Source organism: Amblyomma mixtum, chromosome 7 (assembly GCF_055824585.1).
Source record: "Amblyomma mixtum isolate Tamu chromosome 7, ASM5582458v1, whole genome shotgun sequence".
NCBI lineage: Eukaryota > Metazoa > Arthropoda > Arachnida > Ixodida > Ixodidae > Amblyomma > Amblyomma mixtum.
This window is the reverse complement of record NC_143018.1, coordinates 96719732-96863910: the sequence shown is the minus strand read 5'-3', so window position 1 is coordinate 96863910 and position 144179 is coordinate 96719732. Positions and strand designations below refer to the sequence as shown.

General features: G+C 48.6%; 2 pseudogenes across 1 annotated transcript; both read left to right on the top strand.

Moving 5' to 3' along the window:
* The first annotated feature begins 29794 nt into the window (after positions 1 to 29794).
* On the top strand, positions 29795 to 133474 carry LOC149336919 (calcium-activated chloride channel regulator 1-like; annotated as a pseudogene). Its single transcript, XR_016284525.1, has 15 exons — positions 29795 to 30006; positions 37213 to 37510; positions 45891 to 45997; positions 47551 to 47724; positions 48420 to 48547; positions 71403 to 71517; positions 73501 to 73508; positions 84810 to 85029; positions 89277 to 89576; positions 91171 to 91389; positions 94881 to 95099; positions 105836 to 106112; positions 106988 to 107161; positions 130933 to 131445; positions 132888 to 133474. The product of XR_016284525.1 is annotated as a calcium-activated chloride channel regulator 1-like (transcript).
* A 6882-nt stretch (positions 133475 to 140356) lies between these two features.
* LOC149336918 (uncharacterized) lies at positions 140357 to 141342 on the top strand (annotated as a pseudogene).
* Positions 141343 to 144179: the final 2837 nt, after the last annotated feature.

Genomic DNA, 144179 nt, shown 5'->3' with positions numbered 1-144179 from the left:
GGCGCTTTCTACTGATGCCTCCGTCAGCGGCCAAAAAGCTGCAGTTGGCATCTTTTCGCAGGATTTGGCATGGAGCTATTCTGTCCGCATCCCAGATTATATCCCCATATTCTCTGCGGAATTTTTGGCTCTTGGAATGGCCCTGCACAAAATTCCGTGTCATGTATCTCACGTTATCATCGTGGCTGATTGTTTGTCAGTTTTAGTCTCCCTTGAAACTTCCCAAAAAGATTTTTTGAGCCGCTTCCTGCGATTTTTTGTGCCTTCCACTTAACGGAGGTCCGTTTTGTCTGGGTTCCTGATCATGCAGGCATTCATTCCAACGAGGCGGCTGATTATTTAGCAAGGTCAGCTCTTGACGGGAACGCATCCCGTCCCGAATGTCAGTCTGCTGGCGATCTCCAGGTTTCAGCTGTTCCAACACATATCAGCCAGGTTACGCGATCCCTTACTAAATACTACTGATTATCAGCACTTAGCGTATAAATGGAACGTCCGTTCGTGTAAAACGAGGCAGTGTGAGGTATCAATGACGCGACTACGGTACAGCATTCCCAGTTTAAATTTATACCTATGCAGATGTGGGTGGTCGCCGACAAACCTAAGTGACTCATGCGGGGAAGTTGAATCTGTGGACCATTTCCTGCTCTACTGTCCAAAGTTCGCACTTCACAGAAAGATTTACCTGGAGGTCCCTCTCTCCAGGTTAGGGCTCCCGTTATCTCTGCCAGTGTTGTTATCGTTCGGAGCGAGCGCCAAAGGATTTGCATTGGGTTCAATTTGTGGGATTATCCATTATTACATAATTGCAACTGCTAGGATGATTTGTTAACTGCTTTAAAATTCTCGGAGTTTCTTTATTATTATTATTATTAGTAGTATTCTCGCCTAAATGTTCTTTGCTATTACACTTCAAATATTCTTCCGTCGTTTTTCATGAATACATTTTTCAAAATTCACGTTTGGCTCCGATATTTTGTCGTAATCCTATGAAATTTTCCCTATATATACCATTATATTTTGGCCAATCCTCCCACGTTGGTATGTGCCATTATAAAGAGGTGAAGAAGAAGAAGAAGAAGATTGCCCGTGGTGACTCGATCTTCTCTGCGATCTCGGAACCCCGTGGGTTGCGGCTAAGTACCAGGTGCTGCTGCGCTATCTCTTGATTTTCTGCTTTGTTTCCTGCGTTCTTGCTTTCCTGGGTAGCTGAAAGCATGACCATGGGCTGATGTCAACAAGTTCTCCTGGCCAGGGGAGCTCTCCTTTGTCGGCCTTTCTCTCCCATGATCACTTTCCGCTTACACTGCTTCTTCCGTGATGGAGTAAGCAGCATACAGGTTGCTTTCGTCCCCGGGAATGGGAGCTTCATCGCACTAGATTACCATGAGGCGGGACAGGCTGTTCTGAAATTCTCCACCCCGCAGTGCACGACGATCACTGATGGCCGGCAGTTCGGCAGTGGCGGAATTGTTTACAGACATCCAGACCAAGCACGTGTGGCAGGCTTATCACGCGCACCTCCTTCGCCAATTATCCGGTGAGCGCGTTTTTACCTCCTCGTCTGGCGCGTTCAAAATGATGAGTCCGCGGCGTAAACCCACTTTGGAACGGGTCTGAGACGCCAGAACAATTTACTTTGAATCGCCGTTCACCAAAGTAGTCGCTAAGCAGACAGGACGAAAATTCTCACCGAGAATTAAATATAACCACGTTTTCGAGGCCCACTTTCCCAGCTGAAGGGAAGGTGTGGGCATTAATCTTTTGCGTTGATCAGTTCAAATCTCAATCCCTACAGTGCTGTATTTTCTGGGTCTTTTGCCATGGTGCCAATACCTGTAAATCAAGACGTGGTTACTATGCGTGAGGAGAGAGCCACAAACTCGCAGTTTGTTCTCTTCTAAAGGCTGGGCAAGTCCAGCCTATGCCGGTGCCTTATGTTGTCTAACACACAACCGTCTCCCTACTTTTAAGGAAAGCGATAACCTTTGCTGGACGCCATTCATTTGGAATTCATGGCGCTTTAAAAGAGAAATTTATAAGCGCCGTTAAGTCGGCAGGAGATTCCCCGAAAAAAGTTTGTCATACAAGAAGTGATACCATCAGAGCCAGGGGCCGTGCGAGTCCAATCCACCAATCCGTTATATCAAACGTAATTTGATATAACGCCCTCTGGCAACTCCTCCAACAAGATGTCGAAATCACCGCGTGGAATAATCGCTGTTTTCATGCTGTTGACCACTCAGGAAGCCACTCTTACAATTCTGAGCGGTCTGATGAAGTTCAAGTGCTGCAGTTAACAAGTGCAGCTGTTCAAGACGCGAGGCATTTGCAGCTGTAAAGAATAGGGCATCTGGCTATTCAATTTTGGCCGCGCGGCCTAAAAGTGTTGTGGATTCCGCCTTGTCGCAAGCGATAGGTGTGGTGGTGGAAAACAATAGCGAGTCCCATGAAGCGCATAGTAGAGGATCTATCTGCGTTCATCCCGCAGAGGATGGCATCTCAGGTAATGTAATTTGTTGGCAGTCTCCACTGCTGCTCTCTGTAACGCAATGACATCAGCTTTCGTTGCACCTCCCCAGTCCTCTGTGCCCGTGGCTACCAATCCATTATGTTAAACGTAATCTGAGCCTCTCTCTACTCCTCCAACAAGATGTCGAAATCACAATGTGGCAGAAGTATCATCCGCACAGTGCGTAGACATGGATGCTGAGATGCAAACCCGAAAGCGCACTAGGTATCGATTAGGTGTTAGTGGTGTTTCTGATGAAGACAAAAAAGAATCACCTTAAATATATACCTAAAGGCAGTGTTTCGGAAGAGGCGATTGACGTTGCGGTAGTGTCGAAAAATAGGGTCGTGACAGTTTTACAGTGGAACTGCCTATCATGATTTTTCGCTTCAACCGATTAATTTTGTCATGTAGCACAAGCTTGGCTAAAGAGTGATGAAGTGCCCTCTAGGTGCCATGCTGTAAGCCCATGTGAGCCCCGGGGGCACCAATGTAGGGTTTACAACTCAGGCCGCTGTCTGCCTCCAGTTTGTTGCCTACATACGGCACGCTAGCTCCCACTCGGATACAAAGTAGGTAGTCGTTGTTTGGTCCCACATTCGGTCTGCATTTCTTGATGTCAGTGGCCCACCGAGGTTGTGCATCGGTGGTATTTTGGTCAGATGTAGGCAGCTCCTGAGGGTGAACGTAAAACTTTCTCCTCAATTAGCCGCTCCGTGACTGCTATGGAACCTATTTGGTTTCTAAAGAGGCCAGCCTACATGGTCCCCATGGGGTTCGATATAGATTCGTTCATGGAATACCACCCCAAACGACCCTGTTGCACATTTCAATGCCAACCAAAATTTTCTAAGTATACCGGGGGAAAAAAATTGCCGACGATTACGTTACTTCCTAATGCGAATTAGAGCACAGCTAATCGGCTGCATCAGCTTTTCGATAGATTGAGGCAAAGAATTCGAGTAAGACATGTATGTACAATTACAGACAACTTATTTTTCTCACATATTTCTTCTTCAAGAAACACTCTACTAACAGTTCTTGATTGTCATGAAGGAAGGTTTGTGGACGGCGAAATAGATGGATGTAGGCTCGACTTTAGCACCAACGCCTGATTTTCAAAGACGAGGTCTGCGCAAGTATTTCGCGAGGTAGCCACAGCTGTGGGAGCCGTTACGAGCGAGAGGAACGGGATGTTTTCCTGCATAAGTGGTAAGATATTCCCGCTTGCCCTCATATCTACGTTAAAGCCCCTCCCACCCTTCCACCCTGGCAGGTAGCAGCGTAACTGGTGCAACCATGTCAATGCCAAAGCATGCAGCGCACATCTGTCACTACCGCCAAGTAGCTTAAAGCCCGATTGAGGCGTCCACTGTTCCAAGGGGGCGGTTATGCACTTTCTGCCTGGTTCAGGTGTTCACCGAGATGTGTGAGACAGATACTGAGCCCTTCCTTTCCTCAAAAGCCAATTTAAAGATTTTACCCTCTGCATTCCAAGCCCCCGCTCCTTTGGTTTCGCAGCTGTGGGAGACCGATAACGCGCATTTCCTTTCCTCAAAATATGTTCATTGAAACTTAAACGGCGGCTCGAGCGGTCAATGTCCTTCTTATATAGGCTCGCTCCACGTCTGTCTCCACAGTGTCGGCTGTGCACTCTCCTCGCGCTGGGCGCGGGTACTCATTGGTCAAAGGCTGGGAGTGGCTTCGAGGAGCATCTGGAACTTTCTGTCGTGGCGCCGCAGCTGTCCAGCGAGTGATGAGGTGGAGGGCATCTCTTAGCGCACGCAATGCTACGGCCTCTTCCTCGACATCGCCTAGAAAGGACTCGGACAGTCTAGAACAATCGACGGCAAGCACCCCGCGCGCCGCGTTGGCGAGCGGTGGGAGACGGGACAGCCACACCCACAAGGCTAGTCGCTCCCCAAGGTTTCCTTCTCCCCTGTTTTACGACGTGCGCCGGTGAGAGCCGTCCGCACGGCCGTTTTTATGCGAAGCATACTACTTTAGCTACCACTTCAGCCCTTCACCGTGGTTATGCGCCTCCAAATCACGTGATACATGACGTCACACCACGTGACACGATGACGTTACGACAGTAGAGAAACGGGGGCCCATCGCGCGCCGTCGCTGTGGTTGTGCGCCTCCAAATCACGTGATACATGACGTCACACCACGTGACACGATGACGTCACGACAGTGGAGAAACGGGGGCCCACCTCGCGCCGTCGCTGTGGTTGTGCGCCTCCAAATCACATGACACGATGATGCCACACCACGTGACACGTCATACATGACGTCACACCACGTGACACGATGACGTCACGACAGTGGAGAAACGGGGGCCCACCTCGCGCCGTCGCTGTGGTTGTGCGCCTCCAAATCACGTGATACATGACATCACACCACGTGACACGATGACGTCATGACAGTGGAGAAACGGGGGCCCACCTCAAGCCGTCGCTGTGGTTGTGCGCCTCCAAATTACGCGACACGATGATGCTTCGCATTCTCCAGGCTTAACCAAGTTAAGCCTCAGCCATTTTTTTTCTTGCTAAGGAGAGGGGGAGGTTGCGCCTTTACCCTCTCCTGGTTACAACGAACAACGGCGGCCCCGCGAAACGCAGAAACGGGCACCTAAGAGCTGCGCTCTAAAATGGGCTATATGAGCTGCCCATAATAAGCCCGTGCTGCAGTCTGTGCAGGCAGCGCACCTTTGTGTTGGCCATTACGCAAATAACCCTGTTTGTATTTCGACCTATAACGACGCTTGGAGAGTGTCAGGTAGTGTAGTGCATCCTGGTAAGTGGGCACAGTCATCCTTGTGCACGGTCAGAAAATTCTGGACAGTTTAGTTGAGTGCGGGATCCCAAAGCATGTAATTCCAGGTAATCGACTATAGATGCTGAGAAAAATACTTCAAATTATGTATATCAGTATGTTATTAGTGCGCTTAATACAAGTTCATCAACTGAAAAAAATGGGGTGCATAACACGATGGAGCCAAGCTGCTGGGTTTAGAGCCGCTATACCCGATGCAGGACCGCCTGCGGCAATGAATTGGCTGCACAATTTGGGCTTGCGGCTTTTTTCTCCCATAGCGCCCGTATTTGTGTTTCTATTGCCAAAAAACCCTCACCAGAGACGGATGTGGGCAGCTTGTGGGCATGCCCGCTTTCCTGCACCGGCACGGCTAATGTGAGATTCTAAGAATTTTTTATGTACAGACCCAATTAGGCTAAACTAGGCTTTTCTCGCACGGGCCTACATTTACGTAAAATCTGCCCTCAAGTACCCCACAAATGACCAATTTGGGGAGCATGTGAGCGCCTCCTTTTTGCCGTCCCGCCACGGGCGATGTGGTACCTACAGTAATTTCGCGTTGGCAGGGTTCCTTCTACCCTCAAGAACTCTACACGCGACTGATGTGGGCAGCATTTGGGCGCGCCTGTTTTCCATCCGCGCCACAGGGGATGTGGGGCCTTCATCGGGTTCACGTGGGCAGCCCCATTTTGCCCAGGCCTCAGTAAGTGCGCATAATGGTGTCGCATAGGGGCCGATGTGGCAGCTGTTGGGCGGGCCCATTTCCCAGCCCCGTCACGACCAATGTGGGACCCAGTGGGGCTTGGTGTGGGGAGCTCCAGTGGGGGTAGCACAGGTTTTTTGAGCATAGGACCCACAATGTCGTTTTATCTGCCCCTGGTATCAGACAAGGAACTTTTCTGAGCTAAATGTAAGATTGTGGCATGAGGTAGCCCTAGCAAGAGCGATATGGGACCAACGCAGAATCAACAGGGTCAAGGCCAATTTGAGCTCGGCCACTTATTCTCCACATGGTACCAAAGTAGGTGATTTAGTGGTTTCGCCAGCTCCCCTTGCAGACATTGGACCGATTAGTGGCACCATTGTGGGCTACTTGGAATGTTTATTATTACATCTCTACATGTAATTACACTCACTAAAGACTTGAGGCACAATCTAAGAAATTATCGCTTTTTGAAGCCGAATCGTCTGTCAAGAGGTGGTGGTCTCCTCTTATTCGTATTCTCAAAATTTTTCCACAGGTAAAATGTATCGTTTCAATATATAGACAGCTAGTGCAAAATTCAGGCTGTGGACCTGATTCTTTCGGGGTACTCACCACTCACTCTCGCTAATGTACATTTTCCAAAAGGTGTGCGTGACATTCGGCCTGTTTAGCGTACTTCTTTCCATCTAGTTCCAGGACTCAAGTAACAATTTTAACCCACCTCCCGTCATGTTTCGTGGGTGTTTAGAACGGACTGCGGCGGTACACTACTGTGGTGCTAGGCTTGCCACAATAACCTCACTCCCCGCAGGGGGGCGTCTGCAGCATGCAGACGTTGGTAAGTGGCGACACCGCGGGTTCCTGAGCATCCGCAGGGACCTCCCCACAGGGGGATGATGGTGAGCAGTGCGTCACCACGGACCCAAGCGCTTCCGTGCTTAGCTTTACGTGGCATCACCATTTCCGGGGAAAACGGGATCCTGGTGGTTGAGCCGATGCAGAGCGTTTGGACCTTTTAAGGCCCCCTTTGGCCCCAGCTTCCTGTAGACGGCACCTCCGGCCTGAACCGTCCGGACTGCCGGGGGAAATCGGCAGTCGCCTTCTCCTGTCCTCCCATACATCTTTGACTTTCCTATCTCTTTCTTAAAACTCTCCTGTCTTCTGCTGAATTCTAAGTTATTCCTCTTTTCCTGGCGGCTAGGGTTAAATTTGTGTGGCCAGCTATACCCCGAGTGTCATCATATTTGGTTATAGTTGGGGTGTACAGCTGGCGTGGGCAGGACTTGCATGCGAATTCCAGTCCCGTCCCCTTGTTGGGCTCCGGGGTGGGCGGCTGGCATCAACAAAATGATCGTCCTCAGAAAAGAGTGCGGAGCGATGTGGCAGCCCAGTACCTCCAAAAATCAAAATCAATTTCCCCGAAATTCTATGTTGTGCGCTGTAAAGACACAGAAATAACTGCCAGAACAATATTCAAATTCTTGGATCCAAAAAGCCTGACCGTTGCCTTCGGTACGGGCTATAAGCTAAAAAAAAAATTCCTAGTGATGACCTTCTGCTGGAGCTTAGACAGTACTCAATATTCAAAACTATCCGCCATAAAGTCAATTGACAAAACCCCAGTGTTAATACCTGCACATAGATCCCTAAACGCAGTCCGGGATGGAATCTATGAAGCCGACTTCCTGAATCTAACTGAACAAGAAATGCTGGAGTGTCTCAATGACCCAAATGTCATCAATGTCTACCGCATCAGAATCAGGAGAGACAACAAAGAAATAGCAACCAAGCATCTAGTCCTCACTTTCAACTCAAGTGCACTCCTAGAAGCATTAGAGGTTGGATATTTAAAAATAAATGTCCGCCACTATATCCCGAAGCCGCGACAGTGCTCCAACTACTAACGATACCGTTAGTAGTTGGCTCACAGAGTTGTCGTGGCCGCAAAACATGCGCTAAGTGCTCCTCACATGAGCATATTTCACACAACTGTGAAGTAGTACTATACTGTGCCAACTGTGAAGGAGATCACGTCGCTTATTCAAGGTCTTGCCATACATGGAAATCCGAAAAATAATCACTCTCAAAACATAGGGAAAACAATAAATTCAGAGAAGCACGTACTCTTCTTTCACATACCATTGACACGTTCTCCTTCAGTGCAAAAACAAAATTTGCCGATGTTGCGCGACGGCGCGGGGCACAACACCAGCCATTGGCACCTGCCAGGCCACACACAGTGAGCCTTCGGCAGGGTCATCTGCGCCGCCGGCAGACGCGGCGAGAGCCGCCCTGCCATCTACAGAAAAAGGCTTTCCAGCCCGCGAGTCGGCCATCTAAAAGACTTCCCACAATCGGGGGTGGTGTGCATCTCGACAGCCGCGGCTTCTTCGCTGCACTCCAACCCCTCCCGTCAGGCAATGGACACACCCCTAGCACACCCACAATGCAGGGGCGGCACAGCTCACTTGAGCGTGACAGGAAACCAAAAACTCAAATTACAGGCCCCAATAAACCGGCATCCTAGGTTTTTGACCCTTTTCCTCCAAAGCAGTTACAATGGCATTCATAATTCATTGGAACTGCCGAGGACTGTTTAACAACTACAGCAATGTAAAGGACCTCTTAAACTCATTCTGTCATATAGCTTTATGCTTACAGAAACAAACTTAAGACCTCAGCTTACGAATATTTTGAAAAAATATAATGTCTTCCGCGGTGGCAGAGAGCACTCAAGTCGGCTCTCTAGAGGTGTCGCTAATATTGCACAGAGTGGTGTAGCAACTCACGAAGTCAAACATAAACTAGATATGAAGCTGTTGCAGTCACCTTTCTACATTTAAAAACAATCGCAATATGTTCTATATACCTCGAGCCACGCCTAACAGTCACACTACGTGATCTCGAATCATTTTTGAAACAGCTACCAGAGCCATAACTAGTTGTTGGCGATTTTAATGTCCATTCTGGTTTTTGGTGAAGTGAACAAACAGATACTAGAGGTCATGCTCTAGAGGATTTTATTCTTTCTATAAATATCTGCCTGCTCAATACAGGCAAACCGACGTACTGCTCTCCAAGCTCTGGAAAAATGAGCTGCATAGACCTGTCTTTTAGTTCACGTTCTTATTTTTATCGATTTTAAATGGAATGATCTGAATAATCCCTTCAGAAGTGATCACCTGGTAATTAACTTATCATCATCACCATTAGTCATCCGAAGTAAACGGCGTCGCTGGAAGCTCCACGCAGCTGACTGGGAGCTATTTCAAGAAAAGGCATCTCTTGATAAACTGTTTACAGATAATCTCGGTATTGATGAACTGAACGAAGCGTTTACATCTTGTATCATTGCTTCTGCATGTCTTCCTTTTCCTCAATCCTCGGGAGTGGTTCAACAGCACCACAAAAAGTGGTATAACAAAGAATGTAGAGAGGCAAAACAAGAAGCAGAATAAAGCCTGGGGAATGTTTCGCAGGTACTCAACTCACGAGAATCTTATTAACTTTAAAAAGGGAAGAGCTAATGCAGGGCGTATCCGTCGGAACACTGAGAAAGCGCCCTGAAAAAAACCACATATCGTCCATAAACAGCTCAATTACACCCAAAAATAAGTGGGACCAAATCCGTAAATTAAATGGGAACTTCCCTTTCACGATTCCTTGTCTTATCGCCCCTGATGCAGAAACAAGTATACAGGAAAGAGCAAATGTACTAGGCGAATATTTCTCAAGAGTTTCGAGTTTCTCACACTACACTGAATCATTTGTAAAACAAAAACACAGCTACAAGAGACTTGCAACGAATGGTTGCGTAAATGACCAATTCAACAGATTAATTACAATCACAGAGATAGAGAAATTTTATCTCCTAGTAATTAGACTGTTTCTGGCCCTGATGAAATACATACCCAAATGCTGGCATATCTTTCCAAACCTTCTGTTGCACCTCTTGCGAAATTTTTTAACAAAATTTGGACATTAGGAATAATTCCAGAAGCTTGGAAGAAAGCCATAATAGTATGATTTCTGAAACCTGGAATGCAGCCAACATCCCCCGGTAGTTATAGACCACTAGCGCTTACCAGCTGCCTTGTCAAGTCTTTTGGAAGTATCTTGAATATCCGGTTAACCTTCGTGCTTAAACCTTGTGAACTTCTTGACATTCATCAGTGTGGATTTAAAAAGGCATGCTCGACAACAGACCATTTCTCTCGCATCAAATATACTGTCCGAGAAGCTTTCATACATAAACAGCACTGTCTTGCTCTATTCTTCGACCTCAAAAAGGCATATACAATTTGAAGGTTTGGGATACTCTGCGACCTAGCAGAACTTGGCATCCGCGGAAGGAGGGTGAACTACCGAAACGATTTTCTATCCGACCGTTCCTTTCATGTACGCCTCAGATCAACACTCTCAAAGAACTTTGTTCAGGAGAATGTTTTTACTACAACTCTTTGTCGTAAAACTGAATTCATTAGCAAAAAGAATCCGAAAATTAATCATCGGCTCAGTTAATGTTGATGATCTTCAGATATCCTGCCGGTCAACAAACTTATCAACAACGAGAGACATGTACAATTAGCAGTGAATAAACTAGAAACATGGGCAGACAGAAACGGATTCCAGCTCTCGCCACAAAACAGAGGCCTTCATGTTCTCTCTCAAACGATGTCTAAGAACCGCCCCACTCTCCACCTAAGGGAAACCGAATTACCAGTAAAAGAAGACCACAAATTTCTCGGTATAATTTTTGATAAAAAGCTCACAGTCGTTCCGCACATAAACTATCTGAAGAAGGAAGCTTGCCGATCCTTAAATGTCCTAGCGATACTTTCGCGCAAACAGTGGGCGTCCGATAGGACATGCCTTTGGCACATTATCGTGCTCTAGTGTGATCCTGCCTAGATTACAGGTGCATTGTGTGTGAGTGTGCGAGACCATCATACCTAAAAGGACTGGACCTCGTATATAATCTCGGTTTACGTCCCTCAAATCGCGCATACAGAACATCCCCCATAAACAGTATCTATGTCGAAATCAATGAACCCTCCCTTACAGACAGAAGAACTCTGCTCACATGCACATTTGTACTGAAAATTCGTTCCCTGCTGAAACGCCTTTGTTATCCCATAGTTACAAAGTGCACCTCCAGGAGACTGTTGAAAAACAGACCCCAGTCCACCAGACCTCTGCCTCTCCGCTTCCAAGATATTTGCCAAAACTTGGAGATACTGGATTCCCTTCCTGATGTCGCCTCAAGGCACGGCCCACTGCCCCCATGGTGCAGCCTTCCCGCTGTATGTGACTTTGCATTAACACACTTTTGAAAAAAAAAAACACCACGCGAACTCATACTACTGGAATACTTCGCACTACAAGAAAAATATGTGAACTGCACACAATTTTACACTGACGGCTCATAAACAGCAGATTATGCCGGAATCGCAGTAATTACCAAAAAACTGGCAAAAAATAACAAGGCTGCCAAACTGTGCATCCATCTATACTGCCGAATGTTATGCTGTTTCTGTAGCTGTAGGCAGGATAATAAATAACAGTGTTGAAAACAGCCTCATCTACGAAGATTCACTCAGCCTGCTCCCAGCCCTGAACTCCAGAAATGCAGTCGAACCATTAGTAGGGAACATAATACACGACTTAGAAAAAGCCACAACAAAGAGGCATATAACAAAATTCTGCTGTATACCGAGCTATATCGGAGTAGCTGTAAATTAAGGAGCCGACTTATGTGCTCCACAAGCTCGCAGTGATGAAATCTGGAAAGTTAGCATGCGCTGCAGAGATTGCATAAAATGAGTACATAGAAATTTGAAGCCTACATAGCAAATAGTGATAATGAAATAAACAACAAGCTGCATTGTTTAAAGCCTGTCTTGGGGGAATGAAAGACCAGTACACAGCAGGAGCGTTTTATAGAAGTAATTTTATGTCGTTTCCGCATAGGACACACACACCTGACACATAACTTCTTACTCACTAATCAAGAGAAACCATTTGTGAAAGATGTGGAGACGAGCTCGCACTAAACCATATTTAATTGTCTTGCTCAAAACTCGAAGAACTAAGAAAAAAGTACTTTACTCAGTTTTAAAATGAACATATTCCTTTTCGTCCATTACTGCCCTTAGGAGATAATGCAATTGTGAATATACCTAATTTTGCAGATTTTTAAGAGAAGTTGGCCTTCTTGGCAAACTGTAAATTTTAGCTTATCCCAACGCCTCACTCGTTTTTGACGCCCCTCAGCCACGTTCCCATTCCTGAGAAAAAGGCTTCGGAGCCTATTTCACCGGTTAGGAGCCTAAAAATTCTTGCCTTGCCAAGGATGGTCGCTGAGGTTACCTGAACTTCTTTTCATCTTTTAAAACATCTGCCATTTGCCATTTAAAAAAAGTTTTCTCTATGCTCGTTAGGTGGAACAACATAACCTTTTAGGCCCTTTACACCACCATTAGTTTACACGTTTTATAAAATCCTGAACAATATAATTCTCAATACCTAGTGTTTGACGCACGATAGCCTTTGATGCTTACGCGCCACTAAACCCAACACCACACAACAATAACCTAACTTGCCTAAATTCAGTTCTCTCCAAACTTGCAGGAGGCCAGTATCGAGCTGCATTACACCCAGTGCCTTCCTCTCTTGGCGCCTAGTGTACTGTGGTTCTGACAGTGATCACCTACCGGTAAGTTTCGAGGTTGCGTGCCTGTTGATTACACAGAATAGCCATCGGCGCACCTTTATAATCTACGAAACGAAAGCTCTAAAAAATCTCCCTCAAATCAGATTTTCAAGCATTGCCTAATTTAGACACTGAAGACGAAGCCGCCCGCCTTTGGACGATTTTGGACGCAACCCAAAATAAATCTCTTTTTAGTTCAAGATAAGAAAAGGCTGGTGCGTTGGTTTATGGGGTTTAACGCCCCAAAGCGACTCGGGCTATGAGACTCCGTAGTGAAGGGCTCCGAAAATATCGACCAGCTGAGGTTCTTTAACATGCACAGGCACCGCACAATACACGAGCCTCTAGAATTTCGCCTCCATCGACATTCCACCGCCACGGCCACGACCGAACCCATGTCTTTCGGATCAGCAGCCAAGCACTCTAACCACTGAGCCACTGCGGTGGTGTCGGAAAGAAAGGCACCACCTCACCTTGCCTTTGGTGGAATGCGAAGTGCATTTGAGAGTACAGGCGCCGGAAGGCAGCATGGAAGAAACTACTACCCAATCAGTGCCCCCAAAACTACATCGACTATGAATTTATGAACCGCACTGTATCTCGTGCAAAAGAAGTATACGGTATCCAACATTACGAATTTATTTCTACATCAGTTATCAGGGGAGGTTTATTTAATAACCTAAAAAAAATGAAGCTGACTAAAACGGCAGTGAGCAGAGTCTCCCTGGTTGACATATCAGCTGAAATTGCTGAGTCTTTAGAAGAGGTAGGCAGGGGCTCTGAGCTCGCCTTTTTGCTCTTTTTCCCCTCCGAGAATTGTTAGCACATTGGGCGATTTAGAGGAGGTCAACCCCACTGAGCTTCCGCAAACTGTGTACCGCCTTATCCCTGCGGCCCACGGGAGTGATGGTTCAATTCTTCTATGATTAAAATTTTGTTGGAAGAGTTTCCCTAGGACTTACTGGCACCTATGAATTACTCTGTTAAAGGTCAATGAATATGAAATGAGGGCTGTCGAACTGAGCTTGTCGCTTCGCTTAAAACGCAAGGTAAAGTCTACTTATGAGGCAATGCAATTACAGTTTTCTTTATTTAGAACCTCGTAAAATAATTGAACGGGTGTTGCATGTCCGGATACTGTCAATCGGTTCAGGCAATACATTGTTGAATCCTTGCCAAATATGTTTCACGACAGGATGCGATATATGATCTGCTCACACCGACCTCGTCAGCCGCATACAGTTAGCTCGTCGCCAAAAGCAACAGGCCGCCTCTCTTACTCTATCTGTGTCCACGGCTTATAACAGCGTTGAGCGCCGGAAGGCTTGTGCAAAGGTTGCAGGTAGCAAGACGTCTCAGCGCTCTGTGGCATGGGCTTTTAGATTTCTGGCTGACAACAAATGTATTGCTCTCCGAACGCTATTTATTCTGGGAGATTTCTGCGGACGAGAGGAGTGCGTTGAGGTGTGGCCCTTTCCCCTGTTCCTGTCAGCATTTTGCTTAGCTGCATTCGGTGCAGTCGTAAGGTGGCATCCTATGAGTGGCCAATGGTATATAGACCAGAATACGATACTCTCGAACCGGACGAGCCATGCGCATACTCCGGAACCCAGCGACCGGCCGCCATCTTTGCTGGACTGCCAAAACACGTTCGCGCAGCGTTCGCGTGTACGTGGGTGTGTGTGTCTGCGGTGCTTTTCGATGAGCCAATATGTCTATTCCTGCCGCAACGAAGTACAAAACTTAATCAGGGCTTCATTGCACCATTTATGGATGTGCAAATAACCAACGGAAAAGAAGCAGGCTGCTGACCACCGTTTGCGACGAGCACGGCGTACGTCGCGAGTTGTGCCGCTGTGGCGTATTCAGCCTGCATCGCTTTCCGCCGGGCACAAAAAACGCCGAGCTCCGCCACAAGTGGATTACTGCAGTTCATAGAAAGGACTATGTTCCCAGCGCAAATGCAAGAGTAAGTTGATTTTCGTTAAAATTCCGGTGCGACTGCCTCGTTGCCGCAGCCACCGCGCTATGCTTACGAAGTCGCCGCTCCTGGTAACTGCGTAATGGCATATGCAGGTCTGCTCGGACCATTTTATCGACAAGCGGCCAACGGAGCTGAACCCTGTGCCTATGCTTCAGCTCGGCTACGCTAAGAAGGTAAACGCTACGTTCAGTTTACACCAGCTTGCTGCGTGCGCACTGAGCGGCGCCGGCCTGCACTGTACGTAGCGCGGCGCGGCGATGCTCGCTTGAACAAATTTGATTTGTGGGATAAGGAATCCTGCTGCGCAACGTGGTTTTTCTATCGTTTAACATAATAATGGTCGGAGTGATGACTCAGGCTAAGTTATTTCTATAAGGTTAGTGCTTTTGCTAGTTGCTACAATACTCAGATAGCCTACAAATGTAGAGCTTGCCAGAGCTCCATTTACATTAATCGCTGCACAAAGAATGACACGTACACACGTTGATAATAAGTGGTTTTGAAAGGCACAGCGAGGTTTTGCTATGTAGTGAAAGTTGATGCGTTGGTGCACTGTACAGAGGAGTCACCTAATAATGTTACATCAGAGAAGTGCTTTGGTTATGCTGCATGAAAGAATCGCCAGTGTGGTAATTCTGAAAGGGAGCTAATTATGTTGCATAGAAGACAGCCGATGCAGAAGTGTGGAAATCGATATTGCTAATTAGAGAACAAAATTGGCTGAATGCTCTAACCATAATAGATATGAGCTAATGTGAACGGATATTTCTGTTTCAAAGAAAGAGTCTCAGATTTTTTTTTATTTTCAAATGGAGTTATTTGTTTCAACAGTAAAGTTGCCTTAATGTGGGGAGGCTGCCATTTGATTAAAATGTATTCTAAATAGGGCTTCATAAGCAAACTATACCTTTGATCTGGAAATTGCTTAAATGCCCCGTGGGACAAGGGACAGACAAACGGAACATAGCCACCATTGGATGCAGCGCTGTGTGCTTGAAGGAAGTTGTGTCTCACTGTTGTCACCATCTCATTTCTGTTATTATGTTCAGTGTAACTGCAGGTAGAAGTGACAGTATTTTAATGCTTTTAAGTTGATTTGTTACATAAGAAATAAACAATAAAGCCAAACTATATATGGGAATGATTCCGATAAATTAATGCATCCTTATTTGTGGAAATGTAAATATTGTTTGTTTCCGTCTTCTGTCTACATCTAAATTATGTCCTGCTGTTCTGAGTAAGATTTGAGATAAGAAAATTGTGTAACCTTTTATATTGCCAACACAGGTTGTCGAGGGAAGCTTGGCCGAATCTGTTGAGGCAGGCAAGCTACCCTGTAAAGAGGCGACACCAGAAAGCCGCTGAGCACAGCCCACAAGAGGAAAACAGCAGTGAGACTGCACAAGCCATGGACATGACATCAGATCACGGGTCTCCATCGGCACACCAGGACGCTTTAATAATGTGCCTGCTTTGCAAGAAATGCAGCGGAAGTTTTCGCGCTGCTACGAGGTTCTGGCGCTCAATAACCAATCTCTAGGTAACCAATGAACTGACATTGGCGGTGTGAAACTTCGTAGAACCTCCAAACAACTCTTGAAAACATATTTTACAATGCGAAAGTAAAATATATTGCGTGATTTTATTAGTACATGACATATTGAGCATGCAAATCACATTGGAAAAACTTTACACACAAAGGTAGCATACATGCATGCACTTACCCAGGCAATCCGCTGCAATTGTGGACGCAATGTTTGCCTCCGCCATCGCCAGATGTGCAGAGCGACCTTGGCATGAGGCTGAAATTCACCTTATATGATTGTTCTAGGAACCAGTCACAAAATCTTCTACGAAACGTAAGAGCGCGAGCGATACCCATACCCGCGGCCGCCTCGCGTGGCAGTCCAGTGCCGCCGTTTTGCCGCGCGCCCCATAGATGGCGCCACAGCTCTCTCAAAATGGTGGATTTCAATTTACCCGCCGTATTCTGGTCTATACCCACTCTGCCAGTTCTTGCAGTCTTACCGCAATGTCCTGGTCCAATATTTAGACGACATTAAACACTCCCTTAATGAGAATAAATTTGCTTTATTGATTTCCCGGCTCTGTTATTCATTTATTATCTCTGCTGTTTGACGATAGCTTATCATTCCTCAAGTGCAGACAATCAAATACCTCAGAGAAATTTATGGTACTTCACTTTCCTGGTGGGCAAGCCATTGCTCAAAGAGTCAGAGTTCTCGGTATGCAGCGCAGGCTGAACAATATGTGTTCCGGCAAACAAGGCAGTCCCTTCTGATGATAGAATGTACGTCTGTATTTATTACAACTCCGCTGTGCCTTGTTCTCCGGAACTGCTGCATATAACATTCGCCCCCTTCTTGTCTTGGAGCGGGAGGCGTTGCGCCTCTGTGTGCGCCTTCATAAATTTTTGGCCAATTACATTATGTTTCTAGAACCGCGGATTCCATCAATGCCCTCAAGATTTCAGCACTCAACTGTCCAAAAGATCGTCAAAATGTGTGACTTGTCGTTCTATGTCCAAATTTCATCTTTATTAGTCAGCCTGGGACGTTTTAAAAGGAAACCTGCTCTCGTTTTCACACTGCACAAATTTTTGTGTGTGCAAAACCTCCTTGAACCCATAAACGTCCGCAGTTCAGAGATTCCTCAGGTGTGCGCTCACTCTACACCTATTCACATTATCTTTTATATCTTTCCGAACATTACAAAATTTTTGCCTTTCTGTGTGCTGAATAGATTATTAGAAATTAGTTGACATTCATTCGCGATCATGTTCTCATTGCGACAGACGTTTCACACCATGTATAGTAATAATTTGCTGTGGCCGACAGCTAGCTCCCAAACACTTCGAGCCTTCTTTCTCGGGCAGTTGTCCGCATTGTGCGGAGAATTCTTCGGACACCTATCATATAGTGTAGGTCTGCCCTCTAAACCTGCTAACCCTCATCACGTCAACACCACCCAGGAGGTTTGGGAGGCTACCCTGCTCGGTTGCTCTCACCTACCGGCCTAAAAGGCCCCGGTTGAGCGCGCCCGGGCAACGGCCAACGCCACTGGGGTCCCGTGCTATGGACCCCACCTAGTGTTTGTGAGGGTCCACCCCTTAAGCGTCTGTCCAATCATACCTCCCTGTATCATCGTCGCCATCTTCACGCAGCGAAAAAAAGACCGGTGTCGGCATTTTTTCTGTCTCCCTCGCCTGGTCACTTTCACTCAGCCTTAACAACTTCACCGATTATTACGCATAATTTTTGTAATAGTCCTGACCTTGCATAAGTTAAGCAGTTCTTTTTCTTCTGCCTTAATTTTGACGGATTCATTTTCGCAGTGTTCCTCTGCAACGCCATCCACGGAGTCACAGGCAAACAGCGTACTCAAATCGTTGGTACTACCCACCCTGCATTCAGTGCGGCTGATTTGGGTGCCTGGGCACAGAGAAATTCATTTCATTGAGGTTGCTGATACCTTGACAAAGGCACCTCTTTAACACCTGGTCATAACTATCCTACCGCGTTCCGCATATGTTACAGAGGCCAGGTTCCGCAGCTATTTGTTATTCAAGGAATTTGTAGCCCCAGCACTTACCTCCTGTCCCGACTTCCAGCATCTTGGGGGTGGTGGTGAAAACATTTATTCAGAACGGACAGGAGGTGTTTGGATCGGCCCGTAAGGGACCGATCCTTACAAACACTAGGTGGAGGTCCCTAGTGTGGGACCCCAGTGGCGGTAGCCGCCACCCGGGCGCGCCCGACTAAGGCTTGTTGGGCCTGTAAGTCGTGGCAGCCGAGCAGGGTCGCCTCCCAGTCCTCCCGGGTTGGGTTGGGGATAGGGGGAATGGCCGGGTTGGAGGGGCAGGCCCACACCATGTTATAGGTGTCCGAAGAAACCACACTACAGTGCGGGCAGTTGCTGCTAAAGGAGAGGTCAAAATGTTTTAGGGCTGCCGGGCACAGCAATGTATTGGTGAAGAGGCGGAGAAGAAGCCGCTCATCCGCCTTCTTGAGGCCTTTACTTGGGCTAGGGTAAAGGCGATGGCTATCTTGAAAGTAGGTTGCGATATTTTTGAACGTATAAATCGAATTAAAATCGGGTTCATTATCAGGTGGGGAGGAGAAAACAGCCCTGTGAGAGAGCGTGCGGGCGGCTGCGTCTGCTGCCTCGTTTCCTGCCAACCCCTGATGAGCAGGGGCCATATGGGGTAACGGTGTGCGGGGTCCGTATCGCGTATGCAATTTTGGTATATTCGATAGGCTAGGAAGGGAGTGCTGCCTTGTTCGACGTTCCGACAGGCCCCTCGCGAGTCGGTGATTATGTATTTTGAATTGGAATGTCAGGCCGCGAGAGCAATCGCGACCTCTTCTGCTTGTGTTGCACTGCGGGCTCTGAAAGTGAGGCCGTTAACTGTGTTGCTGTTGTGAACTACCGCGGCCGTGTACCATCCCCGTGGTGAGGGCCGGAGGCGTCCACGTAGTATACACCTGTTTTGTTGCCATAATATCGGGCTAGCGCTTCCGCTCGTGCCAGGCGCCGACTATTATGGTCTTCATGTGAGATGTTTGCTGGAAGAGGCCGCACGTGGAGGGCTCGTCTCCACAGTACCGGGGTGCGAAACCTGTCTTGGTTGGTTGGTTGGTTGGTTTATTGGGGTTTAACGACCCAAAGCGACTGAGGCTATGAGAGACGCCGTAGTGAAGGGCTCCGGAAATTTCGACCACCTGGGGTTCTTTAACGTGCACTGACATCGCACAGCACACGGGCCTCTAGAATTTCGCTTTCAAGAAATTCAGCCGCCGCGGCCGGGATCGAACCCGCCTCTTTCGGGTCAGGAGCCGAGCGCCGTAACCACTGAGCCACCGCGGCCAAAACCTGTCTTCCATTGGAGGGGTGTGTTGTATATGCAAGAAGGCGGCGACCCGACTCCGTTAGCGACAAACGCGTGTACTGGTTTGTAAGGTGCGCCTCCCGGAGCTCCCGGAAAGTATTCACCACCCCAAGGGCCATCAGCCGCTTTTCGAAGTAGTGATGGGGAGGTCAAGCGCACGTTTAACAATTTTGCGAAGGATGACCTCAAGAGCATCCTCCTCTTGTTTCCGTAGGTGGAGATAAGGAGTCGAATAGAGAATTCGACTAGTTACCAAGGCGTTTGCCAGCCGTAAGGCATCCTTACTTCGTAACCCTCCGCGTTTGTTGGAAACACGGCGGACCATGCAGCCCACCTGGTCCCCCACCTTACGGAGTTTGGCCAATGTAGTGTCTGGCCGCCTGTGTTTGTGGATGTAGAGTCCAAGTACCCGTATCTCATCACTTTCGCGTATGAGACCACTCTCAAGAGAAAGATATATTTTAATTGTGCACTTCTGTGAGGGGCGGAGGTGCACAAATTCCGATTTTTGAGGGGAACATTGAAGACCGCAGCGGCGGGCGTAGCGGTCTACTATCGTCGCCGCTGTTTGCAGGCTGGTTTCAATATCCCCTGTGCTACCCTGCGTGGCCCACAGAGTGATGTCATCGGCGTACAGGGCGTGCTGCACGCCGGCGACACCACTCAGCTGGGCCGGCAGGTGCATCATGGCCAGATTGAAGAGCAGCGGCGAAAGTACCGCGCCTTGAGGGGTTCCCCGCGTGCCGAGCAGGTAAGGACCATGGTCTCTATCTTGAATTCGAATGTAGGATTGACGATCCATTAAAAATTGGCTTATGTATCGGAATGTGTTGAAGCCACAGTCGGTGTGACTTCGGTTAGTGAGTATGATCTCATGTGTTACATTGTCAAATGCCCCTTTAAGATCCAAGGCGAGTACGACCCGGTCATTATGGGGGCATTCGAGGGGGTCAGTGATTTCCCGATTGAGTTGCAGGAGGACATCCTGTGCGGACCTGTGTGGGCGGAATCCGAACATGGTGCTCGCAAAGAGATGTTTGTGTTCAAGATATGTAGATAACCGATTCCGCACCATCGTCTCCATTAGTTTGCCCACACATGAGGTGAGAGAGATGGGGCGGAGGTTATCTGTGTCAATTGGTTTGCCAGCTTTAGGAATAAAAGTGACCAAAGCCGTTTTACATTCGATTGGCAGGGAGTTGTCCCCGCGCCAAATCGCATTGACGTATTCCAGGAGGGACTGGTATGCCAAGTCGGGCAGGTTCGTCAAAAGCTTGACGGTGACCTTATCCCATCCTGGCGCAGTGCCCCGTTTCATTTTGGCAAGAGCCGCCCGCAGATCTTGAAGCTGGAAAGGTTGTTCCAGCTCCGTGTTCTCTCTGCCTGCATAAGAGTACACAGATCCACGGGGGTCTTGGGCTGTACACAGATACTGGTCCCGAAGTTTCTGTGCCAGTTGAGTCGTGTTGGCAGGAAAAGCGCGCATGGCTCGCTGCAAATGTTTTTGTGTTTCGGTTCGTGTTTGGGTTGGGCCGATTAGGGCTCGAAAGAGACGCCACGTGTTTCGGCTGGACATTTGTCGCGCGGCCGTGTTGCATCTATCTACCCAGTTGGAGTCGGCGAGTTAGGCCGCGTACTCTGCAGCTTTCTGGGTAAGCTCGGCAATTCGAGCTTTAAGCTTTCTATTGCGTTTCTGGCGTCGCCAACGGCGGACGAGGCTGAAACGGGCTTCCCAGAGGTGTAGAAGGTGGTTATTCACGTCCGTGACCGCCTGGATGTGTGTTTCATGCGCGGAAAGGTGTGCCAGCAGCTGTTGGAACCATGCTGTGTAGCCTTGCGCGGAAATGGGTGTATTATCAAGTGAGTTAAAATTTTGCCTGAATTTCGTCCAATCTGGGGTAAGGGCTTGTGTTCTGGGACGCTTGAGAGGGCGTGTGCGTAGTGTAGTGTTAATGATGCAGTGCTCGCTATCGAGGGTCTTCTCGGTGTTCAGCCAGTCTGCGTGTCGTATGTTGCGAGTGAAGGTTAAGTCCGGGCACGTATCCCGTGTCACGGAGTTTCCTAGCCGTGTTGGGTGGACGGGGTCCATGTGGAGGGTGAGGCCCAACGTGGGCGCAAGCTCCGCCAGCCTACGTCCGCGCGACTCCTCCTTGCGATACCCCCACAGCTGACTGGGAGCGTTAAAGTCGCCCACAATCAGCAGGGGATCGCGGCCCGCTACTCTTAGCGCGCGGCTAAAGAGGTCCGCAAAAGTCACTCGCTTGAATTTTGGAGCGCAGTACACGTTGAGTATATGCAACGGCGGGTCCCTGCGGCGGAGTGGTAGGATAGTCACCATTACATAGGAATACTCGAGCTTGAGGTCGAGATCCACTAAGTTGGCTTTGTAGGCTTTGTGAACGAGAAGACATGACGCGGGATCCTGTTGGAACGTCGTGTAATTTGAAAGTGTGGCGCCCAGGCCTGGCTCCTGGACTGCAACTACGGCTGGTAGGGAGTCGAAGGTTTCAAGGTAGAGGCGGAAATTGGCCCGCTTAGTGCGGTTTTTAAAGCCTCTAGAGTTCCATTGTGTTATGGAAGTTGATATGGCCGAATTGGAGATGGCGGAACTCCTTTGATTAAGGTGTCTCGCCATGATTTAAAATTCTTGGGGGGGAGGAGGAGGGATTGGCTGCCCCAGAGCCAGCTACTTGCTCCATCAAGGGGGTGATGATGGAAGGAGCGGGGCAGCGGTCCTCATTGTCCGAATCAATAATCAGACGGTTGAATTTTGAAGGACGGGATACGTCCCTAATGGGCCCCGTCCGACGGAGGAGGCGGGGGTTGTCCAAGATGTGTTTTGATACTACCGCGGGGACGGCAGATTTGACCTTGGTCAAGATTTGGTCCATGGCGGTCTCGATCATAGATCGTAATTTAGAGGTTAAGCGCTCCTCCATCGCGGAGATGGCTGTCAAGAGGGCAGGCGAGATCTCCGCGTCGCTCTCCATTGCGTCCGAGTTCTGCGGGCTCGGAGCGGCGGACGCCAATTTTGACTCTAAATTTTCAATTTTGTTGAGCAAAAGCTCATTCTGTGCCCGGAGCACGTCGATCTGTTTTTTGTAAGTCGGGACAGGCGACAGCGCAGACTTGAGGTTTCTTTCACGCGTGTACGTTGTCGAGCTCCTCAGTTAAGCTTCTACCCGCATAGGTCTGTTCTGGTGGTCTCATATTGTGCCCGCTCTGCGCTGAACCCGAAACGATAAATCAGTTCTTGTTGACTGCCGCCGCTTCTCCTCTTTACGGAAGCGACTGCTAGACGACCCGTTACGACAGCTCTGTGTAAGCCTGTCCTCTGTTGTTCTGTCTCGTTCTGCTTCTAGCTTTGGCACCAGCAACAGGAATGCGCTTTCCACCATTCATAATTTTCTTTGAACCAAGAAATGGCTACCTTGCTAAAATCATTCCGAATTTCATCTTCTGGCTACTCTTCTTCGCAATTTGTCTTTGAACAAAATTTTCGAAACATTACAAGTTTGGCCACACTCCCAATTCAGCGAGGAGTCGCACAGTTTTCGATCTGATCTGTTCTCAATTTATTTCGCCTGACCTGCACCCCTTCTTCCTTAAAACAGTTTCTGAGCCTCTTTCAGCCGCCCTTCGTGGCTTCTTGACCAATCCCCTGCACTGGGTATGCTCCATTTTCCTCTTGAGTCAGCAACACCAGAATCCGTGCTTTGGCATTTATTCGAATGTACTCAGCAGTCTCTGTAGTTTTAAAACAAGTATATGACTATCAACACGCCACAATCTGCGAACATACCATAAAATTGCAATCTGCAGCTTAGGTTTCAGACATGCCTTTTAGGATACATTCACTTACTCGTCAGCACAAACAAATGATAAGCATGGGACATGGACGTGTCTCCTACCCTATCTCAATTTCAAAGAGTTCTTTTGTTCGGAGACCTGCGGGGTGTCGTGTTATGTCGCGTACGAAAAATGGCCTTTGCGTTGCTTTTTGAAACTCTTCCTTGATTTCATAGAGGCCACAGCCGAAGTTTAGCGGCAGTAAAACGCACCCCGTATCGGGATTTCAAATGGAAGTGAGGTCTACGTAATGGCTGCAGTGTTGTTTCTTACACGGATTGTACGGTGCACATGAAACGCGAAACCATAGGGCCCACAGAGTACATGAGCAGGAGCTGTTTTACCATAGTACTTAAGAACCTCGCCATGAAAAACTTCCCTATTCATAGTGGTCACTTTTGTTTCATTTACATAATACTGCAGACCTCATGTGTCCCAAGCAGGAAGGGCAGATAACGAGGCATATTTACAAATGCCATAAAGTTAGTACATATAAAAAATGTTTGACACATGACACAGATGAGCGAAACAAGTCAAAGTAAATGCATTGCACAATAATTTGCTCATCAAAATTCGTTGCCGAGAGTCCTTTCAAAACTCACTTGAGACAATCTCTTCACGCAGTGCATTCCCCTCGCTCATTGTGCGCGGACAATAGTAGTATTTAAACGAGTTTGTTTTCGCGAAATATGGTGCTAGGGCATGGGTATGTTGATGGGTTTTTAGTGTGGTTGAAGGTCTAACATAAGGCGCAGAAAGAATGCCAAACTTTCCCTGAATCAGTGAATGAAGAAATATTACTCGAGCAATTATCCGTCTTATATGAAGAGGTTTAATTTCGTTGGCGGCCATTAAAGCAGATGAAGAATCAGTTCCCTTGAATTTATTGTAAATGAATCGCACAGCCCATCTTTGTATGTGTTATAATTTTGCTATATCGCCTTTTGTGCACGGGTCCCAAACAATAGCCGCATACTCAAGTTTGGACCTAGTAAGAAAGTTATAGGCTTATAGCTTAAGGTGATTGAGATCCTTTGAGCTTCAGGTTCATAAGACAATGTTTTTTTTAAAGCAGATGAACAGATGTAATTAACATGGTCACCCCAGTTAAGCTGTGAATTTATTAAAATACCTAAATATTTGTATTTTTCAACTTCCGAAACAGTAGTGCCGCAAGCAGAGTAACTGAAGTGGATAAGATCTTTCTGTCTTGTCATGCGCAAAAGCACTGTCTTATCGGAATTGAAGACCATTCCTGATCTTTCACACCAGGCCACAATTTCGTGGAAAGCATCATTCAGTGTTACTTGGTCAGCTACACGCGCTGCATAGGGCGGGATGGAAGTAAGCAGCGTCCCCTTTGAAAGACGGTAGTGGGAGGTAATCGCGTGCACAGTATTGTTCTATATAATTGCATTCTGCCAGGCTGGGCATCTTACTTTTATTCACACAACGCAAAGACGAACACGGACAAGACGGGAGACACTACAAAGCGCCGACTTCAACAAACTTTATTGCCGCGCGCCGCGAATACATATAGAGTACTTACATGGGCATGCGCAGCAACGAAAAGGAAAGTCATGCTAAGAATAGTAGCAGTGCCAATTCGCACGGGCGATTACATAACCTAAACATAAACCTAAAACCTAAAAGGCAGGATGCGAACAACAACAAAAAAACGAGTGCTCTAGTTCGAAATTCCCGACATGGCGCTCCTATTACTTAACAACACTGATGGTGTGCTAACACAGTCATCTCCTTTTTTAAGGCGGAAGCCTTTAGTGTCTCATCGTTGTAAGCAGCAGTTGTCGACAGAAAATTTCACGCTTTTCAATTAGTGGAAACGGTCGGGACGTCACAGTGCGCGAATTTCAAACGGGGCCAATTGCACTTTGGCTAGTAACCATGCAACCAATTGAAGGGATCGTATAGTGATGCTCCAAGTAAGTGGGACTGAGCTTAGTTAATTGCTTAATTACCCAATTAACCTAATTAGCTTTACTAGTCAGGCCATATAAATAAATAAAACCGATTAAGAAATTGGTCGAGCTCAGGAATCGAACCCCGGTCTTCGGCGTGAGAGACGAGCATGCTATCCACTCAGCCATGCCAGCCCGATGGTTTGGAATGAACAAAGGCGCGTCTAGTGAATACGGTGTCTTCACTCACTCTCATCCTCCTCCATTCCCTTCCGACGAGGTTTAGGTGTCCACCGACAAATGAGAGACAGATACATTTCCTTTCCTCAAAAACCAATTTACCGACGAGCGAGGCGTAGAACCGAATGGGCGATGGCGTTCTATGGACTCCTTGGCAGCGTTGCAAGACGCTGTCGCATTCCACTTTTAGGGGCGAAGCTTAACATCTTAACCACACATCAGTGACCACAGTTTAGGTCAAAAAAGTGCCCCCCTGAATTTTGACGGGTGTCCACCGAGATATGTGAGACAGTTACTGCGTGATTTCCTTTCCTCAAATACAATTTTCATTTTCTTCATTACGGCTCCTCTTTATCGATCTTCTTTCACTCCCACTTCCTCCCTTCCTCTACGGTGCGGTTCAGGTGTCCACCGAGATGACAGAGAATTACTGCGCCATTTCCTTTCCTCAAAAAGCGTTGCGTTCAAAGGGCAAGGCATCGCGCCGAACGGGTGGTGGTGTTAGGTGGACTCCCTGGCAGCGCTACAACGCGCTGTCGCGTTCCACTCCTAAAGGCGGAGCTTAAGCGTCATTAATTACCCGTTAATTAGTATTCAGGCATTAATCAGTAATTAACAATTAGTTAGTGATTTGCCATCACTTAGTAATTAGTACTCAATTATATGTGACGCCACCAGTGCCACAGAAACAGCGAAGGTGGTGCGGAAAACGCTTCCGCCTCTACCCACTTTAGACAGTCAAAGTGCCCCCTGAATTTTTCGCGATCTCACCAGCCTCATCTATATCTCGGGCTGTTTGGCTGACATGTTTGTGAAGGATTGTGGTTTTTCCCAAAAAGGAACCACGTTCCTTACACTGTTGACGATCATTGCAGTGTGTGCCGAGATGACGAGATGCCCCGATGACTCTGTTGCTATGCTCCATGACCCTCTCATTGAGACATCTGCCCGTTTGGCCAATGTGGCCTCGGCCACACGGCAAACGTATCGAATAGACAACGCCTTTCGCGCGTTCTACAAAGCGTTGCCGGTGCCTGACAGTGCAGTAATTCTGTTCAGTGAGAGAGGAATTCACCTTCTTCCACAGTTTAGATAGCTTCTCTGGCGCTGAAAACACCACATGTACACCTGCTCTTTTTCCTATTTTCTTGAGATGGTGGGCGATTATGTGCATGCACGATAATACCGTCACATTTTTTCTCCAATCTGTATCAGTCCTGCTGTTGTTAGGAACCACTCTCCTGCTTTCTTTGAGCATGCTCTCGGCAACCGACAACAAAGGCATTTTAGGGCAGGAGATTCTACACTGGATTACTTTCTTCAGCCTAGTTTTTTTTACTTAGATATCGTGTGTCATTTGGCGGACTGAGATCGAGCTTGAGATTTTTTTTTTCAACCGATTAAGCAGAAGTTAGGAGGCTGATGAGCCAGCTATAGAAGTGGAAAATAAAAACTATTGCAGTTCGTCGTCAGTACGTTCAAACTGCTATATATTTCTTCCTTAAGCTTGTATTTGAATTGCGGAACTATCATGGTTATGAATATTTGCGCCCACATCTGTTTCACTGGTTTTGTTTGCAGGTGCCTGCACAGTTATCAACCATTTCGGTTTGTAACGGTACGAAATTTATTATACTGCTCATGGAAGTCGCAACACACAACTACTAAGTTTCGGGACAACCCGACCGCCTGGTATAAATTCATAGGCTGCATGGTGACTTAAAACCCCGCCCATGAGGGCTGGTCCCACATGCACCCTTCCTAAAATTAAGTTTTTCACAACCCCGATAACCTACACAGACTTACGATTTGAGGGAGAAAAAAATTTTGTTGACCTTCATTTTGGTGCTTTCAGAAAAACTTCGAAGTTCAAGTTCACTCTCAGAAAAACAAAATATAAATAAGGGTAAAAAAATGTTACATTCTTTCGTACTTGTTTGTTTTTATGTTGTTTATTCAATTCAATTTAATTCATTTATTTCGCGACATATTTCCATGGTTGGAGCTCTCGGGCAAAAAGCTACTCGGGGCAGATTGACGAGGCCCAAGAGACCGTAGCAAGGTAGAGCAGCGCCGACATATGATTAAAATATAACAAAAGAAAAATCAATACTATATTCAATATTATATACAAGGAAAAACACGGCTAGTGTTACAATGTAAAAACTGACTGTGTACTGAAACATAATACATGCTCAAAAAGACCGTCGTAAACGACATAATTACGCAAAGGAGGTCAGTATTTGATAACAAAACACAATGTGATGATGGACTGACATTTTAGGATTTTATTGTGCGTTTAGAAATCGTTCCCGCAAGTCGCTTCTTGTGGGCGTAGCATCAAATTTATACTTCTTTAGCATTGAGGGGACGTTATGTTTCAATGACTGGTTCTTATAATTTGTTCGGAAACGAGGAATCTGCCAGTTTTCTGTGTTTCGTGTAGATACTATTGGTTCGTGGCGCTGTAGTGAAGCGGTGGCAATTAAAAACTCACAAAATGAATTAGACAAAGAGAAGTATGTACGCAAAATCCGGAAGTCATATAATGAAAAGACAGGGATGCGCTTATAGGTTACGAAAAGGAGGTCAGTATGTGCTAAGTGTTCGTGATTCCCGATGTATCGTGTAATTCTTTTCTGGACTGTGAACATTTTTTGTTTATTTCTATTGATTGTAGTGCTCCAGACAAGGTTACAGTAGTTGATATGTGAAGCAAATAAGGCATGGTATATTCGGAGCTTAACGCGTGTTGTAAGGAAAGTGCGGCAACGCGAGACCACTCCAGCTACTGCGGAGATTTTTTTGCATATATTAGCAACATGCATGTCCCAGCTTAACGTGCTGCTAAATATAACTCCAAGTATTTTAAGTGATTCTACGATATCAATGTTCTGTGCTTCATAGGTTATGATATGATTAGATTGAAACGTCTTATTTTTCGCTCTGAATACCATTATTTTAGTTTTGATGAGGTTAATTTTGAGTCCATTGGATTGTGACCAGGAGGATAAATTAATAAGAAAGTCTTCACACTGCTTAATTAACACGTCTGCATCCGGGCCAGCCGTAAGTATAGAACAGTCGTCAGCGTATATGACAAATTTTGCTGATTCACTAATGAGGACAATGTCAGTAATAAAAATATTAAAAAAGATTCTGCTTCCCATCCCCTGCACTTACAAGCACAACCACGTTTAACTGTACATTTTCTGGTTATAACAAAAAGTAGCCTCATTAAAGGTCAAGTATGATTTTTTTCTAGAGTAAACATTGATTTACAACGCAACTCACCGTTGGAAATCAATGACAGCAAGCACCCAGGAATCGATAACAGTGCCGAGAGGCGATTGTTAAACAAAGTTCGCGTTATCTTGTCAAACCTGTCAACATCATGGAAAATTTTTCGCGCGAAAAACACACAAAACACTCAGGGCTCGTGTCGTCTACTCTTTCTGCCCGTGTTTTTCGCGCTAAAAATTTTGCAAGATGTACGTCAACCAACTCGCGCAATAGGCAGTACTGTTAAACCTGTCAATTTGGCTGCAAAATGCCTAGTGGCTGAAATTAAGGAAAAAACTTTTCCGAAGCTCTTCGGTAATTTGATAAAACGCATGGTAGCGTCAGGCAGCTTTAATATAGAAGCCGGGAGCGCGCATTTTAAAGTATGACCATCTGACGGCTTCTGTAGAACCTTAAATCGCATCTGAAAGGTACGTGAATCCCCGGTAAAAAAAAAAATGCAACCGCATCACTTACGCGTAAATGATGCACAGAGAACACAACGATAAGAAAAACAATCAATGAATCCGGGAATTCTGGGAGTGGCAGGAGTATACATCGCTCGTGGCTTTCACACTTACGTCAGTAGTGTCTTATGCAGAGGTTTGTTGCAAGTGCTACATCAGAAGCGATGAGCACAAATTCAGGAAAGTAAACTTCGATTCTCATTCAAGAGGAATACATTGTGGCGAAAGCTTATTCAGCTTTTTTTTGGCATTGCGTTTTTTTAAAGAAGCTGTAAGAACGGAGCATAAAAAAACGTCATTATGCACACCTGTCTAGAACAACACCAGAATTCAGGACTCTTTCCCTGTTCTTACAACACTGTGACACAGTTCCAACAGTACCACTGTTGTTGTTCCGCCTTTAATGATTTCTTTTGTCTGCTTCCCAGGCCTACTGAGAGCGACGTCGAAATGAACGGGATGATCACTTTTACGGCCGTTCTGCTGTTTTTTCTAAGACCTGCGGCGTCGGTCGACATCGACACCTCGGATGGAGGCTATAAGGAACTGTTGGTATCCATCAGCGAAAGGGTTACTCAGGACGAGTCTATCATTGACAACATCAAGGTAAGCAGCGTTCCCCCACCCTCTCCCGCCCGTTGTGATATTGGAGCGTTTTTTCAAGGCGCATTGTTCTTGTCATAGGGCTAAAGAGCGATCAGAATAAGTGTCAAGGGACGCTACAAGAACAAAAGGCAGAATACACTCTCAGAGTGGCGTCGTGTGAAGGCTATGAAGTACCTCCTATTACCTCCTATTGTGCAGTCAGAAGGGCAATGTGCAGTGCCGTTTCCTAGAAGTGAGTGGGTGAAACGCTAAAATACTTCCAATGCACGAATACAGCATTATGATCTCAACGAAAAGGAATCACACGCAGTGTTTCTCAATTTTGGTATTTGAAGTTCGAGCTGTCCGGACCACGAACTTCAGACCATCGTGAGTCGAAGGTAGTGCTATGTCAGCTGAAGTTACTGGGGATGCTTGTAGATAGACGGGGCATGTTCCAGTCGATGCACATAATTACTATCACGTGCTGACATTGTGGACTGAAATTCTCTGTATTTGACAGGATTCAAGAAAGATGTATAATTGAAGATAGCTTAGCACTGAGAACTTCTTAACTGATACACTCAGAAGAAAGAGTTACTGTGTCTAGTAAAGCACAGGACAACCAGAGGTCAACTTCCGCATTGTGGGAAGGGGGGTAGGGTGCGTCTAATACGCGAATCAAGTTCAGAGCAAGGCGCAAACCTTGCTGCAGATGTAGAAAATGGGAGGAGAAAAGTAACAATGGGAGGAGAAAAGTAACTGTACAAAACCTTGCCATTCCGTCGCTCTGGAGCATTCGCAAAGTGTTACCGTTGCTACCGCCACACCGGCGCCCAGTTATCACGCTTCCACTCTTTTTCAAGGGAGCTGCAAAAAAACGACTTTTAGATAAGGCCGATACGGAGATAAGCCCTGAGCAACGCCGCACCGTCGTTGCGTCGACCATGGTCTGTACGTAAGCATGAAACTTCTCCAGGACGCTGAGCCGCGCGCGACATTAGGCCGCCCGACACTTAAGGCTTAAGGTCGTGTTAAGGCTGTTTCACATGGTGCGACGCGCACGATAAAATACAATCCAGTCACGTGGTCGTTGCAACGCTAATCGCAGCAGTTATTTCACAATGCAACGATTTCTGTCGGTGTGGCTTTTGATAAGAAATACTTTGGCAAAGGTAAATTTTAAACACCCGATTATACATTCATGTTATAATCTCGACTAATTCTATTTAGCTGTCGCGCATCTTTATGTTCGATGAAACATTTAAGTATTTTTGGCGCTCAAGAGATAACGCAACTAAGCGCAGCCTGTATCTCTTGAAATCCTACTGGCTGACGGCTGGGCTGATAGCAACGGTCGCGCCGACTGTGCGGCAGCGTGACTAACTCGTTCAAAGTCTGCCACAAAGGTGTGTCGTAAAACGACAGAAATCGCGCGGAGTTGCGGCTACAATCGCATCATGTGAAACAGCCTTTACGCGCGAAGGCGTCGAAATATTGCCTGCAGGACGTGCGTTTGCAGTCGTAGAAGCTTAAGCAACGTACTTGAAAAAGCGGCGAAGTTAATAACGAGCAAATAATACGATGCGCCTGTGAATGGCAACTGCTATTGAAGAAGCACCGAAGACAAATTCAAATCGATCTTTACGGATGGGGAGCCCCGTACCAATCACAAGAAGACCACTCTCTCGAAAACAGCGCTTTCTAAAGCTACAGAAGAAATGAAATACAGGTGTTGCCACCACCTGCTGATCTCGCAAATAAAATTCATGCCTCAACAGCGAACTTTGGGTGCGGATCCGGTAGGCTACGATACCATCGCTCTCCCTTCGAAACAAGGGAAACCAGACCTTCTCTGCGCGCCCGTTTCGAGTTTGGATACAATTTTCTTCGAAATAAACGCACCTTTTGCGCCGGAAAAATGTGTACGTAGCTAGAAACATTTTTTCTCAAGGACAATATATGGATGTAGTTGCTCGAATTCTCTCTTTAAAGGTGCGACGTCGCACAAGTTGAGGATGCGTGCCGATCTTTACACCTTGCGTGTTCTGTCAGGCGTTCCAAAGACGACGTGTCGAGTTCGAATTCGGTGTTTAACTACGCCAGCTATGGGGAAGGATTTCTCAGGGCGGCCGTTGCAGTTTCTGTCTGTTACTCGCTCTGCCGTTCAAATTAATTTTGTCGACTCGTGGGTTCCCTAGGTCGGCCTTTACGAGATTCCAACTTTGTTTTTCAAAGCGAAAGTGCACTTTCAGCCTTTGGCGTGGCGCGGTGGTGCCACCACCACCGGCGCCTAACGCCTGCACTCTCCGCTAGGAACGCAACAGGTGCTTTGTGACGTCACGCCGAAGAGAAGGGCGACCGACACGCGCCGTCGCAAGCGGCGGTGCCACCACGGCGTGGCCTCCGCGATCGAAGCGCGCTTTTAAGGCGGAAGCCTTTAATGCCTCATCGTTGTAAGCAGGAGCTGTCGACAGAAATGTCACGCTTTTCAATTGGTCGAAACGGTCGTTACGTCACAGTGCGCGAATTTCAAACGGGGCCAATTGTACTTTGACTACTAACCATGCAACCAATTAAAGGGATCGTTTAGTGATGCTCCAAGTAAGTTTGACTGAGTTTAATTAATTCCCTACTTAACCAATTAGTCAAACCTTTCTAGTCAGACCAGATAAATAAATAAAAACCAGTAAGAAATTTGCTGACCTTGGGAATGGAACCCCGGTCTCCGGAGTGCGAGTCGAGCACGCTACCACTCCGCCATGCCAGCTCGATGGTTTGGAATGAACAAAGGTGCGTCTAGTGAATACGGTGTCTTCGTTCACTCCCATCTTCCTCCCTTCCCGTTACGGCGAGGTTTAGGTGTCCACCGAGATATGAGAGACAGATACATTTCCTTTCCTCAAACACCAATTCACCGACGAGCAAAGCGTATTTGTCCGCGTTTCAGAATGACCCAAGTTGTCGTGACGTCACCGCGCGCGAAATTTGACGGGTGTCCACCGAAACATGTGAGACAGTTACTGCGCAACTTCCTTTCCTCAAATACAATTTTCGACTAGTGTCTACTGAGATATGTGAGACAGTTAATGAGTAATTTCCTTTCCTCAAATACAATTTTCATTTTGTTCATTGCGGCCTCTCTTTCTTCTTTCACTCACACTTCCTCCCTTCCTGTATGGTGCGGCTCAGGTGCCCACCGAGACCATTTCCTTTCCTCAAAAAGCGTTGCGTTCGAAGGGCAACGCACCGCGCCGAACAGGTGGTGGCGTTCTTTGGACTCCGTGGCAGCGCTACAACACGCTGTCGCGTTCCACTCCTAAAGGCGAAGCTTAAGCGTCATTAATTGGCAGTTAATTAATGGACGACAAAATGTGCAGTGAACAATCGCGTAGCAGAATGCAGCACTCAGGCTTTCGCCTTTCAACTTGGATTTACCAGGATACTTACCATGAGTGCCAAGCATGCCGTTGTAGCCAGTGCAGGAACAGCAGTTCTACAGTCTGCATTAACATCACCAGCAACCAAGTATATCCTCACAGCGCAGCGATTATAGTTTCACTACTAGCTGTACATAGAATAGCCAAGTGATCACCACAGCAGCACCAAGGCATACAACAAGTTTCACACAAGCACCACAACAGCACAACTATCATGTGAGCGAGGGCGTAGCCATGGGTATTGCTTTCGCGATTTCCCGGCTTAACCAAGTTGAGCCACAGCCATATTTTAAGCCGTAAGCACTAGAGCTTCCATCAACGGAAAAATATGTTCGGCGTTGAGGAGAGCGTGTGCTGCCTGTTGGGAGAAGGCAAGATGGACAGAGGGAAGAAAAGAGGAGGTGGCAGGCTATGTGAAGGGAAGGCGATACAATGGCAGCCGACAGGGAAACCGCGGCCATCAGAGTCGAGAGGGGAGGGGGGGGGGGGGGTGCATAAGGCGTGATCTACTGTGATTGGTGGGTTGTATCACGCAATCCGGCACCGTCCGAGGGGAACCGTAATGCTAACTGATAGTCTTCCCCGAGTCACATTGCTTGTCTGTGACATTTTTTTGTTTCCGGTTCCCGAAGTTTGGAAGTGAACCTGTATTGTGTATCAAGCAGTCTGCGAGTGAATACGGCGCCCGTGAACGCACGGTTATGCGGAAGCTGCTATCGTCCCAGTGTAAGGAAAAAAAATGCCGTCTTCGAAGAAGAAATGGCTCAGCGCAATTGCTCAATCCTAATTCCCCCTCAAGTCCAAACCAGCATGGCTTTCACCAGAGCGGTTCTTGCTGTACCGAATTTGTTTACAATGTGCAGTCTCGCCCAGAAGAAAGAAGGCCCCGCTTTGGACGTCAAAGATTTCTGACGCATTACCTAGCGAAATTTAGCGGTTGTTAACACATATTCAAATGAAATTTACTTTTCGGCTTGCGTATAAAAGCAGCTAAGACTTATATTTCCGTTCTTTAATGCTGCAGAAGAGTCTGAGCGTCGAAGCGCAGTCCATTACATTCTACCGGCGGCTATACGTGAAACCATTAAAGCACAACCATAATTTCCGCGTACCTACGCTTTCTGTGTAGGTGGACCATGGCTTGTTCTTTAAAAAGTAATGTTGGGTAAATGTTATTAAGAACATGGACAGTTGGCTCGGGAATATTTACTTCTAAGGAATCAATTTGCAATGCACCGATTTGACAAAGCCTACTGCCCATGCAAGCGTTTACCCGAAGTCGCCAGCCGCCATCGTGGCTGTAGTCCTTCGTAGCATCGTCTCCATGACAGCCCACTTTACTTTGCACCTTCATTGCCATTATACCCGATCGCAGTAGCTCTACGTCATTTCGTTTATTGTGTCAAAAATAGAGGAGCCAATGGAGAGTTTCGAGTGCTGCAATGCTAAGCGGAGTAGGAGGAGCGCACAGGGAGTGGTCAGTTGTTGCATGAAGTGTAGTGACCGCGGCGGCGACGCTAAGAGCGAGCTATGCGATTTTTCTAAATGCAGTTGTGACATATGCTTGTGCTCAGTCCAAAGTGAAAAAAAGGAGAAGCCAGTCTGGAGGACTGGAGGATTCGTCGTTTTACGGCAAGATGATTTCAACGAAAAGGCTGGCCAAGCGATCGCTAAGAACTTTGTACGCGTGAAGCCCAGTGCAACAAGAATCAAGAGCAGGGCTGCGGCTCTGTTCAGTGATCTTGATTTAACTAAGCTGGCAAGATCGATAACTGATTGTAGAAAGAGAGCGCTATCGGTTTTCTTCACCGCAAAGACCCACAAGGACTCAGTGCCGTTCAGAACAATTGTTAGTGAGAGTGGTTCGTGGCAGTTCCTAATAAGCCAGTATTTGCAGAAGCATCTGAGTTGGTTACAAGTTGAGGACCCATTCGCCACAAAAACCTCCGGTGATGTTGTGAGTTTCTTGAAATCCAACGCTCCTATTGGCTACGCATTCTCTGTAGATGTGGAGGATTTGTTTTATTCCGTGCCTCATGATGAATTGTTTGTTGCCGTCAGAGAGTGTATCGAAAGGAATGGTGAAGTGAGTTTTCGAAACTCATCCGGTGAGCCAGCAGAGAGCTTCATTTCCTTGTTAGAATTTTATTCGCAAGCTACTTTTATTTCTTTTAACGATGACTTCTACATTCAACGACAAGGCATTTGCATTGGATCCTGCGTCGCACCGAACCTTTGCAATATATTTTTAGCCGCTATTGACCGATCCCTGAATCATGTGTTTACTAACCAGGGTGTACTTAAGGCTTTTAGATATGATGACGATTTTCTAATTGTTTTATCTAAACAAAAAACCTTGACCCCCACTCATTCAATAGATAGCATTTTAACTCTTTTTAAACGCTATGGGAAGGGTTTGAGTTTTACGTACGAACTTCCGACCCATGGTTCGCTGCAATTTTTAGATCTCAACTTAGGGCTAGGTTTGCATCACGTCTGCTGGCACTACGCACCGCGAGCGCAGAAAGGGCTTCTTCCCTATGACTCAGCCCGTACGAAGATAGTAAAGAGAGCCATTGTTAGCTCGTGCCTGGGATCTTCTCTGACGAAGTCATGCCCGCATGCAATGCACACTAGCTTTCATAATCAGATAAAAAGGCTGCTTTCAGCCGGCTTCCCCTGCGAGGTCATCTCAGCTGTGGCCGAGAACCTTCTTCGGAAGGTAAAAAAAGGAAACCGCGCCAACAACGAAGAGCGATTGCCACGAAGAAAGACTACGGTCGTCCCGTATATATACAAGGTGGCCCACAACATAAAAAAAAAGTGGCAAATAGGCATGGCGTCCCTGTGGTGTTTTCGGCGCCACGCAAGCTCGCCGTGTTGTGCCCAAGAATCAGCGTGGAAGGCGCTCGACGAAGAGCATGCGAAATAAAGCATGCGGCACAATATTTAAAATGCGCCACGGGCGTTGTGTATCTGATTCCGCTCAAGTGTGGTCGCGTGTATGTGGGCCAGACAGGACGCTGCGTGAATGAACGCGCAGGGGAGCATCAGCGTTCAACTAGGAACAGAGAAGGAGCAAATTTGCCTGCTCACATCATTGCATGCAACGGTTGTGAGCCACTGCTAAAAAGTATCAGAATTCTGGGCAGGAGCAATGACAAAGTTTCCCGTGAACTTCTAGAGGCATATCACATCAAGGCAAGAGGTGATAACTGTGTGAGTGACACATCCGTTTCACTGTACAACGCGGAAAAGAATTTTTTGGAGCGTTTCTGATGGTTTTTCGCGCAGGATTTGATTTTTCTCCTTATCCTCTCTTACCCTCTTTGTAGGCACGTGTGCACACTGCCTATAAAGCTGCACTGAATCCAATAAACACCAGTTGATAGTTTGCGCTCTTTCAGTCTAGCTCGTGTGTTTTTTCCTGTGTGTGTCTTTTGTGCGCAATTCGTACCTACAAGAGTATAAACCAACTCGCTCAACAAGAAGTTCTTAATTATTACACCCTTGTTCGACAACTGCATTACCTCGGCCCTTCACTCAGTAATACTCGTGTAGGTATCAGGCGTTTCAGGCCAGGCAACTGAGGAACAAGTGAGCTAGGTAGAAAAAACACCAGCGAAGGAAAGATAAGGAATATTATGCAGAGGCATGGTGCTGGCCACGCCCCTAGAAAGCGAAAGGCACTAGGAGCCCTTCTGGTTAGCAGCCACGGACAGTTTCACTTTTAATTTCTTGAGACGAGATGAGCGCAGATTGTGAAAACGATGATGAAAATTCGCAGGTACTGCTCCAATCCTCCTCCGAACTCCTGCACAATGCAACGAATGGGCGCATGTACTTCAAACACGCCACCATCGAAGTTCCGAAGACGTGGCCAAAGAGAAGGAGTGCCCGGACACTTTCGTCGAGCGCCTTCTACAGGAGCGACGTCCGCGTCGACATGCCCACGGAGCAGGAGAGCGACGGGCTGTTCACGAAACAGCCGACGCAGTGCGGCCAGCCAGGAGAATTCATCCAGCTCACTCCTGGATTCCTGTCTATACTTAACAACTCTACGGCTAGGAGCTCGCTTAAACCAGGTATATCAAGTAATTGCCTGCACAATATTTTCGCTTTCACGACGCCAGCCATTACTGGCGAGAAAGCCGGGTGGAAGCCTGTCTGTTCGCGCAGCAAGGAGAATCCGGGACTTGGGACAGGGAGGAGGACAAGGAGCAAGAAACGTTTGTCATATGACAAAGGGGTAGAGGTTAGCGTTGATGTTTAGACAAGCGCGTGGGTTCTCTCGACTGCGCTGGTTGGCTTGAATTCATGCTTCTCGCGACCTCCAGAGCACAACACACAATCCGAAGTTGTACCTCCGGCTGAGAGTTGAGCAGCGCAGTCTCCTACTGACTTTAGTTTGAGTATTGGAGGCGATGAGGGGGTTGCCCCTCTGGGCACTCGAATAGGACGTCATTAAGGTTTCCTTTAATGTGATGGCAGACAGGGAGAGGGGTGAAGAATAAAGGGTGAAAACGCCGCTGCTGCTGTAGTAGAGAGAATCTGGAGAGAGTCTGAAGGGGAAAAAGAAGGTGAGCGCACCATAAGCCGCTGTAGAGGTAGCAAGGAGGCATTCAGAACCGGTGCGTGGGTTGGCTACATCATGGCGTTTCAGAATGTTGGAACCCTATCGCTTACGCGGACAGGGAAAAGCGGAAGATCGATGTGCGTGCGCACAACACTAACCTCGAGCACCAACTAACCCAGAGTCCGCCTGTTCCCTAGGTTGGGTGTTCTGCGCGTGAGTATTGGCGCCCCGCTATTTTCGTAACTATGTAACCTCTTCGTCGATCTATTGTAACACTCCCTACAACCTCGAGACAGCTGGGAATTTAGAGACAAGGCGTGCAGATTAAAAAAAAACAAATGTTGCCGCAGCGGCGGCGATGAGGAGTGGATAAAGGCGCTCGCAATATGCTTGATCTGGCTTAGTCGCGATGACCTTGGCCATTCGGGGTACAGCCCTCTCCGTCAAAAGCAGTGTCACGCGGCAGAGGAGAGCTCGCTCGCAAGCGGGCTATCCTTCTACGTCAGTAAGCAGTGAACCAGCGCGGGCAGCGAAATGACTCTAAGAAAGGCGCACGACCCAGACGATTAGAGTCCAACGCTTGTCGACCTGAGGCACAACGGTGAGCAACTGGACAGCGCAACTGTGCTGCAATGCGCACAGTGCCCTACGGTAAAATATTTCGAATAGTGGTCTAGAATGTGTGCCGTGGGAGTGCCTGCTTATAACATGTGTACAGCACAGCGCGCTGTCCATGAGGTGTGACCATTGCTCCTTAGCAGAATATGGCTTGGGCCTTCATGGCTGGCTGGGTCTCTCGCTTCGGCTGCCCGTCTGTCGTCACCACCTACCGCGGCCGCCAGTTTCAGTCGACCCTGTTTACTGCCCTTGCTAATATCCTGGGCGTCCGCCACACCTATAAGACCGGCTACCACCCTTCGGCCAATGGCATGGTGGAACGTCTGCATCGACAACTGAAGGCTGCCCTTACCAACTATCAGACAAGGGAACGCTGGTCAGACCACCTTCCCCTCGTCCTCTTGGGCATTCGCTCAGCACTGAAGGCTGAACTCGCCAGCTCTTTTGCTGAGCTAGTGTACGGCGATCCCCTGCGTCTCCCTGAGGAATTCTTCTTTCCTTCCTCCCCTCAGTTAATCCACAGACGCTTCCACCTACATCCGAGACCGGCGCAACACATTTCGCCACATTACTCCTGTCACCCCCGCCGCCCGTCACCCTCTGCCCGTGTTCTTCAGCAAGTGCCTGGCGTCCTGCACCTATGTCTTCATCCACCCTCACCATGTCTCTCCACCCCTCACGCCAGCGTACGATGGACCGTTCCGCTATGGCCCAGCTTCTAGTCACCATAGTTCCGCCTCCTCCATCATGCGCAGAAGACCTTCACGCTAGACGTCAACGGCCGTGAAGACGTCGTGGCCGCTAGCCGACTAAAACCAGCCTACCTTGCCCCTCCTCTGCCGGTCGGCTCTCCACTCACTCTCGCTTCGGCTGCGCCACCATCCTGTGCACCTTCCCCCAATAACATCCGCTGGGCGGATCTTGTCGCTTCCGTTCTACGGGGGGAGCCCTGTAGCGCCCTACGCGCCGCGCTCGGCTCGCAGGCCATGGCACGCGGCGCCGGACAAGAAGGAGGAAGTTGGGCTAGACGACCGCAGCGCAAGCAGCTCAATTAAAAAAAAAAGCAGTTCAAACCTTAACAGGTCCAGAGCTGGTTCTTCCCAGCCTTAGCTCCGAAAATGGCAAAGAACTGGGAATTGTTTTCATGCACTGAAAATTACTGGCCTGTTTTGGAGCTCCTGGTAACTGATATATAACATGTTGAAATAGCCCGGGTGCGAATCAGTTTGCGCGGGTGTGCGATATGCTGTTGAAATAAAAGATGCAAACACCCAGAACACCTCCAGGTAGATGCCCTTGTTTTTTGAAACTATTTGGCTGGGTCGCAGTTCGCAGTGAGCCTTCGAATGATCTTGAAACGACCTTGAGGTAAGTCATGGCTAGTCTTAGTATGGATATACCTAAGCACGTGTTGACCACATAATGGTTCACCTTTCACCTTCAACTTTGAGTTTCGACATTAGCCTACAACCCCGTACTTTGACCTTGACCTTTGGCCTTGGCAGTTGGCTTTGAACTTTGATCTTGAACTATCACATTAAATTTGAAGTTGTCAGCAGAGGTAGTAAAAAAGCCATGTGGTAACCACGTTATGTCACGCGATTCATGATAACGATAACTAAAACATTTTAACTACCGATGTAGGTGGTTCCCTACTTTCCAACCCTGGCACGCCGGCACAGGGGACGGTGGGCGGGATCTCCGCGACTAAAGAATGGCGAAGATACATTGGTTTCCTCGGCTTCAGCCGCCAGGCGGACAGCTGGTTGCAGGTCGGCGGGGACCTCACTGCACAGTAGGGCCTTCCAGGCTTCTCTACTTTCAATACTGTCCCCAGCGCCTGGGGATCTGGTGCATTCGCAAATTATGTGATAGAAGGTGCCCCTCGCTCCGCAGGTCTTACATTTATCGTCTTTCCTGTCGCCTACCTGGATGCCAAACAACCGGAAGGGATGCGCAAAATTTTCCGCCTGTAATAGTCGCCAGGCGACGACCTTTTTGTTGTCTAAGATTGGATCCGATGATGGCACTAGACGACTTCCTACCCTGTACTTCTCGACGGTATCCGCGTATGTTGGCAGTCGTTTGTCCATCCCCTGGCAGTGGGGCAGCTCTACGGTTACCCGGAAGTAGAGATCTCGGGCTAACGCGTTGGAGGCCTCTTTATCAGGGACGGATGTGTGTGCAGCAACTCAAACTAAGGTGATCTTCCGATCAATTTTGCCTGCGTACAGGATGCGAGTCGTTTCCGATGAGACCGTGGCCTTTCGGATGCTTGAAATTGCAGTTTTGTTTTTGTCGCTAAGGATCAAACTAGCCGTGGTTCTGGTGCAAGAGAGCGCTATTACGACCTCCTCAGCCGTATGCATGTTTCTACTCCTAATGGAGGCTGCAACGACTTGTGCACCTCGGCCGTCGACTAGCACTCGCTGTGTCCATGTTGGTTACCTCTCCCGCCCTAAATTGCCCGGCCCTATTAGCCAGCATCTCCGCCCTCTTCTACCGCCTATCCCTACGGTGTTCTGGGTGCTTGTTGCGGGGGACGGGAGGGAGGGAGATTATAATATTTTCACGACATTGTGGCGGTAGGAGGACCTTGTCGGATATACCCGTATCGAATTTTCTGCCGATCCACATCAAAATGGTCGTTCGGGCTGGGCGATTCTCGCCACCTCAGCGAGTTGTACAACTATTCTGCCCCCACCCTCCCATTATTACCAGGCGGTCTGTAGATGTGGAGATGGGTAGGGTAGAGCCCTCTTGGAGCAACGCCTAATAAGTGCGTCGATCCCATCTTTCTTGTTCACCTTAGTATCGAGGAATGGCAAAGCGTAGCATATTCTGCTAATCATACACGCCAGCGTTAATTTCAGGAGGCTACGCACAGGAGGCTACTCTTGAGAGCGACCCCCCTGAAGATCGTTGTTACTTGCGCAGCATAGTCGCTGAGCTTCTTGATAGCTCCTTCGTTATATCCATGCTTTTGGAAAAGAGTCCGAGGATCCTGATCTGATCAGCTTTGGGCATGGTTTTGCCCTCAACCTTAATTTCCAATTTTTGAGGAGCGCTTGCAGCGGAGCGCTTTCGCATTGTTTCTGAGAGTTCAGATATTTGCGGGGAACACGCAAGGCGCCTTTCGGCCGCGCAGGACACTACAGTGTCCGCCGTCGCCTGAAAGCGCTGTTCTATGCTACCGTAACTGCCACTGCTCTTCCAGGTGTTGATGCTATCCGCGTATATGCTAAACTTTAGGCCTTTTATGTCCCTGAGGTTGGCGCGCAGGCCCCTCATCGCCACGCTAAAAAGAAAGGGGGCGAGCACCGAGCCCTGCGGCGTAACCTTACTTTCCAGGTGGACCGTGGGGATTGCTGGTCCTGAAATATTAGTTTTAGCGTCGTCGTGTTTGAAAAGCAATCCTGGATGTGACTATATACGCCCTCCTGCCGACGCCTATCTCTTGAAGCCCTGCAAAGATCACCGCATGCTTAACATTGTCGAAGGCTTTGGTTACATCTAAACCTGGAATTGCCTTCACGACTTTAGATCTGGAATATATAATGACGTGTTGTAAACGAAGCATCACGTCCTGCGTGCACAAGCCCGGCCGGAACGCGACCATCTCGTGCGGCCATAGGTCGCTCTGCTGCATGAAGTGCGTGAGTTTGGCCTGAATCACGCGTTACATAAGCTTTCCTATGCACGAACTTAGGGAAATCGGTCTGAGATTTTCTTATTTGTGCGGGTTGGCTGGATTAGGTACTAGTACCACGTTTGCAGTTTGTTATTTTGGAGGCAAACTGCCGCTACTCCAGCCCTTCTGCATGTATTCGGCGAGCGCCGTTATAGACATATCGTCAAGATTCCTAAATATTTTGTTTGTAGCCCCAAACCAAAATTTCGGCCTTGGCCCCCGTCTCCGCGATGGGCTCATCGAGAGCCTCGTTCGGAGGGCCCGCGTATTGCGTTAGGAGGAGGGTTGTCGTGTCGCCGATGTAGGTGTCCACTAATTTTGCCACGAGCTCCGCGTCCGCCCCTCGAACGCGAGTCTGGCCTTTGCCTAGCCTAGTTCGCGATTGTGCTTGTGAACTATCGGGGTCGACGAGATGGCGCAGCAGGCTTCGAGTCTTTGAAAGGCTCATGTTGCCTTCCATTTAATCACACCTACAGCATCAGCTTTGCTCGGAAAGCTTAATTGCGTAATTCTCAATTTCCTTATCATGCCTGGCTATTCTTGGCCTCAAATTTCAGTTCCATCTTTGTGTGCGGAGACGCTTTTCCATACTCCGTTGAGGTTTCCGCATGTGCAGGAGTTCGCTGTCGGTGGTGCGTCATCCTGCGGTACGGTCGTGGTAGCGGTTCTAACGTGGTGCATGAGGGCCTCCACCTATTCCTCAATATTCTGAATGTTCCCCTCTACATTGGAGCTTTCCTTTCTTTGCCTCAATATACCCCATTCAGTTACGCTTGTTTCTCTCCGCGTCCTAGTACGCAGAGATCCCTCCCAAACTTGAGGTCCGTGTTTCTTCAGCTAATCTCTTCCACGTTTTGGTGCTCGTTTGATCCGGTGTATTATCATAGCTAACGCTGTTGGCCATTCTGGTTGGACAGTCCGGGTCTATTTGCAGGGTGAGGCTCAGTTCGAGAAAGTCTTCCCACAGGTGCCTTCCCTTGGGGTCATGCCTATATTATCCCCACTCTTGGTGGGCTTCATTAAAACCTCCTAAAATTAACAGGGGATTGGTTGCTGCTGCCTTTATCGCTTTGGGAATGTGGGCCCTGAAGCTAACCTTGCATTGCCTGAGGCTGCTGTAAATGTTAAGGAGGAAAATAATGGGCTCCTCCTTCCTACCCGTGAAAATTGCGACGAGAACCGCCTCACTGTCACAAGAACTGATTTCGTGTGCGATCGCCGCCATTCCTTTTGACGAATGTAGTAAGCCGGGATTCGTCCCCGCAGTCGCTAGCAAACGCTTCATATCCAGAAAATTTAACAACTACCTTCCCCGTTTCCTGCAAGGATATAGAGAAAGGTTTCTGAATTTTCTGTTCGACGTACTGTTGGACGAGGGCACGAAAGTTTCGGTTCCGAGCTCGGTAATTTCCGCCCCGGCCTCGGGAGTCCCGCCCTCCGACCATTGGGCGTCCTCTGTAAGCGCCTGCGGCTATTGCATCAGATTTTTTCTGCCGCTGGTCTTGCTGCTGCAGTTGCTAGGCTATTTTTCGCTCGCATTGCCGTTTCTCGGTCAGATAGGTAGCCCTGTAGATTTCCCTGCATTCCTTGTCGCCCAGCGGGAAATTTGCGCTTCGCTGCCCAGGTATGGCCCCACTCCGGGAGCTCCGCTCCGCATCTTAGACACTTGACGTTGTCAGCATCCGGGCAGACAACATTGCGGTGGACCAAGTGTACGCATGCTATGCACACCTCGTACTTTTTTTCTGTATTGTACTGTGCGATTTCAGTGCACGTTAAAGAAACCAGGTGGTCGAAATTTCCGGAGCCCTCCACTACGGCGTCTCTCATAGCCTTAGTCGCTTTGGGACGTTAAACCCCATAAACCAAACAGCCAGTACGCACCTTTGCCATGTAAACGAGAGTTTAACACACTTCGGTACCTCCGGATTCTTGAACAGTATTAAGACTGTGGTTGAATTCCTGCCCAGCTGCCTGACTGCAAGCACGAGGTTGTTACCCTTGAGGGTGCGGAGTCGGTGCGGGAGTCCTTCCTCGGTGAAGCTAAGGGTATGTCGTGTAGCGCGCCCTTTCCGCAGTCTAGCCACACTACCTCCGCTCAAGCGGTGCGGGTGAATGACAGAGAGAGGCGGTACTGTCGTTCCACCCCTCCCCTCTCTTCCCTAGCGCTCTGTTTGATCTTCGACGGCGACGTGGGCTCAAACCACAAATGGGCGCTCAATGGCTGCGCTCTAACAAACAAAAAAAACTTCGCCTCTCCCGTAACCGAGAGTAGAGTAAGCATGAAATGTTTACGGGCATAAAACGAAGCGTACGCGGACACTACGAGACGCAGGCCTGACAAGAATGTACATGCAGCGCGTTCGAAACTGTGTAAAGTGCGTAGAGGGGAAAGCGTTTTCCGCGCCACTTTGCCTACGTGACACTGGTGACGCCACCACTGGATTACGTCACACGTAATTGATGGCGAAGTAATGAGAAGTTACTAATTTGTGACTAATTACTGATTAATGACTAAATACTAATTACCTGCTAATTAATGACGCTTAAGCTTCGGCTTTAGGAGTAGAACGCGACACCTTGTTGTAGCGCTACCAGGCAGTCCACGGAACGCCACCATCCGTTCGGTGCGATGCCTTGCCCTTTGAATGCAACGCTTTTTGAGGAAAGGAAATGGCGCAGTAATTCTCTGTCATCTCGGTGGACACCCGAACCGCACCGTACGGGAAGGGAGGAACGCCACCACCCGTTCAGCGCGAAGCTACGTGCGCTTGTAGGCCGGTCCTGTAGGAGGGCTTACAGAGTCTCGTTAAATCTCGTACGCTGCCCGGATGCCCTAGTTTCAGTGCCCGGATGAGAGGAATTCAGTGCCCGAATGTTGGCTCTCGGTCTCGGCGTGACGTCACCACACTGCCGACAACGGGAGCTCAAAGCATTTCATGCTTAAAAATTGTACTGCACGGCAATCGTAGCGTATGATATGAGGGTTCATGGGTGCTGATAGCCGCGTTTGTCTCTTGGGGAGCGTTCAACATCAGTCGCTACTCTTTCCTAATCGTTCCTTCGCGCGCGACAACGCGTTGGGCATTTTTTTTTTTGTGTGTGGATTCTTATGTATGGCGACCCGCTTAAGCAGAGCTGATCACTGACCGTTCTAATCGCTGGCGCCACGGGTACCCGTGTCTCTGGCGCCACGGGTACCCGCGTCGCTGGCGAGCGCTTGATGTGATGACGGCCACTAGCGCTTCATTCAAGGCCGCTCGACTAGCTCATCAAGAACCACCTGGACTGCGCGAGCGCTTTGGGGCTGCAGGACAGAGTTTTCTTCACGCCGGGCGCTTACGTTTACAACCCATAGGTAATTACTACGCTGCTGTCGACACATATGCGCTACTCCAGTGGCAGCGTGGCACGTAGGCACCAGGGATGGGTGCACTGAAAGTTTCACCAGTGTTCGTTTAGGTTGGGCTCCGCGTGCTCCTCTGTTTTGGCGGCAAGGTACACCGCGGCGCCGACAACAGGAGCTAACAGCATTTTATTCTTACAAGTGCGGTTAAGAAAGACACTCACACATTCGCAGCGCACTTGTTCGTGAACGAGTGGGCCCACTACAGGTACGGCGTGTTCGACGAGTACGGCCGGCGCAACGACAGCAGGTACCCCCTCACTTATTGCCACGAAGGAATGGTGAGCCACATGATGAATACTGCATGGGGCAAACGAAGATGGGAGGGATTCACGATTACAGGCAGAAAGTTGTAATAAAACTGATTACAAGTAGATATTGAGAGCAGCTAGAAAAAGAACTATACATAGAAGGAGACTCTCTCCTCAACAAAGGTTTGACATTGAAGGACAAACAATCCGTGACCAACTCGGTAATTTAAATCTTGAAAGGGGTCTAAAATTCCGAGCACCTAACAGGCAGTAGATCTTCATTTTTCTCTGTGGCGTGAAGTAGCATATTTACACAGGGCAGAGATCCCGAGCATATGGTCATGTTCTCTTTTGTTGAGGAATGAGGTAATCTATAAAGATTGGATGTAGTTTCGCGCTGCTTGAGTAGCACCGGAGACTCCGTCATTGTCACAAATCCGACCAGACATACTTGCTTTAAAGATGTTCGCGTTGTAAACGAACATAGAGAACTTGACACTGTAGAACCTAAAGTTTGTGTGGCGAAGTCTTAAACCTTGCTTAAATCAGCTGCATGTAATACGGATGGATGTAGCTCACTTTATGCGGTAGTTGTTGATGTGGGCTCGCCATTCTGCTCGACTGTCACAACCGTCGCTCGATGTTTTGGACCGCGAGGCAGCGAAAAATTTAAACGCCCTTAATAAAACGCAACAAGGGACAGAGTATCGCGACGTCTTTAGAGCTCCGCAGTGTTTGCAGAGCATATACGGGAACACTAGTCCTCCGCTTGAAGCACCGCCATCTGTATCAGCGGTTGAAGAGACGTGGCGAGAGTTCCAAGAGCTTCCGTATGTCAGAGCTCGGGGCCGCCACGTATGTAGCGAGAATTTGTGCTCCGATAGCTTCCGAGAATGAGTTAGTTTGAGTGCTTATAGTAATTTTTAGCAGCAGCGATGAAAGATAAGTTCCTTTCGATATTTTTCTTGCTTATGTTTGTGAAGACGCGGGCCATGCATGGGGAAAAGCCTTCTGACATGAAGCAGAACATCATCCTTTGAGAAAGGGCGTCCGTCTGAATCTGCTCTCCAGATACAGCTGTATTGTGTAGATGTGAAAAATAACATTTCTCATCTCTTCTAGCACCAGCAGCAGTAGTGGGCGTATGCAGGCTGCTGCTGATGATAATGATGATGGTAGTGCAGCTGCCAAGCCCCTAGTGTGGTCGTCGAGAACAAGAACAGCGAGAAAAACAGTGCATGGATGTTTTTGCGTTGGGAAGAACGAGTTCAGTCGTTTCTGGAAGCAAATTAGCTCAATGAAGGTTATTATGCGGCTTAGCCAGTGAACATGACGTTTCAGCAGTAAGGGATGAGTAGAAGAGAGATAAACCCTCCCAACAATCAAATTAGTTTAGCTATTTCCCTGGCCAGGGATCCCCTCCATCCAAACCAGTAACTGCTGAGATTTGCAAGATTGATTAACGGCTAATAAGGACACGAAGAAAAAGAAAGCAGAACGCAAGTGCTTTTATTTACATTGCATTGTTGACGTATCAGATGCGCTCATCACTTGGCAAATGTGCGCGCGAATTCTTTTGTCAGGTACAGCTGAATGCTTGCTCAGCCAAAATCTTCTTCATCCCGAGAACGCCAGATGGAGACTTGTGCCCGATAGACAAGAAATGCAGCCTTCAGGGCTACTGCGAGGTCATCTTCCAGCAGCTCATTCATGACCCTGTCCAGTTTTCCATCATGTCCGTGCCCTACGTCACCAATGTAAGAATTTTTCACTTACCATGGTGGTGAAGTGCGGCATCACCCGCTCGGTTTGAAAGGGCTTTGTTTACAAATCCAGGTTTAGTGTCTGAAGCAAATAAAGGATGTTGGCGGTGGCCAAGAGGCCTACACGGTGTTCATAATGTCAAGATATAAAGATAGCACCAGGCGATAAGTCTGCCCTCTTGCATTCTGTCTTGCTCGAAAAGCAGTTTGCGCCACAGAAGCTGTATTTTAGGGAGTGGAGCGAAATCTCGCCCGAATTCTTGTATAAGTGACTAAGCCCTTGGGATAAAAATGCGTTATCGGTCTTAAAATTTACCTGGTGGCTGGAGGGAAGAGATATCTCAAGACGGAAGAATCGAAACTGACGGCACTTTCTGCAAATGCACTAAGCGCGGCTAAACCTATCGGATTGCCAGCAAATTTTGGAATAAGGTGTCCCTGTGAATTTATTCGCCCGGTGTCCCTCGGCGGAAGTTAGCTACTGGAGCACTCTCCTTCATATCCTGCCTGCTTTCCTGTGCCGCTTCCACTCTGCTTCGTTCAGAGAATATCACTTTCCGCTGAGATTCATATGTTTCGCTTCTGCTGCGTAACATCTCGGGGCCATAAAGGTTTTACCTACTCCTCTTCTTCTTTGAGACATTGTAACCCACGCTGCGGTGCATCAACGCACTCTTCCCCCGTTACAGGTCAGCCAGTTCTGTGACAGCATGGACGGGTCCCGCCCCCACTACCCGTTCGCACCGAACAAGCAGAACTACCTCTGCAATCAACGGTCCACTTGGGATGTAATCAGTGGACACGAGGACTTCAAGAAGTAAGTGGGGTGGTCCTAGCAGCTGCCGGTCACAATTAATATCACTGGAGGCCAATCAGTGTGGCCGAAGGTGACAACGCTTGGGATGAGCTACATCGGCAACTTGGATCTTGCTGGAGTGCCGATCATTTGCGGTAACTTCGGCAGTTACGTAGTTTACATCGCTCAAGCGACTCACAACGACGTAAAGGCCAGAATACCTAAACAAAAACTTATGTCACAGCCCACGCTTACGCAATGGCATCCAGAGCCAAATTAATCTCCACGGGGGTTGTTGCCGCAAAGTGACGCTTGTCATTGCGGTCTTTCGGTCCAAGCGGGCTATTCGCCGAGCTTCTTCAGCGCGACGGGATAGGTGGTAGGTGGAAATGTCTTCGTGAAATGAGAAGGCAAAGAGTGTGTTCAGAAACGCGCTCGGCATCCTGACGTAGATAAGCTAGAAAGGAGAATATTCGGTGACCTCATGCTTAACGGTGTTGTATGCGTACGTCACGAATGGTATTAGGGCGTCCCAGTTCCGGTGATCTGATGCCACTACAAGCACAGCATGTTAGTGAGGGCGCGGCTTTTGTGCTCTCTAAAGCTGTTGGTCAGTGGGTGGTAGGTTGTGGAGTGGCGGTAGTTAGATCCGCACAACCGTTGTAGCTCTTCCACGACGTCAGCAACTAACAGCCGGCCACTCTCGCAGGTAACAGCGGTAGCGCCATGATGAAGGATAAGAGAGTGGTGCAGAAAAGTTGACACATTACTTGATTTCGCTGATACGAGCGCTAGTTTTCACGTATCTTGTCAGATAGTGGACACAGACTACAACCCAGCAGCGTCCTTCCGAAGACTTGGGAAAGGGGCCAAGCAGATCGACACCAACTTTTTCAAAAGGCGCCGATGATGGCTTGACCGGGTGTAGAAGGCCTACAGGAAAGGATCTGTTTGGCTTTAGACGTTGACATTGGGGACAGCTTGCGATGTATTGTTTCACTGTCTTAATCATGCTGGTAAGTAGAAACGTTCAAGAATCCTCTAAGTGTGCGGGAAACCCAATGTTGACCGAACATGAAGTTGTCGTGCATGGCGTGCAGCATTTCTCTGCTAAAATTCCCTGGACAACCAAAATCATGCAGGCACCATTGAGCAGATAGTTCTTCTTGCACAGAATGCCCTCCTCAAGGGTGAACAGCGTAGACTATGATCCGGTGTGGGCCGCAGCAAGAAATCTTGCAATGTGAGGTCGTTCTGTTGCTCTCGCCGAACGATTTTAACTGTTAAAGCCCGTGTCACATTGCGGAAACTCAACAACGACATCAACCAAACATGTTCGCAAGCGAGCCGTCAACAAGTCGCCCAACCATCTCGACCTACAGCTTCTTGTCACACTGCACGAACGGCAGAGAAACGAGACAGATTGCAGCGGTGTTGCCTCGGTATGACAGCTTTCAGGAACCGGAACAATAAGCGAACAGCGTTCGTGGACCCGGTAGGCCCCGTTCGCTGGCCGGGCGAATTTCCTGGAGACAATCCACCAACCAAAGCAGGCATTTTGCGTTGATTCACCGCTTTGGTGTCTTTCGTTTTTGGAAACGTAGTTTGCAACGTGCAAAAAAGAGCGTTTCCTTTCGTCGCAATGCTGTCTGCGGCGGTACGGGGCATAGAGACGGGAAGGCTGCCGTGGCCACTGTTGGCTGGCGGATCAGGGTGCCATGGAGAAGCACGTTTCCTACGATCCCCTTCGCATTTTTGTGAGCAAGCGTACACTTGTGACGAACGCGGCTCTGTAGGGAGCCAAAAGTAATGCTTTGTGCCTTGCGTATGGACTGCCTCGGCCGCGAGATCCAGCAGTTTCTTGACGGGTTTGTGCGCGAAAACTACTCGAGCAGGAGCTGGCATACTAGTGTGCCAGTTTCTCGCTTGAACGTGCCGCCGTCGTAATCGTGCCACCAGTAAAGTGACCTGATCGCGATGATTGAAGAGAGGAGCTTTCGATGGGATATAACAGGCCTAAAATATGAACGACGTGGTCTAAAGGAATGCGCGTTTCAAGAGATCTCTAGTTCGTACCGTATTTCACAGGTGAGCCCGAGTTATCGGCCCTGCTATTTTGGAACTTGAGATGAACAAGACAGCAGTGCTGCATTTGTTTCTTTAGGACAGAAAAAAGAATAGCTCTGCTGGGATGTGATTTCATTCCAAGAATGATGCGCATAATTTCACATTTTTTTAGTACTTTGACAACGTGGAACAAACTCGATGAATCCGCCGAGAGTGGGGCGTAATTTGTAATGACCGGCCGGTTTGATCATACACTGTGGACCAGCAGCGCAAATACGAAATGCGTAGAAGCAGACACAGGGCACAGAATGTGGGCGCATGTAGCCCGTGTTTGATTTTCCCGCATGACGTATTCGAAAACGCCTCGCTCAGGCGCCCTTCGCAGCCAGTCGATCACCCAGCGCGGTTTCTCTGCGGTGGCGGCTCGTCTTCCAAGTCAGAATCGACGGTGCAGTACAGCAGCAAGGCTGCACCTCAGCCGCTGCGCACGGTCCTATTTCTTCCGATAATCTGCAAAACCGCCAGTATCTACGTAGCGCAAATTGTCTCGTGTTTCCGCAGCTGTGCATACGCACGGAGGGGAGCGCGCGAGCAAGAGCAGAGAAGCACCGGGGAACGCGATTGAAGTGGTTTTCCTGGCTTGACAGAGTTTCTGAACACGTTCCGCACATGTAGCGAACACAGACTGGCGTAAGACAGCGACACATTTCGCCTCTGTTCGAGTTGAGGCGATGTGACAGGATCGCCAATCAGACGAAACCACTGTTTTGTCGGACGGGTTGGGTGGCTGTTTTCGCAGTGTGCCTCGGCCTTAACACACGACTGCACAAGCAGTAACGTGTTCGTCACCACTGTGAATCTGTCCGAGCACCGCCGCAAGGCGGACACCACTGGCATCAATTTGGAGTTCTGTAGCAGCGGTGGGATCAAAGTGGGGCAAAAGGTTTTCTGCATGGATCCAAAGCAAATTTCACCTGGTTAGAACCACATTCGGCTCTCCACCAGTCCTTATGTTGTAGAGAAGTGAGAGGGTGTGCAAGGTGCGAAGAATCGGGAATAAAGGCCCGTTCACACTTGAGAGTCGCAGAGGTCGCGCGACTCTTTTGGTCGAAAAGCGTCAGTCGCAAACGGTCGCCCTGGTCGAAAAGCGACAGTCGCGGGGCAGTCGCTCGTTGCTCGATTTTTCAGCCTTGCGACTGCGAGTCGCAACCCGCAGAACCAATCAGCCAGCGAGCCAAGCTTCGGGCAACGACACCGCTCGCGGGCGCGCCGGGCGACGACCTGCGCTGCTCCCAGCTGGCTGCCCTAGTCGTCGCTAAGCCTAGCCGGTTTCATATCGATGCCGCAGCTAAGGGCGCTTCGGATCCTGGCCAGCGCTAATAATTAAGATGCTGCTTTCGTCACCGCTTTATTGTGGACCTCGTGTCATAATAATATCAAGACATGCTCGACTTCCGCGACGCCTTCAGCAGCGGCGCTAGCAGACAACAGTCGAGCCTCATGGAGCATCAGCAGCAAAGCGGCTATGGGAAGAAATTTGCTTGTTTCGCAGTTATCCCTTCTACCAGCAACTCGGTACTGGACAGTGATCTTCAAAAACGATTAATGTTTTACATTCCTGTACTCAAGGGCTTGGTATGAACGGGAACAAGCAATATTGGCGCTTTTTTTTTACGCCGGCGGCCGGCATACAGCAGGCTAGTAGGCCGGCCCTGCAGAGAAGCGCGGGTCTGTCATCGTGACGCTTGTACGACCTCGGTGCACATCAAAACCGTCACGACAACCTAATCTTCGCTCGGGTAGTTGTAGTACATTGCGAATAGCAGTTTAGACCACCGAAAGCGAGTACAGGAGGCGCGGTCGAAACAGGCGAAACTCTCGAGAGCGCGCGAAAAACGTCATTCCCGAGAGTTTTCGCTTCAAACGAAAATCTAACGAGAAGGCGACCCGCTGGTCGCGCTTGCTAGTGTGAACAACGGTGTTATCGAGCTGCTGCTTGGTCGCAAGCGACTGCTGATCGCGTGCCCCATTGCGACTCGCAAGTCTGAATGGGCCTTAAAGCGGCGGAAATATGAACACAGGCTGAGGAAACTCCGAAGGGCTTTTAGGGCTCGTGGTTTTTCAGAATTCCGAACTGCACCAACAGTCTGTCGATCGGGCCAGATTTCTTCCGTACCCACGAGGAATCTAAGGATGAGAGTTTGCCGCTCTCCGAAATAGCACTTAGAATTCAGGAGAAATGCAGCCTTGTTGATGCAGTGGAGAACCATACCGAGGCTTTCATTGTGCTCTTCAAAGTCTTGCTAAAGATAATGACGTTATGCAAATAGCACATGCGTATATTTTAATCCCCGTGAGACCGTATTCACTAAAAGCTCGAATGTGGCATTCACATTGCCCAAGCGGAATGGCATGAAGAAGCGGTCGGGAGTCACGAAGGCGGGTTTCTCTCTGTTAAGGATGTGCTGGTAATATCCAGTAGCCAGATCGAATTTCAAAGGACGAGCAGTATGACGCCGAGTGAAGACGTTTCACAGCTTCATCAATGCGCGGTAATTGATACACGTTTCTCTTTGTGATCGCATTCAAGTGACGATATTGGACGCAGCGAGCTATAAAAAGAAAAATGATAGGTGTAATATGAAACACGGGTTAAATAAATCCTAGTTGGAATCAAGAGGAAGATATGGGCTTGGGCAGGATATGTGATGGGAATGCAATATAACCGATGGTCCTTAAGAGTAACGGAGTGGACTCCAAGCGAACGTAAGCGCAGCACGAGACAGCAGATTGGTAGGTGGATGGATGATATTAAGAAATTTGCAGAAATACAGTGGCCGCAGCTGGCAAAGGACATCGTTAATTGGAGACACATGGGAAAGGTCTTTGCCTTGCAGTGGGCGTAGTCAGGTTGATGATGATGGTGATGAATCGAAGCAAAATCACCGTGAGCTCTCTTTCTTCCTCACTAGTATTATGGGCGCGGCCCGCGAACTGGAAGGCAGCGGAATGACTCCGTCCCGCAGCATCTCTTGGAACTGGCAGTGAATGATTTTGCCCTCAGCCGCATAGACTGGATCCAGTTTTTGACGAACGGGATTTTGATTCCTCGTGTTAATTTTACTGTGCATATGAGATGGTGGCAAAGATGCAAGAGTCACGCTGGGGTTAAAGTCGAACACGTGGGAATGAAGCACGAAAATGTCGTGCTGTGCACGTCGCTCGGGGGAAGGGAGCGATTTTTTGACTGTCTTTCGCAGCTGAGAAGAATAGTCCGATATCTCGGATGCTGGTCGGCGAGAGTCGGAAACGGCCGAGACAGTGTCGGTAACGTAGTCGTCAGGTCTCGCTAGTTTAAACCGAGACGAAAGGTGCACTGGTTGCGTGGAAGGGTTCACGACCCACACGAGCGTGCAACAGTCCGCTGAGTCCTGACCGCATGTCGTGGTGTTCGTCTCTCGTCTCTTGCGTCCTCGTCTTTTCCTGCACTACAGTGTATTGGGACAAATACGTTCTTTTTACACTGGATATATCTCCGGTTAAATTAGGATGTGCCAAGGCCCCATTCGAATAAGGGAAGTTTTAACGGGGACGAAAGCTGCTGACTGAGATGGCAGGGCTCTGCCTTGCGTGAGAAAAAGCTCGTTGTCGCGACTACGGGGAGGATATGCGACTTGCGCTGACCGCATTTGTCATCGCATATAAATTTCCGTAGCTGAACTGTATAGTGTGGCTCCACACTCGCCAAAAGTCAATGCCAAGGATTACATCATCCGTTGCCGGTCTAAAGCAATGCATTTTGTCCAGAAACTTTCGCCACCTAGAGCTATACACGCAGAGCAAATGCTTACATGGACTAAAAGGCGCGCACATCGACGGCGAGGTCAGTATGGGATATGTGTTCGCGGCGGCCGCAGCTCTAACAGACGGGCGCGTCTCTATAAATTATCGTAGGAGTAGACAGGAGGCCGTTTCGACCGAGAACACAATACAGGTGGGCGTCGAGGTGTTCGAGAAGGCATGGTCTCGGGTAGGTCACCTGGTAGGAGCTGGCCAGGTTGATGTCGTGGTTTGGAAAAGAGAGCCCTAGATCCTGAACTGTTGCGCTGCTCCTCGTAAGCGCGTCGATGCCTGGGAGTGGACAGCTCTATATGTGTCCAGAGAAGGGAGCACTGGTGGCACGGGGGATCTTGTTACACCTTGCAGCTGAGAGGCCAACTCCTCACACATATCCGCCGAACCACTGTGGCGATATCTTTATATCTACGAAGGTCGACGCTGGCGACCCGACGTTCGATAGCTGTTCGATAGCCGAGACGTTCGATAGCCGACGAAATTAGTTTGAAATCCGCCCCGACTGTAGTTCCTCAAGTTCAAACAAATGTTTCATTACCTCCGCCGCAGAGCCGAAGTTTTCTTTGGTGATTAAAAATCTTTAGACGTCTTGGCAGTCCCTTTTAAAGGGATGCTGAAAGGTTTCCCAGAAAAATTGAGTGGAGAGATGCACTTTACAGTTTTCCACCATCGGAATTCGAATTTCTCGTCGAAATTAGTCAAAGGAAAGCGCAAACCTATTTTATTTTGGCGAGAAGTGCAGCAGCAGCCTCGGGCGTGCTCGCGTGCCTCGTTGCCGCCTGTGATTGATTGGGCGCCTCGTGACGTCAACAATGGCGCTGGCTCGGTTGGCTCGGCCGCCGCCGCTGCACATGAACCGCGGCGCTCAGCGGTTCGAGGTTGTTATTTTGCTTATTTGACGATGGAAGACATCGAAGATTACCCGGAGTATCTTGGCGTCATCCCCTACATGTTAAAACCAATTGCAAAGAGCAAACCTCTCCAAGAAAGAAACGATGCTGCGCAAGCCGTGATTTTGACTCGAACGAAAGCGAAGTGTCAGCATCTCCACGTGTTGGAAATGACTTTGGTAGGTATACTTTTCTTGCCAAACTACATTCAGAGATACAATGGAAGAATTTTGAGGCGAGCAAAAGCAGTATAGCACTGCCCGACGCAATTTTCCTAATATAATGTAAGCAGGATGCGATCGTCGGCATTATTGTCTTGCCGCTTGTCAGTGCTGCCGCAAATCTGCTTGTAATCCACATAGATCATTGGCATGCGCAAGAAGTTATCAGGCTCTTTTTGCACGCAAATTTTATGCTTGCACCACTTCATAGTAGCTGCATGCCGGCTGGATTCATAACACACAAGTTCGCAGCGCTTTGCAACAAAACTCGTCTAGGTGACAAACGTACGCCTTCCGTTTGCGTGCCAAGATGGGAGCTAGCAGTATATTAAAATCCTTGTTTAGCCGAGTTGGTTCATAGTACAAGTCCTTGTAAGAATACTTACATCTGTTTGCGCCGCCTTTATCGTCCTTGTTCTCAGATCTAGCGGCAAGAGATTTTTTCACTAACTAGATGGACTCGTGCTGCAACCGAGCAGGACGAATCGCAAGGCTGGCTGTAGCACACTTGGCGCACAATTATATAATATTGTTATTAATGTATGGAGCCATGCGACAGTCGGCAATTCTTTACGACTACATGCGTTATTAGAAATGTATTCCTGGCAGTTGGGTGATGTCATTGTAAACACTCTACTTCCAGAACAGTTGTTCCTCCGTCCGCTGCATTCCAGTGTAGAATGAAGAACACTGCTGGTGCTGCCAAGAAATTAATGAAATTATCAGAAAACAGACGGTATTGCACCGGGTTCAGTCGAGCTGACTGTTGACAGGCCCAGTGAATGCATTGTCGACAGGCTCTGGTGATAGTTCTAGTCACGAAAATGGCCAGAGCATAGCACTGTTGCCTTTGACGGCTTGAAATCCCTTCGCTTCACAGCAGCGACTCACTTCGCGGAGAGCTTCTTTTTTTGGGGGAAATAATGAAAGACCACATCGTCGCGGCCGCGGATGTTCGTGCAGCCAATGGCTGCGAAGAACGCCGGCATGATGGGTCCACCGCTTCATTCGATGCTGCACACCTTTCTGTACCTCACCACAAACAAAAATGCACAAATACAGAAACACACGGCAGCTCGAAGCAGCTTATGATGGCACGCACGCAGAAACAAGCACGGCCGCGGAGGATGTGAAGCGACGGATCACCGGTGTTTACGTCACCACTCCGCGGTTTCCGGTTTTGGCTCGCATCGTCAGGGTCATCAGCAGCGCTCGGCGGACCGCGGGGGGCGGAGCTACCCCGTAATTTTAAACGGCGATTACCTCGCTCCTAAGTTGTGAATGTGTAATAAAATTTTTCCCGCATGATTTATAAAATTCCCACTTCCACACGTGAGCATTTTAACCAATTCGAAAACTCTTGAGCTTCCCTTTAAAATATTGTCCCCCTTGTCCTTATGGAAATTGACGAAGATTACGATGTGCCATGCACAGCGCGAGTGTGTGTTGCAATTTAACATGAGGCGTGATCGGCTGCGGCGATAATATAGTGCTCCCGTGCAGTGGACGGTGAAGCTTATCTGTTCGCGCCACCTCTGGTTGGAAACGCAGTCTCGGCACAAGTCATTATATTTCCGCATGGGCTGCTGCTGTGATAGGTTTTTGCAAGGTCACCTTTAGGGTCGAGCTTCACACATACCAGGTGAGCGAGCTAGCCCTCTTGAAATGGTGCTTTCGCCCAAAATGTGGCATTTTAGGAATGTCCTCTGCTTTCTTTCTTGAGAAGAAGGAAAAGGTCCTTCACTCCTAGGTAGGCACGCTCGTTGAATGAACATGCCGAAGCAATATAAAAATTTTCCAGAGATCGCTAAGCTGGTTGGCTATGTAGCGTGAGAGCTTTCGTCATGACCTCATGACGCAACTAACTTTGAACAGAGAATAATAGAGTGTCGTTAATCACATTTGGTGTGTACACGTGAGGCCCGACGTAAACGAAGGTCTTTCGCACATGCTCGAATATACTCTGAACCCGTTCTGCACGAAGTTCTCTGCACAGTAAGCGTCGAAGCCGCAGTAATGAATGTTCTGGCGCACACCGATGCGTAATTTCGAGCCCTTCCTCGTGTTCATCGCTTGTTTCGCGGGTGCGCCATCATGGAGGGCCTTCCCGCATCTGCTCTAAGCGCCCTTCTTACTCAGCGTTCGCTGCGCATCGGTGCAGGCAACAGTCTGAATCTGCTGTGGGCGCTGTTGCTTCCAATCGTCCCGCTTCGCTGCATTCCACCGCACTTGGCTGCGGCGCGTCGGCGTTTTTTGTAAACGAGCTCCTCTTGTTTGGGTGATGGTAGACTGCGAGAGCGCATCACTTCCAAGGTAGATGTACTATGGTAGCGTCGGCTGCATAGAAGCCCATACGTTCAAAACATGGCGGCTCATGGTGCGCAGCCAGCGCCGTCTTCGAATTGCGTGGACAACTAAAAAGTGACGTCATAATTAAAACAAAAACGCGACGTTGAAGTCACGTGTTTTAGTGATGTCATATTCGTGACATCAGCGTCACGTGCTGCTTGGCGGGAAAAATAAACTGCTGAACGCCGCGACGCTTCAGCGCGTCACCCGACACGAGAACGAAGAAAGTAGACACAACGAGCGCCGACCACCAACGCTATTTTTAGGTAGTCAGTTCTCGTTGTGCCTTTTCCTTCGTCCTCGCTTCAGGTGTCGCGCAGAATGTCGCAGGTGTAGCGCTGAAGCGATGAAATGTGACGCCGCCAGACAGGTTATCGCTCGCACATCGTGCAACCGCACACCTCTTTTTTGCGTACGGGGGCCCCATGGCCACAGACGATGCCCTTTTGGGGCAAAAGCGACAGAACCGCACACAACCGAACGAAACTACACAGAAGCGCTGGCAAAAGGGAAAAGAGGAAACTGTACACGAACGATGCACACCAAGAACTCGAGCAACAAGCAACGAGGAAAAAGTAGGCCTAGCACAATCGAGTTTTAAACAAAAGCAAGCAGATTGGTCAAAAGATATGACAAGGGTATGACATCAGAGCGCCGTCAACCTTGGCATCGTCCCGCTGCCATTGCCGCTGCTCTGAGCGAACGCTGTCATAAAAATTTTTACAAAGCAAGCGCTATACTTTCTAACAAAATGCACACAACTAAAACATTTTAAAAAGGAATCACTGCAATTGTTTTCGAATGCTTTGGAAACACAAAATATGTCCTAATTAGTTTCCTCTTCTAGTCGTGTTTGTCCACTCATTTCATTTTGGCGCTTTAGTACCACCACTAATTTGATGTCGCTAGCACTTGGTTCTGGACCGCATTCAGGCTCCGGCTTCGCGACCCATTTCAATTGACCTTGTCACTTCTGACCCGACATTTTATTTACCTTCGCTATAGCAGCGCTGCCCGAAATGGATTCTCACTCGGCTAGTGAGTGCTTGCAAGCTAATGATCTGACCGGCCACATGTGAGCATGTGCGGCGCGCGCAGCGTTCCGATTGGTACAGCTGCTGTGAGCGCGCTCGGCGAGCCAGCAAAATTAAGAGGCGGGACACAACGCCAGTGAGGTAGCCGAGCGAGCTCTCTTTGAGAGATACAGCGTTCGGAGGCCGTGTGAGCGGACGCGCTTCACATGCGCTCCCCAAACATTATCCTTTACATTATGCAAAAAAACAGCGCGAACAAACGGGGACGAGACGAAGAAAACACAGGAACAAGCGCTGATAATGTATCACCGATAATGTAGCACCGATAATGTATCACCAACTCGCCCGCTTAACTATCCTGTTGATTATCCTTTACGACTGGATTAACTCATCTCAGCCGTCTGAAACTAGTATCATCAGCCTCCGCTTCTCGCCAGGAACCTGCCGATATCAACTTTTCGCGGTTTGGACTACCACATCAAGAGGCATGTCCATATCTTTTCCTCACAGAGCTGCGCTAAGAGGCTAAGCCTCGCGACGCAGCAGCCACCGATACCGAACGCCGCTAGGGACGCAGCTTCGCGCTCGGACCACCGGCGCGTCGGTGCCTTGAAGGCAGCATGGAACCCATTGTAGTTGAGGGAGAAGACTTTCGGAACTGACCTCTACCAACGGCTGGCAATCCGCGCACGACAAGCGATGCTCAAGTCGCAACTCTCCTCCCACCATTACTCCGAATCTGCCTCAAGCCTCGGCCGGGCGCCTGCCCCGGCCGCCCCAACTGTCGTCCCTACGCCACCCAAAGCTACCCATCGACGATCCTAAGATCATCTTCCGTCCCCGTGGCGGCCTCAACCGTCCTACCGTGAATGGCGCTGTGCTTCGGGATGCCATTTTGCAAGCAGCCCGCCTCGAACCTCAAGAGGCCAAGCCTGACACAGTCTTCATCAATACCCTCCAACACCTCATCCTAATCAACACTCCCAACCCGCAGCGCTGACTCCGCTACCTCGCCATCAAGTCCGTGCTCATCATCGGAACACCCTACGACATACTCCTTCCAAGAAGCCCCGGAGGACTGCGCCCGCGGCGTGGTCCACGGGGTCCCTCTCGATCATTCATACGAACATACCAAGGACCGTCTCAGTCACGAGCGGAACCCTCCAATCCTTGACTTTAGACGGATGGGCTCGACACATTCCATCATCATTCTCTTCGAAAAAGACTGGGTGCCCAAGCTGATCTATTACTCTTCCGTTCTCTTCAGATGCTACCTGTTTAAAAAGAAGATTGAGCACTGCTTTAACTGCGGCGTACTCGGCCACCGCGCGGATGTGTGCCCGGCTCCCAAACAACGCCGATGCCCCGGCTGCGACCAAGTAGAACCCCCCGAGGACCACTCCTGCACGCCGCAATGCCAGATCTGCGGCAAAGTACACCTGACGGCGGACTTGAACGTGCAAGGAGCGCTTCCGCACTCCATCTCTCGTCAAAAAGACGTATTGGGATGCCAAGCGAGCCGCCGAGGCAAACGCCGGCCAGGCTTCCACCAGTAAGGCTCCATCCCAACACCGCAGCCGTTCCACGACCCGCAAGCCCCAAGCCCCAAGGCTCATCCCGGAGTACTTTCCGGTGCTGCAGCCCGCCGCACCGAAACAGCCGCCTAGCACTAGCCAGTCCAAGGCACGGTCCCGCTCCTGGACCGGAATGAGGCCACCACCACCTCCAGTCGCCCCGAGGCCACCTTCCCAAACACCCGCCGCTGCACCACCAATCAGGTGAGCTGGGCAGGCGTAGTCTCCCAGCACTACGCCAACCCCCTTTATGAACAGCTGATGCGTGTCCACGCGCAGCCCGCCTCCTACCAAACCACCAACCTCCACCTCCAGGCCCAGCTGCATGCTCATCAGCAGGCCCAAACCCCTACCCCGGTCACAGCGGCCCCGACCGCTCCTACCTCTACTCTTCCAACGCCACGTCTCCCTACTCTTCCACAGCCACCTCTCCCTACTCGCGAACCGGGTGCAGACGGCCATCCAGGCCTTCGCCAATCAATTCTCCAGGCTCACTACCCGTCTAGACGAATTCGCTCGCCAAATTGACGAAAGATTTAAGGAGCAAGAGGATCGCTACGCGACTGCTTGTGCCGCCGCTCGGCCTAAAAACCAGGTCCAGCTCCACATCCTCTCTAACTCCTGCACGGTGAGCGACCCCGTCAGTGATGGAGAGGCCAGGCACTAGCCTCACCATCTGGCAGTGGAACTGTCGCGGCTTTGGTTCCAAGCGGGGACGGGTTCACCAGTTCCTTGCTCGGGCAGACGGCCCCGATCGCGCTGCAAGAGCCCTCCATTCCCATTACCCTACCCAGCTACCTTCCAATTTTCCCCATTTCTCCAACACCCCCTCGGGTTGCATTCATTGTACGTCGTGCGCTCACTACCATCTCCCACACCTTAGACGTCCCTGAAATAGATCATGTTCTCATCGAACTGGTGCCGCAGCCCACTCGGGATAGCAGTCTCTTCATCCTCAACGTATACAGCCACCCGAAATGCCTGCGGCACGACTTCGACCGACTCTCCACGCTTGCAAAGCGCGCCGCACACAAATGCCCCCTCCTAATTGTAGGGGACTTCAACGCCCCACATACGGCCTGGGGCTACACAGGGCGTATATGGTGCAGCTCAAAAGGCCGCTCAACAGCTCCCCGGCCTGGGGCAGCTAGACAGGCCGGCTTCTCCCTTTTCACAGACCCCACAACCCTACTCGCATCTCACGAAGTTGGACTCATACCGCACCTCCCGAGCAGCTCGTACTCCGGACACCATATCAGACATAGCTGCTTGGACCTACCAACTCCAGCGTGACGTGCGCGCCGTGCCTCGCCCCCTCCCAGAGGACTTCCCTGCAGACGCAATGGATTCCCATCTCATGCACCTATGGGAGGCCAAGGCGGGTCTTGAGCGAAGGTGAAGGCGTCAGCGCTGGAATCGAACACTCGGACGCCGGCTGGTCCAGCTCAACAAGGAGATTAAGACACATGCCGCGACCCTATCTCGCCAAAATTGGGAATCCCTCTGTTACAGGTTTGACGGCAACATGGGCCTGCCTCAGACCTGGAACCTATTCCGCCGTCTCATTGATTCCACTCAGTCCAAGCCACACCAGCAACGCAACATCACAAAGCTCATACACACACCCGAGACCTCCCCGCAGGAACTACTCGAGGAGCTTCGTGAACTCTACTTCCCCGCATATCCCTCCGCAGACCACCCTGACTACACTGGTTCACCCAACGACCTCCTCGACCGGCTGATCTCCGAGGCGGAAGTACGAGCAGAACTTCAGCGCCGCAACACGTCCTGAGCTCCAGGCCCCGATGGAGTGCACAACAATGCACTCTGCAACTTCGATTCCCCCTCCGTCAAAGCCATAACCGACTACTTCAATGAATGCTGGATGCGCGGCGCCCGCCCACCTTAGTGGAAAGACGCCAAAGTAGTCTTTATTCCCAAATCCGGCAAACCACTTCTCCCCGTTAACCTTCGTCCCATCTCCCTTACTTCGTGTGTGGGCAAGCTCATGCAGCACGTTCTCCACACCCGGCTCAGCCGATATCTGGAGAGTAAGAACCTCATGCCTTCGTGCAGGTTTGGTTTCCGCCCAAGCTTATCCACCCAGGACGTCTTTCTACAACTCAAACACCATATCCTTGACTCCCCCGCGGGCGACACCAAGGCTATCCACGGTGTCGACCTGACAAAAGCTTTCGACAGAGTTACCCACGCAGCCGTCCTAGATGGGCTTCACGCCCCAGGCATAGGTCCGCGGATGCAAAATTACGTCCGCGACTTCCTCTCCGAACGCACAGCCACATTCACCTTGGGCGATCACCAGCTCCGGGTGTCTCACTGGGAGAACAGGGAAGGCCTCAGGGTGCTTCGCTGTCTCCTATCCTCTTCAACATAGCCCTTCTCCAACTCCCTCACCACCTAGCCTATGTTGCCGACATACATTTCAGCTTGTATGCTGACGACATCACTGTCTGGGCCAATCGGGGCAGTGATGGCGGCATGCAGCACAACCTACAGTTGGTCGTCAACATCATCGACTCGTACGTTCGTGCGCGCGGCCTGGCCTCCTCCCCTTCCAAATCTGAACTCTTGCTTTACCGCCCCAGGCCCTTTTATTGGTCCTCTCAAAAAAAGGTAAAAAAAAAGAAAAGAAAGAGAGAGGGTGCCTGGACCAGCAATGCTTTGCCAGGCTTAACGTGATCTGAAAATAAATTAAAAAGAAGTAAATGTTCCAAAGAGGAAAAAAGTTAAGCAAAAACAGAGCACTTAAAAAAAACTCAATAGAAAACAAAAAGCTCATCACAATAAAAGTTAGTCGCAGGCAGACAGCCAAAGCACAACGTGAGTGCACTAGGAAGAGGTAAAAAAGATGCACTCCCTGATCAAATGATTTATAGAAACCACCCAGTTACCGGTCGTGCTCTTGCCGACTTTTTCAATGAACATTTCATCGGATCTTCTGCACACGCTAGCAGTTACATAACTAGTGAAGATATAGGACACTCACGGGCTGAAAGTATATTTCTTCAGCCAACAGATCAGACAGAAGTGTACAGAACGTTTATGTCCCTGAATAATAGTAAAGCGCTTGATGTTGATAATATCCAAATTAAACCCATTAAGTATATTTTAGAGTACATAACTGCTCCACTTACATATATTTTCAACCTATCTATTGAATCGGGAGAATTTCCCGCTGCAATGAAGAAGTCTAGAGTGTCAGTTATATATAAAGGAGGCGATAAAAACTTACCAAGAAATTACCGTCCAATATCAATAATACCTACGTTTGCTAAAGGTTTCGAAAAGATATTGCACTATCGTTTTAACCGATTCTTTGAGAAGAATCATCTCATTTCTGATGCACAATTCGGCTTCAGAAAAGGACGTTCAACTGAGCTAGCTTTATTGGGGTTAAAGGAACACGTGCTGCAAAATATAGAAATGAAACTAATAACCCTTGGCCTCTTCATAGACTTTAGTAAGGCTTTTGATTCCCTTGATCATAGTATCCTAACTCATAAGCTCTCAGTCTATGGGATTCGTGGCAACCCTTTATCTTTAATAAAATCTTACTTAGCTGACAGGCAACAGTGTGTATGTATTCGAAACCACCAATCATCTCTACTACCTATAATCAGAGGCGTACCTCAGGGAAGTGTACTAGGCCCTCTGCTATTTAATGTCTACATAAACAGTATTGTGAACATTGACCAAGGTTTAAAATTCATTATTTACGCTGATGACTGCACGATTTTGTTCTCTGGTCCTGATGTGAATGAACTAGTCACCAAGTGCAATCAATTTCTTAATCGGCTTCATGAATGGTCTGATATTAATCTACTAAAAATTAATCCTGCAAAAACAAAAGTTATGTTATTTTGTGCAAGAAACAAAAATTTTCGTCTCGAAAAAAAGATCACTTGTGGTGGTGAAGAAATTGAAATTGTTCACGAACACACCATACTAGGTGTAACTTTTTCTTCACACCTTACATGGGATTCGCATGTTGAGAAGATAATAAAAAACCTCTCGTTGGTAACAGGTGCAATTGCTCGTTGCCGCGCGTTCCTTCCTGGTAAAATAAAGCTACAAATATATAATGCATTATTTGTCTCACAAATAAGCTATTGCTCATTAGTCTGGTTGACAACAACTAAGGCCAACTTAGAAAAAATTTACCTTCTGCAAAAGAAAGCTATACGTCACATTGCTAATCTTGATTACCTAAGCCACACACGGCAAGCTTTTGAAACATTCAGTGTGTTAAAAATTCAAAGTATGTATGAATTCCGAATATTGCTTTCATTTCATCTGTCGTCATCCTTTAGGTCTATGATTGAAGGCACTGCGCTATTGAAACAGAACGTTCACACAGTTAATACTCGCAACACAGACACTTGGTTTGTTCCCCATTTTCGCACTGACTATAAGTTCCAAGCATTACAGCACAATCTTCCAGTAATTTTAAATAAATATAAAGACATAAATAACCCTACTAAGAAAGCATTGCGTGAATTATTTCTTCAAAAATAATTCCTGATGTATAATTCGCGCCAAAGTACAGCTGCTCCCTTGTATCTTATGTAAATATGTTTTTTGTATTTCCCTGTTGTAATTTATTGATGATTTTGTGCTTTCTGGATGTCCTGTTTTGTGAAAACTGTAACCTGACTATGTGTTCGTTTTTATTTTTTTTGTGTGTATGTCAATGTTCTCAACAATGTCTGCTCCTATGCCTTGTAACGGCTGCCTGGGCCTCGTCAAGCTGTATACCTACAGCTTTTAGTCCAGGCAGCCGCCAGAATTTTCTGGAAAATAAATGAAAATTGAATTGAATTGAATTGAATTCTGCGAAATAAATAATAATAATAAAAAGAGAAAACCCAAGCCACTGCAAAGTCATGGTCACAGTAACAGTCTAAGAAAGCACTAAGTGCCGGCCACAAAATAAAAATCAGAAAAATAAAAACATAATCAAGGTAAAACAAGACAAAACCGAAGTCACAGTCACACAGTCAAGGACACAGTCACAGTCACACAGTCAAGACACAGTCATAGTCACACTGTCAAAGACGCAGTCACAATCACAGTCACGCCACGACGAAACCGCCTATGCTCATTAAAGGAGCAAAGGGCTCTCCTCTGTGCAAAGCTTGGAGAAGAGAAATTATAGGAAAGAGAGAAATCAGCGTGAATAATTTGCAGTTGTACTACTTATGAGGTGAACCATTTGAAGGAGAAGAGCACTAGCAGCAGGGTCTCGGAGAAGGGAGGGGTAAACAGATAGTGTGATGTCCGATGAGCAAAGAGATTTTAAGCGAGAAACTAAAGAAGCAGTAACGGAACAGTCCCGGAAGTAATGACGGAGGTTTTCACATAACAATTCACAGGAACAAGTTGAAGACGGAGAGAGGCCAAATCTTTTAAAATAGAACGGAAATCTACCATGCCCAGTAAGTAAAGTAATTAGAGGATTTCTGGGTAGAAGAATAGGGGGAATATTAAGTATATCAGGGATCCAATTGAATAATTTAGTGCCATCAATATTCTCGCGCGAAAAAATGCTCCATAAAAGAAGTGAAGAAGGATGCAAACGGGAACGCACGCAACGACGTGAAAAGGTAGAAATATTTAAACTTACAAACTGCCCGGCACTACCAGCAGCTTGGTCGGCTAACTCGTTACCGAAAATTCCGGAATGACCCCGGATATGAAATAAAAGAAATGGGGCTAAAGAAGACAAACGATAGAGATCTTTCTTAATGACAATAATAGTCGGATTGTAAGAAGTAACTGAAGACATGGCAGAAAGCTGAGATAGGGAATCGGTGTAAAAATGAACAGGCGTAGAGGTAGGTTTGCGAATAGCATAAACAACAGCAGAATGAAAGGCTACAAGCTCAGCGGCATAGGCGCTAGAGGGTGGTTCTAAAGAGAGACGTTGAACATGTACAATGTTTTGTGTTGAGATAAGAACAACAAATGCAGCACCAGCTGAGCGAGGATTGAAAGACCCCTCTGTGTGAATATGCAGGGCACGTTGACAAGAAAAGAATACAGCTTCTTGAAAACTAAGTTGAACAAAAGAAAATTTGAATTTCAATGAGGGATGGTGTGACCAGGGATTAAATAAAGGTTGAATTTGAGAGGGGTCACAAAAAGTATTGCCGTACACTACGGATTGACGTAACGTGAAAAGCATAATCTCTGCGCATGACTGGTCTAGATAGATAGGCAGTTGAAGAACATTTGCAAGAACATGAAGAGCAGCGTTTCGCGTAGTATTTAGGCACCAGTAAGAGCCAGAAGGGGAATTCGTTGAAGTGATCAAAGACGATCTCTTAGCCGAGAAAGAGGGCAATGAAACCACCAAGCTGGGGCGGCATAGGTAATTGTAGGGAGAATAACCTGATGATGAATTTGGCGCATATGAGAACGAGAAACGCGACTGTGGAAGTGAAACCAATTAAGGAGCTTGGCGGTAGATGCTTGAGTTTTCTTTTCAAATAAAGAACATGGGGAATAAAGCCTTAGAGAGAGTCAAAGACAACACCTAATAATTTAATACTCGGTTCACACTTGGGACTGTAAGTGTCTAGTCGAATGGTTGGCTTACACTTGCGTAACGCCGGGGCTCCATTAAAATGCAAAACATAAGAACTATTTTCTGGGTTTAACTGAACGCGGGATGTGGTACACCAGTTTTGGATTAAAGTTAAAACATTTCAGCCCAGCGTTGACAACTCTCGGCAGTTTTGCCAGGGATGAATAAATGGTGTCATCTGCATATGCCTTTATGTGGATAGGTGAGGGGACAGGAAAATACACCAAAAAGTTCCAAAGCAATGACGAAAGTGGTGAATCCTGCGGACTGCCGAGGGAAGAAGGCACAGAAAGAGTACAAGAAGGAGATTGATCGGTCAAATGGCGGTTATGAAGGAAAGACTCCAAAATGGAATATAGTTTTCGAGGGCAACTATGTTTTCGTAAAGAATGTAAAACCAGAGGGTGCCAAACCCCATCAAATGCTCCTCTGAAGTCCAGAGAAATTAGAACCACAGGAATTTTTTGTTGTTTATAACTATGTAAGAACTCCCGCAAATGATATAGAGCCTGAACAGAACTGCGGCCATGCGTGAAACCATACTGATTTCTATGATGTAATTTATTTTGACGCAGGAAGTAATCCAGCCGCCCATATGGCAAACGCTCGAGCATTTTACTGAAAGACGAATGACTACAGAGCGGCCGGTAAGAATTCGGAAGGTGCTTTGGTCTATTCGGTTTGGGAATAAAAAAAATTCTGCCAATTCTCCACGTCTGCGGAAAGTAACCCAAGTGCGGAAAGCCTTTCCCTCCTTTGTACCCGCCGCGACAATGAGTGTAAAATATTTTCATGGTATTGTTAATTCATTCCGCTTTGCTTCACTGTCTGAGTATTTGCATTTTTCAGCATCTTCATCTACAAGGAGCTACCACCCATTGAATGTAACACCCATTCACGCGCGCACTGATATGTTCAAATTAAGTTTTTTCCTCGTGTTATCGAACGATGGAATTCTTTACCCGTTGATATACGCTCCTTGGAACCAAACCTATTTTTCAATGTTGTTTCAAATCTGTGATTAGTTTGTTGCATTTCTGTTCTGTATTTTAATGGTGTTCACTTCTGAACATGTTGTCCCTCTCTGCCTTTTTTTTTCTCTTTCTCCCACTCCTGCAATAGCCTCATCGGAGCTGCAGTATATGTAAATAAATAAATAAATAAAAATAAATAAATAAATAAAAAGGCAGAATTAAAGAGGGAGACGAAAAACAAGGGATGAGCGTTAAACAAGGTGACAACAAAACGGGGAGAGATAAGATGAGGCCCTGGAGAAGTCGACAAATCTAATCAAATTGATGACAGCTTCTATCTCCGCAGCAGTGAACGGTAAATATTGGACTGAGTTATTGTAAGACTGCGCAGTAATCTCCCGAACATGAGTATGAAAAGGGAGATCACAAGAAGAATCATTTGTAGGGACGTGAGTACGAAGGAGCAACTGTATGGCGTCAGGAAGCATTTCAGTGTACATGTCATCACCGTACTGTAGAGGAGGACCCCACCAACCCTCCCATATCACTTAAACTAGGGCATCATTTCATTCCCCTCGTCTCAAAGATTCTCATCCTGGGCCTCGTCCTTCACTCCCACGGCGCGCACGGCGACACTAATCAAGCTCTCGAGACCCAAACCTAGCAAGTCGCCCGTCTAATCCGACACGTAGCGAACCAGCGCGCAGGTCCGCGAGAGCGGAACACTCTACGCTTCAATCAAGCCTACATCACGAGCCGCACGGCTTACTTATTCCTCTACCTCCCCCCAAAGCAGAAGGGGCGGGACCGAATCGACGCGCTCCTCGGGAACTGCACGAAGGTCGCCCTCCACCTACGTCCCAGCAGCTTTACTGCCCGGCTCCTCAACCTGGGTACCCACAACACATTTGAGGAGCTGGCAGAAGCCACTCGAACAGCACAGCTGACTCACCTGTCGGGTACCGCGACAGGCCGCACTCTGCACTGTCAGCTAGGCATCGCCCCGAGCATCGATCCTACCGAGGAGACTCCCCTACCTCCAGACCTACGCTCCCATCTCATCATTCATCCCATCCCTAAGAACATGCACCAGGAGCACGACGGAGATCGCAGGGCAGCACGCGCCAAAGCCCTGCACAAGCTTTACGGCTACAGTTCCGAGGCAGCCTATGTGGACGGGGCAGCGTACTCGTCGGGCTCCCGCATGGTCCTAGCCGTCGCTAACAATCAGGCCCAATTACTCGCATCAGGCTCCATCACCACAGGCTCATCAGAAATTGCAGAGGAAGCAGCCATTGCGCTCGCTCTCATCTCCACCTCTGCCGCCAAAATTTTCTCCGACTCAAAATCCGCCCTGTTCAATATCGCTAAAGGCCTGATGTCCCGCACCGCGGCTCGGCTTCTACGCTTCTGGCACCCCACCCGCCATGTAACTCTTATCCGGCATCCCGCACTCGCAGGCCTCCCGGGTAACGAGGAGGTCCGCTCCCTCGCCCAAGGTCTCACTATCCGGGCTGGAGTTGCACCCTCTCCGCCATCTCAGGAGCGTCTGCTTACCTTCAGAGATATCCTTACCCAATACGGAGATACCCGGCGCGTTTACGCACCACAGGCTCCCTCCCAGTGGCGGTCATAAGGAGGGGGGGGGGGACGAGGGGGCGGTCGCCCTCCCCCAGAAGCCTCTGCACATTTTCCCGAACGTCCGTTTTCGGGCTCTCATAGGGCGAGACGTAATTTTGGACGTAGAACTGCAAAGCTTTTCACTCCGTGATGGGTCAAGTAGTCCGCTACTTTGTACGTTCACCGTGTTAGCGGCTGCCTTATTTCACACAATTCCACGTTCTGCAGGTCGGTAGTTGTACCAAGCACAATTTGTAGTGATTGTCGAGTTATCGTGTTCCTGCCGTGCGCCCACCGTTTTCTTGCCATGCCTCCGGCGACGCGACCACGGCGATAGGGGTGCCATTCACCTGTGGTTGCGGTGGCCAACAACCTCGTCGGGGCGGAAAGGAGCCACCCATTCCTGTCATTATCCCCACCACGGGACACAACGACGCCAGCGAAGGGATCATCCCTTTTTGGCTTGACAAGGAGCGCCGACTAGCCGCCTGGAAGAAGGGCACTGAGGGCGGAACAAAGCCACTTCCCAGAACGGAGCTATAAAGGCCGCTAATCGCACTGGTGAAATGTCAGGGCAGGAGCTTTGACTTCGTGGACACGCCGTGGCGGGATATCTCAGCCGTCGCTCGGCTTGTTTCCCCTTGTATCGAAATGAATATTACTCGCGTAAACTTTAACGTTCAAAGATTGAGTAATGTTATAAGAACTATCTGTTCGCCGTTCATTTTTCAAGAACAAGGAGCACAAAGTTTTTGTGTAAAAAAATAAAAAATCGCTCTTTTTATTTTTATTTTTTGATATACAGAAATCTGTCCTTCCTAAAACCACGCTCTGAAACCGCCACTGCTCCCTCCCTAACCCTAACCCAGGCCTCCCACAGGAGCCGACTCCAGACCCGTACTGCTCCTTACCCTATGCGTCTTCATGCCCACTACCCCCATCAGTTCCTTTCCTCCTGCAAGCTCTGCGGGAAACCGGGAGACTTTATTCATATTTTTCTCCCATACCCTACCTTCCCACACCCTCCATCCCTAACCGCGGCGGAGTCATACTGAGAGACTCTCCTGCCCAGCTCCACTGCTGCTGACGAGCGCCGGACAATTACCGACGCCTTGAAGCGGATAGCCCTCCAAGGACTGTAATTTGCCCTTCAATGCAACCCCCTAAGGGTTGCCTCATGCCACGTAGGGGGAGGCAGGGTTTTCCCCCTCTGCATTAGTTGGCAATCAATGTTTCAACCACCATCTCTCATTTAAAGAGAAAAGATCAAGCAGTAAACTATTTTAGTCCAACTACACAATCCAGCGGCGTACGCGAAAGTTCTCTAGAACAATATTTTCTCTTAATGTACGATGGTTTAAGTATTTTGGAAATTCGCCGCAGGTAATAAAACGTACGTCGTTTTTTAGAGGCACCTCTTTTCTAACGCATTCCTTCTAGTTGTAGATTTGTCACTAATATTCGTGGAAATTATTAAAGAAAGATAGCAGTGCGAAAGAAGGTCCCAATCCAGATGCGAGTTCAATGGCTATGACAACCTGTTTTATAAAGGTTCCCGCCCGACTTTTCTGGCTCTTATTATTGTTTGGAGCTTAAAGAACACAGAATCTTCGCAAATAAATTGAACGAGCAAGTGAGCAAGCGGACGAAGCAAAGAAAGAATGCAAATTGTTCTCTTATTCCAGCCTCCCAAGGCTGGACATGTCCAAGCGAATCAAGGTGACCTTCGACGAAGCCCAGCAGAAAGAAGACTTCGCCCAGCGCGTGGTGCTAGTGCTGGACGTTTCGGCAAGCATGAGCGTGAGCACACTATTTTGGCGGTTTTCTTGACAGACGTATTTCAGCGCAAAAGGCGGGGTGACAGAAAGACAGGACGAACACGGGCACTGCTTACAATTGCTTTATTGAAGTGAGAACGAGGGATAAAAATACGCATCTGGCGTGCGCCATCGCTACCTACGAAGGAATTTAGAATCTACACAGAAAATCATATAAGACGCGATAGGAAATTTATCTCGGCATTATGCAGAACGATAGACGTGTCACGAACGCATTCCTGTCCCCCTTTCCTGATAAAGAATACTTCCAGGGTTTCACGGGCTGTTTTTTGAGCACTTATGTCAAGGATTGAACGTGAGTGAACGTCATTTACGCGAGTGTGAAGAGATGCACGCCGCCCTTGTAAAGATCATAGAGCGACCACATGACCCCATTAAACATTCAATTAGCGTATAATTTCAGCAGACTTTTACACATATATCTAGTATTCTCCCATGCAACTGGCTTTTTCTTTGTTAAATGTTTAGAGGCGGAAAATTTTTCGCCGCGGGTTCTTTCTCTGTAATGGTGTGTAAAGCAGTACACATGCACTGAGATGTGAATTTAGGCTGGACTTGACATACGACATACGATGAAATTTAATTCCATTGCGGCTTCAATTTCGCCAGCCAGAAGGCGGTTACGGCTTCACAAGTAGAGGTGTTCACGCAATACCATCAAGAAGCACAGTAAATTACAGCTTTATAAAACGTTTGTAGAGACTTCACGGACGCAAACGTCAGAACCGCACTGGCGCTAAGCGCGTGTCATCAGAACCTCTTTTATTCACACGTACGGGGTGCCCCAGAAAGGCGCCACGTGGACGTATTTCACTGAATCGGTACTGCTCGCGTATGCTTCTCCGTGCCATCTCTCGCCGAGCATGGTCAGTGCAGTAGCCAGTTGCATCCAAGGCGAGTGTTCATGCGAAGCCAGTCGAGCTGCGTGAGCTCGCCAAGCAACGCAACATTTACTTGGGCTGCTCTAAGGTCCGCTAATCCGTGAGGTGTCTCGTGTAGTGCTTACCTGGCTTCATTCTGCAGCCGAGGCACTCTCCCGCGTACGCCGTCATGCAATGTGTATTGCAAGCGCCTCAACCTCCAACGGATGCACTTCTGCCAGGGGAGCAGCAGTTCTGTGCGGTCGAGCACAATGCGGGAGCTGAACACTATTTCCCCTTCTTAACAGCGCACTGCAATTTCCGTTCACCGGTCTGCATCTCGCATGCCAGCATCTAAGGAGTTCCATTTCCTTGCGTTTCGCAGTTAAGGCACGGCGTTGCCGAACGGAACCCATCAGCGCGTTTTAGATGTCCGCTCTCATTTGGCGCTCTTACTTGTTAGAGGTCTTGCCAGATAATCCCGCGTTGGTCTCTCTAGGCGCTGTTGTGCCTGCGCCCACATTTCGCTGGCTGGCCTCTCTGGAAACCAGCGCTGCGCGCCCGCCGTCGCGCGAAGCAGGCCCAGACTTTCTCGGACATGTCGTGGCTTGTAGCATGAATCATCCCGCCACGCCGGCGCATGGCGCGGACCCTTGCTCCTCCCCCTCCTCACCGTCGGTTCGAACTACGACGCGTCGCCGGCCGCCCGTTCCTGTCTGCAAGCCTTCAACGGCCGGCCGCCTCTCGACCATTCGTCTAATTTGAACGGTGGCCACTGCCGTGAAGTGATTGGAGGATTTGAACTGCTGGCTGTCGCAACGGACACCGGCGGCTATAAAAACGGAGCCGCGCTGAACCCGAGCAGCAGACGGGCAGCAGAAAAGCCATCACGTCGGAACTACGCTCGCCGCCGGGCGTCGCCGTTCTGCTTTGTGCTAGCCCGTGGTGCTCTAGGCCCTTGTATCAACCATGTAAAAGCCCTTTTACATATTGTACATAAACGTCCTTTGACTCACCGTCGCCTCGACCGTTTCTAGGCTCGTAGTCCCAGTCCCAACAGTGGTGGCAGCTGTGGGGTGCCCCAGACCCATCAGTGGATGGCAGCTGCGGGATCGACCGGCGTCAGCTACCTCGGCGCGGTGAGTTCCTAATGTTTTCCCCTCAATTCGCCAGACTGCCCTAGCACACGTGATTGTAGTTTAGAGTAGGGCTGTGTGTTGCACTGGAGAGAGCTTTGTTCTTTCGAGCTAAGTCGGAGTGCTTTGAAACGAAAGCTGGTACAGAGGGAGTAAACAAGGCGGTTTTGGAAAGAATTATTTGCGCGTGTCGTATTAGTAGCGCTATAGTAGTGAACGGCAAGGGAATTCTAAGAAAACGGCAAACGACAAGAGATTATTGTGCGCGGTGGAGAACATCAAAGTGAAAGACCTCATCGAAATTTGTGAAGAGTTGGGCATTGACTTGGGCCTCGCAAAACGAAAGCATGCGATTCTTGAGATCATGCGGAAGGAGAATGTAACGGCTGAGGAAGCCAATGAGGCCTGGGATGAGATCAAAGAACTGAGGCAGCTTCAGATAAAACGGCGTGCTAGGAAACTGATGGACCTGGAGCTTGAAGCGCATGAGATCGGATGCGAGAGATATAGAACATTGTCCGCTCTGCATGAGACCAACGGTCAGCAGCTGAGAGACAGGCCGCAGCGCTTCGTGATCGCCGAAGATATGGCGAAATTTTTGGCGGAGTTTGAGCGCGTCTGCAAAAGAAAGCGCGTTGAGCGGAATGGTTGGCCACAGAAGTTGGTAGCCCTACTTTCTAGCGAAGCGTATGACGTTGTCAAGCGCCTGTTGGACGGCGGCTTGGCGGACTACGATGAGCGGAAAAGCTTCTTACTGACGAGATATAACGTGTCACCGCTGGACCTTCGCCAAAGGTACCTGCGAGAGGATAGCACCTCATCGTCTTACGATTTTCCGCTCCAGTTTAAAGCCGACATTTTAGAATGGCTTGAAAATGCGGACGGGTCGGAAGATCGTGACACAGAGGTAGAGTGCGTCGCTCTAGAGCAGCCCTGCCAGTGCGGCACAGAGGAAGGTAGTCCGTATGTGGCAGATGTAACTGCTGCTGTAGGAGTGGGAATTGCCCCGCATTCGCCAACGGAGGAAACCTCTAAACCATCGGATAACGTAGTCACAGCATCGGACAATGCACTTACACAGGTCTCGCCCATTGAAATTGTGGCGGAGTTACCGGAAAGCGGATCTCCTAGCGTGTCGAAAGCAGGAGAAATTGCCGAACAGGGCAGAGACGACGTCCGTCTAGACATCAATGAAAACGCCTGTGCCGACGCAAGCGAAGTAAACGAGGATGGCACACCGTGTTGTGCATCGCATTCGGCAGAAATGCAGAAACCCGACACTCACGATCAACGGAAGGGGGCGCATGTAGAGTTTGCGGACGGTGAGTTGTGCGTTGGTGTCTCTGGCGAGCGATGCGAAACGAGTCCCGTGCTTTCGCACTGCTCTTAGCTTTGCGATATTCCAGAAAGCAGCTGCAGTAGCGAGAACACCGCGACTGAGAGAAGAGCCGACCCTCATCCGAAATTGGCTGAAACGCGTCAGGAGCATGACGAGAGCTTTGTGTCAGCAGCAAAGTCTGTAGCAAACACTGGTTCGTCTGCGCCTGAAGAAACTAAGGTGCTGGACGGCAGTGGAGAACAGAACGTTCCAGACGAAATAGGGGCGGTAGACATCAAGCCGTCCGAGAAAGATGAGGACGAATGCGCACTCAGAGACGCTGAGCAGGAAGAGCGCAGCTTTGAGGAACTTAGTAAAGGCGCCATAGAGAGGCCTGATCTAGGTAGCACATATGAATCGACTGAAAATCAGTGACATTGTCAGAGAGCAGACACCTAGGTGACGGAAGCAGAATGTGCTTCTACAGGCGAATATGAAAGAAAAGCACAAGAAAGAAAAGTGCGACCGGAAGGAGAGTGACTGCCAGTTCCGAAAAGTGAGCTATCACCACAATGTGATAGACAAACAGTGCTGCAGCCGGAAGGACAGGAAAGGCAAGCGCAAGAAAGAGAGCTGTCACCGAAAGACGATGAAAGGCAGGCATGAGAAACAGTGGCGCCGCCGAAAAGAGAGAAAGGGCAAGCGCGCGAGAAGTAGTTGCCGCCGTAGGAAGCATCAGCTTCACCGGCACATTGACAGCAGCAACGTCAGTAACGTTGTTAGCCGTGAAGCTAGTGTTAGATTCGGAGCTAGAGAAATGTGCGAGGCAACACTATCGCACAAAACGAAGCGCATAAATGTGTCGAAGCACATAGATCTGAGCAGTCGGATAAACTGCAAAAAGAAATCATACAAGAATTCGGGCGGGAAAGAGTATCGAGGGAGCAAACCGAGATTCAAGATAGCGCTGCCCGGGAGGCGAAAAATTATGTAGCGGAACAAGGGAGAATCTTGCCGCCAGCACAAAGAGAGCAAGACGCGCAAAGGCGCGTACTCTCATGAAGTCTCTCGCTTTCCGCTGCAATCACGGGAGAAACCGCGCTCCCACAGAAAGCGGCACGCGCGCCCACGGAAAACGCGTGTACGGCTCAAAAAGGGCAAGATTGTACGAGGCCGCAGTGACAGGGGCAAGAAAATTGGCAAGAAACCGTCTAAGCGTTCGGCCAAGCAGAGTTATCGCGATGGAAAGCCGCGTGTCCGGATAACTGTATTCTTTAGGCGTGAAATCAAAAGGCTGTGTAGATGCGAACCTCACATTCAGCGGAGAGGCAAACAGGTGCGCGAGAAATCGACGACTCGGGGGAGGTCTCACTTGCCACCACGAACAAAGAGAAAGAAAGAACGGTCCCATCGGAAGCGTTGCGCACTCGCAATTGGACGCCGCAACCGGCGCGCGAAGCGGAAAGAACGGGTAATTCATCATGAAGAGAAATGAAATCGCTCTCGTACTGTACCGCCCGGAGAATCTGAAAGGACAAGTACAGAGAGAGAGAGAGAGAAAAAAGCGCAGCCACAGTAAAAGAGGCAGAGTCATTAGCTTCCGCTGTAGCGGGTGTCGTTTAACGTTCGTTACAAGTGAGTTAAACGCTGACGTAGACGCACTAAGCCGTGCGCTCCGAGCAAGGCTGCCTTTGACCACCTCGTGACTTACATTTTGTCACTTCGCGACCAGCTGTTCAGTTCGCTCATAGATCGGGGAAAAATTGATATCCTCATTTGTGGCCTCAGCTGAGTGTTTTCCTTTCCGAGTGATCTCAAGAGAGCAAATTTACTTAGCATCCATTTTATTCCGTGTGTGACATGTGTTTGACACTTTGAGTTATTACTTTAGAGTTCTCGTATTCCACATGTGTCTTGTTGAGGAGGGAGCAAAAAGGGGACAGAAATACAGCCAGCAGAGTTTTGTGACTTTCAGTCTGGTGCATTGACGGGTGACAGAGGGAACTTGCTCGAATTGGGTGTTGCTTGTTGTCGGTCGGTTCTTGGCAAGATGCAGTCGGATCAACGACCGATGCTGAGAAGCAAGCTCTTGCGAAGGACCGAGCGAAGCTGGTCTAGGCACCTGGGCGACTAGGCGGCGGAGCAGTGATCCTGTCCTGACGAGCTGGACCTGTTCACGGAAAGGAGCCTGGAGCTACCTGCGGCTGAACACCGGACGAGAACTTGAAGGAGCCTGGCGCACGAGCGCGCCCCGCATCGGAGCCACGCGGAAGTAGCTCGTCTTCGTGGCGCAGTGTTTGGCGGCGGTGGTGCTGTTGTGCCGGCCCCCACATTTCGCTGGCTGGCCTCTCTGGAAACCAGCGCTGCGCGCCCGCCGTCGCGCGAAGCAGGCCCAGACTCTCTCGGACATGTCGCAGTTTGTAGCGTGAATCATCCCGCCACGTCGGCGCCTGGCGCGGACGCTTCCTCCTCCCCCTCCTCACCGTCGGTTCGAACTACAACACGTCGCCGGCCGCCCGTTCCTGCCTGCAAGCCTTCAACGGCCGGGCGCCTCTCGACTATTCGTCTAATTTGTACGGTGGCCAGTACCGTGACCTGATTGGAGGATTTGAACTGCTGGCTGCCGCAACGGACACCGGCGGCTATAAAAACGGAGCCGCGCTGAACCCGAGCAGCAGACGGGCAGCAGAAGAGCCATCACGTCGGAACTACGCTCGCCGCCGGGGTCGCCCTTCTTTTTTGTGCTAGCCCGTCGTGCTCATGGCCCTTTTATCTACCATATAAAAGACCTTGTACATATTGTACATAAACGTCCTTTTGACTCACCGTCGCCTCGACCGTTTCCTGGATCGGAGGCCCAGTCCCAACAGCGCACACGGATGCTTCGCAATCTCACATACGGCTGTGGTTACGCACTCCTCACCCGTAAGAGCTGTCAGCGCGGAAAGCCCTTTCGTAGGTGAGACTAAAACTCTCTAATAGCTTTTCGTTCAATCCTTTTCATTCCAGCTGCGGCGACAAGCTGGCGATTATTTGGACGGGGTGAATATATTAGAGCTCTTGTACGCCTCACTTAATAATACCAGCTCTCAGCTCTACTTTTGATGCCATAGGCACCGTTCGGGTGCTCGGTTCCCTAATTGCACTTGCTGGCCGACGTTTTCTAATGTCTTGAGCACATTCTAAGAATATAGCACGAAAGGAAATTTTGGTGTCTCTCACATGGCAGCCATCTCTTCCCGTTTATTGGAAATGTAGTGTGAATTAAGCGAGAAATTTCTAACTAACGATGTCGAAGTTGAACCTCAGGGGAAAGTAAGGTTCTGTTCTGTTATTCTAAGAAAAAATAAAATTAACGGAAGCTCTAAAGCCTAAATGTTGGGGTATTTTACACACACAGAAAGGACACTAAAATTTGGCTACGGTGTAGCTCTGGTTAAACCTGGAGGATTCCAAAACCAACATCTGCGCGTAGCCATATATTGTTGCGTGAGGTACATTGCCCACATTCTTGTCATTTCGCGGAGGTGGTCGCCCAACTGCGCGGGAACGCGGACGTGCTCTGCATGGGCTCCGTGAATCATCTGTGTTCTTGACCGTAGAACCCCAGTTTAATGCAAAATGTTTATTGGATGTGTTCCGTGAAGTTACGAGGACCATCTGGACCATTTTATCTCTGTGAGTAGAATATTTTTCCACTTACGGGACATTGAAATCTTGAGGCGGTGAGAGTCACGCTAAATCTAACGCCGACGTAGCGTCGGGCGTGGCCGAAGCAGGAGACGCATGGGCTTCGCTGGCCCTACCGGGGCTGAGCAGCCTCGACAGCGGCATGGCATCAGCATTGGCTGCAGCACCCATTACGGCCCCGGTTATTGAAAATAGCCCGGGTACAGACCAGCCCCAAGCCATGGAGCTTGCAAGCAACAACAACGCTGGAGCTACGAAGGGACCGCAAAAACAACCAAGAGTCTACCCAGTCAACGACACCTCGTGCTGAGTGATGAAGGAATTAGTGGAGCGCAGAGCCCAGAAGGATAGGAAAGCTACCGGTCAGGCAAGTACACCTTCCGAGGCAAACAAGTCTCCGGTGAGAACGATCGAGCCGCAGCAGCAGAAACCTGGGACGCCGGGACCGAACGGCATGGTCCCGAACGCGCCACCGGCGTCCGCTGTAAACAACCAACTGAAGACACTCGGTGGTAACAGGCGAGATTTCGTACACCTCCCAAAAGAAGGATACAAAATCGTATTCCGACCGAAGAGCCACAATCTAAGAGTGGGAGATTTCAAGCCCAGCGATTACATACAAGCCTTGGTGAAGGAATGCAACCTGGTATACATCGGCGACATGCTTGTCGCGGTGAAAGCCATCTCAAACATAATAGTCCGAACGCCAGATGGCGTGAAGGCAGAAGCTCTGCAAAAGACGAGGAAGTTGTACCTCGGAGACAAAGAATTCGAGTTCAATGCCTACTGCTCCACGGCAGAGGGAACTGTCCGGGGTGGGGTGCATGGAGTGATGGCCGACAGCACGCAAGAAATCCTAATGAACCACATCCAAGTAGCAACGCCGGGAATTCGTGCAGTCTACGCAAGAATGCTCGGGAAGTCAGAGTCAGCGTTCATCGCGTTCGACGGACCGAAGTTGCCCAACACAGTAGCAGTGATGGGAGGACTGTACAGAGTCCCATCGCCCTTACGAACCTACGAAGCAGGTGTGATTCAGATGCCACCTGCAGGGGCACCGATCAGACGTCTGCCCGGAACCACAACCCATTCCGCAGTGCCCTAGATGCAATCGTGCCACCGTTGACGGACACGAGTGTGGAGAGCCCAGGTGTGAGTGGTGCGGCGAAGCTCACGCCACGGGCGATATAGGATGTAAGAGACGTCTCAAGCGGAAAGGCCAGCAGAACCAGCAAGGCAAGAAAAAGAAAGCAGTTACCACGGTGGCCACAGGCCGCGGTGGTTCGACAGCGAGGAAGCCGAAACGAGAGGAAAGAACGCATGTTCGAGATCTGCGTCTCGGAACAGGCACGGCGGCAGCAGGAGCCGAACGCCGTTGTTCAAGGAAGGAGACTTTCCAGGGCTAGCAGATGCGAGATCCACCAACCACGGTGGCGACAACGCCTGGGTTCGAGGGAACGCTTATGGCTCTTCCGCATCTAAACAGAAGAACGGAGCGAGTCTCCAGTCTATCCCACTGCTCTAGGCTATTCGATACAGGCTAGATCCGAAGCTCTGGAAAAAACAAACAGGGAACTTAGGAAAATGAACGCCTAAAAAGGAGGCTCTCGTTTATAGAACAGCGACAACAAAGACAAGAAAATTATACAAACCCAGGAAAAGTACACGGAGTACAATCACCCACGACGGCAACAAGCACCCAGGGGCCAGCAGCCGTACAACCGCAAGTAAGGGAAGAAATAGGTGCTACTATACCACTACACCAAATACAGGAGCAACAGAAAACAGTCTTGACGACGCTGGAGCAAATCATGACCAGACTGAACGCCACCGATCAGAGATTGGCAGAACTGTTCAGGAGACAAAACAAGAGAGCACTGGAACAGGTCGACCTAACGAAAGCGCGAAGGTCTTCGTGTCGCAGCAGTAGTGTCACATCATAACTAACGCAGAAGAAAAATTTACAATATAGCAATGAAACTGTTGAGGATTTAGAAAAAAAACGATTTCAACATACATGTAATGCAGCATAAACACCCACCCACTGTAATAGCGCTGCAAGAAACTAACACTTCGCCGAAGATAGTCGGCTACGACACCATAGTAGATGAAAGATTTAAAAAAGTGGCCATTTTATGTCAGAACGGGGTCACTACGCACAAGCACACGACACCAGAAGAAGATATAGAACACGTTTTAATAGAGGTAATACCTAAGAAGCGCAAGGAGAAGAGCCTATTCGTACCTAACATATATTCACCACCGCGCAAGAAGAGACATGACTTCAGAGAAATCATTACAGCGGTGATCGGCCTGGTAAAACAAAAGCACCTTGTGATTGTAGGAGATTTCATTGCTCCGCACAAAGAGTGGGGCTACAAGATTAATACAAAGAAATGAAAAACTATCCTAGATGGAGTGGACACGCACGGGCTGGAAATCGTTACCGATAGCAGATACCCTACTAGGGTCGGAAACAGCGTTTCAAGAGACACTAGCCCTGATTTGACCATCACAGGAAATATCCTAGACTACGAATGGTCTAACACCGGGGAGCAGTTCGGAAGTGACCACTACGTAATTCAAACGCAAATTAAACTTAGAAGGTTCAGCACAATCCAAAGAAAGACAAAAATCAGAGATTGGAAAAAATTCCGAGAACAGTTCGAGCATGAAGCCGGAAGAACTGAGGTAACGGACATCGAGAAGTGGACCAAACGACTACGGGAGGTCCACAGAGACAATACTACGGAGCTAGAGGTTACCGATGAATTTGCACGTGCAGATAAACGATTGCTACATCTTTATGAGGCTCGTAGGGGGCTGACGAAAAGATGGAAGAAACAAAAACATAACAGGAAATTGCGACTTAGAATAGCTCAAATCAATAAGGAGATAGAAGACCACACCGCAAACTACTTACAGATAATTGGCACCAAATTTGCAAAGAACTAAACGGCAACTTGGGTAGCGCTAAAGCATGGGCGCTGCTCAGGCACCTCATAGGCCCGACAAAATCGAAGAGAGAAAACAGCAAAACGATAGAACGTATCACGCACAATTTTCAGGGAACCGACGCCCAGATTACAGATTTTCTTTGGTCCATGTACGTCGGAAGCACGCAGGTGCCACCCTGCACCATGGTATATTCAGGGGCAAGGAACTCCAAGCTGGGTGAACCGATAAAAGAATACGAGGTAAACGCGGCTGCCAGGTCATTCACGAGGAACACAACACCGAGAAAAGCTCAAGTAACAAATGCAATGATCAGAAACCTCAGTGATGACCAAATCGAAAGCCTGACTGGACTAATCAACGAGCACTATGAAAGGGGCACGGTGCCGGCGGAGTGGAAACACGCTGAGATTATCGTGGTAACTAAACCAGGGAAAACACCCAGTTTAGAAAACCTTAGGCCCATATGACTAACTTCATTCCTTGGTAAACTATACGAGAAAGTTAAGACTAGACTGAGCAAATACATGGATGACAACGGTCTGTTTCCGGATACCATGTTCGGGTTCAGAACAGGGCTCTCCACGCAAGCCGTGATGCTCCAGTTAAGAGACACGAACTAAAACAAATATCGGGAACTCGAGAAGGCGTGATCTTGGCTGTCGACCTCAAGGGGGCCTTCGACAACACCAGCCACAACGCCATTCTCGCAGAACTCTCGGCAACAAACAGTGGGGAGAGGATATTCGCATACGTAAAGACATTCCTGTCTAACAGAACAGCAACAATTGGCATCAACAACATTAGCTCAGAAAAAAGACGACGCCAAACAGAGGGACACCACAAGGATCCATCATCTCACCTTTGCTCTTTAACATTTCACTGATTGGATTAACTAGGAGACCGAAAAACATCGAAGATGTAGAACATTCAATATATGCGGACGACATAACAGTGTGGACGACAAAAGGATCGACGGGAAACAAGCAAGAAATACTGCAAAGAGCGGCAGATGAGATCAGTAAATTTGCTTTATTTAGAGAGATGCAGTGCTCCCCAGAAAAATCTGAATTTATTAGCATTCACAAAAACATATAGGACAGGGGAACGATAGGATTAGGAATAGATGGACAACCCGTAAGGAGGACAAATAAGCTTCGCATCTTGGGAATGTGGCTGCAGGAGAAAGGCAAACGGGACCATACCATCCAGCTCTTGGAACACTCCACGAATCAGATATGCAGGATTTGAAGCCGGATTACAAACAAGAGAAAAGGGGTGAAGGAGCGAGACGCGTTACGGATCACTTCTGCGCTCATCATATCGAGGATGACGTACGCGCTTCCGTACCTACAATCTAACAAAGGGGAAAAGAACAAAATGGAAACATGCATCAGAAAGGCGTATAAGCAAGCCTTAGGCGTCATAACCTGCGCCTCGACAGAAAAGCTGATGAACATGGTGGTGTACGGCACCTATGAGGAGCACAGCGAAACCGTGCTCAGATCTCAACTGGAAAGACTTAAAAGAACAGCCGCTGTCCGCGCACTACTGCCAACGCTAGGATACTTGGCAGAAGGCGAGAGCGAAGACAAGACAGACATTGACAGCCAAATTTGGAGCACTTTCTTGGTTAAACCAGTGCCCAGAAACATGGACCCGAAGAACCACGAAGGAAGACGGGCGGCGACATCATTGGAGTTGGACAGGTTCCTAAAGAAGAAACAGATGGTTCTGTATGTTGACGCGTCCAAGTACAGAACGAAGGGAAACACTAGGGCGGTAGCAGTAGTGAACGCCAATGGGAAGATAATTACTGGTGCATCAGTGCGCACTAGGACAACACAAGCAGCGGAAGAGATCGCCATAGCTCTAGCCCTGACTGAAGCCAATCGGCAGGGACTGAGTTACTGGATAGCCACGGATTCTCAGGCTGCAGCGAGGGCATACAGAGATGGAAGGATCGGCCCAAAAACCGCGAGGATCCTCTTCGAACAAAAACATCACAGACATGGATCAAACAACACAAACATTCAACACACCATCATTTGGGTCCCTTACACTGGGGTTGAGGGAAATGTCATGGCAGACACCGTTGTCCGAGGGTTCACGAACCGGAGGGCGGGTTTGCCGGTCGAACCCTCCAGGACACCAGAATCTTACGGGGAGGCCATGAAGGCGTTGTTGGGAGCACGCAAGAAGTATTCGGCTCCGGCGGATATGCTCAAGAGAGAGCAGGCCACCACGCTCAGACGACTACAAACAGACACCTACCCAAGCTGAGCCATGTATCATAAAACGTGGCCGAACAGATGCGTGATAGAGTGCGTAAGGTTTGGGGGCTACGCCACCTGGGGCTGTGCAAAAAGCCCTTTATTACCAAAGATAAATAGCCCGAGTCTAGAGCAGTGGGAGGCCCTCCTGACTGACTCCGACCCCAGCACACAGCTTATACTGGTGATGAGGGCCAAGGCACCGGCGGAGGCCAACGGGATCCTGGAAAAGGGAAGACCGACCACTGAAGCTCCACATCTATCTATCCGCAACCCTCTACTCCCTAACTCTTCCTTTTGCAACAATAAATGTTTTTACTATTACTACTCGCCATTTCGCGTGATAATTCGCGAGTAGCAAGGGACACCACTGCGCACAGCTGGCGTGCCTCTCCGCGCGCGCGCTCGCCTTCCTTTCCTTAAAATGATCGCAATGTAAAACGTGGCCAACGCTGAAGAACACAACGAACGCCGACGGCCTATGGCTTCAGCGCCGCGTTTCTGGCATAACGTTGTCAATGCCAACGCATGCAGCGCACACCAATCACTACCGCCACTTAAAGCATGGTTGAGGTATCCACTGTTTCAATAGGGCACTTATGCGCCTTCCGTCTGGTTCAGGTGTCCACGTGGACACCTCGCCCTCACCTCGCGTAAGTATATCCTGGCATAGCAGAGCTACGCCATTGCCAATTTTATATACACCACAAACCACGCAGATGGCGATGCGCAATCGCTACTGCGCATCAGAGAGGGAGAGAGAGAGAGAGGAGACATTCGGCGAGACGATGGAGAGCGCGCGGCAGCGGCGGCGGCCACGGCACGCCAGCTGTGCGCCGAGTGACGTCACCCACTCCTCGCGCATGCGCAGCTTCTTCGCCTTTGCAGAGTTCCGCGAAATGGCTCAGCGACTAGCGTAGCGTTGAATATTTCGAAACATTTCCGTGAGCTACACGTTGTCATGTGATGTGGGCTCGTTTCTCCACAGATTTCAGCAAAAGTTTTCTCGCATTCTAGGGAAGCCGCATCGGCTTTTTGAAAGAAGCGGCAGAGCGGTACATAGCAGACATCGAGGATGGCTCCCGAAGACTGGCCATCGTTGCGTACAGCTCCAATTCCACGGTAGTCCACACGCTGATGACAGTGAACGGGACCACCAGGCAGGGCTTCTTGAATGCTATCACCAGGCTTGTCGCCGATGGAGGCACCAGCATGGGATCCGGTCTCAGAATGGCTCTCAAGGCAAGGCCATCTTTTTATTTTGCGTGTGCAGGTTTTTTAAGGCGGAAGCCTTTAATGTCTCATCGTTGTAAGCAGCAGTTGTCGACAGAGAATGTCACGCTTTTCAGTTGGTCGAAACGGTCGTGACGTCACAGTGCGCCAATTTCAAACGGGGCCAATTGTACTTTGGCTAGTAACCATGGAACCAATTGAAGGGACCATATAGTGATGCTCCAAGTAAGTGGGACTGAGCTTAGTTAATTGCTTAATTACCCAATTAGCCTAATTAACTTCTCTAGTCAGGCCATATAAATAAATAAAACCTAGTAAGAAATTGGTCGAGCTCGGGAATCGAACCCCGGTCATCGGAGTGCGAGACGAGCATGCTATCCACTCCGCCATGCCAGCTCGATGGTTTGGAATGAACAAAGGCACGTCTAGTGAATACGGTGTCTTCGCTCACTGCCATCCTCCTCCCTTCCCTTCCGAGATATGAGAGAGAAATACATTTCCTTTCCTCAAAAACCAATTTACCGACGAGCGAGGCGTAGAACCGAATGGGCGATGGCGTTCTATGGACTCCCTGGCAGCGTTGCAAGACGCTCTCGCGTTCCACTCTTAGAGGCGAAGCTTAACATCTTAACCACACATCAGTGACCACAATTTAGGTCAAAAAGTGCACCCCCCCCCCCTGAATTTTGACGGGTGTCCACCGAGATATGTGAGACAGTTACTGTGTAATTTTCTTTCCTCAAATACAATTTTTATTTTCTTCATTACGGGCCATATTCGTCTTTCTTCTTTCACTCCCACTTCCTCCGTTCCTCTACGGTGCGGTTCAGGTGTCCACCGAGATGACAGAGATTTACTGCGCCATTTCCTTTCCTCAAAAACCGTTGCGTTGAAACGGCAAGGCATCGCGCCGAACGGGTGGTGGCGTTCCGTGGACTCTCTGGCAGCGCTACAACACGCTGTCGCGTTCCACTCCTAAAGGCGAAGCTTAAGCTTAAGCTTAATTATCAGTTAATTAGTATTCAAGCATTAATCAGTAATTAACCATTAATTATTGATTTGTCATCACTTAATAATTATTACTCAATTACATGTGACGCCACCAGTGCCACAGAAGCACTGAAAGTGGTGCGGAAAACGCTTTCGCCTCTACGCACTTTAGACAGTCAAAGTGCCCCCTGAATTTTTTTTGGTTTTCTTTAATTATGCCTGCAACGCCTTAGGCTTCGCAACACAGTATGGCCTGCGTGATTACATGGCCTGGCAGGGTATTGCAATTGATATGTGTCAGGCTGCCCGATGACGGAGGCCCTAGTATAGGATGCGGCCAGGAGACTGCACTGAACAAAAGCGCATTTTTCCCACCTCTTTTTCAAAGCATAAGATTTTTATATACCGCCAAAAGCATTCTTTGAATTTTTGTTTTATATCTGTTCCTCATCAAATTCATCATCATCATCAGCTCGACTACGCGCTCTGCAAGTGGAAGGCTCGTCCATGTCTCTCTAACTATCCCGGTCCTTTGCCAGATGGTGCCACGCCATTTCCGCAAAATTGTTAATCTCATCCGCCCACCTATCTTTTTGCCGCCCCCTGCAATGCTTGCCTTCTCTTGGAATCCATCCGTCACCCTTATGGACAATCGGTTATCTTTCCTTCGCATCACAAACCCTGCCAGAGCCCATTTCTTCGTGTTGATTTTGACTATGATTTCGTTAACTGGCTTCTCTTCCCCCCCCCCCCCCCCCGCTCCGCCCACTTCGATCTCTTAACATTGCACCTAACATGTTACTTTCCATAGCTCGCTGCCTTGTCCTTAACCTACGCTGAACTCTCTGCGTTAGTTATAACCAACCCCTCTTCCTTGCTTATAGATATCTCCCAATATTTGTACACAACACTCTTCTGCACCCTGATTACGCAATGCCTGCGTGACAGCTGAGTTTTCCACTGAGTAACATTTTCTCGTAATCAATGAAATCTATATATAGTGGTCGGTTATATTGTGCTCATTTCTGTATCACCTGATTGATAGTGCTAATGTGGTCTATTTTCGACTACCCTTTACTAAAGCCTTCCTGGCCATTTGTTTGAAGGAACTCTAATTTTGTTTTGACTGTATTAGCCATTACCTTAGTAAATACCTTGTAGGCAACGGACAGCACAATTTCACCTCCGTCCTTCAACAACTCTGCTCTTACCTGATCCTCTTTAAAGTGCGATTAAGTGTCTGCGTGGCACCACGTGCACGATTACGTCACCCAGAAAGCACACAATCTTATAAAATATAAAAACAAATAGTCACATTACCCACGGATCAGCGGGCGGATACGCGGACGAAGGGAAGTGCACTTTTTATCACGATCGGGTTCAGGGCCTCCGATGTTCATTCGGATAAATAGTGTTAAATGGTTTGTAGGGACGTCAACGTCCAAAGCGACTCCAGCTATGAGGGAGGCCGTAGTGGAGGGCTCGAGAAACTTCGACCACCTGAGGTTCTTTAACAAGCACCGACATCACACACTAACAGGAATCGAATTTCGCCTCCATCAAAATCTGACCGCCGCGGTCGGGATCGAACACTCGTCTTTTCTTAGAATCAGCCGCCCTGCGGAGTAAACACTAATCTGCCGCGCCGGCTCAGGTAGCCGAGACTGCCGTCGGCGGTGGAGAGAGAACAAGCTATTGTGGCCGTGTCTCCGAGCGGGGAACATTATGTATACTTGTATGCTTGTAGTTTTCTATATATCAGCTCAGGAATCGGGCTTGCGGATTTGACGACGACGATGCGATATGGCGGGGACCTTGGCATGATACAACTAGCGGTTTAAAATATATAGGAGATGGATGCAAGAGGAAACAAGGGCTTCCCCCCCCCCCAAGCGAGCGGTTTTCTCAATTGAACAAATTCATTGTGTCTTCAATCGGTTGAGCCAGTCGCCTGGGACATAAAGTTAAATGGTGCAACCGAGAGCCTGCACCGTGCATAGACGAAAACGATCATGCCGCAGTAGCATAAACCATTAGCTTGAAGTGTGAATATAAGACCATTAAAAAGGGAGTAATTACTCATTGACATCCAACCAAGCGCAGCCAAACGGCTACAGTGGAAAGCTACACAGCTTTCTCAGAACATTCGCAGTTAAAGAAAACTTCGTCCTCGACCGGGGTTCGAACCCGGGACCACCGCTTCACCGGAGCAGTCGCTCTACCAATTGAGCTAACCGGGACGGCAAGCATATGGTAAAGCGATAGCGAATTGATCAATAGCTCGAAGTGTTGGTGAAGTGTTTAGGGGAATCCCCTAAGGTGGAGTAGATTTGAAATAAGTGAGTAATTACTCACTGACATCAACCCAAGCGTAGCCAAACGGCTACAAAGGAAAGCTCTACAGATTTCTCAGAAAGTTCGCAGTTAAAGAAAAATTTTGACGAACACTATTCCCACTTCGAGTTATTGATCAATTCGCTCTCGCCCTACCATAAGCTTGCCGTCCCGGTTAGCTCAATTGGTAGAGCGACTGCTCCGGTGAAGCGGTGGTCCCGGGTTCGAACCCCGTATCAGGACGAATTTTTCTTAACTGCGAAGGTTTTGAGAAAGCTGAATAGCTTTCTTTTGTAGCCGTTTGGCTGCGCTTGGGTGGATGTGGATTACAAATCTACTCCAACTTAGGGGATTCCCCTAAACATTTGGCCAATAGGACCATTAAGTTGGGTATCTTAGTAATATTATCCATGCATTAATGAAGCATGCGTGAAAAGGTATTGCTTATCATTAGGAAAAACAGCCGTGAAATTTTTACTTGCTGCATTCAAGCTTAGTTTGTTCGGTGCTGTTTCTGAGGCCCAGGCTTCATTGATTTTCCAAGCCGTTGTTCAAGACCACCGCCCTGCCATTGTTTTCCAGACACAATGCATCTAGAACTGGTGCACCACCGACAATTTTGTTCTATAACTGTTCCTATTGCTGGCGACTACGTAGCAAACAAGTGAGTCACCGAACCAAGATCGTATTGGTCAAGTATGCCTGCAGTGCTCAGGCCTTGCATTGCAGCTGAGCGCCATATGAGCTCCATATGTGCAAAAACACGTCGCATAAAAACGAGTTACAAAAGCAATTTTTGATAAGTAGATGCCACCGCACAGCACCTATTCATATCAATGCTCCAGAACTCCGCCCTTTACCATAGTGACACCTGGTGATATCAGTCTAAGGAGGCTTTGTGAAGTTATCCACCGTTCCATATTTATTTTCAGCACCTAGGAAACGGCACTGAAACGCCAGAAGGCGCATTCATCGTACTCGCATCTGACGGGAAAGAGAATGAAGCTCCGTTCATCAAAGACGTGCTGCCAGAGATCGTAGCGGCAAAGGTGGTCGTCAGCACCCTGGCGCTGGTGCACAGTGCCGACGGAAACCTGGAGACTCTCGCCACAAAGACGGGCGGAAAGGCGTTCGGCTTCAGTGAACTCCGGGGAAACATGCGACGCGAGCTCAAGAGTGCCTTCGTTTCTTCAACGACGACAGAGGCCGACAACACTGTGCGAATCCACACGGTACGCTCGATCAGGTGGCCCGTACAGTTTGATCGTGGGCTCAGTAGTGGGGGAGTTGTATAGCTGCGAGCAATGCAAACAAACATTTAGCTCATGCACGCAACAACAGATTCCTGATTTATTCTGCCTCGATCTTGAAACACCAGAAAAGGGATCACGCACCTGTAAAATTACAACTGGAAAAGCCTGTCGGCGGCTACTCGTTGTTGCCTACACAGTAGAGCAACCCTGTAATCTGTACCCCATATATCCTCGTGGCACTTCTAGCAGAGCTCCCTTATTAAGGGCCTGTGTATTCCTGGTAGCTGTCACGTAGGTCTTTAAAGAAACGAATGCAGCGGTCTTGCCTAAAACGTTTTAGACGTGTTTTGTCCAGTCGAGCTCTTACGGAAGACAATGTACTAAAGCGCAAAGTGTATAAGGAACGCTGGCCCGTATCTGCCCGTCCCCGAATCCGGATAGACGCGGATGAACAGGCAATATCGGACACGGAAAAGTGAAAGCGATACCATGTTAGCGATTTCAGGATTTGAAAACAAACATACGAACCTAACTAATTATCGTACTGCAGTCGCGCTAACAACATATTCCCTTTCACGCAGGAGAGGCGTACACGTAGTATTATGACGCGCCACTGCGCAGCGAATCGCAGAGGGCGCTGCCGCTCCTGCTAACTGTCTCCAGTGCCCATGAGCGGTCACCCCTGGCCACGACGTGCAGAAACCTGGCGCCATCGATGCGTGCGCGCTGGCACTGACTTTGTGCGGTGGCAGTAGCAGTGCTCCCTATACTTCAACTAATGTCATCTAGAGCTGTAGCCAAGGAGCTGCACGCCTCCAAGGGCCATAGAGCTGTAGCCAGAACGGTAGTAGACTGGGGTTTCTTAGTACTTCGGGCGCTTTTGCCGCAGAGCAATCATTTCCTGTCCTAGAGCTGAAGAACAACACGAGTGGTGCATGACAGCAGTCGGAATGCTTGCACTGCTTGGCTTAGGAGTTTACAAAAGTAGTGTAGGTAGCTGGTCACTGTACTTTATCTCCATAATTTGCTGCTTCTTATTCAGCCGAATTAGTTTTGTCTCTTCATGCTAATCGAACATCAATAAGGTAAACCACTTTGTGGAGAGACTAATCATTTCTTCGTTCTGTGTAGTCACGGATCAAAATTACTTTTCACAATAATTCTTTATCTGTAAACATTCGCGAAATCGATAATTTCCATGTAGAGGCCTCTACAACCCTATGCCTTTTGGTGCGCGACTGTACCATGTTCCTTAACGTATTCCTGTTGCAGCTATACACGCCGAAGATGTTAAATGAATTGGCTGTTTTTGAAGTAAGAGCCATCCAGCGTGGTGCTAAAGACGAAGACGAACATTTGAGAGTTTTGTTCTGCCGACGGGAGCAGGAAACAAATTTGTCGTCGGCTTCTAACAGATGGTTTTCCCGTGTCCACATCTCCAGAATGCACGCCAACCTTCGCTGCACCTTCTTTTCCTTCCTCAATTTTCCTTCATTTATGAGTGAGCTCTACTTTCATAGCTGGGGCTGGCGGCATTCAGTTCATGCAGCGCGGTGATCTCTTCCCGCAACAGCTGCTGGATGTCGACGAAGAGCTCGCGAGTTTGCTTGAGAGGAAGTTCCAAGTGGACGCCGCCGTCGGTAACTCGACGGTGGTGTACGTGAAGCGAAACAGCCGCGACGCCATGCCAATCGACGCCAGCTTCATCGATCCCAGCAGGAAGCCGTGCCAAGGTTGCCAGGAAACGGCGAGCGGGGACGAATTAGCCATCGCCATATCGAGTCCGCCAATGGTAAGTGGCCGGTTCATTCATACGATACACTCCTGACCAGTCTAACATATGGGAGGAGGCACATTTAATTGCCCATCACTGTTGCGTATATGTGCCAAAGGATGCATGCATGAAATCAGCATTCTATTAATACGGCACTGTGTGCCTTCGAATATTTGTTGTTCTCTCAATCACGTAGGCAGCGGAAAGATGCTGGAATGCAACGTTTATTCTTGTTACTGCTTTAATTTATGCGACTAAAAGATATCAGTAAAAATCTTAGATACTAAATAAATCTGAAGAACGTAAAAGAAACTACAGCCACATGTTACTGGTGGGATTTGTTTCAATTTGCCTCCTCATGTCGCGTACTGTACTCTACCGACTATTAATAATACTCAGATAGGAATAAGAAAAGGAATTCGAAAAAAATGATGTCCAACCTGTTGCACTAAGTATAGCAGGCGTAAAATAAGATCAATCAGAAAAGTAACAAATAATAAAAAAAATTTCGCATACCAGAAAAAAATATGAATGAAAAAAGAAAAATTATTTGCACTCTTAGAGCAGAAGCTATTGGAATGGCTGTTCAGGGGAGTTATTGTGTAATAAAAGTAAAAAAAATAACTTTACGAGCTGTACTAACAATAACTTTAGTATGATATCACCTTAAAATAATGCTAACTAATGGACATAATAATAATACTAATAATTAGGATATATATAATAACTTTAGCAGTTATATTAAGCATGATGAAAAGGCTGGACAACGGTTTATTCACTACAGGTGGGCAGATGAATTTCAAAAATATGGAGAGAAAAAAATGATTGAGAAACTTAGCCCTTGCTTCAGTCTCTAGCGGCAATGAGGATATTTAAGTGGAGGATGACCTGGAAAGGTAAATTTCAGAAAATATTAAGTCTCCCTTTCCCCCGACCCGGCGCAATGACGAGTGCTATGAATGCTATATGTTCTGGCTGAGAACTGTGTAGTGGTAACCTTTGTGCTTGACTTATTTTCTATATGGGTGACTGTTGTTTTGAGAAAGGTTTAAAGCTATGTTTGTGATATAGAAGGCTTATCCCAAGTTGGTCTAAGAGTTGGACGTGCTTTCCGTTGGTAAATGTGTAAATTGTCTAGTGTTGTGTGTTTTGAAAATGAGCGTGTTTTGTTAGTTTATTGTCAATTACAGTGATGGGGCCACCCTGTATCGCAATGCATTCACGCATTTCATTCAATTGCATGCATGTCAAGGATTTGAAGAATTACAGACTGATCAGCTTACTGGCCGCTGCCTAAAAGGTTTTTAGTAAGGTAATCGCTAATAGAGTCACGACAACCTTAGATTTCAATCAACCTAATTATTATGCAGGCTTTCTTAAGGATACTCGACAGTAGACCATATTCACGCTATCATTCAGGCAATAGAGAAATTCGAAGAATATAAGGAACCCCTATATATAGCGTTCTTGGATTTGGAGAAAGCATTTGACTCAGTGGAAACCTCAGCTGTCATACAGGCATTGCGGAATCAGTGTGCGGAACAGTTTTATGTGAAAATACTGGAAGATATTCTTAACGATTGCACACCTACCATAGTCCTTCATAAAGTTAGCTGTTGAATACCAATAACGGAAGGTGTCAAGGAGGGAGGCTCGATCTCGCCCATGCTATTCACCGCCTCTCTACTGGAAGTATTCCGGGGCCTGGAATGAGAACAACTGGGGATAAGAGTTAATGAAGAACACCTAAGTAATCTTCGATTCGCTGATGACATTGCCCTGCTAGGTCACTCGGGGCATGAACTGGAAAGTTTGATCACTGAGTTAGACATGGAGGGCAGAACAGTGGGGCTAAAAATCAACATACAGAAACCAAAGTAATGTTCAACAGTCTAGCAAAGAAACTGTAGTTCGCAATTTGTAGCGACCTGCTGGAAACAGTAAGAGAATATGTCTACTTAGGGCAGGTAGTGACCGCCGATCCGGATCATGAGAGGGAAATAACTAAAATAGTAAGAATGGCGTAGAGAGCATTTGGCAGGTTCTTTCAGATGATGAATGGCAGTTTACCTATAATGCTCCCGAGAAAAGTATACAACAGCTATGTCTTAGCAGCACTCACGTACAGGGCAGAAACGTGGAGGTTAACAAAGAGGGTTCAGCTTTCGTTAAGAACACGCAGCCAGCTATGGAAAGAAAAATGATAGACTTAACGTTAAGACATCGCAAGCGGGCGGAGTGGGTGAGGTAATAAATGTGGTTTAATGGCATCCTAGTCAAAATCAACAAAAAGAAATGAGCTTGGGAAGGGTACGTAATGCGAAAGCAAGAAAACCGGTGGTCCTTAAGGATAACGGAGTGGATTCCAAGAGAAGGCAAGCAAGGCAGGCGGCGGCACAAAGTTAGGTGGGCGGATGAGATTAATAATATTGCGGGGATACGGTGGCCCCAACTGGTGAAGGACAGGGTTAATTGGAGGGATATGGGAGGGACATTTGCCCTGCAGTGGGCGTAGTCAGGGTGATGATGATGGTGTTGTATTCCTTTGTGTTCAATGAATCGCACAGGGCGCCGCCGCTCTTGTTTGCTGTCTCCAGTGCTCTTGCGTGGTCACCCCTGGGTTGGGCAACACGTGCAGAAACCTGGCGCCATCGATGCGTGCGCGCTGGCATTGGCGTCGTGCCGTAGCAGTGGCAGTGCTTCCTATACTGTAGCTATTATCATCTAGAGCAGAAGCCAAGGAGCTGCACGCCTCGAAGAGCCACAGAGCTGTAGCGAGAACGCTCGTTGACTGAGGTGTCTTAGTAATCTGGACGCTTTTGACACACAGCAATCATTTTCGTTGCCTTGAGCTAGCGAACTATACGAGGGGTGCATGACAGCAATTGGAATGTTTGCGCCGTTTAGCTTGCGAGTTTAGAAAGGCACTGTAGTTAGCTGATCACAGTACTTTATTTCCATAATTTGCTACTTCTTACTCAGCTTCGTTACTTTTGTCTCATCATGCTATGGACATCAATCAAAGTAAACAACTTTGTGAAGTGAGTAATCATTTTTCGTTTTATTTTGGTAGTCACGCACAAAAATTACCTTTCACAAAAATTCTTGATGTGGAAACGTTCGCGAAATCGAGAATTTCCGTGTAGAGGCCTGTACAACCCTAAGCCTTTCGGTGCTCGACTTTACCATGTTCCTTAACGTATGCTTGTTGCAGCTATACACTCCGATTACGTTAAATGAATTGGCCGTTTCTTGAAGTAAGAGAGATCCAGCGTGGAGCTCAAGACGAAAATGAGCATTTGAAACTTCTTTGTTCTGTTGACGGAAGAAAGTTACCGTGGCTTCTAACAGATGAATTTCTCGTGTCCACCTGTACAGAATATAGGCCAACCTTCGCTGCACCTTCCTTTCCTTCCTCATTTTTGTTTCATTTATGAGTGAGCTCTGCTTTCACGGCTGGGGCTGGCTGCATTCAATTAAGGCTGCGCGATGATCTCTTCCCGCAACAGCTGCTGGATGGCGATGAAGGGTTTGCGAGTTCGCTTGAGAGAAAGTTCCAAGTCGACGCCGCCGTCGGTAACTCGACGGTGCTGCACGCGAAGCGAAACAGCCCCGGCAACATGCGAATCCAAGCCAGCCTTATCGACCCCAGCAGAAACCCGTGCCAGGGTTGCCAGGAAACGGCGAGCGGGGACGAATTAGCGATCGCCATACCGAGTCCAGCAATGGTAAGTGGCCGGTTAATTCACAATGTAGGCTCCTGACATGGTAGAAGGCGCCCATAATACGACCAAGCTGCCGATGATTGCTGCGTATAGTATGTGGCAATATATGGATGGATGCCATGATCATTCTATTCAAACGGCGCTGTGGGACTTCGAATATTTTGCTTTTCTCTCAGTATTAAGGCAACGTAAAAAAATCTGGAGTCCAACGTTTCTTATTGCTACTACTTTACTTTAAACTAAATCAGTAATAATTTAGATACTAAAAATAAATTAGGAGAACATAGAAGCACACACAACCTCATGCTGCCGGTTGGATTCGTTCCAAATTGCCTTCTCAAGTCACGTACGGTGGTCCACCGGCTAATACTAATGTTAAGGTGGGACTAAAAAAAGAATTGGAAAAGAATGGTGTCCCAGCGTGTCGATCTAAATATAACGTGCTTAATACAATATGAAGTAAAAAGCAACAAATAATAAAAAGGAACTTCGCATAGCAGTAAATGAAATAAAAATGAAAAAAAAAAATTTGTACCGTTGAAGTCGAAGCTATTAGAATGATTGTGAACAGATTTATTGTGTACTGCCGGAAAATAATAACTTTAGGAGGTATACTTAGAATAACTTTAGTAGAATAGCACCTTAAAAATAATGATAACTAATAGATATAGTAATAATATTATAAAATAAGGGGATATATAATATTTTTGGAGATGGAGAAACTTCAGCAGGTGTAAAATTAGGAGATATAGTCACAATGATGAGAAGGCTGGCCTTCAGTATGTTCGGTACTGGTGGGCAGATAATGAATTTCAGGAAGATGTAGGGAAAATGAGGATTGTTAATCGATGCTCTTGTTTCGATCTCTTGCAACATTCGGGATATTTGAGTGGACATTGATCTGGAAATAGAAATTTAAGAAAATACAAAATGCCCCTTCCTCCCCTCCGCCTGCCTAATGACGGGTGCAATGAATCCTATATGTTTTGACTGCGAACTGTGTGATTGTAAGCATTGTTGCGTTACTTAATTCGCTATGGGTTCTTATATTGAGAAATGTTTGAAGCTACGTTTGTGATATAGAGGGCTTATCCCAAGGTGGTCTAAGAGGTTCAGGTGGTTACCGTAGGTAAATTTGGAAATTGCCTAGTTTTGTATGTGTTTTGAAAATGAGGATGTTTTCCTAGTTTATTCTGAATTACTGTGTTAGGGCCCCCCTTTACAAGCAATGCCTTTTGTACTCGAGCGTGCCGGGAACTTGGAAGAACTCTAACGATATCTTAATTCATAAGAAAGGGACGTCAAGGACTTGAATAATTAAAGGCCGATCAGATTACTGTCCGCTCCCTACAAGGTATTAAGTACAGTAATTGCTAATAGTGTCAGGATAACCATAGACTCAATAAACCAAAATATCAACCAGGCTTTCGTAAAAGATACTATTCCCGTTATCAATCAAGCGATAGAGAAATGAGCAGAATATGACCAATCCCTATATATAGTGTTCATTGATTACGAGAAAGCATTTGACTTAGTGGAAACCTCAGCTGCCATGCAGTCATTGGGGAATCAGTGTGTAGGAGAGTGTTATGTGAAAATATTGGAAGATATCTATAACGATTGCATAGCTACCATAGTCGTCCATAATGTCAGCAATAAAATTTCAGTATAGAAAAGTGTCTGGCAGTGACACACAATCTCGCCAATGGTATTCGCCGCCTGTTGAAAGAAGGTATTCCGTGGCCTGGAATAGGAACAATAACGGATAAAACTTAATGAAGAACACCTAAGAAATCTTCGATTCGCTAATGACATTGCCTTGCTAAGTCACTCAGGACATGAACTGCAAGGCATGGTCAATGAGTTAGACACGAAAAGCAAAACGGTGGCGCTAGCAATTCACATACAGAAAACCAAAGCATTCTTCAGCAGTCTAGCAAAACAACAGCACTTTGCAATTGGTAGCCAGGTGCTGGAAGTAGTAAGAGAATATGTCTTCTTAGCGCAGGTAGTGGCCGCTGATCCCGCTCTTGAGAGCGAAACAATCGGAAGAAAAAGAATGGGGTGGAGCGGATATGGAAGGTTATCTCATATCAGATTATGAATTACAGTTTAGCGATACCCCTCAAGAGAAAAGTATACAACAGCTGTATCTTACCGGTACTAACCTATAGGGCAGAAACGTGGAGGCAAACAAAGAGGGTTCAGCTTAAGTTAAGGACACCGCAGCCAGCTATGCAAAGAAAAATGATGGGTGTAACGTTAAGAGACTGGAAGCGGGCAGAGTGGGTAAGGGAACAATCGCGGGTTAATGACATCCTAATCGAACTCGAGGGAGAAATGGGCTTGGGAAGGTCATGTATTGCGAAGGGGAGGTAACCGATGGTCTTTAAGCGTAGCGCAGTCGACTGCAAGGAAAGGCAAGCGTAGCAGGGGGCGGCAGAAAGTGAGATGGGCGGATAATATTAAGAAATTTGCGGTGACATGCTTTCCGCATGGTAAACGACAGAGTTAATTGGAGAGACATGGGAGAGGCCTTTGCCCTGCAGTGGACGTAGTTAGGCTTCTGGTGCTGATGACGATGGTATTGGGTATTTGTGCTGATTGTCAGTTGTTAGTAGGCTTGACAAATATGACGTCTAAATTCAAAAATGAAAGTGAAGTAGGATAAAGGTGCTATTCGCATTGGACTTCGCATCAGGTGGATAGGTAAGGATACTACTTAAATCAAGGTGGGGAGAATTTTCACATAGTAGTAAAATTCAATTACTGGTAAAGATGGGTTGTATTAGTGGGCTGGTTTGAACACGCAGACACGCACCTAGACGACATATACTCACGTGCACGCACACACACACACACACACACACACACGGTTTATGATTGCAAAGTATATATATATATATATATATATATATATATATATAATTGTAAAGTTACTGTTCTACATTGTGTGGTGTTATTTAAGAATTTCGCTTGTTTTTTAAGCTATTTTTGGGGAGAGGGAGGGAGGCTGAGAGGATTGGAAGCAAGAAGAGGAGAGGATGTTGATTATCAATAAAATTGTCAGGAGGGCAGAGGGACCATGAGCCACTGTTCCTCAGATGTGCTTCAGAAGGAACTCTTGATTGCCATTAGTGTCAAGGTCATGCAGAATGACATTGGCGTGCATTAGTTTCGCGCGCTTTGAAAGGTACCCCAGCCAGTTTAGGTGAGCCTCTATGGCGCTATCAACCATGCAATGGTGAGGCCCCAGCCGGGCAGTTGGGGATCCTGCGGTCCGCGGTTGGTCTCCCGACTTTCCATGGACATGCCACATTCCATGTTGCTAATACATGCATGGTACCCAAATGTCTGCGTAGGCTTCTAAGGGGGGGGGGGGCACTTCTGACGAAGAGACCCCTTTCTATTACGTGCCAGAGCCCTCGGGGTTAGTGCTGACTATAGCAGGTGGCCCCCAGCCAGCTGCAGAAACAAGATGCTGCGGCACGTAAGTTTTTGGCCGCAGGGGGGAGGGGGAGGGGGGAGGGTCCGGCCACTTGCGAACCACGCGTGGACGCGCGGCGAATGGGTGAAGAATGTGGCCTGTTGTAATGTTTCACCACTGGCTCACGCCATTCCGGTTCCTTTTGGGGCAACCAGCTCTGGTGGTAATACCAGCTGCGGTGAAGAAGTTATCGCGGTTTCCTGTATGGACTGTGGTTAAGTTCGAGGCATGGTTATTGCTACCTTGTATGAGTTGCGATTGTTGAGGCTCTTTAAGGCTCCTAGTGAATGTGACGGGGAAGTAGGATTTGGGAAGAAAGAAAATGTGGGAGTAGTAGAGGTAAGAGGGTGGGGTATACCGGGAGGGGGGGGGGAGGGGGCGGGAGGTATAGCTACAGGGAGAAGGCAAAGGAGGGAGGTAGGGTTATGGTAGAGGTTAAATTTCAGCGATCAAGGCTATAGTTGGTGTTGTATTGTTAGGGTCAGGCTGTTGTTCGTTTAATGTCTTTTTTGTATTAGTGATTTAACTAACAGGAATTAAAGCGCCAACAGACGGCACAAAGTTGGAAAAATAACGAGAGGAGAGGCGCTGGGTAGCGCCTGTCCTGTCGTTTTTTTCTCCTACTTTGTGCCGTCATTTTGCGCTTTAATTCTTGTCAGCTATCAACCAACATGCCCCTGAGAGTGTTTTACTGAAAAGTGATTTACCTACTTGATATGTTGCTTCGCTTTTATTATTGCTGGTTTATGGGCTAACACATCTGGCAATTGATCTTTGAGACCGTTCCTTATTTGTGCGAATGAACAGCTCGTTAAGTAGGAATCGATGTTTTCTGTTTAGTGGTCGCTTTTGTGGAACTTCTAAAGGGAAAGCGCCGAGGCCTGTTAATATTTCGCTAATCTAGAACTTAGTGGGGAGATGATGGTATATGGCGAAGGTGTCGGATCCATAGGTATTTGTTTGTATTTGCACTTTCGACGTTCCAGTTGTTTGCCCATTAAGGATGCATTTGTAATTGGGTTGTTTTTTGACAAATGCTTTAGGTGCACGAATCACTGTCACTATTCCGTTTGTGGGTGCTTCTTTAGCTTCTTCCTCAGCTGTTTTGCAACTTTTTGCTCACATGTGCGCTTTTAAAGAATGAAAGGTAATATATGCTTGTTTTCAAAGCTTTTCCTTTTAATTTTAATGCCATTCATTAAAGGGTTCATGCTTGCGAGCTTCCAGATTCCTTTATGAGCCCAGTGAATATCTTAATATTCAGTGGGTTGAATGCACTTTCCTTGATTAAATGTATTCAATTGGTTTAACTACAGCGGTCGATTCTGCTTCGAAATCTACGCTCATACATGAATGTTTGAACATTTCGGTATCAGCATGTCCCGTTCTGGTTAAGACGACAAAGAGAGCGCTGCATACAGACTCAGTTTTTGAACCATGGGTGTGTATAAATACACCCATGTTTATATGCATCGCTTTCTACTAGTGCTGCCGTGCCCGCAGCTTCAGAGGAGAGTGCACGATACTACAGTGTTTCTTGGAAAATTGTTGCTTATAGGAGGTGATGTGGAAACTAACCCTGGCCCTGAACTTGCGCACATCCGAAAACAATTGAAGGACATTGCTTGCGACATAAAAGTCATAAAGGAGAAACGACTCACAGAAATAGACAAAAAATTGAATGCACTGTCAGTGTTAGAAACCAAGATTACCTCTTTCGAGAATGAATTTTCCCGCATGATTAAAATTATTGATACACTAGAAAAACGGACGTATGATTTGGAAAACCGCAGCAGAAGATCCAATCTAATAGTGTATGGCCTAGAAGAGGAGGATGAAAAGTGCAGCTAAACTCTATAGCAGGCTGTTAATAAAAAAGTTATTCAAGATACTCTGGGGCATGACCAGGTCGCCATCGAACGAATTCATAGATTTGCGCTCGTGTGTGTGTACGTGTTTCTCCCTCCGTTTTGTGTCATTCTGCGTAAAGTTTTCTCGAATATATCATAGATTAGGACGACCAGAGAGCGACAAGAACCGCCTGGCTATCTTTAAACTATTACACTCGAGACAGAAGAGAGCTATATTGAAGAACGGTCGCAAACTATAGGACACAAGATTATGTATTAGTGATGATTTTTCCCCCACAATTCGTGAAATCAGAAAAAACCTCTCGCGAGCGTTAAAGAAGAACGCGAAAGAAAAGAAAAGGTATCCTTAGCCTTCGTTTATTCATCAATGGTCGTGCGTACGTCTGCGACTATAAGAAGAATAATCAGCGCCTCTGAAGGAACATGATGCTAAGACCAACCGACCACCTCTGGAAAAAAACTATACCGATCTCCGCCCACCAATGACTCGACGGGGAGCACGGTCAAAGAAATGACGATTATCAATATCAATGCGAGAAGCGTTATAAATAAAGTCGAATCCCTAGAGGCTGTTCTGCTTGAGCACGAACCAGATATAGCTGCGATTTCGGAAACCTGGCTCTCCCAAGATGTCAGCAATGATGAAATAGTTGCACCGAACAACGAACTTGTCCGAAAAGATCGTGCCTCCCGCGGTGGTGGCGGGGCACTTATGATACAGAAGCGCATCCCATTTGTCATTCCTGAAGTAACCGGTGCAGAAGCTATTTTCGGCAATATTATTTTCAACAGCACCAACATTATAGTCTGCAGCTTCTACAGAAGCCTTCCTTCTGAACACAAATGCATATCTGTAATTCAAGATTTCCTCCAGCCGTACTGTTGTAGCTCACAAATCATTCTAATCGGCGAATTTAACCCACTAGACGTCGGCTGGACCACCGTGCATCACTCTTCACTTATCTCCGACGCTGTAAGTAATTTGATGATAAGCTTTAACCTCTAAGACATAGTTCTCGATCCTACATGTGCACAAGGCTCAACAAAAAGCATTTTTGATTTGATTCTAATCAGTGATCACTTCCCCGTCTATCGTGTTGCAACCCACGTAATCGAAGGCATCTCAGATCATAAAATTCCAGTTTTTGAATCACCACTACAGTGCACCATAACATGCCACTGTCCAACCACTACCATAAAAAACTTTGCAAGGGCAGACGACGCAGCAATTCTGACTTATCTCACCGACGAATTCGACAGCTTTGCCGAAAACGCATCAGACAGATCTACAAACACAGACGCTACATGGCTTATCTTTAAACGCGCTGTACAATAGTGTATGACTAACTGTTTACCGCCAAAGATCAAACGCATCGCTAAAAATAACCCTTGGATCACTAGAGTTTTCATTCACGCGCAGCGTCAAGAGGTTACGCAAAGCTATCAAGACGAAAGGTGGTAGTCATTTGAGGAAATATTTTAAGCGGTACCGTTGAAAACCTCAAGCAGGTCACGGATGAAGCGAAATACTATTACTTCAATGTGGCGTTCCCAAGTTTTTTGAGAAATAACCCACACAGGTTTTGGGGCCATTTTTGTGGCCATAAAACGGAGCAGTCCGGTCTCTCTGCAGAAGATAAGGCTAATACTGCTAATATGTACAACGATTTCTTCTTTTAAGTCTTTACTAAAGATAACGGCATCATCCCCGACTCCTGCAATTTCCACCGTAAACTATTGAACCTCTCAGAATTTCTGATGACGGGATTTTCAACTTCAGCTGAACCTAGATCCAAAAAAAAATCAACAGGTCCGGATGGTATTCCAAATGAGTTTCTAAAAAGATTTGCCAAACGGTGTAGCAAATACCTGGGTGTTATTTTTCGCAAGTCTATTTCATTATCAAGGCTGCCCAGAGGCTGGAAAATGGGAAAGATTACCCCTATCCATAAAACATAGGACACTACTTAACCATGAAACTATAGACCAATCTCTTTTACAAGTATACATCATGTAAAATTTTGGAACACATAATTTCGAAGCTTATAACCTCTTTCCTCGAGCGCATAGTGAAGTGAAGTGAAGTTTATTTTTGACACCGATTTGTCAGAGGTGACGGGACAAAAGGCAATTCATTTTTTCCTGACTTGGCCCCGTCACCAGTTACATTGCTCAGGGGGGCGGCAAATTACACAGCAAAGTACAGAAAGCAAAACAAGAAAAGTAACAACATCGCATACGTACTACATGAATTATATGTAACGATCAATGAGTTACACATAATTAACACAGATGCAATGGAAAATGAAGGAAACAACAACGCATAGCTAAAATGTCTATAAGACAAAAAAAAAATTGAAATAGCAAGCAATGAGATACACAGAATTAACATACAGGCAAGAGAGACAATGAAAACAATGAAAACCGCATCGCATACCTCCTGCGTCTTTAGGACAACAAAACCAAAAATAGCGAACCTGGTATAGTATTTTGAAACCCCATCAGCATGTATTCTGACGCGGGCTATGAACTGTTACTCAACTAACAGAGGTTGCACACGACCTAGCACTTAATAATAATAACTCTAGGTTGACAGACATAATAACACTCGATTTCTCAAAGGCATTCGATTCTGTATCACACATTAAGTTGCCAGGAAAACTACAAACTATTATTGGGGAAGGCGAATTACTATCTTGGTTAGAAGATTTTTTCTCAAAGCGGCCTCATTTTGTGGTTTTAGAGTATGTTTCATCCAAAACAGTTCCAGTTACCTCTGGCGTTCCTCAGGATCAGTCCTTGGTCCGTTGTTATTTCTGCTCTTCATGTATGACATAACTAATGACATTAATGGCAGCATTAAGCTCTTCGCAGATGACTGCATTCTTTACAAAACAACTAAGAACCGCGAAGACATACTGTCGTTAAACAGTTCCCAAAAAAATAATAGAATGGTGTAACACGTGGTAAATGACTCGGATCATCGAAATAAACTCGGATCATCGATATGAACATTAATCTCCCCCCAATAAAATTATACCTGCATCACCTCCAAACAGTTTTTATCATGACTGAGATTCTTAACTAGAGCCGTTTGCTTGCCTGCATTTGCCAGCGGCTCATAAATAGTCAACCTGTAACAATATCATTTTACGGGTGTGTATAAATGATGTCCAGTCATGTTCATTGCAATCAGACAATTTGTTCCTCGATGCTTAAGCGTACCTAGCCGTCCCCGTCGTCCCATTTCTTTATTTCTTTTCTCTTTCTTTTGCACCTTCCTGGAAATAACCACTGATAAACGGAGAACCTTCTAGATTCCTACGATGTTTCGCGCTTAGAGCGTACACACCTATGTCATCGTCCTTTACCTGTTCCATTTCCGACCATTTTGCTCCCTTTCTACCCCTTAGTATGTTTATATAACTAATTGGTTTGCCAAACTTTCTTTCTATAGTTTTCTTTCTTGACCTCTGAGTTGTTTCTTTCTTAGGGCTCAGCCTCCTTTGTTACGCTTTCTTATTCTCCGCCAGCTAATCCTACTTACAAAGTCCCCGCCTTTCTACCCTTCCACTGAAATTAATGTCGCCTCGTCCGAACCAGCACCTGTTACACGCACATCCCTGTTTATTTATTCGACTTCGAAAGCTTTGTCGAGGCTTGGCTTCTTTATCTCCCGATTAGCAGCAACCAAATCCTTGTTAGCGGCTTTGTAGCGTCCTAGCTCCTCCGGTAATGCAGTGTGCACACCGCGATCGCTCGTGCTGGGCTGTTGCTTGCGATGGTTAACTCTCTTACCTAATATTTCCACCAATTTTGCAGCGTCAGTGTTGAGGACATCATTCAGTCCCGCTGCTACAATTACCACCTTAACTGCCACATTCTGCGAAGATCACGACTGGTACTCGCCTGTCTCCATTTACCTGCTAGATTATGTAGGCTGTTTCACTTGACTTTACACAATATTCAAAAACAGGCTTTCTGCATAGAAGAGCGTTTTTTTCGAGTTACGATTATCAGTGATATACTACACCAGAATACAGCTTACACGTGCTGTGTAGCAGGCTTCGTAGATAGTACTGTATAGTTAGTTTTTTTAACTATTAGTGTTAGGCTCCTTATTTATTGAAAGGCGCGTACCCCACCGTTAGTGGTATCAATATCACAATTTAAAATTTCCAAAACGCAGCTCCCCTCGGCGCTGTGGCCCAACAAATTTTGGCTAATTCTCGAGTTACGTCACTATAGAGGTTTTTTTGCCTGCAAGCTTCGCAAAAGCGCATGTATTTCGTCGCGATGCAGTAAAAATGTCTTGGGCCACAGCGCCGATGGTGAGCGAGTTTTTGAAATTATAAAAACATGTATAGATATTCCTTACGGTGGTATACACGCCTCTCAGTAATTAAGAAGCCTAACAATAATAGTTAGAGTTAACTACTCAACACTACTTAACCGGCCTTCTAGTTAACGCGTCTTAGCTGCATTCTAATATAGTACACCTGTGACAATGGTATGCGGAAAAAATCGCTTTTCCAGCTAAAAAAAAATTTTAAAATTGTGTTACGTTAGGTGAAACACCTTGTATATTGTAACGGCATACGACCTACGCTAACCAAGAGCGCGCTGCGCTATACAAATACAGAAGAGGCGCGGGGCGAGCGCGAGGGGAGAGCGCGCGGCGCTAGCGCGAGAGGTAAAAACGAAAGAGAATCGCTGCGGCCGGTTGTGTCTGGATCTCCTGCGTCTACCTGTGCCTTTCTCTGCGCGGGCCTGCCGTCCCGTAAAAATATCCTGCACACATCCTCACGTTTGAGCCACCAGCGATAAACATCTGGGTGTTCTCTCTCCCTCCCTCCTAACTTCAGGTTTCTGCCTCCTAGTGTCACTGAGGCACTTTCTTTCTGTCCACCTGTTAGCTCTGGCTTCTACTTCCTTTTTGGGATTTTACTTGTTCTCTTCCTCTCCATAACCTCCAGACACCCTAGCTGCCACCTGTGAATACCTGTCCCTCTCCAAGCCTGCTTAGACCTACTCTGCGTTCGCTGCCCACACAAGTGCAGGGCGCGTCCACGAGGCTCGGGCGGGAATTTCCGCCATAGCTGTTTCAGATGGCAGTGTCCGCCATTTTTTCTTCCATTTATACACCTAGCTTTCTTTGTAGGGTGTCAACACATGCCTATAATCTGCAGTTTTGTTCGTGAACTCTGTCGCGGTGTGCACTTAATATGCAACACTTGCACATAAACTCCGCGGAAAAAAGGTCCCCGGATGAAACGCCCGCCGTGAAAGCGCACTCTAAGAAAAGGATTTCCCCAGCATTAAAAAACATTAAAAGCAAAGAGTTTACAAAGGCTTAGTGCGACGTTTTTCGTGCCTACAAGGTTGGAACCTAGACACTGCACGTGACGAGTCCCACCCCAGCCCCAGTGAAGGTCAACGTCGGGGTGGAGACCGAACCCAGAACAATAGACGACGAGCCGCTACAAATCGACGTCGAGGTGCCAAAATATGAAGTGAAAAAGTATGACGGTGCGTGGATCTTTGTCAAGGTCATGAAGGGCAGGAAGCCAGTTCTGGACGCCGTGGTCATTGCCATAGTTCACCGTCCGACGAACGATCAACAAGCGATAAAAATCCGCCTTAATGACGACGGACGGGGTAAGAGCAATTGCAGGTATGGTAAGAAACATTCGGCCCTCTACCAGTACTTAACGCTATCAACGGCTAACAAGCTGGACTCGCCTTATTAAATAATTGCTGTGCTCCGAGCATGTTTGCGCCTTTTTGTCTCCCTTCTTTGGGGTGAGCCACACCAGAAAGCTTAACTGGTTATCGAACACCTGAACCTCCCCTATATGTAAACTTGAAGGGAATATTGTACAGCCAAAATATCTCGAAAAGAAGTAAAGAAGCAATGCGAGACTATCGAATTTCTTCTTTTTATGTCAAAGATTTATGTTCAATATCTAAGAATTGATTCCGGAAAGCCGGAGTTACATTTTGTGGTTTACTGAGATAACTAAAGTCACTGAATAATCTGATCCATGAAAAAAACACTGTTGCGTCTGTTGCGTCTGTTGCGTGGATGTTTCCTGCGCTGGTGTCTTCCTGCCTTTCTTCCTACCTTTCTTTCCTTTTTGTTCTCTCTCATTGTTACCTTCTTGCTTTCTCTCTCTTTGTTCCTTCCACATTTTCGCACTCTTTCCATCGCTCTTTCCTCCACTGTCTTGTTTCTCTCAATCCTTGTTCCTTCCGCTCTCTCGCTTTTTTCGATCCTTCTTCCATCCGGTCTCTTGCTTTCTTCCACACTTGTTCCTTACGCTCTCTCACCTTCTTTCCATCCTTCTTCCTTCCGCTCTCTCGCTTTATCTCTATCCTTTCCCCTTTCTCTCTCTCGGTTTCTTTACTTCCTTTTTTCTCCTCTCTGTCTTTCTTTCCATCTTTCTTCCTTCCGCTACCTCGCTTTCTTTCCATCCTTAATTTCAATGTCTTCCTTTCAGTCATCATGTGCATTTCCTTAACTTTTCTCCCAGACCCCGACTATGACAAAAATGACGGCAAATACATGGGCTACTTCTGCCAGTTCGTAGGCAAAGGACGATACACCGTGAGGGTGGAGGTCTCAAGCCAGAAAACTACACGTGTGGCGTACCTGTTGAGGCGCTCGGGTACATTCCTCAGCACGTCAGCCCTTGTTGCTACTACGGGTGAGTTTCCATGTACTCGGCACATTTATCCGTATAGGCACCCACGTAAACTCAACTTGCACTAGTCAGTCAACTGCAGTGCTAGGTGCAATCCCCCGGGCTTCCTCCCAGGCTATGGAGAGGTACCATCATTCGAGCACAATGCAATTCCGCAGCAACGCCGACATTGCTGATGCTCCAATGCGGAGGTGCAGTGGAAATTAAGACCCCAAACGTCGAGCAACGTAACGTCGTTTTTCTTTTGTATATATTGAATCTGTAGAAGGTCGATGTAGAGGTCGCCGAGGAGAGGACCGCGGTCACGTTTATTTGAAGAGTGCCGGACAGATTATAGTGTCAGAGAAGCGGCGGCAGAGGTCCAGAGCGTTCTCTACACGCGTTATCGCTCGGGAGGTGACCGCGGTCCCATTTATTTCAAGACTGCCGGAGAGATGAAAGCCGCAGAGCAGGAGCGGCAACGTCCGACCGAGGCTGAGGTCCAGAGCGTTCTCTACACGCGTGGTCGTCCAGTAGGCGCCCGCGGCTACAATGATTTAAAAGCTCCCGGAGAGATGATAGCGGCAGACCAGCGGCGGCACCGTCCGACTGAGGCTGAGGTCCAGAGCGTTCTCTACTCGCGTGGTCGCCCTGGACGAGACCGGAGCTACGTTGATTTCAAGGCTGCCAGAGGTGATAGCGGCAGAGCAGCGGCGGCAGCGCACTGCTGAGGCCGAGGTCCAGAGCGTTCTCTACTCACGTGGTCGTCCAGTAGGCGACAGCGGCTACGTTGATATAAAGGCTGCCGGACAGATGATAGCGGCATAGCAGCGTTGGCAGCGTCCGACTGAGGCCGAGGTCCAGAGCGTTCTCTGCACGCGTGGTCGTCCAGTAGGCGACCGCGGCTACGCTGATTTCAAGGCTGCCAGAGAGATGACAGCGGTAGAGCAGCGGTGGCAGCGTCCGACTGAGGCCGAGGTTCAGAGCGTTCTCTACTCGCGCGGTCGTTCATTAGGCGACTGCGGCTAAGTTGATTTAAAGGCTGCCGGATAGATGATAGCGGCAGAGCAGCGGCGGCACCGTCTGACTGAGGCCGAGGTCCAGTGCATTCTCTACACGCGTAGTCGTCCAGTAACCGACCGCGGCTTCATTGATTTAAAGGCTGCCGGAGAGATGACAGCGGCAGAGCAGCGGCGGCAGCGTCCGACTGAGGCCGAGGTCCAGAGCGTTCTCTACTCGCCTGGTCACCCAGGAGGCGACCGGGGCACGTTGATTTCAAGGCTGCCAGAGGGATGACTGCGGCAGAGCAGCGGCGGCACCGTCCGACTGAGTCCGATGTCCAGAGCGTTCTCTACTCGCGTGGTCGCCCAGGAGGCGACCGGGGCCTCGTTGATTTCAAGGCTGCCCGAGAGATGACAGCGGCAGCGTCCGACTGAGGCCGAGGTCCAGAGCGTTCTTTACTGCTTGTGGCAACCGCTTTGTCTTCATTGGTGGCGCTACAATTCCTTCAAATGGTGGCGCTACAAATCTTTATTCCCCGGCTCGACTAAAGGCTGACTACATTTTATCACGGGCATGCCGCTGCTTGAGCGAATGACGAATAGCGAGAACCATCTGACTAGAATAGATTCGTCTTGTTATCAAGCCCATGTCTTTATTGTTAGGCCTGAGGAAGGAGGGGGTGTCCAGTGGCGACCGGTGTCAAAGCTTGCTTAAATTCATCTGCTTTGTAAACGACTTTTAGTAGTAGTAGTAGTAGTAGTAGTAGTAAAGACTTTTAATCGACCATAATTTATAGGCCGAGCATGTCGAACGCCTGGGCGACCAGAAGCCGCTGTTCTTCTTCCCCTTCAGTGCCAAGCCAGTCGAGCCAGGTGGTGATGAATATAGAGGGAGGGGGGAAGGAACCCGACTGCTGAGCAGCCGGGCAATAGAAGAGGAAATGGGCCAGGTCCGCATAGATACAGGGGCAGTTGGGACAGGAAGGGTCCGATCGATAGCGATAGAGGAAGAGGCAGGACGGGGTGATAACTGCATTCATCTGAATGTGCTGAAGAAGGCGAGACTCCGGCACCGTGAGTGATGGATGAGGGGGAGGGTAAAGGCGTTTGTCGAGGCGGAGCTCAAGGTAGACCTCTTTTATGGTGCGGCGAAGGGTGAGTCTCCCACCGTCCTCCGAGGGCTTGGGTCAGGGGATCAACGGTGCCCGGAAAAGTGTGTCGCGGGCGAGCTGATGGGCCAGCTCATTGCCGTCAATCCCTGAATGCCCAGGGACCCAGCGGAGGAAAACGATGGAAGGCTGCAGTGCGGAGACCGCTCGTTCGACCTCCTGTTGGAGAGAAGGGGTCAGGGTGCGTTTCTGTATGTGGTGTATAGCGGCTTGTGAGTCTGAATAGACTGTGTACTCTTGGAGTGAGGGAAGGAGGGCAAATGTATGGAGGGCATGCTCAATGGCGAGGACCTCGAGGGACAATGCGTTTGGAGGGTGTAGATACGGCCCGCTGGTGTGGGTTTCAGGAGCAGGGAGGTGCGGATGGTACAGGGCGTAGCCGCAGGAACCTCGAGGAGCCACGAAGGAGGCATCCGTGTAAGCTACGCCCTCGGTATCAAAGAGAGGGGAATGGTGCTGCGCGGCTGCATGACGACGTCCGGCGTGCAGTACGGGGGACATGTTGGTTGGGAGGGGAAGGATACGAAGATTGTGCGCGGCGGTGGGAATAGGAGAGGTAAACGGGGAGATTGGAATGGGCGAGATAACCGCTTGAGTCAATAACCACTGACCCTGAAGGGTAAGGGAAAGCCGGGCAAGCTGCGAGTCACGATGGAGGCTGAAAAGAAAACGAAGAGGATGGAAGAGGCCTGTGGCAAAGAGCTTAGCGGTAGAGGTAGTGATAGGGAGGTTGAGAGCTGCCTTGTAGAGGCCCACAAGGGCAGTCTCGAGAGCGTTGAGTCTGTGAGAAGGAAGCGTACGGTGCAAAGTAGAAGACCTTGTTGAGGGCCAGCGTGTGGGCAACTCGGCATGCGTGAGCCTCGTGGAGACCTGAGCGTCGAGTGACCACGCGCCGCAGGAGGTGAGTTACAGAGTGGCAGGTGGTGATAGCACGGTGGAGGGCTTGCACATTCTTAGCCGCATGCAAAGGGAAGCCAAGAACTTCGCACTGTGTGACGACAGGAATGGTAGAGCCAGAAAGGTGGAGAGAGACGAGGTGGTTGTGTGAGCGCTGGTAGGAGGAAAGGTTGAGAAGGAGAAGCTCGGATTTCTCAGGAGCAGGAAAGAGGCCAGCTGTGGTGAGAAAGGAGTCGATGAGATCTAGGCCACGTTGCAGGGTGTCCTGTACGTGACCGGGAGAGCCAGATGAACACCAGAGAGTGATTTCATCGGCGTAAAATATATGATGCAGGTCGGGAATTTCAGCTAGCTGGGAGGCTAGAGGGGCCATAGCGAGATTGAAAAGGGTAGGAGAGAGAACAGCACCTTGAGGAGTACCACGGGTGAGGTGGTGTGGGTTAGACAAGTGGGTATCTACTCGAAAGCGAGCCACACGTTTAGAGAGGAATCAGCGGATATAGGAGTACATGCGGGAGCCACAATCCAAAGATTCGAGTTGAGTAAGGATGTGATCGTGGCAAACACCGTCAAAGGCCTTGCGAACATCGACGGTCACAAGAGCGTAAATTTGAGTGGGTGTAGGGGACAGGAACGTTTGCTGGAGAATCAGAAACATGTCCTGTGCACAGACGCGGCGTCGAAAGCCAATGAGAGAATGGGGGAAGAACTCCCGTGTCTCAAGAAAATCAGAGAGGCGAGTCAGAGCCATTCGCTCAAGGGTCTTACCAACGCACGACGTCAGGGAGATTGGGCGGAAGTTAGAGAGAGAGGGAGGTTTGCCCGGCTTTGGAATTATAGAAATAAGGGAGCATGTCCAGGAGCTCGGCAATCAGCCGCTCTCCCAGGCCTCATTGTAGGTTTGAAGGAGGAATACTTTGGCGCAGTCAGGAAGGTTACGAAGTGTGGTGTATGTAATGGCATCCTCACCGGGAGCCGAGCGTGTAGCATTAGCAGCCAGAGCAGATCCGAGCTCCCGGAGAGTGAAGCATTGGTCCAGATCGGGGTTAGGTCCACCTGAGTACACCGCGTAAGAGGGTGCCAGAGGGGGCGGGAGGTAGAGAGAGGCGAGTTGATCAAAAACTTCGGAGGGAGTCCCCTGAGTGAGGGCTTTAGCTAGAGTGGGAGCAAGGGCAGGCTTAGTTCCAAGGAGGGATTTAAAGAGAGACCATGCGGATCGCGAGTGCAATGCAGAATCAAGGCCATCACAAAGAGCACTCCAACGAGAGTGCTCGAGGGAGGCGCAGTGGGCGACGATCTCGACCCGCAGAGCAGTGATCCGGGAGGAATGTTGGGCATTGTGTGGTTGGGAGCGAAAGGAGCGTTGAAGACGTTTACGGCGACGCCATAAACGGAGAAGTTGAGCATCTGGGTCTTGGATTGGGTAACGAGAGCGAACGCGACGGCTACTGGACGTGAGCGCTGCAGAGATGCGCGACGTCCAGTCGTCGTAGGATTGAAAGGAGTCGGAGGCGAGATTAGTGCGAAAAGCATGCGAGTCAGTGTGAATAACCGGATGACAGCGAGGGATGTGGGAAGAGAGGTGGTATGGATGAGAAAGTGGTCACTTAGAAGAGTTTCGGCTGTCACCTGCCAGTGAAAGGAAAGTGAACCCCGAGAGAAAGTGAGGTCGGGTGTCGTTGGGCGTTGTGAGGGAGTGCCCGCTCGAGTAGGAGAGCCAGGAGTATTAAGAAGGGTGAGGTGGCGTTCCTGGGCCAGACAATAGAGGAGGCGGCCGGGTTTGAGGGTTTGTGGGTAGCCCCAGAGTGTGTGAGGGGCATTAAAGTCACCACCAAAGAGGAGATGGGAGGTAGAAGGAAGAGAGTGAAGGAATTTGCCCAGAGCAGATAATAAAGAGGAAGTGACAGGGGGGTTGTAAAAAGACAAAAGGACGAGTGAGATGCGAGAAGAAGGGTGGTAATAAACCACACCAACTAAATATTTAAGGAGGGTGGAGGGGATGTCAATTTGCTCTACGAGCACGTCACTGCGTACACAAATAGACGCAAGTGGTGTGGCCGTAGTGGCATGGTAGGCGCGGTAGCCTGGGACATTGCGGGCCGTCCGTGTCTCCTGGAGATCGAGAAAATGAGGCAGAGAGGGGCGGGTGAGTAGATACTGGTGGAGGGGGGTCTTATTGTGGCAAAGATTTCGGCAGTTCCACTGCACAATCTCGAGGTCCTCGCCAAACGCCATTATGATAGTGGAGAGGAACGCGATGGTACGCGTTCCTTCTTTTTTGCCGGGGGCAGTGACTCATGGACGGATTGGAGCATAGATGTGAAGGATTCCAATTGCTTTGATTGTGCTTGGAGGGTGGTAAGAATTTGGAGAACCGAAGTTTCCAGCTGAACCAAGCGAGTGTGATGTGCCTGTGTGGTGGTTTCGACAAGGTCAGCCAAAGGGGCGACCTGGGCGCTGCAGGAGGGAGTGGTGAACGTGGCAAGGTGCTCATTTAGCTTGCTAAGCTGGGAGGTAAGAGAGGAGGTGGTTGTCTGGAGGGTTTGAGTCAAGGCATGTATCTGCTGTTGTAGATCGTGGGAAATGCGCTGCTGCTCGCGCTGCTGTCGTTCCAGCATTTGGAGCCGGAGGTCGAAGAAGCGGCTCTCGTCAGTCAAGGATGGAGAGAGTGGTGTAGTGGAAGAGAGGGACGCTGGCACCGAGGATCCTTTAACTATGGCGGCGTAGGAGCCTGGGCGTGACGTGATCGGAGCTGATGGAGATTCATGATTAGAGGAAGATGAGGAGGAGGATGACGAGGGGGTGGTGGGTTGAGTGGCCCGGCGCAAAGCTAGGCGTCGGAGGTATGCAGCTTTAGCACACTCGCGTTGTTTAGAAAGGAGGAAGGGGCAAGTGGGGTCGAGGGAGGGGTGGGTGTTCACCTGGCAATGAACGCACCAGGGCTGGGCACACACATGAGCGGAAGGGTCAGCGGGTAGAGGAGCAGCACAGCGACGACACTTGGCCGGAAGGCTTAGGTTTAGGAGGACGGCACCGGAAGGCAACGCGTTTGAAATATACAAAGTGGGGGATAACGGTGCCAGCGAACGTTATGAGCACTGATTGAGTGGATCCCACATGCGAGCAGCGAGAGTATCTGTTTTGAAAGATTCCAGATCATGCATGAGGTCATCAGGAGTGAAGTGGGCCCCGACGTTGTGGATGACGCCGAGGCATGAGACGGGAGGATGGGGGGTGTAAGTTTTGATGGTGACAGGCTTACCATGAAGCTGAAGATGCGTGACAGAGAGTAGGAGGTGGGCGGTGAGAGGAGAATGAGTTTTTAGAAACACAAGGCTTTGGGCTGGCTTGGCCTGAAGGGAGATGTCGGCACTGGTCTTGGAGGAAACTTGTGCAGCGGAGGCGACTGCGGCGAGTACGTCGTAGAGAGGTAGCTTGGGGGTGAGGGTTCCAGGGGGAAGCTGGATGGCAACTGTGATGAGCTCGGCGCGGGGTCGGGCTGCGGTGGCAGGCTTACGGTTGGCACCGATGGTGCTCCAGCCGATTTCCTGGGATGGAGTGTCGTCTGCCGGGGACGTCGTAAGGTCCATGTCTGAGTCCTCAGCCGGAGTCTCAATGTGCGACGCGGGTGCCGGGCTGGAGGTCTTGGTGTCAGTGGGACCTTTGGCTGGAGTAGGTGCAGCGGCTCCTGCGGCGGCGACGAACGCAGCCGGCTGCGACGCGTCTATGGCCCCGAAGCTCTTGGCGTCCCTTAGAGCGTGGAGTTGGCTAGGTGTGGACGCTGCGCCGACGACGAACGCTGCCGGCTGCGCCGCGGCCGTCGATCCGGTGCTCCCAGCGTCGCTCAAGGCGTGCAGTGCGGCAGGAATGTGCTCGGTTGCGTGGGCGGCGTTGAACGTACCCGTTTGAGAGACAGCTGTCGACGTGGTTGGAGCAGGCCCCGCGGTGGCGGCATCGGTGTATCTGGGCTTCAGGGGCTTGGTCAGACGCTGAATTGCGGCGGTGCAGGCGCGGCGCGTTAGGGTTAGCGAGGCGCCGCACCGCTTCACAGTTTTGGAGACGCTTGGAGGGCCAGTTCGGCAGCGGGCCGTGATGCCGATGGTGTCCACGTGCTTCGGGAGCCTTCCTGAAGCGATGGAGTGTAAATCCAGGGGTGGGCGAGGCCCTGGACCAGGCCAGGGGCAGGTTAAAGCAGAGCACGGTAGGCAGCCAGCTAACCAGGGCGGCGCCACCTAGCGGATCCTCACGACTTTTATATACAGCAATCAGTTCAATGACAGCGCTTGATTCTCAGTAATACTGCCAATAGTGCACCCTCTTTGTCGCATACATTTCACCTGTCGCATTTCGAATACGTAATATGTGTGCGCGCACGAGTGCGCGACTGTAGGGGGTGCCTGTATCGCTTAGATTAGACGCACTCGTGCATATGTGTAAAGCCACGCGGCTTCTCCGATTGGACCGACTTCCCGATGGGCGATAATAATGGCGTTGCTGGTATTTTCTCCTTGTTTTATTTGAAGGGACAACTTTACTAAGAGGTAATTTGAGCTCGAAGTCTTCATGTGGTGGGACTTACCGCGGATACTAAGACGTTTCAGCTTTGGGCTACTTATCCCAAGTGGCCAAATCAGATGTTGAAAGCGGCGGCCGTATTTGGATGGAGGCTGAATACGAAAAAACCTGGGTGCTCAGCGGTGTGTAGGCCCGTGAAAAACCCCACGTCGTACAAATTATTAAGTTTCCCTCCTCTACGACTTCGTCCATATAAACCATGTGTCACATTGGAGCGTAAAGTCCATATTTCGTTAGATTCCTGCGTACAGTCGCGTGCTTGCAACACCCCTCACTGGGCGATATGCCCTGACTTGTGCATGAAAGAGTTTCAGCTGATTTTGTGCCTCACGTGAAAAACGGCCTCGCCGCAATAATTCCTCCCTTCATTTTATGTCGATAGAAGAGCTGCACATATCTCGCACAGTGTTACTGCGCGCCGATGTAGTCTCTTGACAGGGGTTCGCAATCCTTGAACACACCTTTGTTAGCCGACTGTACCAACTATCGAGCAGATTGTATGCAACGCCACGTAGGCCGAGTAATGCGCGCTATCGGTGACAGTGGCGAATGGACATTCGGGATGGAATCGAATGCAGAGAGAATGTAGTGTACCCGAGGGCTCGAAAGGCGTTGTTACCGCCTTGCAGAGGTCTCTTCCAAACTAAAATAAAGATATAAATAGATTGCGACACTCTATACAGAATCGTATTCGCGTTTAAGTAGGGGTAGTGTGCCGTCATCCTTATGCAACGAAGAAAATACCCTATCTGACCCAGCTGCCATAGCATTCATGAACTCGTCATTAACTTGTGTTTCATGAAACGCGTGCTGCATAAAGTTAAGATTACTATCTAAAGCAAAACATCTCCAAATGCACCTCCTTCCCTGTAGCAGTGCTTTAAGTTGAAATGCAACTTTTTGACGCCCATAGTGTGTTCACGCGGGCGGTAATACCAACTGTAGATTCTAGCGGCCTGGATATGTACATTAAAATAACTGAAAGTAGGCAAAGTCCCAAATATTTATCGTGCATTTTCGCTTTTGTACCTCACACGCGTGCAGGAGTCTATAAGCATTAAGATTGAAAATGATGATAAGCTTATTTCTGGAAAAGAATTCTTTAGTGGAGTGTGTATTTGTTGGTTATAAACAATTTCGACAGTCAGCTTTGCAAGGACAGCTGAATTTTTTCAGACTTTTATATGCAGCGGCACCCGAAACTAATGGGCAGTAGTGTAAATGTTTGCGAAACAATGCGTTATAAAGCATTTTTTACTTTTTTCAGCAGACAGCTTCTTAAACGAGTCAAAAATCCGATGGCTTTGGATGCTTTTAAAGCTACATAGGTTATGTGGTCATCCCACATCATATTTTTGGTGAATATTGTGCCAAGTGACCAAACAACTTTATTATTTCAATCTCTTCATAGTTATAAAATAGGAGAAGGAGATGACTGCACATTCTGTGTTTGGGTGAAAAAGTATTGCCTTAGGTTTTACGGCATTTACTTAGAAAAGACTTACCACACCATATTTTTATTTTCTGTAAAAGCACATTCCCGTTCCTTGTTAACGCTATTAGCATCGCCAGATAAAAACAAACTTGTGTCGTCAGTGTAAACTATGAACCTGTCACTGGTATCCACACCTATTATTTAATTAATATATAGATTAATTAGCAACAGTCGCCGGATATTCCCTTGGGGAACCCCGCATGGGGCTCTTTTAGGAATTGATTGTCTATTCATTTATTTAGACACACTGTTTTCTGAGTGCTAAATAAGAGTTATTTAAAAGTCATGGTTTTCGCCTTATTCCTTGATATGCAAGCGTTTGAAACAAGCTGCTATGATTTGTGCAGTCAAAAGATTTCCTTACCTACTAAATTTTCCTAAACAAGTTCTCAATTTTCACTGTTCTTTAATATATATTCATTCTGGTGTGGAAGTGCAAGTTCTGATGAACGCCCTTCTTAAAGCCATATTGGCAGTCGGCGATTATACAGGGTTTATAGAAAAAGTTTCCATCTCGTTTGAGAATAAGTTTCTCTAGCACTTTTGACAAGACAGGCAAACTACTGAGTGATCTACACTTCCCAAAATTGTTTCTATTTCGTTTCTTGTATAAGAGTGCTACTCTAACAACCTGCATTTTCGAAGGAAAAGTGGCGGTCTCGGTACATAATATATATGTTCTAATGGCGCAGCAATAATGTCGATGACATGATTAACTGGATGAATGTGGATATTAACTGCATCACTGGAGGTACTGTTCTTCAGGCCTCTAAGCGTTGAGAAAATTTCATGGCCAGAGACAGGGGGTGCGTTCCAATACTCCCAAGTAGACGTCTACTTAGACGTCTTGCCGGACAGCGGCCATTTTGAGACTCGTTCCAATTTTCACGAAGCCGTCCAAGAAGACTGCTTCGCCGAAGTCCACATCGATGCAGGCTAACTTCCTGTCTAAAGATGGCGGAGCAGTTGGTGCAGTCAGAGCTGAGTGAGCCGTGCTCTTGGCGGGCACTAGAGCCCGGAGACACACCATCTTTCAAGTGCCAGTCATTCCGTTAAGTTGATTTTTATAGGAACTGGCGGCAAATAAAGCCTGTCTTTGTGGACCTACGATTATATTCGTGAATCGAGCGAGAGGAAATCGTGCGGGCGATTTCGTCTTCTATGCAGGTGAGATCGTCTGCTGAAGCGGTAGCGATGAACGCACCATTATTTATTTATTTATTTTTATTCAAGTTACTCACAGGCTCCTTTACATTGGAGCATTGTGTGAGTGGGGCAGTACATTGAAGTTAGAGAACAGAAAAAAAAAATAAGAGCAGAAAAAAAAATAAAATAAGAACTAGCAAACTACTAACAGCGCGTTTTTAACTTGTTTTATTAAGAATTTTTAAGAACATAGGAGTGCAACTATTCCCAAATGTTAGTTCAGTTTATATGCCGCAAGGTGGCGCGTGAAGTAGACACGTTCCAATATGTAGACATGTAGACGGCTTCCTAGACGTCACACTAGACGTCTTGTCGGACGTCTAGAGAATTGGAACGCACCCAGGGTCTGCACACAAGGACGAACGGCATCTATCAATGGCTAGATGAGATGAATGTGCTGAGAAATTGGAAGGGGAGGTACAAACTCGTTAAATTCTTTTGCGAGGTGACTACCAGAATATTCTATGACACGGTTAGTTATCTTACTTGGGATTCTCACCTGCGAGACAGCCAGAGCTGAGTGACCGATGCTCTCGCCAGAGTTTAACAGGGCAATTCGATGGAGTCTGAAAATGAGTTTCATAATGTATGTCCTTCGCCTGTCGTAAATCGAAATTCAGTTTATTCCTGTGCTTCTGAAAGCCCTCAAAACAAGAATCTCTGTGGTGTGAATAAATACCTGATATAATTTGTGATTTCTTTTAATACGCGTGTGCAATTCACGCGATATCCACGGCTCGCTTACGATATCAGGTGCCCTGTTTAACATTGGATTAAAATTATTGTTATAAATATGAGTGAACTTGCCAAGCAAAAACTCATTACCGCTCTCCGAACAACTTTATTTCTATCCAGTTAATACCTTGCACATTTCAACCAAATCTTTCTAGAGCACCTGCTGTTAGATGTTGGACTATTATAAGGGAGTAATTATTCATTCCCGTACACCCGAGCGCAGCCACTGACTTTTCATAGTAGCCGGAAGTAGTAAAATTCAAATTAGTGAAAGTTACTACCTCAAGAAGCTAGAAAAAGCACTACAATCGCAAACAAAATGCTAGGAGAATTTACTAAGAGGATGCCTAGAAACTTTTCGCAGATGTTGCTAGCGTTCTCACACGGTGCGCTGCATGGCTTGCTAAATTTATGCATAGTGCAAAAATAAATGAAGCTGCAAGATCAATTTTGTTTAATCCCGACCACGCCCATAGCTACCAGTGCATGCTGGCCGTAAGTCACACGCTAGGGCTTAGACAAATAGCGCATTACATGTACAAATTATGCGAGGTGATGGCATAAAACTGCCTTGCAAGGCACACACAAGGGTTTCAGAATGCAAGAAAAACACGAACAAGAAAGGGTTACGGATGCGAGACACATGCACTCCGCGTACACAGTAAATCTTTTTCCGTCTGATCCACTCCATAGTTCAGGCTCTCATTTACGGGCTTATGGCTTTATAAAAACAGGATAGCCTGCCTAGCCGCACGCCCCAGCAGAAAATGGGTACAAAACCAATCTGTTCATACAACAGTCAGTGTCAGTTATGTTCTCATACTTTATTTTAGGGTTCAGGTATGGTATGTGGGGTTTAGCGTGCCGAAGCGACTCAGGCTGTGAGGCACGCCGTAGTGAAGGGCTCCGGAAATTTAGACCACCAGGGGTTCTTTAACGTGCACTGACATCGCATAGTACACGGGCCTCTAGACTTACGCCTCCATTCAAATCGAACGCTGCGGCCGGGATCGAACCCGCCTCTTTTGGGTCCGCAGCCGAGCACCGTAACCACTGAGTGGCGATTTTAGGGTTCATGCAACGGTTACTAGCCAGGTACTAACTAGCGACCACAGTTAGTAAAAAGAGAGCAAGGATACAGGCAATGCAGTCTCATAGGGAAATATCGAGACGGATTAACAAGAGAGGTAATAGAAGCTTGTATGATTATAAGATTGCAGGACGACTGCACAAGCGCACCATCAGTGCCATTGTCCCAGAAAGAAATAAAATATCTAGAATGTGAAATCTGACGCGTGCCGGCTAACCGCAGTTCTTGTACCCTTGCGCATGCCTGTAGCCATTCTTGTATGTATTTTTCCTGTTCTGATCGCCAGGTGGTATAAAAACCCTACTGGTCGCGAATAAAGTTTAGTTGACAGTCAGCGCTCTTGTGTCCCTTTCTTGTTCTGTGCCGTCGTTGCGCTGTAATAATGAATCAAGAAAGGAAGAAAGGAAGAGAGCAAGGACTACTTTTACTTACCGTGAGTGGCCAGCAAATAGTTTTAAAAAAATAGCAAAATGAGATAGGAGTTAGTAACTGCTGTACTTACTACCTTTTACTGCCTTTTTAAGAGTGTACGGCTACAAAAGAAAGCTTTACAGCTTTCTCGTAAACTTTTTAAAGAAAAAACGTCCTGGTCTGGGGTTCGAACCCCAGACCACCGCTTCAGCGGAGCAGTCCCTCTACCGACTGAACTAACCGGGACGACAAGCTTACGGTAGGGCGGGAGCGAATTGAAGGAATTAAAAGGAGCGCGCGAGGAGGACTGAAGCGGTGGTCCCGGGTCCGAATCTCGGACTAGGACGAATTTTTCTTTAACTACGAAGTTTCTGAGAAAGCTGTATAGCTTTCTCTTCTAGCCGTATGGCGGCGCTCAGGTGGATGTCAATGAGTAATTACTCCCTTATTCTAAATCTGCTCCACCTTTGGGGATTTTCCTCAACATTTCACCACATTGAATTATAACATTCTCATGAAGGTCACGCTTCGGAACCTGTTTCTTGGAAAATAACTAAATACCCATATGATCACTGCAGTCGCAGGATGAAACTCCCTAGTGAATGAGCGAAAAGTCAATGTTAATGAAGAAAAGATGAATACATGTTTGAGAGAGGCCGGGGTTACACGCGTTGCATTGGTAATCAGATTTGTAACACAAAAAGATCACAGTAAAACAAAAATCCGTACTGCTCGTCCTTGCAGTTAACACATCTTTATTGAAGTTGCCACCAATGATTAGTTCATACTTGTTGCTCGTTGCTAGACTTAAATTAGATCCACGGCATCATGTAATGGGCGCAAATTACCAGACGGTGGCCTGTAAACAGCAGACATTGAAGTGTTTCCTTACATAACTGAGATAAGTTCAACATCATCCAGCATATCACAAAATTCGGGAAAAATTTCACACTAAAAGCGTGCACAAACAAGCACGCATACACCACCTCTATGAAAGGCTTTCTGATTTAAAGAAAATGTTCAAAACGAGGGCAATTCAAAGTTATCGCTGTCGGTCAGCCGAGTCTCCGAGATCGTAACTGATCAAATTAAACCAAAGCTGCCTAACAAAATAGAGAATGCATCCCTCTTATTCCTGACTTATCTAGCATTTAGATGAAATCGCTTAAGCACTGACGGGCTTTCTAGTTCAAAGCACACAGTGTTATTAATTTCACATTTGAGAGGATATTTGTTCGGAGTCACCACACTGTTGTGTATTTGTGTGGGGCGGTCACAAACGATACCTGCATACTATTACATGTACACAAGGCAACTTTCAACGCGAATGATGTGAGCAGTGTAACCCTCCCTTCCGCGAACAAGCACCTTGCCACTTGAGCACAAAAGAAACCGGATATTTTGTCCTTTTAGCCCAACCTCTAGTTGGCACAAGTAAGTATTTTGTTCTTCGGGTAAGGTGTTTACACAAGTACCCGAGTTTGCTCTTCTCTGCTAAATATTTCCTGTGTTCAAGACATTGGTATATTTTAGCCTTTCCCTGAAAGCGCATAATAACGGCGGATATTGTTCGCTTTTGCAGGAAGCCGGTAGCACGGCTCAGTATCGCTCGCTGAAATTCGTTTAGCCGCTTCGTTAACCTTACTAGGAGATTCTCATGGGCGCTTTCAGAAACACTATGAATTTCTATGTTTTTTCTCCTGCTTCGCAATTATCCAAGTCATGCTTGAGCGGAGAAAGTTGTTCTTCGTAGCGGGTATTCTCGATCTGTGCTATTTTTTGCTGGAGAAGTGCGATTTCTTTGTCTTCATTATCCAGACACTTCATGATTTCATCAAAGTGGTCGGGCATTGTCTGAATATACTGCTCAACTTATCCACTTTTTTTTTTCAACGGCATTAAACAGTGAAGTTTTGCACTGAGCTCAAGAAAACCAGAGGCAATATAGAAGCAGAAGGCTCGGCCTCTATCTCTCAGAAAAACTTTGTTATTCTTACATAATAGGGACGAAGTTTGTGGTATCCCGAAAAGGGCCACCTCTCACAACTACTAGGTGCGCTCCTCAGTACAGGAGTCCATTGACGATCGCGGCCGCTTGGGCGCGTTTCACCAGGGCCTTCTGGCTCGCGAGGTTGGGTGGGTTGGGTGGGTGGGGAGGCCCGGGTGGGGTTGGGTTTCGAGACGAGGGTCGGGGTTGACTGACATGCCCATACCATGGGGAAGATGTCTGAAGACTTCGCACAGCACGGACACTTTCCTGTACATGCAAGATCAAAGTGGCTTAAAACTGCCAGAGCGCCTGTTATTAGGGCTGCTCGCAATAGCCATTTAGGTTAACGACGGGTTGTGGTGACGCGGCTCCAATGCCAGCACTCGCCGGGAGGGAGGCTTCCTCCATACTGGAGAGCGAGCAGCTGTCGTCGTCGTCTACTTCAGGGGTGCGCCTCGGAGGTTCGAGAGAGCGTCCGGATACGTCCTTGTAGGGACCGCCGAGCCTGCGCTAGGGGCGCGAGGAAGGCGCAATTTGCTGGGCAGTCATTGCGGGGATTGTCTCTCGGAATTTGGAGATGGCGTTGACCACCATTGAGATTTGGTTTTCAATGGCGGCGAATGGGCCGTGTGTTGCCTCGAAGCAGGCGTCGAAGTGGGCCTCCAATGCGGACTGTGCGCTTGTTGCCGCCTTCGGCACCACGAGCTTACTCTCCATCTCAGCCGCGGTAGGAGAGGGGGATAGTGTGGCTGGCGAATTTTAGATTACAATTCGGTAATTTTCTATAGCAGTATATCGTTTTGAGCACTGAGCGCTGCTATTTGAGTTTGGTCGGCGCTCCGCACCCCTGGGAGGGGAGTGCGAAGGTGGGACGAAGAAGCAGTCCGGCATGAAGCACTCGCCAAGGGTCCGGTTTTGACGATGTCTGCCCAGGCCAATCGTCGCTTTCCAGCATCTCCGGGAGGTGGCGCCAGCTTCTCGGCGTTGGAGGTTGGAAGCCCACGATGGCGGATTTTATTCTTGGGCGCCAATTTCTTTTTCTTGTCCATTTGGGCTGCCATTTTGTGTGTGCGAAATTTTGCCACACACGCGTGAGTTGGTGGCATGGGCGGCATCGCACACAGAACATCGGGGCACACAGTCGCGATAGGCCCGCACCCCTCCACGAGCGGAGCTTGGAGTCCGCAGAGTCTACACTTATTCGGCTCCAGGTTCGGACATGCATACGCACGATGCCCGACGGCCCCACACTGGCCGCTGGCCGGGATAGTTTTGTAATAATTTTGCACAGACACGACCATGTTGTGATAATGCACGTAACGGGGCTTCTGCATGACAGCGAAGGTGATGTGTGCCTTGCTGGATGGTCCGAATTTCCGGATTTCCACGATGCTGCCGGCGCGCCAGCGCACTCGCTGTTGAAGAGTTTCTGTGGTATCCATGTTACGGACCACTATCACTCCGTGGCACGTGTTTCCGCCCTCTTTTCTCAGGTAATCCTAAAGCTTGGCCGGTCCCTTCTCGGTATTAACTGTAAAGTCCCCTATGAGGCGCTCGGCCGCCTCGATGTCCGGGGTATGCACGATGATGATGTTTTGTCTCGCGAGGGCAGAACGGATATGGCACGGGCCCGTTCTGGCCGAGGTACGGCCAAACAGCGGTACCGTAGCCGGTTTGCGTGAACGCCTTGTGAAGGGAAACACTTTCTCGGGGCTTTATGGCCATAACGTAGTCGTCAGGAGCGGGTTTGGGCACTGGACGTGTCTTGCACTTCGGGAAGGCCTTGCCCTTGCTTCACGAGGCGCGCGTCGGGGAAGCTTTCACGTTTACGACCGACGCGACAGCTGCCGAGGCGGCACCGAACGCCACCATCTGGGCTTCGTCCTGAGAGCGGCGTGCAGCCGCTTGAAGCAAAACTTGACTCCGAATTTTGGAAGGAACGGTTAAATTTCTGTCGCCGACAGTGGAGACCGAGGTGCACGTCATTGCCTCAGGGTCATAGGCGCGTAACTGAAGCGCGGAGTTCTCCATTTGCACTCGGAGGGCCGAGTCTAACCTGCCGAGCGTCGGCGTTGTCGTTAGGCTCAACAACGCTACCGACGCGGTCGGTCGAAAATCCGCCGTAAATTTAAAGAAAAGGGGCCCACCTGGAAGAATATGGCATCCAGTTGTTCCGCTCGAGGTTCCGGATCAATAGATGCCAGTTCGCCGGGGTAGGATGAATTGGGTCGTGGCCCCAGCCGAAAACCAGCGGAGCCGAAACACACACGCCTGCACACGTCGCTCGCACAGAGGCCCCTCAGGCTCGGTCGTGGGTGGCATTTTTTTTGCTGCGAGATGAACCTTTTTTGTCCTTTGGACAGTTGAATGCTCTGTGGAAACGAGGACTCACTGGCTGGTCTGTCACACAGACTTCGCGCACTTTTAAGCGTGAAGTACCCAGACACCCCTAGAGCGTGTGGGGGTAGCGGCCTCGGACTCAAAGGAGATGCCCTCGACTCAGCGTGGCAAGCTCAGCGGAGACCAGCTACCAAGTGACAAGAGGTTTTTGGGCGTTCGGTGCCCAGCTTTCGCTGGTCGCAAGCCAGAGAATGGGTCGGAGCCAAAGGTTTACAAAACAAAACAAGGTTTATACAGCAATGAGACGATACAGAGGATTTCACAATCACTAGTACAAACACATACAAAGTGATTAACCAAACAATGCACTTCGTGCAAAGTTAAACTCGAGAGAGAATGCAATACAAAGGCAATATTGCACCTAAAGTGCACTAACTCAAGAGAGAAAGGTAAGCAGACAAAACACAATTTGTTCACCGGCACTGCGGCAGTCCGACGACCAGAGTTCCACGACGACACCGTCCCGCAGACTGGCGAACGTTGCCTCGTTGGTCCGATGCTGGCCGAGTGGTGTTTTTCCGGGAGTCGAACGCGCGCGCTTCGATGAAGCTTAAACGGCGGTCCGGACTGACTTGACAGCGGTCAACGCCCTTTTTATAGCCGTGCTTGCACGTCTGTTTGTTCTACGTGCCAGAGTAGGCGCGCACATACACGCAGCATCTCCCGTGTAGTTTCCCTTCCTTTCTCTCGCCGGCCGCGCGTCCTCATTGGTCAAAGTCGGGAGATGTTTCGAGAAGGTTCTGGCTAGTTCTGTCGTGGCGCCGTCACCGACGGGCGAGGGGGTCGTGTCTTAGTGCACGCAAGGCTACGCCCTTTTCCCCCGGTCACCAGTAGAACCAACTCGCATGTTCGAGAGAAATCTTCGGCGTGGATGACTTATTCCCTCGGCGCACGCCGTGTCGGTGAGCGGTGGTGGAGGGTAGAGAAAGCCACGCGCGCAGAGGAGTCTTCCCTCTGCCTCGTTCGGCTCGCGCCGGCGAGACGCCGTGCGCGCGGCGGCTTTTCTTTGTTTGCTTCAAAAATGCGCCGAATTTTGTGACATGGTCCGACTGACGAATTCCTTAACAGCCTTCTACCTGATACGGCTACAGACATTCTTTACACATGATTAGACTCTCAGAAGTGTCAGTTGTGTTGCAAGCAAAGCAAACTTATTCATCCGTATCTTCCATCAAAAGCAATTTCTTACGCAAACCACTTTACGGCATGTTTGGCATCAGCAGTGGTGATACACAGACGCTAAAGCAACAAGAAAGAATGCACCAACCTGGAAAAAGTGCGAAATAACGTGCAAGTCTTGTAAGGGTGCGTCCGTCGCTCGCCACTACCACTGCCAAGCGTGATTTCTTTATTCGAGAAGGTTTTGTGCCCCCCTGCAAATTCAATAAAAAAATGTAGCATAATATCGCATTTCTGGGATAGCGGTGCTCTTACACGAGTCTGAGTGCGGCATTACAAACGCTTAGCCCACTCTTCAACGAAGTATCCTACTTCGACCACTCGCGGCCATTGCGCATGCGCAGATGGTCCGAAGAGGGCAGGTGCGCATGGTGCTGGCCTGCACCTATAGCTTGTCGGAGCCATGTGCGTGTTCACATTACCAGCGGTGGTAGCAGCGTGGAGTAGCAGCGGGAGAACACGCGATGCTGAAGTTTTCTCTGAAAATATGCCGAACTCAGAAATCATCAGAAATACCTGATGAGTGTGATGTCTGAATCATTGACCTTTTATGAGAAACTCATCGCAAATTTCTGTAGTGGGTAGGTGGCTACTCTTCTGAATTTTAAGTTGTCTTAAGTGCAGCACAACGTGGCCGTTATTTTGGAGTTACTACACCTCGGACAAATCGAAGCGCAACGTTAATAGGATCTGACTGACGGCAGTTACATAACATTTGTTCATATTGCCTCAGACCTGGCTCGAGCTACCTGCGCACTCAGAGAACGCCTCAATAAAACACTGGCCGACATAATTTCTATGTACGTTGATGTGGAGCACAGAACCTGGGACCAAATACTTCCTTACGTCACTTTCGCGTACAACACTGCGACTCAAGAAACAACAGGCTTTACACCATTCCGTCTAGTCTACTGCAGAGAAGTGCGGATGATGCTGGACGCCATGCTCCCGAGCGTGGATGATGACTTGACACCAGATGCGGGCTCCTTTGTCGATCAAGCCGAGCAAGCTCGCCAGCTTGCTCAGCTTGCATATCACAGCTCAACAAGACACGGACCCCAGACGCTACAACCGGCGCCACAGGGAGGTTACCTACAACACCGGTGATCGTGTGTGGGTGTGGACCCCCGTCCGCCAGAAGAGATTGTCCGAAAAATTGCTGCACCGATATTTCAGACCTTACGAGGCGCTCCGTCATGTTGGCAACGTGGATTATGAGGTTGTTCCACGTGGAACTGTGGCTATCGGTCGTCGGCAACCACGCACTGACATTGTGCATGTAATGTGCCTTAAGCCACACTTGTCGCGTGAGAGCGATGACGCTGCACTTTAAACTGTGTTCGGGTTCTGCGTTTTATTTTTTTTTGTTTTTTTTTAACATTGTCTTCCTGCTTTTCCTGTTCGTTTTCTGCCTTGTACATACCCTCGCATCGGGACGATGCTCGTGTTTTTCAGGGGACTAATGCCACGGACCTGGCTCGAGCTACCTGCTAACTAAGCCGTGACGAGGACGAAGCGGTCGCGTGCGCGTGAGGCGTGCTCGAGCTGGCTCTCGTCTGGGCGATTAAAAAACCTTGGCCGTTCTGCGTTCCCCCTCTACGTCTACGACTGTGCTCCTTCTGGCCTTTGATAATATATAGGTGGATACGATGCCTTAGTAGCGCTCTGCAACTCGGTTCTGACCAGAATAATTATGATTGAGAGTAGTTTGGCTTGATCATAAAGGCTTTTAGCCACTCCTTCACGCACAGCTCCAGTGCTACATTACTCACTAGAATGATGTTAGTTTAGGTGATTGTCATGTTGGCTCAGCATCAGCAATAATATCATATAAGAGGAAAATGTCTTCCCTCGTGTAACGGCCACGCATAACACGCAGCAGCCTGGAGCGCTGCAATTAATCGCTTTCGTTCGAAGTAGAGGGCAAAAAAATTGAACCGCTGAAAAACCAAAACTCGAATTTACTCAGTCATGCTTGAAACAAACCCCTTGGATCGTTTAGGAAGTTGCTGGAAGTGAAGACTGAAAACGCAAGGAGATGTCCGCAACTATGTTTAACAGAGGTCCTCGCTTGCGTCCTCCGGAACGCTGCCAGAACAAATACGGCCAGCAATGCGCGTAACACGAAAGCTAGACCTGCACTACGAGCAGCATGAACAACGGGCCTTCAACAGTGAGAAACACCACTGTGGTATCGAGTCCGTGAGGGAAGGAGTCAACTGCAACGAAAAAAAAATACGTGCACCAGCACGCGCAGCATGAAAGCAGCATCTGCACTGCAACCAGAATGAGCCGCGACGCTTCAACAGTGAGAACCCCCATTGTGGTATCCAGTCCATGAGGGAAGTAGTCAACTGCAACGAAAAAAAATACGTGCACCAGCACGCGCAACATGAAAGCAGCATCTGCACTGCGAGCAGCATTAACCGCGGCGGCTTCAAAAATGAGAACAACCAATTTGATATGGACTCCGTGAGGGAAGGTGTCAACTGGAACGAAATAAAACTTGCATGAGCCACGCAACATGAAAGCTGCACCTGTACGGCGAGCAACATGAACCGCAGCGGCTTCAAAAGTGAGAACAACCACTGTGGCATCGAGTCCGTGAGGGAAGGAGTCAACTGCAACGAAAAAAGTACGTGCAGCAGCCGCGCAACATCAAAGCTGCACCTGCACTGAGAACAGCATGAACCGCGCGGGCTTGAACAGAGGGAACCACCACTGTGGTATCGAGGGCGTGAGGGAAGGAGTCAACTGCAACGAAAGAAATGCGTGCAGGGGCCGCGCAACATGAAAGCTGCATTTGCGTTACGAGCAGCATGAACCGCGGCTGCTCCAAAAGTGAGATCCACCACTGTGGTATCGAGTCTGTCAGAGAAGGAGTCAAGTGCAACAAAAAAAAGTACGTGCAGGAGCCGCGCAACATGAAAGCTGCACCTGCACTGCGAGCAGCATGAACCGCAGGGGCTTCGACAGTGAGAACCACCACTGTGGTATCGAGTCCGTCAGAGAAGTCATGTGCAACGAACAAAATACGTGCTGGAGCCACGCAACATGAAAGCTGCACCTGCACTGCGAGCAGCAGGACCAGCGGGGGCTTAGACAATGAGAACCACCCCTGTGGTATCGAGTCCGTGACGGAAGGAGTCAAGTGCAGCGAAAAAAATACGCGCAGGAGCCGTGCAACATGAAAGCTGCACCTGCACTGCGAGCAGCATGAACCGCGGGGGCTTCGACAGTGAGAACCGCCCCTGTGGTATCGAGTCCGTGAGGGAAGGAGTCAAGTGCAGCGAAAAAATACGTGCAGGAGCCGCGCAACATGAAAGCTGCACCTGCACTGCGAGCAGCATGAATCGCGGGGGCTTCAAGAGTGAGAACCCCCCTGTGGTATCGAGTTCGGGAGGCGAGGATTCAACTGAGACGCGAAACATACGTGCAGCAGCGCGCGCAACATGAAAGCTAGAACTTCCCGGTGAGCAGAAAGAACTGCGTCGCGCAAACAGCGAGAACCACCTCCTTAGTATCGATCATCAGCGAAGCAGTCCAAGTGCAACAAAGCAAAATAATTCCAGCAATGCGGACAAGGTCACATACCGACCTGCCCAGCGAGCGGCGTAAACGGCAGGTCTCAAACAACATGAAGCGCAACTTTCGAGTCGAGCCTGCGAACGATTCTCACTACAATCAAACCAATGAGGCACGAAATGATTGCGAAACAAAAGCTACACCCTGCCGATCCTTGTAGAACCAGCAGGGTGAACAGCGGGGTTAGGACAGCGAGAACCACCGCGTTCGTAGCCAACGAGCAAACGATTCTATCTACAACCAGGCCAAACGGCATTGATTAATAAAAGCTGCAGGAAATCGCGCTTCACACCAAATCCTCCGAACAAAATGCAACTGAGTACTAATCCAGGGCCACTAAACTCACTATGACGCGAATCCAGCGCATTATCGAAGTTTGCCCGGCCAATGCTGTGCAGCCGATCCTATCGCAGCCGATCCTTTCAGCGCGCTACGTTGTGTTTTCCGGGCGGAATGCCGGACTACCGTTTCCCACTGCCTCCTCGGTTTTCGCACCCGTAAGCGCAACAGAACCTCGCCATCGCCGCAGCGCGAAGACGCTGTCAAAGCTAGAGAAAAACTTCCAGCAAAAATTCAGTCGGACGAAATGAGAACGAAGCGCGAGTCTTACCTTGACAATGGCGTCGGCGTCTGCTGCGGAGCAAAAAAGTACGCGCTAACACGTCACCGCGGGGTCTTTTCCAATGGGAGGCTCGATTAGCTCGCACAGCGCTAGGAGGGAAGAGAAGCCGGAAAGTTGAAAGCTTCTCGTTAGTTTCCTTCATTGAGGGGTTTTAGCGCGCCCCTCAAGCGCATCCTTCGTCCATGGTCCATGCAGTGGCATGTGCGGTGACAGGGCGGTTAAGGAAGGGGGTTATCTGCGGCGGTGCGTAAAGTAGGGGCTTTATCGGTGCGCGCACCCACGGACTACACGTGGAGGTGGCACTACGCTCTTCTCCGTTGACCACCGGTGCTATTGATTGTGCTGCAGGTGATGGACTGTCTGCATGAGCCACCACTCAAAGCGTTATCTTTCTAGTTGTTGGTTTATGGGGCTTTAACCTCCTTAAGCGACTCGGGCAATGAGGGATACCGTAGTGAAGGGCCACAAATTTCAACCACCTGGAGTTGTTTAACGTGCCCTGTCATGTGAACCGTCTGCTTATAGACCTGGCATTAGTGCAGCAAATTGAACACGTCTTCATCCATTTATGTGACTGCAAAGTCACCTTCATGAAAATCAGACTGAGAAAGGACCATTTTACGAAGATAGTGTGTGTGAGTGGAAAAAAAAGGATCTCTCAAAATCTGAGATCCATCCATCCATCCATCCATCGATCCGTCCGTCCGTCCGTCCGTCCGTCCGTCCGTCCGTCCGTCCGTCCGTCCGTCCGTCCATCCATCCATCCATCCATCCATCCATCCATCCATCCATCCACCGATCCATCCATCCATCCATCCATCCATCCATCCATCCATCCATCCATCCATCCATCCATCCATCCATCCATCCATCCATCCATCCATCCATCCATCCATCCATCCATCCATCCATCCATCCATCCATCCATCCATCCATCCATCCATCCATCCATCCATCCGTCCGTCCGTCCATCCATCCATCCATCCATCCATCCATCCATCCATCCATCCATCCATCCATCCATCCATCCATCCATCCATCCATCCATCCATCCATCCATCCATCCATCCGTCCATCCGTTCATCCGTCCATCCGTCCATCCGTCCGTCCGTTCAGTGGTCCATGGCCACTACATGTTCTGAGATAGGGTGTCAAGCGACGGGAGGGTGGTTTGTCTGCAGCGGTGCGTTTTCTCCTCGCGATGGAGCCACGCTCCTCTCCGTTGTCGGGCGCTGCTGTGAAATGTGCTGAACGCGATAGACTGTCCGTATCAGCCGGCACTCACAGCGTGTCTTCCCAGTGTACACCCACTGCTTATGTACTAGGCATTGGTGCAGCAGGTTTAATCTCCATTTCACCCAGAGGAAAGCCCATTCATGGATATCGAATACTGGGAGGGGAGCGTTACATGAAGGGATCATGTGTGCGCAAAATGAAGAGATATCTCAAATACTTTACCTCAATATGTCATAAAACAAAGCACCTACAGAGCTGCGCTCAAATTTGGAATTAGGAAGTACCGTGATCACCTTTATAGTTTTTTAATGACCTTGCAAATTAACTGCTCGTCTGAATTCTTGCTCTTATTCTTCTTAGCCCCTTCGCCGGCTGTTACTCCCGAGCAGCATCCAGTAACTCCCGAGCAGCATTTATTCCCGACCAGCATCGAACCGTCGAACGCGTACCCGATATCGTGGTTCGAGATTATCAACACAACCCACGACGACACCACCCACGACGACACCACCGGCCCAGCCGGTAAGCCAGTGGAGGACTTCCAGAGGGTGGTGTACGGAGAGTCTTTCCATCTCGAGGAAGATATGCTGGAAGAGCAATTGCCTCCATTACGCATGCGGGACTTCACCGCGAAGGACCTGGGGCCGGGAAAGGACAACACTCTCCTGGCGAAGGTAACTTGGACGTGGACAGGAGCTCATCTAACGTGTGGAAACGGTAAGCACTTTAGAAAGCAACGTGTATTGTGGGGCTCACAGGCACTTAATCCACTTATTGGATATTGTATTCCTGTATAAAAAAACTGGGCAAGTTGGCATCGAATATTGGGAGAGTCTCATCGAAGGCGCAACGTCGGCAGATGACAGAGGGGAGCATTTGAAAGATTTTTTCTATTGTCGTGACACTATATTCGTGCTAAGTTATCGTAGCATTCTTGAATGCTCTCTAAAATCGGGTTTCTTCCCACGCATTCTGCTATAATGTTGAAGTTTGATATCCATCGCAGAACACGTTCGGTAAATACAATTGTATTCTTTTCGATCACTATAACGCCGCATTTTATTGAAATGAGGCTCATATACACACACCGTTTTATCCACTGTATTGCCATCCACTATCGCCAAACTACTGCTGTCCAGTTCTGCTGTAGAAAATTAGAGGAACATTTGAAGGAGCTGTTGTAACGGTTGGTTGTCTTTCAGGCTCGTTGGAGAGCCGTCTCATATCCCGCTACCCACTTTAAACCGAATATAACATTGAATCAGAAATTTCGCGCGTAGTTTACCAAAAAAAGACAAGTTCCCATTCTATTAGCCAGCAGCCACACAAAAAGATGCGCATGTGTCTGTTGTGACGGGATAGCGGAACTGGCTTACGATGTACTACGCCATGTGTTTTCGGCAGCATAACGAAGAAAGCAATTGGCCCCTACACCTGCCCAGTGTTACTGCGGGTTTTTTACTCCATTTCGCAGACAGTTTATACTCGAATCCTGTCTTGAGAAAAAAGCAATACAAATGTCCCGAGATAACGAATGTGCGACCGGCAAATTTGCATTTTTTGTACGTACATGTTGCAAAGTCAAAACATTAAATTGGAATGATCCTTAGACCATGACAGACATAGAGCGGGAAACGAATAGTACAGCAGAAAGAATTATAACTTCACAACTATTTGCTCTCCATCACAACGGACGTATCTTTGGAAAATGTGCTAGCGTAAACGAGCACGAAATTGAGCATCATTCCGTGGTTCTGAGACGGAGTTGTTTCAACATGCAACTGTTCTTAGGGTGATCTGATCACTTCAAAAAGATGACGAAACACAGCTTTCGACGTTCGGCATGCTATCAAGCGCAGTATTTTCCATCAACATAAGTATGTAAATAACGTGAGGACAACTAATTGCGAAAAAGTTCGCTCCCCTGTTTACCCTCCACGACTACTTCGTGTCAGATGGCAGGCAGACGCTCGTGCCATTCTAACCAAGAATGACCCCTTTTAATATACACAGCCAGAGCAGTCACATCACTTTTGTGAAAACTTGGCGAAGGAAACGAAAGCATAGCGCTTATCTCAGTTGATATCAATGGCATAGCTTATGATGACGTCACACTGGATGGTGTCATGTTTCCCCTCAACGACTTTGCTTTTTCGCAGCTTCCGCCGTGGATATTCGAGTCGGAAAAGAATACAGCGACTTAAAGGACGACTTCGAAAACCAGGCTAAGATCACAGAAGCGGACGTCATCGAAGGCAACCTGGAACCCTTGCCACCTGGTGGCCGGCATGTCGTCACTTTATCACTTCCCTCCACCTTCTACTCGCTTGAGCAAGATGGCGCCTGGGTGTGGGACGCTTACATTGCAGCTCGAGTAGCTAACAGTCATGGGCTGAAGTCCGATGTTTCGAACGTTGTTTCAGTGTATCACTCCCGTCCGGCTGCTCCCACAACAGTGACCACCACCACGAAAGAAACAACGTCAGGGGCCCCGACCAAAATGGTCACGACAACACAAGCTATGGATGCACGAACAGGAGGCAGTGAAGATTCGCCTTTTATTGCGTCCCCGTTGTTCTGGGTTGCACTTTTCTCCATCGCAGCGCTGATCGTCATTGTCATCGTGGTTGCGGCATCCATGATTCTAAACCTCAAGGAGGAGGGGGAGTCAAACCGCACCGAAGGAGAGCGGACAAACGCCACTTCATTAAACTAAACAAAAATAAAAACTGGTTCTAGCATCGTCTTAAGGCTCCTAAATGTCCAGGTGCCCTCTGGCCTCCGCATCATGCCTCGCCTTGGTGACCACTCTGCGCATGTTAATCACGTCCGCAGCAAGCAGAACGTCTCCCAGAAAGACCGAGATGGGGTCAGGACGGGCCCCACGGTCGGTGGTTTCGGACACGCCCACAGATAATATTAGAGGTCTACCGCTGGGGCTTTAAAGGTAGAACAGTGAGGTGGGTATCAGGCTGGGTGCATGCGGCTCATTATTACCGATCAGGCGTACGAGGTTATTCCGGCGGTGCTTCCAGACTGCGCCGCAGGGACCTCCCATTGCATATACTCAACGTGTACTGCTCTTCCAAACTCAAGCGAGTGACTTTTGCGGAACTCTTCAGCCGCGCGCTAAGAGGAGCGGGTCGGGATCCCCTGCTGATTGTGGGCAACTTTAATGCTCCCAGTCAGCTGTGGGGGTATCGTAAGAAGGAGTCGCGCGGACGTAAGCTGGCGGAACTTGCGTCCACATTGGGCCTCACCCTCCACACAGACCCCGTCCACCCAACACGGCTAGGGAATTCCGTGACACAAGATACGTGTCCGGACTTAACCTTCACTCGCAACATACGACACGCAGCCTGGCTCAACACCGAGGAGGCGCTCGGTAGCGACCACTGCAACCTTAACACTGCACTATGCACACGCCCTCAGAAGCGTTCCAGAACACAAGCCCGTATCCCAGATTAGACGCAATTCAGGCAAAATTGTCACTCACTTGATAACACACCCATTTCCGAGCAAGGATACCCAGCATGGTCCCAACAGCTGCTGACACTCCTTTCCTCGCATGAAACTCAGATCCACCTCTCAGAGGCGGTCACGGACGTGCAAAACCACCATCTACACCTCTGGAAAACTCGTCGTAGCCTCGTCCGCCATTAGCGACGGTAAAATCATAACAGAAAGCTTAAACCGCGAATTGTCCAGCTTACCCAGAAAGCGGCAGAGTACGCGGCCGAACTCGCCAAGTCAAACTGGGTGGATAGATGCAACATGGCCGCGCGACAAATCTTCAGCCGCAACACGTGGCGTCTCTTTGGAGTCCTAATCGACCCAACCCAAACAAGAACCGAAACACAAAAGCATTTGCAGCGAGCAGTACACGCTTTCCCTGGCAACACATTTCAACTGGCACAGAAACTTCGGGACCAGTATCTGTGTACAGGCCAAGATTCTCGTGGTTCTGCGTACTCTTTTGCAGGCAGAGAACACTAAGGTGGATCAACCATCCCAGCTCCATGACCCGCGGGCGGCTCTCGCCAAAATGAAACGGAGCACTGTTGCAGGAAGGGATAAGGTCACCGTCAAGCTTTTCACGAACCTGCCCGACTTAGCATACCAGTTCCTCCTAGACTACAACAATGCAAATTGGCGTGGGGACACCCCCTTGCCAATCGACTGGAAAACGGCTCTGGTCACTTTTATTCCTAAGTAGGAAAACCAATTGACAGAGATAACCTCCGCCCCATCTCTCTCACCTCCTGTGTGGGCAAACTAATGAAGACGATGGTGCGGAATCGGTTATGTGTATATCTTGAAAAAAGTGTCTTTGCCAGCACCATGTTCGGATTCCGCCCACACAGATCCGCACAGGATGTCCACCTGCAACTTATTCGGGAACTCCTAGACCCCCTGGAATGCCCCCATAATGACCGGGTAGTACTCGCCTTGGATCTTAAGGGGGCATTTGACAATGTAACACACGAGATCATACTGACTAACTTAAGCCAGACCGACTGTGGCCTCAACACATTCCGTTACATAAGCCAATTTTTAATGCATCGTCAATCCTACATTCGAATTCAAGATAGAGACCATGGTCCTTACCTACTCGGCACGCGGGGAACCCCCCCAAGGCGCTGTACATTCCCCGCTGCTCTTCAATCTGGCCATGATGCACCTGCCGCCCAGCTGAGTGGTGTCGCCGGCGTGCAGCATGCCCCGTACGCTTATGACATCACTATGTGGGCAACGCAGGGCAGCACAGGGGACATTCAAACCAGCCTGCGAACAACGGCGACGCTAGTGGACAGCTACGCCCGCCGCTGCGGTCTTCAATGTTCCCCTAAAAAATCTTAATTTGTGCACCTCCGCCCCTCAGAAAAGTGCACAACTAAAATATCTCTTTCTCTTGAGAGTGGTCCCATTCGCGAAAGTGATGAGGTACGAGTACTCGGACTCTACATCCACAAACACAGACGGCCAGGCATTACATTGGCTAAACTCCGTAAGGTGGGGGACCAGGTGGGCCGGATGGTCCGCCGGGTTTCCAACAAACGCGGGGAGTCACGAAGTAAGGAGGCCTTGCGGCTGGCAAACGACTGTGTCACCAGTCGAATTTTCTAATCGACTCCTTACGTCCACCCAAGGAAACAAGATGAGGATGCGCTTGAGGTCATCGTCTAGTAGAAAGCTGCGCCACAATGGCAGCCAACATCCAAACCCTTCATGCCAGGCTCGATACTCTCAGGAATCCCCCGATATCCGCAACCCCCTTGAAGTCGACAACCCCTCCTAACTACCCAGCACCCATTATTGTCGCAACATCGGAGAGTGCAACCGCGCGCTCACGTGCACGCGGCATTCTTAAATCACCTGTCGCGCTATCACAGCGCCCCGAACCCTACGGGAAACGCGCGTTTGATGGCTAGCTCCCTCTTCACAGTTTGGCAGTGGAGCGCACCCTGGAGCGCACCCTGCAGGCCCAGCCGCACATCCCCCACAACATCGAACTTCAGGAAACCTACATGGACACGAAACGTACCAGCTACGCCGCATATAACCAACAAACGACACCAGACCAACGGCCCAACACCGCCAACCTGGTCCACCAAAATTTAGCAGCTAATCATATAGACCTTAGTTACCCCGAGGTTCCGCACTCTTTCGTACAGGTCCTACCGAACAGCCGCTCACAAGCCCCGCTCCACATCCTCAACGCGTACAGCCCCCCTAGCGACAAAAGCACACGAGCGGCAACCGTCGTTCGTAAGGCCTGCGCGACTGCACAAACAGGGATGCTACTCATTTAAGGTGACTTCAACGAGCCGCATACCGAGTGGGGCTACCCCCGCAAAGTATGCGTTCGTAAGGGAGCCAAAGTGTGGGAGACAGCCCAAATACTGGGCCTGACACTACTCCTAGACCCTGACAGGCCTACTGGCATTGGAAACAGTGTCACACAGGACAGCTGCCCCGATCTCACTTTCGCCCGCAACATCCCAGACGCACGCTGGGAAAGCCTCGGCATGAACATATGTAGCGACCACTATGTTCTCAGCACAACCTTCACGGCTACACACAGCAAAGCCCCCAACCGAACAATCAGGCACACTAACTGGGACTCCTTCCGATACGTGCGCGCCAAACGCACTTCGGACCCCATAGACGACCTGGACACATGGACGAACTCGCTGCTCGAAGACACCACCAATGCCACCTCCACGACTACCCAGGACGAGGATGGCCCCTCTCCCGACGCCAAACTCATACAGATGTGGGAGGCCCAGCGCAGTCTTAACGCTCACTGGCTCCGCCAAAAACACAATCGACCCCTCAAGCTCCGTCACGTTCGCCTCGAGCGAGAGATCGAAGCTTACTCCATCAAACTGAGTCAGGAGCAATGGCATCAAACCTGCGACCGTCTTAACGGCCAGTTAGGATGCAAAAACTCGTGGTTCTTGCTCAGACATCTACTGGACCCAACTCACACCAAATCCACATCTCACAAGAACCTCACCCGTGTCATACACGCTTTTCAGGCAACAAATGAGGAACTCCTCGCTGCCCTGAAAGACAAATACATCAATACTTCCACTGAAATTCCCATCCCTTCTGGATACACAGGTGCTCATAACACCAACATGGACGACGACATCACGGAAGGAGAAGTCCGCGCCGCCCTCAACCAGATTAAAACCAGCGCGGCCGCTGGCGACGACCACATAACCAACAAGATGCTTCGTAACCTCGAAGATCAGTCCGTCGAGGCACTCATGGACCTCTTCAACCAACACGACATCCTCGATCCGAGACCCATCCGAGCTACACGAACCATCCTAAGCCTAGATGTCAGCAAGGCTTTCGACAACGTGTCACATGCTTCCATCCTGGCAAAACTCTCACATCTGAATGTAGGCACTCGCACTTAAAACTACATCGCCGACTTTCTTCATAACCGTACAGCAGAACTTCACATTGCAGACCTCCACAGCGAGATCACACTAGGCACCAGAGGAACACCACAAGGAGCAGTCCTATCTCCGTTCCGTTTCAACACTACAATGAGAGGCCTCCCTCCGCTCCTGGAAGAGATACCTCAAATTAAACACTCAATATATGCCGATGACATTACCATGTGGACCAACTCTGGCTCTGACGGGAAATCCAAAACACCCTTCAAACAGCAATCGATGAAGTACACTCCTTTGTACAGGCGAACGGGCTCACATGCTCCTTCACGAAGTCCGAATTACTAGTCATCAGGGACAGACGAGTTCGCCTGCCCGTCCTCGACCCGCAAGAACCTATTGTGCTTCAAGTCGACACACATCCCATACCTACGGTCCGCACCATCCGCGTTCTGGGTATGTTAATACAGAACAACACGCAAAACTCAGCGCCTCCGCACTCAGCGCCTCCATTCAGCGCCTCCGCACCACATCCAATCAGATCAACGGCCTTATCCGCCGCATCTGCACCCGCCGCAGAGGTATGAAGGAGGATGACCTCTGTCGGCTAACGCAAGCTTTCCTCATTAGCAGGACAGTGTCCTCCTACCCCTATAATCACATCCACCGTAAGGACGAGGAAGCTGTGAACAGCATTATACGTTCAGTGTACAAAGCGGCACTGGGGCCACCTCAGTAAGCCAGCACACAGCACCTCCTCCAACTCGGCATCTACAACACGCTCACAAAACTCAGAGGCACACAAGACCGCCCAAACCCACCAACTCTCCCGTACTAAACACGGGCGGCTCATACTTGACCGTCTCAACATCAACCCCATAGGCGACGTCCACCCCACGACGCCCATTCCGATAGGGGTCTATAGCCGCCTAGTTATAAAACCAATCCCCAAAAACATGCTACCTGGCCGCCATGATACGCGCCGTCAGCTGAAAGCCCAAGAACTAGATTTCACATACCTTTTCGACGAACACGCAATATACGTAGTGCTGCACGGCAAAGGGCAAACACATACGTGGCTTGTGCAACCACGCCACAATCTACTCTCGTCACCGCCGCCTCAGTAGTAGCTCCCTCTCCGACAGCGGCAGAAGAAACCGCCATCGCGCTGCCCATCGCTGACCGACGTACGCGCACAGCCCTAAGCGACTCCAAAAGAGCGATACAAAATTACTCGGCAGGTTTTATCTGCCATCGCGCTGCACGCATCCTTCGCGGGTGCACTCCCGACCATAAGATCAACCTGGTCTGGGTACCCGCCCACGCGGGAAACTCTGGAAACGAAGGGGTCCACCGACTAGCCCGAGGACTAACCAACCGGGTGGCCGGCCCCCACGGACCCAGACGCTCATGCCGAGGCTCCCCAGACCTTTGCCGAAACTAACAACCTCCACAGAGAGCTGAGACGCCAGTCCCCGCCTCCACAGCCCGACTTGAATCGAGCGCAAGCCGCCTTGCTCCGCAGGTTGCAGACACACTACATCCTTAGCAATTCTAGACTTTCACTCATCACACACGGGGAATGCGACCCCATCTGCCAAAATTGTTACCAGGGAAAAATCGCTACCCAGGCACACATCCTCTGGGGTTTAGCGGAAAATCCGCCCACTCGAACCTTACTGCCAGCTCCCTCCGAAGAAGGATGGAACCAACTCCTCAGAAGGCCACACAACAGCATCCAACTGGCACTCCTTTCGTGTGCCCAGGAAGTCGCCCCCGCCTAGGGGCCACACCAAGGTCGCCTGCCCTATATCCCGCCAATCTATGGCAATAAATTTGTTTCTCTCTCTTGAGGTCATCGTTCCAAAATTATTACGCGTGCCTTTGACTTCCTCGTCACTACTTCAAACTGCCGGCATATGGCCATTGCGGTGGTGAATACTTTCCGGGAGCTCCGGGAGGTGCACCTTACAAACCAGTACACGTGCCTGTCGCTAACGGAGTCGGGTCGCCGCCTTCAAGCTCGACTCCATATCCAGCACTCCACTCCCATGGAAGACAGGTTTCACATCCCAGAACTGTGGAGACGTACCCTCCACGTGCGGCCTCTTCCAGCCAACATGTCACACGAAGACCATAACGGTCGGCGCCTGGCACGAGCGGAAGCGCTAGCCCGACGTTATGACAATAAAACAGGTGTATACTACGTCGACGCCTCGGGTCTTCACCACGGGGGATGGTACACGGTCTTGGTAGTTCACAACAGCAACACAGTTAACAGCCTCACCTTCAGAGCCCGTAGTAGAGAGAGGGTGTGGTAGATGGTCCTTGGCGATCACGAAATGAACAAGGGAGGGGAAAACTTCAGGTAGTGCAACAATAGCAGAAGAGGTCGCGATTGCTCTCGCGGCAAGTGGCTGACACCTACCACATGGTTTGGGCTTGCCAGCGCAACTGAGCTCTCTCCCCCTACCCGAACCCTACCAGAGAGGAATGGGAGGTGGCTCTGCTTGGCTGGTTCGACCTTCAGGCCCAAAAGGCTTTGGTCAAGAGGGCTAAGCTGGCGGCTTCGACCAATGGGGTCCCACAATAGGGACTCCACCCATTGCGGGGCTCTTTAAGAGAGCCTCACCTCTTTTATTAAATAAAGGCTTTTCATCATCATCATCATCATCATCATCATCTCCCATTCCGATTGCGCACGCATCTCGAGCACGATGACAACGGGAACCGCCCAGAGCAGGGCTCGGCTGCTGCCTACAAATGAGAGCTCGACGACGACCAGCTTCAGTGGACACGGCGGCACCGTCGTGACTATGTCACCCAACGTACCGTTGTATGTGCAGGTTAGTCATTCGAAATATGGCTTCTATAGCGACGACCTCTGTCTTATAGTGTTGCCGTGTCCACACCTTGTGTTACGCTGCTTTTTGGAGTGTTTCTCGTTGGCGGGTTTGTTGCTGAAATTATCCGGCGATGTGGAGGAAAATCCCGGTCCAGTGACAGAAGAAATGTTCACAGAACTAATCCAGAACCAAAAGGAGATTCTGTCAAAACTCACTGAGGTCCAGGTTAATCAAGCTTCCTCTGAAACAAGAATGCTTGAAATGCAAGGTCGCCTTCTTGCAATTGAAAGGAAACTAGAAACCTTGGATGATACTCAGAGCAGGCTCGCAAACATGGAAACGGTTGTTGACAAGTGGGATGATATGTCCCGCCTTGCTAAACAGGTTGATGAACTAGATAACCGTTCTCGAAGAAATAATTTGATTATTAGAGGTGTAATTGAAGACGAAAATGAAAACGAAGTGACATTGAAGAAGAAAGTGACAGAGAAATTTGTAGCGATATCCTTAAGGTGAGTGTATGTTCCATTGAAAGAATCCACCGGTTTGGCAGGTATTCACCCGAAGGAAATCGCCCGATTATCTTCAGAGTTGGGGACTATAGGGAAAAAGTAAAAATTTTGATTAATTGTACTAAACTTAAAAATTCAGGAATAAGCATTAGTGAAGATTACTCCAAACGAGTAGTGGAAATTAGGAAACAGCTTTGGGATTCAAGTGCAGAAGAAAGAAAAGATGGCAATAAGGGCAAACTTGTTTTTGATAAACTAAAACTGAACAACGTGCTGTATGGCTGGAACGAAGTTAAGAATGACAGATACAGAATTTCCAGCACCACCGGAAGTGGCAACAAGTGACACGAACAAAGCAAGCAGAATGAGTTTAAGATAGTGACTATAAATGCACGGGGCATATTAAACAAATCCGACTCACTGGAAGTAATAGCTATGGAACATGAACCTGACGTTATTGGGATAACGGAGACATGGTTACATAAGAATATAAAGGACGCCGAGTTCGTGCCAGGTGTATATAAAGCATTCAGAAAGGACCGAGAAGAAAGAGGTGGTGGCGTAGCCATACTGGTCAAGCAAAATGTTTTGTGTACTGTCCTGCATCAATCGGGCGATAATGAAGCGGTATGGATCAAAACTGAGCTTACCAATCAAACCGTTTATATTGGAGGGGTATACAGACCACCAAATTCCTCACTTGACGTAATTACCAATATAAGGGAATTTATGGAAAGAAATATTAGAGGAGGAGAAGGAGTGATTCTCCTAGGCGATTTTAATTTACCGGGAATTAATTGGAGCTCCTACGCACCCGGGGAGATGGATGTGGCAAGCTCTGAACAACTTTTGGACTTGGTATTTTGTTATGATTTAGTGCAAATAGTAACCGAATTCACAAGACTGTGACACAACATCATCTATTCTTAATTTAATTTTTGTGTCTCATGGCTTAATAAGGCACTTGACAGATTGTCATGTTGAGGATGGATTATCAGATCATAAAATGGCAATAGCTTCATTCAATATGTCACCATCTATCTCATCATCTGAACCAATAAGAGAGGTTTTGAATTTTCAGTTCTCGGATGATGTCAGTGTGCTAGATTATCTTGAATCTTCTTTTGATGAATTCATGTACCTCTATCACTCAGAACTGAGCACTGATGCTTTGTGGAGTTTCTTTTCCAATGCCGTGACCCATTGTATCGAGCACTTTATACCAAAGAATAAAAAGAAGAGCAGGCGCAGGAATCCATGGATTAACAGAGAAATTATCCATTCGAAAAGGAAAATTCAGCCGAAACGAAAAGCATGTTCCCAAAATTGCAATGTGGGTGACACAGCTTGTATTCGCCGCATGAGACATGACTTGAAACACCAAATTAGAGAGTCAAAAAACCGTTTTTTCAATGTTACACTGAGGAAGTTTCTGTGCGAGGCACCGGCGAAATTTTGGAGGTATGTTAATCCATCAACCAAGCAACACTGTTCAAATGCTGAGGTTAACACTCAAGAAAGCAGTGTACAATTCAACCTTTTAGTTTTCTTCTGTTTTTACGAAGGATGATGGCACGTTGCCAGGCCATTATGACTTCTCTACCCGTCCTCCCATTTCAGATACTGTGATAACAGAAGAAGGTGTTCTGAACCTGTTACTGAATATTAACACAAAAAAAAGCCCCGGACCAGATGGTATACCTAATGCATTTTTAGTCAGGTATGCTGAGTGGGTGTCTAAGTTCCTTACGAAAATATTTATTTCGTCTGTTAGCAATGGTTACTTCCCTTCCGCATGGAAACTAGCCAGAATAGTGCCAATCCATAAAACCGGGAACACTCAGACTTTAGCAATTACCGACCAATTTCTCTCACGAGTACGTGTTCTAAGCTACTAGAACATATCATGACCAAACACTTATCGAACTATTTAGAAACGTATAACTTGTTATCACCGCTACAACATGGTTTTCGTAAAGGTTTGTCTACGATTACACAGTTAGTTGAGCTAGTTCATGATATTTCACAAACAATTAATTCCCGCGGACAGATCGACTTAATTTCCCTAGATTTCTCCAAAGGTTGTGACAAAGTTTCCCACCCTAAACTTCTACTTAAAATCAATACTATGTTTAAAAATTCCAAACTAACGACATGGTTTACTTCGTATTTAGAGTGCCGCCACCAGTACGTTGAAATAGACGGACATACGTCCAGCTTATTACCGGTTTTATCTGGTGTACCACAGGGCAGTGTCCTTGGACCGCTTTTATTTCTTATTTTTATTAATGACTTACCAAGCCTTGTTTCTGTCCCTATAAGATTATTCGCCGACGATTGTGTTATTTACAATAGAATAAATTTTCCCCGTGATCACATGAACATACAACACAGCCTAGACAATATTACTAAATGGTGCGATGACTGGCAAATGACCATTAATCCCTCGAAATCTGTTTGTATGTCTACCACTAGGAAGAAAACTACCTCAGAATTTCCTTACCGTATTCGTAATAATGTGCTCGGAAGGGTAGATGAACACAAGTGTTTGGGACTAATATTTACTAGCGACTTTAGATGGAATAGGCACGTAGAGGAAACATGCAACAAGGCTAATAAAGTGCTGTGGAGTCTGAGGCGCCACTTACATAGTACAACTCCTGAAATTAACAACTTGGCTTATAGAGCACTAGTTAGACCTATAATTGAATACACTAAAATTGTCTGGGATCCTCACACGCAAAAAAACTGTAACAAACTAGAAAGGATTCAGAGGTTAGCCTCTCGATTCATATTTAATAAATACCGCCGAGTTCACTCCCCCTCAGAGCTGTGTCACCTTGCAGACCTTCCCAAGTTAGAATTAATGACCAAATTCGACAGGCTAAAGTTTCTGTTCCTTATTATCAGTAAGGCAATTAAAATCAATAGGACCAATTATTTCGACATTCGTTCTAATGAATCATCTAGACATCGCCATAGCATGTATATTCCGCCTCCAGTAACTCGTAAAGATGCATTTAAATATAGTTTCTTCCGCAGAGCAATAAAAGAATGGAACATGCTTCCCGATTCCGTAGTTCAATCTTCCTCGCTCAGTGCATTTATGGTTAATTTAGACTCTTCTATTTATTCCGGGAGCGCGGTGTGCTAACATGACTGGGTTAAGTCCGTGTATTGTG